Source organism: Macrosteles quadrilineatus, unplaced genomic scaffold, assembly GCF_028750875.1.
Source record: "Macrosteles quadrilineatus isolate MER2022 unplaced genomic scaffold, UCM_ALF_1.0 Scaffold_6__1_contigs__length_79288215, whole genome shotgun sequence".
Classification (NCBI taxonomy): domain Eukaryota; kingdom Metazoa; phylum Arthropoda; class Insecta; order Hemiptera; family Cicadellidae; genus Macrosteles; species Macrosteles quadrilineatus.
In genome coordinates, this window is record NW_026542599.1 from 29,871,046 (window position 1) to 29,996,272 (window position 125,227).

A 125,227-nucleotide genomic window follows, 5' to 3' on the forward strand; every position below is an offset into this window, starting at 1 on the left:
CATATCATAGGCCTAGCCTCCTCTTTTGTTTTATGCGTGGCTGTCTGTAACCTCCTATTCAATCATTGGCTGGAAGAGTGAGGTCAAGGCTCAAAGACCACCAAAGTTAAGTCCTCTTGATCAGCTGACATAGAAGGCGGTGTCGAGGTCCAAAGGCTGCCAAGTGAGTAATCCCTCTTGGACAGCGATCAGCTGATTGTAGCCAACCAGCTGTAAAGTAAGACAAGGCTGTAACCTGTGGGCGGCCATTTCCGGCGATCAGACCGGAAGTAACAAGTGCAGACTTGCGGTGACCCACCCAACATTTAGCATTGTAAAATGTATATTAAATTAACTATGTGACAGTGTAATAAGTTAGCATCAAAGTCTTAAGAATAAGGTTTTACCTGTTTCCTCGATATGTGTGATTGTCGTGATACAAATTCTTGTTGGTTTGGTATAGTCGTACAAATAGATCAAATGTGGTGGAAATAGCAAACTTTAATTAATTAACCAAAATCAGTTTTATGCTTGGTTGTTCCTCCCTTACTAAGTATGCATGATATGTAATACACTAAAAGTGTTAAATGCGAAGTAGACATCCCATCTACATAGACCAGCTGAAGCAATTGTCTAAAATATAGTTGAACGATCAACCCACAGAGGCACAGAGTATGTTATAGCTTAACATTCTATTTCGCCGTTATTTTTTGTAACATTGGTTGATGTCATGGTGGAAGGAAAAACATAGGTGTGCTATTTCCGTCATATGCTGACGTCACCCAAATTGCAAACACCATTTCACCATTTAGAAAAAATATAAAAAACAATAATAACACGTACGATGCTGATCAATAAGTTATTTAAAAAACAATAACAATCAAATCAAAACAAACATATACTTCAATGGCAATATAATCAGATGATTTTTTTTTGCAATCTGGGTGACGTCAGCATATGACGGGAATAGCACACCTATGTTTTTCCTTCCACCATGGGTTGATGCAAGGCCAGACTAGAACAATTTTCTAGTTTTTTTTTTTTAGTGGGGCCTTGGTTGATGTGACATGAAAGATGCGCTATTATACTGTCCTATAAGTTTGATATGGTTAAACAGCCTACATATAACTGTACTACCAAAGACAATAGACTTCTGTGCCACAACACATTTAAACAGAAATCAGTGTAGTTGTAACAGCCGGTAACAGCGTATTCTGTCAGTGGGTTAATTGAATTACGATCATATCTATAAAACTTTACCATAGGAAATGAATGGGAATTGGGAATCTAATTCTATGCACATTCAAAGGTTATAATACAATTCCTTTAATTATAAACACTAAATTATCCTCGTGGTGTATCCTCGTATATACAACAAACTTACAAATCTAACCTACAAATTAGACAGTTTAAACACATTATTTTCCTATTACCTGTTATCAGTAACTCGTATCGCTCACGTGAGAACGCTGCCACTGCCTTGTGTATCACGTCGGTGAAGGTCGTGGAAAATTGCGTTGTTTCCACGTTTCCGGTAACTGGTTACATTACCTTCACATCCGGTGAAACAGTGAAGCCAGAAACATGTAACGTTCTAGTGGTGATTTTGAACCTCATTCTTTATCATTTAATCCGTGTCTTTTACAACCGCTGTAGTATCGTTGTGTGTTATGTAGTAACTGTTGACATGTGCTGACTGTTGATTGCTGAATAGTGTCTGGTGGAAAGTTGGATACGAGTGCGGCTTACCGGCTCTTTTTCATGGAGTGCTGATGAAAAATCTGTAAGTTATTCTTAATTATTAAGCTTGCTATTGCTACTTTGCTAGTTTTAGCGAATTTCCCTATAGGGAAGTAGCTATTACCGTAGGTCTCATGGTAAGACCTAAGCCCGGGACCGATTTACTTTTTCATTTTGATGTCCCCAGAGGCCAAAAACACCATTCGTTCAAATTTTTATATATCTATATGTATATATATATACAGGGTGTCCCGGAACTCTCTACAGTACCAATATTTTAGGACATTGCTCCTGGGTAAGAAACATAACTAAATATCATATTTAAACTGTCCGGAAGTCCTTAGTTACTCACACAGCCGCCATTTTGTTTTTTTCAGTTATTAATTTTTAGCTAAAGAATGGTTAAACATACGAAATGGAAACTTTGCACAAACATTTATGACAACCAGACAAAGCTACCAAAAAATTATCACGATTTTTCAAATTCATAAAACAAAATGGCGACCATTTAAAATGTTTGTAAAATCAATGGTTTTTGAGTTATTTAAGAAAGAAAATTTTAAATGGCCGCCATTTTGTTTTATGAATTTGAAAAATCTTCATAATTTTTTTGCAGCTTTGTCTAGTTGTCATAAATGTTTGTGCAAAGTTTCCATTTCGTATGTTTAACCATTCTTTATAAAAAAATTAATAACTGAAAAAAACAAAATGGCGGCTGTGTGAGTAACTTAGGACTTCCGGACAATTTAAATATGATATTTAAGTACGTTTCTTACCCAGGATCAATGCCCAAAAATATTGGTAGAGAGTTCCGGGACACCCTGTATATGTGTCCATCCGCACGATAGAGTAATTTTTGTCCGATTTTGATAAAATTTGGTTTAAAGGTGTAAGTCGGGATAAACTTGAATGAGTTCGCGAACCAGCATGATCGGTCTATGGGAACGGGGGTTTATGGGGGGTTTTATGGGGTAAAAATAGGTTTTTCCCATTTTTGACCCTAAAAACACAAAATTTCACAATTTATTTTTAAACCATTTTGTAGAGCTTAAAAAAACAAATCATTTAGTATATTGAAGCGTTATTATGCGCCTAATTGTTACGGAGAAAATTCCAAAAAAAATTGTAATTTTAAAATTCCCATGTTATTCTTATGGAGAATAAGTCAACTGTTGTAGTTTGCTTGTTTATGAACATATTTTGATCAAATTTGGAAAATACATTAATTTCTTACTAAACCACAGTACCTTTTAATATTTTACATTAAAAAAAACTTTTTTACCCTCCCTGTTGCAGCAAACCTAAGTACTCATTAAACTTATTCTGTTTAAATAGGGAATAAATGTGATATTTTTAGGGGACATTTTAGTTTAAATCCAATCAGGCAGATGGAAATTCGCTAAGTCTGCAGGTTTGCTGCGACGGGGGTATTTTGCTATGTTTTTACTGGATGAAACTGGTACACTAACAAACGGCAAATACGTATAGGCAAGTTAAGGATGGTCAGGGTCTTACTTCTAAGGAAAGTATTTAAATATAAATAAGATTTAACCGTATGAAAGCATTGTAAAGTTTCGTCTTCAGAAAGTGCAAACGACAGGTCAGAATAATGCACTTAATTAATTCAGGTCCAAACCGGTTTGATTAATTGTAAAAACGTTCAATCGACGTTAAACCATAAGTAGTCTGTTTATGGTTGAAACTTGCCTCCCAGCATAAGTCGTAAGTCGGCGTATATTTATATTTCTCAAGAGATACAAATAGTTTTATATATGTATTTTTTCGCCGAAACATAATAGTATTGGTCATATAGTCAATGATGATAGCTTTGAAAGAGCAATTTTAAAATGTGTATACTAGAATTTATTTATAAAAGATGTTTACGACCTTAGTAAACCTGAAGGTATGGAAATGCCCCGTAATTTTAATCGGAATTAAAAACATAATTAAGGTAGTGTGCTAAAAACGTTTAATTGAGCGTCCGTCCAATTTTTATTTAGGACTAAACAGTTAAATTTAAACCAGCTATATACGTACCAAACGAACCCAAAAGAGCAATTTTTTTGAAGCTGATAGATCAGGTCTAAGGAGCTTAAATTATCTTCGAGAGGTGGTAAGTGGAACGGAAATTTCAACAATGTACGGAAGAGGAACTCGCAACAATACCATCTACATCACTTGAAGAATGGAGAAGAAAAGAACACATGTACAACTGTAATTCACAAATTGTACATCACTTTCAAACCTTCTAAACTGACCCTAGGCCCTGAGAAGAAGATTTATACTCATGGTTTCTAACCTGACATCACAAGTAAGAATGAAGTGGAATGATTATTCTACTGAAGCAAAGGACTATGTTCAATGACTTTTTCAATTTGGGATAGGCAAAAACTATTTAACTGCAGGGCCATAAACTTAATCTAATCTTAATCTAAAATCTCAGTTTTATATAAACTAGTGTACCTGTTGCTCGAATTCGAGCAATTGCTAAGTATCACAGGCGTTATTTTAAAACAAATTACAGTCATAAATTTCTGATGACTTTAAAAGATTCGACTCAAAGATTTTGGAAATACTAAAGATGTAAATAACAGATCGATTTAATCAACATTTCTAGTTAATATCTTATCATTTTTCAAAAGCTGATCATCCTCAACGTACTCATCTATGACACATTTTTCAACCCGACTATCAACAACTTTTATAACAATAAATGAATTTCTGGCGTTCTTTCTTGAATTCAATTATAAATAGTGATTGAAAGTAGGAAAAAAGGCAAGTGCCAACCTTACAATATATTTAAGCTGCTATATTATACTGTATAAGCCCGATAAGGAATAGTTATATGTTCCTTTGAAATTGATATGTCGCACTTATTTCATAATTTTCTAAGAGCAATAATTGTTGAAACTATAAAAACTTGTCATGCAGTGGAGAATCAATTTAAAATCTAAAATAATAATGTAAACATATTTTATTATTGACAGTTTCAGTAGACATTTAAATACAATTTTAATATTAACATTCTGGTTCATTAAAAGTAGTGTAAAATTATCCATATTGTCGTAATGTAAACAAAACTGCTGAGTGAACTTTAAAGGCCTCTGGGGCAGAGCTCCAAAGAAATTTACCTCGTTTCTCTTTTGAGGGCTCACCTACAGACTAACTTTAGAGACCCCTACCAAGTTTCTACGCCCAGCCGTTCTCTGAAATTAGCTGTGACAAAAACCCGTTTCCCCCCCATAAGAATAACATGGGATGGGAATTTAAAGGCCACTGGGGCAGAGCCCCGAGGGAATTTGCCACATTTCTCTTTTGATGGCTCATCTACAGACCAAGACCTTTCTTTAGAGACCCCTACCGAGTTTCTACGCCCAGCCGTTCTCTCAAATTAGCTGTGACAAAGAAAAACCAGTACACGAAAATATTTCAGTAGAAGAAAATGACTGAGGAATGGAGAGACAATGCATCATTTAGTGTTAAGTTAGATTTAAATAGGATTAGATAATTTCTATATTGGCCGCCGAAGTTGTAATAGACCCCTCTCTGAAACAGTTTTTAAGTATGTGTAAAGGATCAGTAGACCCTTTTCTGGCTCCTTAAAACTAAGAGTGTTGTTCGGTTTGCGGTCAAGCTTTAAAATTAAACTTTTTGAAGTAATCTTGCCTACCAGCCATCGGTAGCTAGTAACAAAACCACACAATACACTACTTTCCACAGACTCCTTAATCATACTTTTCAAAATTTTATAAGGAACACTTACGAATAATAACATAATAATTATGATCTTAGTATTGCCAAGCATGTTCCATAATGCTATATTTACTCTGTATTAAGACGTTAGCAACACAAGGCTATAAGCCAGTGGGTCACGGTAGAAGGAGGCAATGTACCTCGACTGTTCAAACATTGGCGACCCCGTACTACACAATATGGAACACCATAACACATACACAGCCCTGTACAGCTACTGGACACAACACACAACACACATGGGGAAGCGTAGATGGGGTGAGTCACTTCCATACTCATATTTGAAACTAATGTATGTCTTTGGGTGTTTGCAAACATGCAGGAAACAGTACTTAAACGATTACATTGACGTTTAAGGGTGAACTTTGGGAGGATTTGATTTCAAAAAATTAGCTTCATCAGGCATAAGGAATGTTGACAATTTGAAATGAATCACTTAACGTTTTTTGTTAAAACAGTGCCACAATCCTCCACATTTATTACACAAAAATAAGTTGAACATGACTGTAGAGTGTTTATGTAGGAATGAACCACTTAATCACGGTTATTTATTTTGATTCTTAGAAAATAAATAATAATTATTTTATTATAATTATTTTAATTATTTTTTAATTCATTATTAATTATTTATAAATAATAATAATTATTTTAAATTTGTGTGCAGACAAAATATAAATATCAATTTGTGTATAAGGGACTCTGTGGTTCAACTTAAATCTTGCATGTTGGAAATGTTGTCGGAAATGTTGTATTTTTATCACACATTTCAAACTCAGAATCAATAAAACTACACTGTTCTAGATAATGAAAAATTGGCATATTATTGATGAGCAACAACAGTTTTAAGCCTCGTCAACTTAATATACTACGTTTAACTCATTTGATAATAGTCGAGTTTGTGTTTACATCACTTTTGAAATGTTAGTTCGTAGACTCTTGTGGGGAAATCGTGTGACTTTTACAAAGCATATAAAGGCTTAAATTTGTCGTTTTAAAATCGATAGAAAAGTATAGGGAAGATGGAAGGCGACCTTGAATTATTAAACTAGTCGAGTCGCAGGGGTGGCTTCTATAAAGGGTTGTGTTGTGGTCGGAGAATGTTGTATGGGGACTGATTGTGAACATCACCTGCGGTAGGATGAGGGTATTTATATGTAAGTATGTAAAAATACTACTAGGCATGAAATTATCTAAATTGGTTTTATCATACATTATAAATGCGCTCCGGTAACGGAATATTTTCGTCCTATTAACATTGACGTATTAGAACTTGGTATTTTAATTAATCAGCCAAGTTCAATCTATTGCCGGCCCTTGGCATGTAACCTAAACAAAAATATGTGTGTTCCTAGAAGCAGCATAGCTCTCAATTGAATGTCGTTTGACACTGGTTGTTTTTTTATCATTTACAATTAAGATGAAGACGCCACCTACAGTATAGGTGAGCATTTTATTCCAAATATGAGTGAAGGATGAGTGTTTAATTCATAACACGTATGTTTTATCTATGGTAGAATGTTGTGAGATAATAATATTATTAACACATATTATGTGTTGCTTTATTGCTGACTAAGATCAGCTGTTTCATCATCAGGATCATTAAATAATCAGGACAAAGCTCAGCTGTGTCCAGTTTCGAACCGTCAAAAAGCTACTGGCTTTTCTCAGGATCGATCCGGGGTGTGTGTGTATGTTATTGTCCTTTTTGTTATTTACCCCAAAATAAATACCATTTAATTAAATTTATAATACAACTGTTTCTTAGTATACTAGTGCTTCTACTTTAACAACTTTACAAATCAACTTTGTGACAGTTTAAGTTTTTATATTTTTGGACCCTTGGCAAAATACCCTAAATTTTATTGATTATATTCTTAAACGACATTGGTTAGAATCTGCAAGAACCCTTACAACAACTGCTGTAACATTTATAACTTATAACCCCACTTGTGCATTCACGGTACTTAGTATCTTAATTTCAAGGGCAGGGGTCACATCCACGCAGAGTAACTGCAGCATATTTTGGCTCCGATGACGTCACTCGCCCACCAACGTCCTTCGGCCAATCTGTTCACTCTCAACCACTTCCTTGTTACAGAAGACCTTTAACTTGTCATCTCCACTTTGGTCTAACTGCTGCTTTAAAACTTGCATGCGACAGACAACAGTTAATCTTGTTGTTACTGAGCTACTTCGCCACTTGTACAGACGCTCACAAGCTATGTAGCATCGCCATAGTGGGTATAAGATGATAGATTGTCATTAAAAGTTGCAGAGCTTAAAATTGTAAATTCTACTAAGTATTCAAAATAGGTATTAGTTGGGCGTTCATTCAATTAAATACACACTAGTTAACTGAGGCTCTTCAAAAAGGAGAGTTGTGGTCCAAACCACTGCTCTGTGCAAACGGCTTCCTTGCTAAAATAAACCTAGGACCTCCCTAAGGTGACACGTGGTCACAATGGCTAATGCAGAACAAAATCTTACAGCAACAAATACAGAACAAATCTTACAGCAAAGGGTTCTCACCTCTCAGAATTCTCTTTTGAATACTACTGCCGAATGCAGGATATATTATTGAAATAGGCTACTAGAAACAGAGACTGCACTATCGGAACCTTCTGAATTGGTACAGTGCCCTTTTTAACCTGCCATGTCATGCTGGAACTCTCTGTCTAAAATGACGCCCAGAGTCTTTGTCACATTGGACAAGTTGCTGACCGTTTACACGATTATATGGCTATTCGATTAGATGGCTATGGCATATTCCGGGACTGTATGGCATTGCGTGGTGCTACATGGATTGCACTGCATTTGTCAACATTCAATTAAAGTCACTGATCCAGACCAACAATAGAAAGCATTCATTGATGCAGCCAACGGCAAAGGCTGCCTCTGGCTTATAGGAGGGCTGCAGTGCTTTACAGTAGGAAAATCATATGTATGTATTGAACAAAAACAGTCCAAGACAGGTTTCTTGAAATATACCACATTCCCTTGTCTATAACCTATATTTATCTGTTCCCACTTTTGTAACCTGTGCTCGTTGGCTTAAGTATGACACAGACGAATTTACAGATATGTCCAAATCCTTAATGCAAGTAAAAGTTTGTGATTGATTGAGTCACAAGCTTGTGAATAGTCTAGCATGACAACAGTACTTACTTCCTCGTATTCAGCTTTTAATAAATCATGACACGTATCAATTAAAGCGGTCAGCCAATCATTTAGTTATCAACAAATTCCACAATCATGCCACAGCTAGTGCGACACTCCTTGCGACACTCCTGTAGAATGGAACGTCACTGTGTCCACAGCACACTTGTACATATTTGATGTACATATTGACGATTCTTTCAAGGTGAGCTAAAAATATTTAAGAGGTGCTGCAAGTTAGTGCATCCATGCAAAATAATCAAGTTACTACATCCATCCAAAACATAAACATAATGTTTATTCGTATCAACAAATCATTCATTTTAATCATCCATGAGTAAGTAAACTCTGACCATAGGAGTTATACTGTAAGACTTGTTATATAAGTTAGTGTAGTGTATTCTCCTATTATTAAATTTGAAGAAATTATAGGGGTTGAACAAAAATATGACTGTGTAATCAGTATTTGAAACTATCTAAATAGAAGCCAGGTATAAACATATCAGCCCTGAGAACATAAACATACGTCGGTAGGTACCTTTAAGAACCAAACAAGCCCATATTTCTAACCGAGGCACCATAATATATTTAATATATAAATTTGTTAATGGATTGTGTACATTTCTGCGTATTCTGGCCACTTTGCTATCCCTAAACCAATCTTGGAATGAATATCAATTAGTTCTCAAATTTACTATTTAAAAAGTCGAAATTTCCATAGTGACAAGGCTAGGGTTTGACCCGGTACCCTAGTATTTTTTAAAATATAAAAGCACTAACATCTTCAAATAACCTAAATCGATAATTACACAAACTAAAAAAATTGCACAGTAATTTATGCTCATCATCTTATCATATGTACATCTATTTTACAAGAGGTTTTGTATTATTTAGAAATTTATATCCTACATCAGTTCAAAGAACTTTACCTGTATTTTATACATCTGTTTGTTGCACTGTAACTTCATTCCTCGTCTAAATTGTAACCACTTGATCGTTAAATATAACCATCCTTATACATCCTACACTCTCGCTGGCTCCCTGCACTGAACAACTCGAACATTCTTGCCAATTGTTCGTGTTTAAATGATTCTGTGTTTTTTTACAATCTCCTCCCCCCATTTTGTCCTCTTGTATCTCGTTGTTCCCGAGGCTTTCGTTGGAAGGCCGAGGCCAAATGTCACAACAGTTACCCATGGAAGCTAGTTGTTTTATTCACTGATATTAATTTACTCATAAAATTTATCGTTTGGTAGAATGCATTGTTGTGTTTACGTTAGTGTAGTTATAGTTTGTGTACATGTATGTAAATGTTTACACTGGATGTGTTGGCAGAAAACAGCTGTTTTTCATTGAATTGACTTCCACAATGTAGAGCAATAAACTGTACGAGGGTGTGTCCCATAGAGCACATAATATGCTATACAACTCTTAATAATTAGATTAGAAGCAGCAAAGCTCTCAATGTTGTTTGACACTGTTTTTTTTATCATTTTCAATTGAGATGAGGACGACACCTATAGGTCAGCTTTTTATCCCAAATATGAGTGAAGGATGAGTGCAGAATTTTGTGAGATAATATTTGTAGCTTTATTACTGACTAAGATCAGCTGTTTCATCATCAGGATCAATAATCAGGAAAAAGCTCATCTGGGTCCAGTTTCGAACCGTCAAAAAGCTACTGGCTTTTCTCAGAATCGATCCGGGGTGTGTGTCTATGTTATGACCTTTTTGTTATTTACCCCAAAATAAAAACCATTTCAATAAATTTATAATATAACTATTTCTTAGTAAACTTAACACAATCCAACTTTGTCACAGTTGAAGCTTTTATATTTTAGGAAATGCGGTGACCCTTGGCAAAATACCCTAAATTTTATTCATTCAATTCTTAGCCGACATCGATTACAATCTGCAAGAACCCTTACTTACACAGTTGCAACATTTTCAACTTAATACCCCACTTGTGCAATGTGCATTCACGGTACTAAGTGTCTTAATTTCAAGGGCAGGGGAGACATCCACGCAGAGTAACTGCAGAAGATTTTGGCTCCGATGACGTCACTCGCCCACCAACGTCCTTCGGCCAATCTGTTCACTCTCAACCACTTCCTTGTTACAGAAGACCTTTAACTTGTCATCTCCACTTTGGTCTAACTGCTGCTTTAAAACTTGCATGCGACAGACAACAGTTAATCTTGTTGTTACTGAGCTACTTCGCCACTTGTACAGACGCTCACAAGCCTTGTAGCATCACCATATTGGTTTTGAATACTGATCTCAAAAGTTGAAGAGGTTAAAATTGTCAATTATACAAATTATTGAAAATATGTATTAGTAGTCCGTTGAATTACTCTGGACAACTGAGGCTCTCCAAAAGGGAGAGTTTGTGGACCAAACCACTGGTCAGCTCTCTGCAAACGGATTCCTTGGTAAAATAAACCTAGGACCTCCCTAAAAGGTGACACGTGGTCACGATGGCTAAGCCAGAACAATAAATCTTACAGCATCAAATAAAGAACAAATCTTACAGCAAAGGGTTCTCACCTCTTAGAATTCTCTTTTGAGTACTATTGCCGAATGCAGGATATAGCAGTATTGAAATACTAGAATACAGAGACTGCACTATCGGAAACTTCTGAATTGGTACAGTCTCCTTGACCCGCCAATGGCATGCTGGATTGTTTGACTGATGTTGAAAGAAGAAGAAGGCTCACTGTCCAGAGCGACGCCCAAAGGCTTAGCTTGTAACTTCGAACAAGTATTTGATCGTCGAACGGTTAATTTCTTATCTTTATTTCTTTTTGCCGGGGCTGTGGCATTGCGTGATGCTAAGTGTAATACACTGCATTTGTCAACATTCAATTAAAATATATTGAACCAGACCAGCAATTGGCCAATAGACTGCATTCATTGATGCAGCCGATGGAAAAAACTGGCTCTGGCTTGTAGAAGAGCTGCAATGATTTACACTAGGAAAAGTTGTATACACACTGAACAAAAGCAGTCCAAGACAGGGCTCTTGAAGTATACCACATTCCATTGTAAACAACCCAGATGTCTGTTTCAACTGTTGTAACCCAAACTCTGTGACCTAAGTATTACTAATGTTTATATAGTCAATGGTATTACATGGCAAATGTCAATGGCAAATTCACTGATTCTCTGCTGATGAATCAATAGTACTGGATTTTTGATAGTAAAAGTTTGTGATTGAGTCAAACGCCTGTTAATAGTCTAACATGACAACAGTACTTATTTCCTCGTATTCAGCTTTTAATAGATCATGACACGTATTAATTAAAGAGGTCAGCTAATCATTTGGTCATTTGAAAATTCCACAATCATGTCACAGCTAGTGCAACACTCCTTGCGACACTCCTGTAGAATGGAACGTCACTGTGTCCACAGCACACTTGTACATATTTGATGTACATATTGACGATTCTTTCAAGGTGAGCTAAAAATATTTAAGAGGTGCTGCAAGTTAGTGCATCCATGCAAAATATAAACATTATGTTTATTCGTATCAACATCCATTCATTTTAATCATCCATGAGTAAGTAAACTCTGATCATAGGAGTTATACTGTAAGACTTGTTATAGTTTAGTGTAATGTATTTTCATATTATTAAAGTTGAAAAAATGATAAGGGTCGAACAAAAATACGACTATGTATGCAGTATTTGAAACTACCTAAATCTAAATAGAAGGCAGGTGTATACATATCAGCCCTGAGAACATAAACACCGGCACTTGTACTTTTCGGTATGTACCTTTAAGGACCAAATAAGCCCATACTTCTAACCGAGTTACCATAATTTATTCAATATACAATTTTTTTATTGATTGTTTACATTACTGCGTATTTTGGCCACTTTACTATCCCTGAACTATTCTTGGAATGGATAATTAATTAGTTCTCAAATTTACTATTTAAAAAGTCGAAATTTCCATAGTGAGAAGGCTAGGAGTTGACCCGGTACTCTAGTATCTTTTAAAATATATGGAAGCACTAACATCTTCATATAACCTAAATCGATAATTACACAAACTAAAAAAATTGCACAGTAATTTATGCACATCATCTTATCATATGTACATCTATTTTACAAGAGGTTTTGTATTATTTAGAAATTTATATCCTACATCAGTTCAAAGAACTTTACCTGTATTTTATACATCTGTTTGTTGCACTGTAACCTCATTCCTCGTCTAAATTATAACCACTTGATCGTTAAATATAGCCATCCTTATACATCCTACCACAGACAATGGAATAAACCAGTTAATGTATTATATTGTCTGTGATCCTACACTCTCGCTGGCTCCCTGCACTTAACAAATCGAGCATTCTTGCCAATTGTTGTGTGTTTAAATTATTCTGTGTTTTTTTGCAATCTCCTCCCCCCATTTTGTCCTCTTGTATCTCGTTGTTCCCGAGGCTTTCGTTGGAAGTCCGAGGCCAAATGCCACAACAGTTACCCATGGAAGCTAGTTGTTTTATTCACTGATATTAATTTACTCATAAAATTTATCGTTTGGTAGAATGCATTGTTGTGTTTACGTTAGTGTAGTTATAGTTTGTGTACATGTATGTAAATGTTTACATTGGATGTGTTGGCAGAAAACAGCTGTTTTTCATTGAATTGACTTCCACAATGTAGAGCAATAAACTGTACGAGGGTATGGCCCATAGAGCACATAATATGATATACAACTCTTAATAATTAGATTAGAAGCAGCAAAGCTCTCAATGTTGTTTGACACTGTTTTTTTTTTATATTATTTTCAATTGAGATGAGGACGACACCTATAGGTGAGCTTTTTATCCCAAATATGAGTTAAGGATGAGTGCAGAATTTTGTGAGATAATATGTCTAGCTTTATTACTGACTAAGATCAGCTGTTTCATCATCAGGATCAATAATCTCATCTGGGTCCAGTTTCGAACCGTCAAAAAGCTACTGGCTTTTCTCAGAATCGATCCGGGGTGTGTGTGTATGTTATGACCTTTTTGTTATTTACCCCAAAATACATACCATTTCAATAAATTTATAATATAACTATTTCTAAGTAAACTCAACACAATCCAACTTTGTCAAAGTTGAAGCTTTTATATTTTAGGAAATGCGGTGACCCTTGGCAAAATACCCTAAATTTTATTCATTCAATTCTTAACCGACATCGATTACAATCTGCAAGAACCCTTACTTACACAGTTGCAACATTTTCAACTTATTACCCCACTTGTGCAATGTGCATTCACGGTACTAGTATCTTAATTTCAAGGGCAGGGGAGACATCCACGCAGAGAAACTGCAGAAGATTTTGGCTCCGATGACGTCACTCGCCCACCAACGTCCTTCGGCCAATCTGTTCACTCTCAACCACTTCCTTGTTACAGAAGACCTTTAACTTGTCATCTCCACTTTGGTCTAACTGCTGCTTTAAAACTTGCATGCGACAGACAACAGTTAATCTTGTTGTTGCTACTTCGCCAGTTGTACAGACGCTCACACGCTATGTAGCATCACCACAGTGGTTTTGAGTACTGATCTCAAAAGTTGAAGAGCTTAAAATTGTCAATTATACAAATTATTCAAAATATGTATTAGTAGTCCATTGAATTACTCTGGACAACTGAGGCTCTCCAAAAAGGAGAGTTTGTGGACCAAACCACTGATCAGCTCTCTGCAAACGGGTTCCTTGGTAAATAAACCTAGGACCTCCCTAAAAGGTGACACGTGATCACGAAGTCTAAGGCAGAACATAATCTTACAGCAACAAATACAGAACAAATCTTACAGCGAAGAATTCTCACCTCTTAGAACTCTCTTTTGAGTACTATTGCCGAATGCAGGATATAGCAGTATTGAAATACTAGAATCAGAGACTGCACTATCGGAACCTTCTGAATTGGTACAGTACCCTTATCCTGCCAATGGCATGCTGGATTGTTTTACTGATGTGGTCAGTGGAAGAAAGCTCACTATCCAGAGCGACGCCCAAAGTAATTTCTTTTGTCTATTATATGGTTTAACACGGTTGATTTCTTATTCCGGGACTGGGGTGTTGTGTGATGCTAAGTGGATTACACCGCATTTGTCAACATTCAATTAAAGTTGTTTGAACCAGACTAGCAATAGACGGAATTCATTGATGCAGCCGATGGCAAAGGCTGCCTCTGGCTTGTAGAAGAGCTGCAATGATTTACACTAGGAAAATGTGTATACATACTGAACAAAAGCAGTCCAAGACAGGGCTCTTGAAGTATACCACATTCCATTGTAAACAACCCAGACGTCTCTGTTCCAACTGCTGTAACCAAATCTCTGTGACCTAAGTATTACTAGTGTTTATATAGTCAATAGTCATGGCAAATTCACTGCTTATCTGCTGAATCCATAGTAGTGGATTTTTGCTAGTAAAAGTTTGTGATTGAGTCAAACGCCTGTTAATAGTCTAACATGACAACAGTACTTACTTCCTCGTATTCAGCTTTGCATAGATCATGACACGTTTTAATTAAAGCAGTCAGCCAATCATTTGGTCATTTGAAAATTCCACAATCATGCCACAGCTAGTGCAACACTCCTGTAGAATGGAACGTCACTGTGTCCACAGCACACTTGTACATATTTGATGTACATATTGACGATTCTTTCAAGGTGAGCTTAAAATATTTAAGAGGTGCTGCAAGTTAGTGCATCCATGCAAAATATAAACATTATGTTTATTCGTATCAACATCCATTCATTTTAATCATCCATGAGTAAGTAAACTCTGACCATAGGAGTTATACTGTAAGACTTGTTATATAAGTTAGTGTAGTGTATTCTCCTATTATTAAATTTGAAGAAATTATAGGGGTTGAACCAAAATATGACTGTGTAATCAGTATTTGAAACTATCTAAATAGAAGCCAGGTATAAACATATCAGCCCTGAGAACATAAACATACGTCGGTATGTACCTTTAAGAACCAAACAAGCCCATATTTCTAACCGAGGCACCATAATATATTTAATATATAAATTTGTTAATGGATTGTGTACATTTTTGCGTATTCTGGCCACTTTGCTATCCCTAAACCAATCTTGGAATGAATATCAATTAGTTCTCAAATTTACTATTTAAAAAGTCGAAATATCCATAGTGACAAGGCTAGGGTTTGACCCGGTACCCTAGTATTTTTTAAAATATAAAAGCACTAACATCTTCAAATAACCTAAATCGATAATTACACAAACTAAAAAATTGCACAGTAATTTATGCACATCATCTTATCATATGTACATCTATTTTACAAGAGGTTTTGTATTATTTAGAAATTTATATCCTAAGTACCAACAGTTCAAAGAACGTACAGCTTCAAATAAATTTACCTACTGTTTTTTATACATGTTTGTTGCACTGTAACTTCATTCCTCGTTCAAAATTGTAACCACTTGAGCGTTAAATATAACCATCCTTATACATCCTACACTCTCGCTGGCTCCTTCCTGCACTCAACAACTCTTAAGAATGTAAACCTTCTTTGCCAATTGTTCGTGTTTAAATGATTCTGTGTTTTTTTGCAATCTCCTCCCCCCATTTCGTCCTCTTGTATCTCGTTGTTGCTTGTTGTTGTTCCTGTTGTTGTTGGTGTTCTTGTTGTTGTATCTTGTTGTTGTAGGCTTTCGTTGGAAGGCCGAGGCCAAATGCCACAACAGTTACCCATGGAAGCTAGTTGTTTTATTCACTGATATTAATTTACTCATAAAATTTATCGTTTGGTAGAATGCATTGTTATGTTTACGTTAGTGTAGTTACAGTTTGTGTACATGTAAGGAAATGTTTACATTGGACGTGTTGGCAGAAACAGCTGTTTTATTGCATTAAGTTCCAGAATGTAGAGCAATAAATTGTTCGAGGGTATGGCTCATAGAGCACATAATATGCTATACAACTCTCGATAATTAGGAGGTTTATAGTCAATGTTTGTACCATTTACAGGATGGTTTATACAAATTCGAAATATTTCAGTATTCGATGAAATTTGTTTCAAATTATAAATAGGTTAGCCTGAGACATAAGTTTGGATATGTTATGTTATGTATATTTGGTTTATATATCCGCCTATTTTTGAAGTATTTTTTTACAAGAAATAAGTTCAAATTCTATGTACTATTCTATTGAGTAGGACCTGGGGATGTTTTCTTGTTACTCCCTCTCCTAAAAGTGCCCTAGAAAAGTTTATCTGGCTCATTAAAATACCTAGGCATATTAAAAAATGGGCACTTACAGTTTTACTACATAGTTCAAACTAAAAATTGTTGATTCAAGATTCACTTAGTATTCAGTGTAAAACACCGCACTAGCGTGAGCAAGCGTGTATCTAGGATAAGGTCAACTTAAGTAGGGCCAGCCCTCACTGTAGACTTTATAGAGCTGTTAAATATAAAGTAGAGATACAAGGTTGTTGAGCAAATTTATGGCGTGGATCAGAAACAGTTCCTCAACAACAGTTTCCTATTTTAATTACATTTGCAAATTCATTACAACCCTTAAGTTAAGTTTTTTAAAAGAGAAATACTGATAAAAGGAATTTTGTCGGGGGATTAAACATTTTTTAAAATTTCAATAGTGTTAGCAATGAATTGTGCACTGTGGAAAGCCTCTGAAACTCACAAAACACATTTATTACTTCTCCTAATCATATTGTACAATTTTCAGCATGTTTTGATCCACTAATCATTGATCCAGTTGACGGCTAAAGGTTTTTTACAGTTATGCCAATGATTGTAAAATAACATTATATCATTACATTACACACAATTGTAATGGTTCTCGTTAAATATATCTCCAGAACACTGAGAAATTCATCCTTCCCTAAAATACCCATTTATTCGTGTAGTTTAGGAAGGTGGATCTATACCCCGAACCACGGTATTGTGACATTATCAAACACCTACTTTATTGGTGACTAGCAGAGGACCCGTCCTTCGTCCGGGGTTGATCGGTTGATGTATGTTTAAATGGTGCTTTTTGCAATCTGACATGAAAAAAAGAGTAAAATAAGATTAAATTCCAATAAATGTACCTATCAAAAACTTTTAACAAATAAAAAAAAACATTTTTAGACAATAAAACAAATATATTACGGTTTGAATTAAATGAAACATGTGATCTTCTATCTAAAAAGCATTGCTCACTAAGCATAGATTATAAAAATATCTCATTATATATTATGTGAACAAACAAAAACATTAACACTCTTACTACAAAACAAACGGAAACATACTTAGCCCTACTATTATAGCTCCTACTATTTATTCATGCACTAAAGGCAAGTGCATATACAACTTAGTTTTTTATTGTTGTTTTTAAATTGAAATATTTGTATATCAGCTTAGAATTAGGAAATTTAACGTCATTCAAACAATGTTTATGTCAAGGGTCGGTTAAGTTAAGAGGAACTTGGTTGGAGATGTACATGTAAATGACCATGGAACGCTCGTAAAAAGTTATTCATTATTAGAATAGAATGTGAAATCTACAGGAAGTGTCAAAAGTTATAATTTAGATAGGTACCGTAGTAGTTACCTCTGGATTAGAAAACATCATAACTAATCTATGGGTAGTAATATGAAATTATGATTTAATAAAAGGTAGCCTATCAGCATTCAGACACATACTTTCTCCCATAAGCTTGTCAACAACCTTTATCATGTGAAAGCGGTGAGAGTAAATATACGGAAATGGGATTTGTACAATTTCGTTCAGAATTTAAAGACTATAACATACAAAATTTTTATCAATCTTTATCACCTGCCCAAATGGAAGGCAGGTGTCAACCCTGAGAACATAAACATACATATGTACTTTCGGTATATGTACCTTTAAGGACCAAATAAGCCCATACTTCTAACCGAGTCACCATAATTTATTCAATATGAAATGTTTTTATTGTATGTTTACATTACTGCGTATTTTGGCCACTATACTATCCCTGAACTATTCTTGGAATGGATAATTAATTAGTTCTCAAATTTACTACAGTATTTAAAAAGTCGAAATTTCCATAGTGACAAGGCCAGGGTTTGAACCGAGTATCATTCACCCTAGTATCACTTAAAATATATGAAAGCACTAACATCTTCAAATAACCTAAATTGATAATTACACAAACTAAAAAATTGCACAGTAATTTATACACATCATCTTATCGTATGTACATCTATTTTACAAGAGGTTTTGTATTATTTAGAAATTTATATCCTAAGTACCAATAGTTTAAAGAACGTACTTTATATAAATTTACCTTCAAATTAATTTAACCATAAATTAAGCTTCAAATAAATAACAGCTTCAAATAAATTTACCTACTGTTTTTTATACATGTTTGTTGCACTGTAACTTCATTCCTCGTTCAAAATTGTAACCACTTGAGCGTTAAATATAACCATCCTTAAACATCCTACACTCTCGCTGGCTCCCTCCTGCACTCAACAACTCTTAATAATGTAAACCTTCTTTGCCAATTGTTCGTGTTTAAATGATTCTGTGTTTTTTTGCAATCTCCTCCCCCCATTTTGTCCTCTTGTATCTCGTTGTTCCCGAGGCTTTCGTTGGAAGGGCAAGTCCAAATATTACAACAGTAACAGTTACAGTTACCCATGTCCTCTTGTATTTCGTTGTTCCCGAGCCTTTCGTTGGAAGGGCAAGTCCAAATTTTACAACAGTAACAGTTACCCATGGTTAGTTGTTTTATTCACTGATATTAATTTACTCATAAAATTTAGCGTTTGGTAGAATGCATTGTTATGTTGACTTTAGTGTAGTTACAGTTTGTGTACATGTAAGGAAATGTTTACATTGGACGTGTTGGCAGAAACAGCTGTTTTATTGCATTAAGTTCCAGAATGTAGAGCAATAAATTGTACGAGGGTATGGCTCATAGAGCACATAATATGCTATACAACTCTCGATAATTAGGAGGTTTATAGTCAATGTTTGTACCATTTACAGGATGGTTTATACAAATTAAAAATAATTCAGTTTACAATGAAATTAGTTTAAAATTATAAATAGGTTAGCCTGAGTCATAAGTTTGGATATGTTATGTTATGTATATTTGGTTTATATATCTGCCTATTTTTGAAGTATTTTTTTACAAGAAATAAGTTCAAATTCTATGTACTATTCTATTGAGTAGGACCTGGGGATGTTTTCTTGTTACTCCCTTGCCTAAAAGTGCCCGAGAAAAGTTTATCTGGCTCATTAAAATACCTAGGTATACTCGAAAATAGGCACTTACAGTTTTACTACATAGTTCAAACTAAAATAATGTTGTTTCAAGATTCACTTGTTATTCAGTGTAAAATGCCGCACTAGCGTGAGCAAGCGTGTATCTAGGATAAGGTCAACTTAAGTAGGGCCAGCCCTCACTGTAGACTTTATAGAGCTGTTAAATATAAAGTAGACATACAAGGTTGTTGGGCAAATTTATGGCGTGGATCAGAAACAGTTCCTCAACAACATTTTCCTATTTTAATTACATTTACAAATTCATTACAACCCTTAAGTTAAGTTTTTTAAAAGAGAAATACTGAAAAAAGGAATTTTGTCGGGGGATTAAACATTTTTCAAATTTCAATAGTGTTAGTGGTGTTAGTAATGAATTGTGCACAGTGAAAAGCCTTTGAAACTCACAAAACACATTTATCACTTCTCCTTATCATATTGTACAATTTTAAGCATGTTTTGATCCACTAATCATTGATCCAGTTGACGGCTAAAGGTTTTTTACAGTTATGCCAATGATTGTAAAATAACATTATATCATTACATCACACACATTAATGGTTCTTGTTAAATATATCTCCAGAACACTGAGAAATTCATCCTTCCCTAAAATACCCATTTATTCGTGTAGTTTAGGAAGGTGGATCTATACCCCGAACCACGGTATTGTGACATTATCAAACACCTACTTTATTGATGATTGACAAGATTTGAGCCCGGGGCCCCAGGACAAAATGCTTATGATTTAAGTCTGAATTATCTGGATAATCGAGATGTTATAATGCTCGCTTTTAAATCTGAAGGTTTCAAGTCCTCGTGTTCTATTCTGGACCTTGCTTTAATTTGTAACCGTGCCATCGAATAATTATGCCACCTAACAAAACCACGTTAGATAGGCAATGAGCCGATCCATCAAAAAACTTAGAAATGACCAATAATGTTACACAAAATAAAATTCGTCCAACTGCGCTCAACCCCTCCAATTTCAACAAACGAAATAAGCCTAGATCTGAAAATAATTATCAAAACACTGTATGATAGTGATATGAGTAGTGACCACAAAACAGAAACGGCATGGATTATAAACATAAGCAAATTATGCCACTGGTCCGAAAGTAAACATGATTTTTATATTTAAATGAAACTGTCAAACCAGCTATCAGAGATATCAGTTTAGGCATTTGGACCAGTGACGTAATTTGTTTGTGTTCTAATATTGGTGTTAGCAGGTGGTACTGGATACTGAAAGGTGTGTTGCAAGTACTGTATCGGTTTTATTAACTTTTCAAGTACAACCTATTTATTGCCTGGTGCATGCATTATACACTTGGCGGTCAAGGTGGCAGTGGAGACATCGATACTACAATTATGTCCAGTCCACCCTCGGACCCTCCACCTACCAACATGCATCTACTGAGGTCAATTTTCAATATATATATATATATAATTTTATGGCCAAAATACACGTAACCCAAAGTTTTTGTTATCGGTTTCAATTAAGTAGGGTTATGGTTAGTGGCTTTCTACTCCATACATTTCACAGTTAATCCACCCCGTAGATTAAGTCGATTATAGGCCTACTCTCAAAACACATGGTGGAAAACGTTTAAGTTTCAATTTAATTAATCAATGATTTAATTTTTTTTTTACTTTGTGGATAATCATATTAAGTGCTAAACATTTGTAATAAGCAACCTAAAAATTATACGTTTATATTTTGTGTTTTTTTAACAAATCTTTGACTTTTGTAAATACAATTTGAATCAATCCAAATTAAAGCAATTTTAATTTTAAACCAGGTCAAAAATTATGTTATAAGATCAAAGTTCATACCGGTTCATTAACAAGAATCACTTAATAACATGTTTTATAGCATTAAGTCAATTAAAGGTTCGAAAAAATCGTTTGGGTAAAAATATCTCATTACAATATAACCACCTAATTAAGCTTTTGTAGTTCCTGAATATACTAGCATAGCATAGTATTTGTTCATACAAAAATAATAAACTACACTAAAGATATGTTTAAGCAGCTCTTAGCAGATAGCTATATCAATTGCGTTCAGTTTAGCATCAGGCAAATTAATTTTAAACTATTTTTTAAAATACAATTTATTATTCAGCATATGATGAATAAATTTCGCAATAAATCCAGTAGTAAAATTTATTAGTGACTTGAAATCTGAACAATGTCAATCTTGAACGTTGGGAGCAAATATCGCAAGTTATTTTAACGTGGCTCTGTAACTGCCATATCACAACTACTATATCAAGTCACAACAATGCGATGCATGATCAGCTGTTTTCAGTTACCATCTGTTAGTGTTAGTGTAGTCGTGTACACCAGCAGGTCGTCTACGTTCCGCGCATTTCTGTAAGTACAGACAAAAATGTTATGATTTAGATTGTGTTTTCTTAGTTTACGACATGCAATAGCGTATGTTAATATTTAGCTGAGGTAAATTTAGTGTTTCCTACTTAGAGGGTTAGTGGAATTCAGAATTTGTAGCCTATTCCAAGAGTAACATTTAGAGACAGGTGGAGAAGATTTCCTCGTCGGTTTCGAACTGTATGAAATTAATAAAACATGTCCTGTTAATTGTGAGGTAAATTGAATTTAAACAATCTGCTATGGTTCGTTTGCCTTTTTAAAATGAAGCTTAGAGTTGTTTGCAGAAAATTATTGGTATGGACAAATTTCCTAGGGGCACTGACCCACAGACCGATTTCCAAAGGGCTCCGTCTAACATCGTTCAAAAGTAATGATTTAATTTAATTTATTTAATGAAACAGCTGTTCAACTGGTGTTTGTTTATTTACTCGAAAAAGATGTTTGTTTATTTGGATTGAGGACATTTTTATGTGCATTATTACATTTAGTAAGAGGGTCATGTTTGGTTAAAGAAAGGTAGAATGGTAGTACAGGTTTTGTAAGGTATTGCTCACAGTTCCCTTTGTAATTTATATATGTAGTAAACTACATGTAAAGAGGCTTGAATAAAATTGAAGATGGTAGGCTAAAACATTTCATCCATGAAGCATCAATACCAATACCAAGTACTATTATGGATGTTATTGCTACAATTAAGGTATGTTGTCACATTCTTTTGGACCTATCGACATCAAAAGTTAGGTTTAGAAAGTAAGTAGGACACTTTTAATTAGTTTATCTTTCCAAATTAAATCATAGAGTTGCTGTATTAGCGAATTTCCCTATAGGGAAGTAGCTATTACCGTAGGTGGCACGGTAAGACCTAGACCCGGGACCGATTTACTTTTTCATTTTGATGTCCCCAGAGGCCAGAAACACCGTTCGTTCAATTTTTTATATATGTATATATAAAATATACTGTATATATATATAGACTTATATATATATATACGTCCGTGAACGCGATAACTTGAGTAATTTTTGTCCGATTTTGATGAAATTTGGTTTAAAGGTGTAAAGCGGGATAAACTTGAATGAGTTCGCGAACCAGCACGATCGGACCATGGGAACAGGGCTTTACGGGGGGTTTTATGGGGTAAAAATTGGTTTTTCTCACTTTTGACCCTCAAAACACAAAATTTCCCGATTTCTCTTAAGACCTTTTTAAAGAGCTTAAAAAAACAAATAATTTAGTATATAAAAGTATTTTTGTTCGATTATTAGTAACGGAGAAAATTAAAAAAATTGTAAATTTAAAATTCCCATGTTATTCTTATGGTGAATATTGTCAAACGTTGTAGTTTGCTTGTTTATGGATATATTTTGATCAAACTTGGCAAATTTATTTATTTTGTACTAAGCTATCAATATTTTACTCAAAAACACACTTTATTAGTTTCCTTGCTCAGCAAACCTAGGTACTCGTTAAACCTAATGTTATTAAAATATATTTAACTGAAAATCAATTCAGACAAATGGAAATTCGCTTAGTCGGCAGGTTTGCTGCGGCGGGGGTATTTTTAAATACACATCAGCACCACTTATATACACTTTAGTGGCTGCCTAGGTCACATTTTCTTTCCATTGCAAAGCACGAGTATAGCAGCTCGTATTACTGTTAATAATTTGCCATCTTAGTAAATACATATAAACAGAGCTTCCATTTATATGTTTCGTATTTTTTTACTTTTGAAGGATTAGACATGGAATTTGAACAACAAAAACAATCAGAAACAAAAACACAGCTAAGATAATTAACACACAAATGCGCAGATTTGTCTATGCGATTTCATTTTTTTATGTTGATGTTTTAACAAAATTGGCAACATTATAAAATTACTAACGATTAATCATATGCTTCTACTTAAAGGGTAAACATTCATTAAAACTCCTTAAAACGATACGTAATAAGTCATCGGCCTCGGTGGTGCAGTGGATAGCGTCGCGGGCTTATAATCAGACTGTTCTGGGTTCGAATCCCGCCGACGGCATTAACTTTTTATCAACAATTTTTTCATATCAGCAAGTTTGGTTGGTTTGGTTAGGTTATGACAGTTTAATTTTATAATTAAAAATTATAAAATTGAATTTTAGGCAATTATAATTTTATTTTATTAACAAAGATATTTTTTAGATTATTAAACCTTTATTCGATTTTTCCATTATCAGCACGTTTGGTTAGTTTGGTTAGGTTATGACAGTTTAATTTAATAATAGAAAATTATAAAATTGTCTGTTTCTTCAGACGCAGCAGTTAGTGACGTCAGCAATTAGTGACGTCAAACGGCACCTGAGAAATCTTCCGTGTGCCCCACCGGATATTTTACGTTATAACAAACTCATACAACTTACATATCAAAGTAAACAATAATTCTTGCGTCTATTTTTAAAGTCTTCCAGTTTATAAAGACAACATTCTAATTATAAGGGGGGACAAGAACAACATAGTCTAAACATTTTTAAATTTAGTTTGCAAATCAACTTTGGTCTCTCTGTAAAGGTCTGTAAAGATATTGAAAAAAGGCTGCTATTATTAATTCAGATTTTCATTTTTTTTTCAATGATTTTTGCTGTTATCTGTTTAATTTCTCTTGTTGATTTATGTTGACAAATTCCGGTGATCAAAAAAATTTCCTTCATAAATATTAGCAGTTGTAAATTGTTTTAGGCGTAGACATAGGTTGACTTGTCACATGCTAAAAAAGGTGACAGTGATTTTTATAGCCATGACTGTTTTTGTGACTGCCAGGCCAAAATCACTAAATAGTTTTACATTATTAGCTGTGCCTAAATGAAATGACCCACGGCGAAAAACCTACGAAAACTAAATTGTATGATTGGTTATCTTTTCTATAGAAAGTGTAAGTTATGTTTGCCAGTTGCTTCTTAACCACCGTTATAAAAATTTCCATTTACCTGAGCTCAAAAGGCTTTACTGTAATATCCAACGTTTTGTCCAAGTTTGACCCTAAAAAGAACAAAAAATAAACATCTCACACTATTCTAAAACCCCCTCGCATTCATATTGTACTCTAAAGACGCATCTATCTATGTGTGTTCATATCGATAAAGATAATGACTTCTATTGTTTCCAATAGTTACAATTACGTCACTAACACATCTAGAACAATTACCCAAGGTCAACCATCTTGAATTACACTCTCTACCCAGCTGACTGTAATGTAGAATCAATAGCTAGTTAAGGCCAAGCTGCAGGTCGTGTAGTGTGTAGACATTGCAACCTCCGCCAGTGACGTCACGTTTACACGGGCGGGAATGAGTCACCCACCGTGTAGGTTGTGAGTGACCGTGGCGAGGAAAACAGTCTCGGAAGACTCCACAGGCACCTTCCAACATGGGCTATGGGGTTTAGTCAGTCCTGGTTGTGACTAACCACTGTTAATCAAATTGATGTAATATTTAAGAATGCTTTATTTCATTACTTTAAGACTAACGCACATTCAGTTGCGTATTGCTAAATATTAAAGGGCGATAAGTGTAAAATTGAGAGAGGTACCATTGAATATATAGCCTAACGCGAGAGTGTTATATATTCAATGGAGGTACCAATGGACCAGATGCTACTTTTGACTGGGCCATTTAGCCCAATAAAAAGTACTCAGAATTACATTTTCTTAGGTTCGAACCAGCGACCTGTTGTTAGGTGAGCGATTTCTCATCATACCCAGCCTTAATACTAAATTACATGATTAGTAAAGTTATTCCTAATTTTAGACAGTAAACTGAATCAGTTTTTGAGAGAAAAAAAACCGTAATTTCGAGTCAAAGGTTTTTTTTTCTGAAATGTTACATAGGTTGTCCTGCGTCTAAGTGACCATTGACTATTGGCACACTATTGACTATTGGCTATTGACTATTGCGTGCATTGACTATTGGATACTGAAGTATACATCCCATCTGGACCAGCTGTCGCTATTTTTTTTTTTTCAAAAAACGAACATAATAGTTGTGCAAGCCAGTCACAGAATGCACTATTGTCCAAATTTATATTTTCTACCCTAAGTCGTTCTATAAGTTTGACTTAGTAAAACGTTCGATCATAATGCAACTTAATTTTACTAGGACAAAATCTAATAACAACGTACTAAAAATGAGTACACAGAGTAATAATAAAATTGTTTATGTTGTACTGTATATTTATATTTCGAAATGTATATAAGGCTATGTTTTCTATTTATTGTATTGTATTTTGTTTCAATATTTTGCATATAAATTCAGTAATACTAAGGCTGCAAGATTATTTCGTACATGACGTTGCTGTGCTCAGGTCTCAGGAATGCGATAAGATGTTGCTTGTACGAATGTTTTGTTGATTAAATATTTCTTTGAGTTTTGAAACTCTGGTTTGAGTCATATTTATGTCTGATAATGTGTGTGTTAGCTATTTCTAGGTATATTTATCAACAGAAAATAGTTGAGTTATGAAATAGTGAATAATAATGCGTTGAGAAACTAGCGCACATAAACATATGCTATACAACATTACTAACGTAGAACTATGTTTTAAACCGGAGCTTTCAGTATGATTTCCTATATGAAGATTTATGAGCGTTTTTGCGAGGGATACTTAAAAGAAAATTTTTAGTTTTAACATTTATTGCGATGTAAAAATGGTTCGTTTCATTCCACAAAAGAAATTGAGAAACTAATGTATCACGCATCAAGTTTTGATTCGAAGACAGTGTCTTAAGTAATGAAACTATTGACACTTTGTGATAACAAAATAATTGTCACAATGTCTTTCAAAATATGCAAGTACCGTAAATTTTCTTTAACATGTTGTAATTGTATTATTCGGATAACTGATATAGTAAATAACACATGTAGACTCTTTGGACGAACCAAAATTAAAGCACGACTAGTAAACTGATAGATACTGTATTTGGCAGAATTTAGTACCGGTAAGCAACTTAAGTATTTTCCTCCCACTGAAAGCGTAGGTAACATAGACTGCTGATTTGTACACAAATTTTGTACTAACCACATTCGTGTGCTTTGTATCTCGATCGAAAGACAAACTTTATTCACGAAAACAAATCCTAATTCGATTGCTTTATTAAATATGCACTGTTCTACAATGTATGCATACGAATTATACTAGCTTCAGGTCTATGCCGCGTAAGAGTCCTTTGCAAAGTCCACACTACATTATTTCCTTCCTATTATCCAAATAGTAATTGATACATGTACATTTTCGGTTGAGTTTGAAAATCGCGAGTTTTAAATTTGTAATTTATTTTGCTCTATTTCTTCTCGCCGGGTAGTTCATGGGAAAGCTGTTGCATTTTGGAGTCGCCACTTGCATTACTATGACGACAGGCGACAGGCCAGGCATTTCCTCAGCACGTAGGAAATTGTCATTGTTGTAACACCCTTATATGGATCTCACTGTTAACGGCCTCGTGTTTTCCAGTGTAAACCATGAGTTTGTTACTTCGTACGTTGTGATTCTATTCTACTTCCACGAATCCATCCCTGTTTTCAATGGCCTCAATTCTTCCCCAGATATAACGCAACCTTCAGTACAAACCCGGCTTTTAATGCAGGAAAGAATGTTGTTGAAATCGAATAAATTTATGATCGAAACAAGATTGTATCTACAACATCGTGTCTCTGTCAATTGCAATATCAACCTATCAGTGGTTACAGTATCACAATCTGTAAAAGAGAAGAGTCGGAATTGGTAAACTATGAGTAGGAATTTAAACATTACACATCATTTTAAAGTTACATTTTATACAAATCCTTTAATTTATTATGTCAAGACTTTCAGAACACCATATTCTAGGTGAAAAGTAACGAAAAATAGAACATTGGGATTACAAAAATTATTTGTTAATGTAGAAGGGTTTCTATTCAAAGCAAATATGTTCATCTTAATCGTTTCAAATACCTTGAATATTTATCGAAATTTCTTCTTCCGAAATATTAGGCCTAATTGTAAAAACTAGTAGGCCTAGTACAGTAGTTTTTAGTTACTGGTTTTTAAGAACACAATAATTTATACCAATATTGTTATTTTATGCTACTATTGCTTCACATCTATGCGGAACGAGGAATGGTCTATGAGAAACATGTTAAAAGCAATTTTCTGATGAAGTATTCTAATAATGCTATTTTCTAACCAGTTTAATGTTAAATGCAGTGTATTTAACAAGAAATTCTTCACTTCAATAAGATTTCGGTGAGAAACTGTGTATTATTTGTAATTAATATTTACTGCTTTTCATGAAAAAAACTATTAAATGTTAGAAATTAAACATTCTAAACATGTTGTAGATCAAAATATACCGATACGTGAAAGGATTAAACAATATAAAAACTGATTACTTTTTTCAAAACATTATAAATTTATAGAAACAAAACGTAGACGCAAAGAGGACTTAAAACAGAAATGTAATTAACGATTACAAAGCCGCACAAGATGGAGTTAACTTGATAAATTAACCAACAGTTTCAGAGAAGACTTGATCTGGGACACTACGGCGAGCTGTCCTCAATAAGGACGAGGTTTTGTCGGTCCTCGATCGCCAAAACGGGCCAACCGGTTTGCAGTTCATGCCAAGACTGCAGAAATGCATTGTGGTTTTGCGGCGTCGTGTGGAGGTTTTTGTTTGTCGCGGAATCTGTCTTGAGGTCTCCCGTTACGGACTTCCGCATGACGTAATATTAGCAGAAAACTGATTCTTCGTTATTCTCAGGCACTTATGATAGTTGAGAAACTCTGAGCTACCAGGGCTTGGACCACAGCATCCCAGAAGTATATGCTCCCAGCGAGCAGGGACTTCCAGAGATGTGGCGCAAGTCGCCACAGTCAACATTGGACGGTTTTGACAATGAATATGGTTTTAATCTAGTGAATATCTTGTTTCTTCTGATCGCTAAGAACGGTGACCCTATTCTTGTGCGTTCTGCACGAAACTCCCTTTTCATGCACTGAGGGGGAAAAGTAGTTCTTTTTAGCCGTTTAGAATCAGTTGGGGTTTGAGGACGCGATATGATGATCTTTTCCACTTGTTACCTTAATCGAATGTGTTAGTAGCTATTGATTGCTTTTACTATGTAATTCACTGTTAAAAACGATAAGCTAAAATGTTTAGAATATAAGCTATAAAAATGAAATATAGGCTATAAGACATCTGCGTTCACTAAAATCATAACAGACTAGTAGCTTTTAGTTGACTGAGCAATATGTTGAATATTCGTGGACGAAACATGATGAATCGATCTTATGAGACTAAGTAGACAATTATCAAGGTAAACCATAGAATTTTCATCGTTTTGAATTATTTAGGACAATAGTGCAATATAGGGAAAGTCTTGTTCATCACACTATGGGCCAAAACTGTCTTCTCATTTCTTTTCCGACTTTAAATTCTCATTGGTCATGACGAACTTAGCTCGTTCACGAGAGTAATATAAGGTGATTAAATAAGGCTACAATATTAGGCCTACAACAAAACTGTATGGCTGTAATTATTGCACAATGCTTTAGAATTACAAGTGTGCGCACCAGAGTTCTCTAATATAAATACAATATCCCCAAGTCAAATATACACAATTTTAATAATTCATATTTTGACAGTGTTGTCATATTGTGTCAGATGGTTAAGAAAACAATATATCAAAGTTAATCTACTAAGTGACATACACTTTACAGGCCATTAAAACATACTATCTTTAAACCCCTGATTACCTAGTATAAATAATGGAAATGTCATGTTCAGGGGCCCATTTCATAATAAACTAAAAGTTACAAGTTACAACTTGAAACTTGAAATTCCATTAGATTTGCATTGGGCGATCAGCTGATTTACTAATAATATTAGTTTGTACTTTATTATGAAATGGGCCCCAGGTCATATGGGAGAAGAAAATTGTTTTAATACTGTATACTATTAGAAACACCAGACATAGAAAGTGGTCTAGGCATCAAGCGTTTAGAAGTCCACAAAATAGAATAGAAACAGGTAAAAAGTATCTTAAAAAATTAAGAAATTTATCTTCAGTATTATAATATCCTAAATGATATTTTTGCTGAGTCATCTGTTAGTTTAGTATGCATGACGTTCGACGTTAGTAAATACATGTATCGGTTCAAATGCTGAATCAGCTTTTCAAAGTAACAAAAGGTTTTTAAAGAATTAGATAACGTTTAGCGTTAAGTAATAAAAACCCACTTAAACAGAATACAATAGCATTTTCCACTTACTTAAATATCTCATTATACTTTCATATTGTCTGAGTCATTGCGCATTATGCCATTCAAAAGCCAAGAAATCATTTTGTTCCACATATAATTTTTAATGGAAAACTCGCTTGATCGTTTAAAAATGAATATCTTTAATTCAAATTAAAAATATACTTAAAGAGTTACCCCATGGAGAAAAGATAGATGTACCAAGAATAGTAACATGTTTTTAATACCATAAAGAGCAATTATTAAACTAAGTTATGTGGTACCAAATTGAAATTGAATTTTCGTATGGGGTTGATAACAGTTAGCAACCTAATTTGTGATCTGGTCCAAATGAAGCTTGTAAAATATAGATTTGCCGAAAATTATTGGTATGAATGAATTTCTTAAGGGCTCTGCCCTACAGGCCGATTTCCAAAAGACTATGCATGACATGCTTTCAAAGTTTAAATTATTTAATTTTTTAATGAAACAGCTGGTCAATGCGATTAACTGCTGTTTGTTTATTTACTCGAAGAATATGTTTCTGATAATTTATTTACATTGAGAAAATATTGTGAGTTATTTAGTAAGAGGGTTATGTTTGGTTAAAGAAAGGTATTACAAGTTTTAGAGTATTGCTCACAGTTTTATTTGTAATTTGTATATTGTAGTAAGCTACATGTAAAGAGGCTTGACTAAAATTGAAGAATTATGGAAAAATGTATCATTCATGAAGCATCAATATCAAGTAATTGAAGTTATTGCTACACTAAGGTATGTAGCCATATTGTTTAGGATCTGTTGACATCAAAAGTAGGGCATTGAAAGTGAGTAGATTTCCACTTTTCAATTAGTTTATCTTTTCAAATTAAATCACAGAGTTGCTGTATTTTTAAAACACACGTCAGAACATCTTATACACTCAGGCTGCCTAGGAAATTTAAACTCCTTATCTAAATATAGCCTTAGATTCAAACTAATATGAGGTTTGAATTTTACTTACAGATGGATTGAATTTTACTACTGAAAAGAATTTTACTTCACTGGGTGGTAAAATTGAGATTATATTCCAAAACGAATAATAGATGTGTAATTATTATACAGCAGATCTAAAGAACAACTTTATTATTTTCCACGTTTTCTTCCCGTTGCGAAGCCAGGGTATAGCAACTTGTTCTAGTACTGTAGTAGTAAAGTTTTTATGAAAAGCAATAGTGTTCCAAGTACTATGACTTTTTCCAACATGGCTTTAAATAGCTAAGACTATGTTTTAGCGCTCTCACCGCTCAAGGAAAGCTTCTAGTGGGCCTTTATACGTATATATACTTATAATGTCACCTCATCGTTATTAATTTAAAGGTCATATTAAATCTAGATTTTTCTTTCAAAAATCAAACATGATAACCTTTTGATTGTCGGATGATCTGTAGTCGTGACACGATTAAATACTGTAACAAATTGGTTAATATCAGCAGTGACGGTACTGTTACTAACTTTCTTCTACGAAGACATGGAACCTTAATTTTGGTGGAAATACTAAGTGGCAATCTAAACTGTATGTAAGTCCACTGAAATTATTACACAAGGCAAAGTTTTCTCTCAGCCTCAAATGAGGAGATCTTATATTCTATAAGGATATTATTAATTTATCATACCTAGATGCTTTTAAAATAAGCGAGTTTTCATAAACTATAAAAAGAGGTAAAAGCGTTTAGAATAGTATTTAGAGTGCTAAGCTTACTCTAGTTTATTCGACTTTATATCCTGTACCTACTCAAAGAGTACGAAAATATAGTATTCTATCAATTGAAACATTAGTGACCAATTGCTTACTTACCGTCACGATATGAATGAAAATTGCAAATATGGCATTTCACTTTAACATTTATGTTTTCCAACTGGTACTTTATTTGGTTATTTCAACAACTTGACAAAAATAATGCACGCTGTTGATACTTAAAGTTCATGGACACTGCGTTATCCCAACAATTTAACATTGAGGCTTTTAATAACCAGTCAAATGACCCATGATCCACGTACGTGATAATGAATCGTCGATACTACCTGGTCGGTAAACTGAGTTTTTAATCACGGCTTATTTGTCCCAAATACTAGTTTGTTTGGGGAGAAGTTTATAGGACTAACAGTTTTCTATATCCATTTAATTTACGATATACTTGCAATGAATCTTGTGTTTTCAGTTGTTAACTCTATTTAGTTTTTAGAATTATAACAAGTAATTCTATGATTGAGAAATATAGGAATCATATTCAAAGTTAATATTAAGTAATTTTGCTAAAATATACGGGCTGTATTCTTTACAATTGTGAAATTTGATATACATTATAATTTTGACAATGATTTCAACAAATTTTTATGTTTGCAAATTCACTGATAATGTACCAATGAGATAACCGAACACAGCAATGTGTACGAGCATATGAAGTGTGCCAAACAATCATTGTACAGTATTAGCTAAATCAAACGTCATCAATACTTGTTTGCGATGATACGAGTGGGTTGTCACTAAGAGTGGGTTTTGTTGCAGTGTGGGTCGGCGGAGAGTGGGAGTGGAGGGGCCTCAACCCAGAACCGGAGGACCCGGCGAGCACGACCACCAGTACGCAGCGAGACGGCGAAGCTATGAGTGCGCCTGAAGACGCGCGGAGTACGACGGCCGAAACGTCGTCGTCAGTGCGAGAGACAAAAGTGTCGAGTGTGAAAAGTGATAAAGTGACTACGACCTCACCCCCTCCATTGGATAAGTCGAAACCCTCTGGTAAGTCAAAGAAGAAGCAGAATAAGGACGTAAAAATTGTAGGAGGTAAAATTATAAAAACTATTGTTGAAGATGATTCGGTAGATATAGTCGAGTTGCCTTCTGACTACCCTTCACCCGATGTGGGTAGTTATGTCACAGAGTATATTGTAGATGATTCGGGGGCTCAGACACCTCAATTGTCCAGGTCTGTTTCTGTGCCTTATGATAGCAAAGGTAATATCGTGATTGGTCCTTCTGTAACGAGTGTTGAAGTTTCAACCTCGAAGATTGATAGTTCTAGGGATGCTTTTGAACAAAATGGCAAAGCTGAGGGGTTTTCTAATACGTATTCTGGGACTGCTCCCCGTGAAGTATCTGATGTGAAACACTATACGTCAAAACATAACCAGCCTTCAGTAGATGTTAAAATGGTTGGAGGGAAAATTGTCAAAACTCCTAAGTACGATGACTCTGCTAGCTTTATTGCAATGGAGAGAGGGCAGGGTGTTATTCAAACAGGGTTTGATCAAAGTGTAGGTGAAGTAACTTCATCTAGCGTTAAACAAAAATCAGAATCTAGAGCTTTCGTGTCAAGTTCATCAACCACAAAAATGTCTTCCATGGATTCCGTAGTTTCTAGCTCTGAGACTTTCCATGATTCGGGTAAACACACAGTAAAAAATGTTTCCCAAAGGAATGTTAGTGAACATCAGCCAATTTCAACCGAATCACTATCCACTAGTCATTTTAAAGATAATATTTCTTCTTCGGTATACAAGACTAATACTTCTGAATCTTACCAAGCCGAAAGCTCATCTCACGAAGTTTCTTCCAGCGAAACATCGAAATCTAAGACGGAAACGGGTGGGTCTGTGTCTGTTATCAAGCAATCAGCTGATAAAAATGCAATAGTTGAAAAATCTCAATCGTCTCAAAGTATATTGTCTCAGACTTCTGCTTCAAAGAAAACATCTGCTATGTCATCAACTGTCGCTCAATCATCAACAAGTGTGTCAAGTGTCAAAACAGGAGGTAAGGTCATCAAAACATCCCAAGTATATGTTATTGATTCCAAGGGTAACAAAAAATTAGTTTCACAAACACAAGATGTCGATGTAGTGCCTTCCAAGGTAGAGACATTCGTTGACGAGTCATCAAATGTGAAATCTGACCAGAAAATATCTGTAGAGGAAAGTGTTTCTTCGTCAGTAATGGCGCGGTCAGATGTTTCAGATAGTCACAAGGAAATTGTTCAATCCTCCCGTATTCAGGATAGGAGTGCAAACAAGGAGCTCCAAAAAATATCCAGTACAAGTAGCATCAAAGAATCACGTGAAGAGGTGGTAAGCAGCAGTTCTTCTTCATCTACTAAACATATTCAAGGGAAAGGTAGTTTAAAAGAAATATCTGGTGTCTCGTACAAGACCATACCAACATCTGATGGACGTGGTCAACAGATAATTGAGGAGACTGTAAAAATTATTGGGGGTAAGGTTGTAAAGAGTGAAAGGGTTGTTGAGAAAATACCACTATCAGCTGTCGTGAAAACATCTGGTGAAAGCTATTATATAAATAAAAAGGGCGAGAAAATCATACTGAACAGAACAGATGATTTGAGAAGGAGTGAGTTGCAAATATCTGATTCTACATTACACAATGTCCCAGCAAGTAATACAAGTTATGAAGAAATGCCAGGTGTTACTTACAAATCTATCCCTAGTGTAGATGGTAAAAAGCAGGAGATCGTTGAAGAATCTGTAAAAATTATTGGAGGAAAAATTATAAGAAGCCACAGGGTAATTGAAAGTGTGCCATCGTCGTCCATAGTTCAGGGTTCCAGCCAATCGTACTATATAAATAAAAAAGGCGATAAGGTTATACTGAGTAGTAAAAGCACAGAGGAACAGACATCAGAGTCAAGGGTGGTAGAAGGAGTGTCACATGTAACGAGCAGTGGGGCTGAGGATAATCTGCCTCAGAAGAAAATTGGCAAATCTAGTCCTGATAATAGTGGTATTACTTACAAGGTCTATTCAACTAATGACGGCCGAACACAACAGATAGTAGAAGAGACTGTGAAGATTATTGGTGGAAAAATTGTAAAGAATACGAAAGTAATCGAAAACGTCCCATTGTCAGCTATTGTTAAAAGCTCTGGTCAAACTTATTACATTAATAAAAAAGGAGATAAGGTGATACTTGATGTTCAAATGACAGAAAAACAAAGCTACGATTCGAAATCGGAGACAGTTAAATCGAAAGAAAAAAATACTGCACCTGACAGTAAAAATGAAGAAAAAACAAAAAAGTCAACAGACTCATCAGGTGTGACGTATTTGACTATGCCTTCTTCTGACGGACGTAGGCAGCAGATAATTGAGGAGAGTGTAAAAATAATTGGTGGAAAGATTGTCAGAAATAAGAGGGTCATAGAGAGCGTACTTTCGTCTGATATCTTTGAGCGATCTGGTGAAACTTATTATATCAATAAAAAAGGAGAAAAAATAATCCTAAACAGTCAAGACATTAATCGAAAATCTGAAACGGTCGAAAGAGTTTCTTCTAATGACGGTGAAAAATCTAGTTCGAAAACTGGAAAAATTACGACTAGTAAGGAAGATTCACCTGGGGTTTCTTATAAAACGATTCCATCATCTGATGGCCGTAATCAGCAAATTGTTGAAGAGACTGTGAAAATTGTTGGAGGAAAGATAGTAAGAAGTACGCGAGTTGTTGAAGATGTGCCTTCTTCAAGTATTATCAAAAGCTCGGGAAGTACCTATTACGTAAATAAAAAAGGAGAAAAGATATTTATAAACAATGTATCTTTTGACGAACATTCTCAAAGTTCCTTCGACACTCAAAACGTGAAGATAATTAATAATAAGGATACTGTGGACGACAGAAATATTATGACGTCATCAGAACACTTTGTAAGGGATAGTATCAATGAGTCAAGTGACATATCTTCTTCCCTTCAAACAAGTTCGACAGCAATGTCTTCACATAAGACCGGAGGAAAAATAATTAAAACTAAGACTGTCATTGTTGATGGAAAACCAGTGACAACTACAAGTGAAGAAGAAATTCCTGGATCATTTTCAGTAACAGAGGGGAATGTGTCAGAGAGTACCCAATCTCAACTGAAGGAAACATTTTCTAGAGATAGAACCGATATCAAGTCAACTACTGAACAGTTTGAAACTTCTAGTATTCAAGGGGCCAACTATAGAACTGAAGAAATAACGAAAATGGTCGGTGGAAAACTTGTTAAAACAACCAGAGTAATATATGACGAACCAGAGAATCTTGAGTTTGGAAAAACTAAAACAAAAGATAAGATACTTACAAGGCAAAACGATAAGTCAGATGAGTTACTTGTGGAATCTAGAAAACCAACAAAACCAGATATCGTCACTTCTGAATCAACTCATACAAGTGAGGTAGTCAAAATGGTTGGAGGAAAATTGGTAAAGACAACTGTTATAGTTGATAATACGAAATCTACAGACTACTCTCAATGTTATAATGTTACATCAGAAAAACAAACTCTCCCAGTGGCTGGTAAACCATCAAAACCTGTTGACAGATTTGATAAAAATATTGAAACCTACCAGCAACCGAAAGAACATTCGAAAGACACGTCTGAAAGAACGAGAGAAGACCCATCAAGAAAACCAGCAGCTGGCTTATATAGCCCACTTGAAGATAGACGAGAAGATGATATATCAAAATTTGTACCTCATGAAAGAGAACCGAAAGAGAGAATGGACCCCTCTGGCAGACCAGCGGCGGGAGCTCCTAGCCAGACCAACAATAAAACAGAAAATAAATCTAAGGATAAATCACCAAAAAGGGTAGATGAAAATGATGATTTATTGTTAAAGCCTTTCAAACCATCTAAAAGTGACGATTTTATTTCGGCTTCGACCCATACAACAGAGATTGTCAAAATGGTTGGCGGAAAACTTGTTAAAACAACAGTTGTTGTTGATGACAGGTATGATGATTACTCTGAGTCCCTAACAAGTATGCGGGGCAAGCCTAATCCAACCACTTACACTCCTAGTCAGCCTAAAGATCAACAAGGAGATTACATAACGACGTTTGAACCTCGAGAATGGGAACCTAAGCCAAGAATAGAGCCGTCTGGAAGGCCAGCAGCAGGAGCACCTAGTCATCCTAGTGATAAACCAGAAGATGGCAGACCTCAATTTGTACCTCACGATAAGGAACCAACACACCGAATTGATCCATCTGGAAGACCAGCAGCAGGAGCATCAAGTCATCCTAGTGATAAACCAGAAGATGGCAGAGCTCAATTTGTACCTCACGATAAGGAACAAACACACAGAATTGATCCATCTGGAAGACCAGCGGCAGGAGCATCCAGTCATCCTATCGAAAAACCAGATGATGGCAGAACTCAATTTGTACCTCACGATAAGGAACCAACACACAGAATTGATCCATCTGGAAGACCAGCGGCAGGAGCATCCAGTCATCCTAGTGATAAACCAGAAGATGGCAGAGCTCCATTTGTGCCACACGATAAGGAGCCTAAACACAGAATTGATCCATCTGGAAGACCAGCGGCAGGAGCATCCAGTCATCCTAGTGATAAACCAGAAGATGGCAGAGCTCAATTTGTACCTCACGATAAGGAACAAACACACAGAATTGATCCATCAGGAAGACCAGCAGCAGGGGCTCCTAGTCAACCAAAGGACAAGCCAGAAGATAAACTGAAGGACAAGTCTCCAACCAAAAGGGTAGACAAACCTGACGATTTATTTTTAGAACCACAAAAAACTTCTCACCATGATCAGTACATTTCTGAATCAACTCATACTACAGAGGTTATAAAAATGATTGCTGGAAAGTTAGTTAAAACAACTGTTGTTGTAGATGATTCAACAACTACTGATTTCTCTGACACTCAAGGAACTAAGACAGTTACAAAACCACTTCCAGTAGCTGGCAAACCATCGAAACCAGTTGATAGATTTGGCAAACCCATTGAAAAGGATATCAAACCGAAAGAACAGACGAAGGATACACATGAAAGAAAAAGAGATGAACCATCTAGAAGACCAGCAGCAGGAGCTCCTAGTCAACCAAAGGATAAACCAGAAGATGGCAGAACTCCATTTGTGCCACACGATAAGGAGCCTAAACACAGAATTGATCCATCTGGAAGACCAGCGGCAGGAGCATCCAGTCATCCTATCGAAAAACCAGATGATGGCAGAACTCAATTTGTACCTCACGATAAGGAACCAACACACAGAATTGATCCATCTGGAAGACCAGCGGCAGGAGCATCCAGTCATCCTAGTGATAAACCAGAAGATGGCAGAGCTCCATTTGTGCCACACGATAAGGAGCCTAAACACAGAATTGATCCATCTGGAAGACCAGCGGCAGGAGCATCCAGTCATCCTAGTGATAAACCAGAAGATGGCAGAGCTCAATTTGTACCTCACGATAAGGAACAAACACACAGAATTGATCCATCAGGAAGACCAGCAGCAGGGGCTCCTAGTCAACCAAAGGACAAGCCAGAAGATAAACTGAAGGACAAGTCTCCAACCAAAAGGGTAGACAAACCTGACGATTTATTTTTAGAACCACAAAAAACTTCTCACCATGATCAGTACATTTCTGAATCAACTCATACTACAGAGGTTATAAAAATGATTGGTGGAAAGTTAGTTAAAACAACTGTTGTAGTAGATGATTCAACAACTACTGACTTCTCTGACACTCAAGGAACTAAGACAGTTACAAAACCACTGCCAGTAGCAGGCAAACCATCGAAGCCAGTTGACAGATTTGGTAAACCCATTGAAAAGGACGTCAAACCGAAAGAACAGACGAAGGATACACATGAAAGAAAAAGAGATGAACCATCTGGAAGACCAGCAGCAGGAGCTCCTAGTCAACCAAAGGATAAATCAGAAGATGACAGAACTCCATTTGTGCCACACGATAAGGAGACTAAACACAGAATTGATCCTTCTGGAAGACCTGCAGCAGGAGCACCTAGCCATCCTACCGAAAAACCAGAAGATGGAAAAACTCCATTTGTACCACACGATAAAGAACCTAAAAATAAAATCGATCCATCAGGAAGACCAGCAGCAGGAGCTCCAAGTCAACCAAAGGATAAACCAGAAGATGGCAGAACTCCATTTGTGCCACACGATAAGGAGCCTAAACATAGAATTGATCCATCTGGAAGACCTGCAGCAGGAGCACCTAGTCAACCAAAGGACAAGCCAGAAGATAAACTGAAGGACAAGTCTCCAACCAAAAGGGTAGACAAACCTGACGATTTATTTTTAGAACCACAAAAAACTTCTCACCATGATCAATACATTTCTGAATCAACTCATACTACAGAGGTTATAAAAATGGTTGGTGGAAAGTTAGTTAAAACAACTGTTGTGGTAGATGATTCAACAAGTACGGACTTCTCTGACACTCACGGAACTAAGACAGTTACAAAACCACTCCCTGTAGCAGGCAAACCATCGAAGCCAGTTGACAGATTTGGCAAACCGATTGAAAAGGACGTCAAACCGAAAGAACAAACGAAGGATACGCATGACAGAAAAAGAGATGAACCATCTGGAAGACCAGCAGCAGGAGCTCCTAGTCAACCAAAGGATAAACCAGAAGATGACAGAACTCCATTTGTGCCACACGATAAGGAGCCTAAACACAGAATTGATCCATCTGGAAGACCTGCAGCAGGAGCACCTAGCCATCCTACCGAAAAACCAGAAGATGGAAAAACTCAATTTGTACCACACGATAAGGAACCCAAAAATAAAATCGATCCATCAGGAAGACCAGCAGCAGGAGCTCCAAGTCAACCAAAGGATAAACCAGAAGATGGCAGAACTCCATTTGTGCCACACGATAAGGAGCCTATACACAGAATTGATCCATCTGGAAGACCTGCAGCAGGAGCACCTAGTCAACCAAAGGATAAGCCAGAAGATAAACTGAAGAACAAGTCTCCAACCAAAAGGGTAGACAAACCTGACGATTTATTTTTAGAACCACAAAAAACTTCTCACCATGATCAATACATTTCTGAATCAACTCATACTACAGAGGTTATAAAAATGATTGGTGGAAAGTTAGTTAAAACAACTGTTGTGGTGGATGATTCAACAAGTACTGACTTCTCTGACACTCAAAGAACTAAGACAGTTACAAAACCACTTCCAGTAGCTGGAAAACCATCGAAACCAGTTGATAGATTTGGCAAACCCATTGAAAAGGATGTCAAACCGAAAGAACAGACGAAGGATACACATGAAAGAAAAAGAGATGAATCATCTGGAAGACCAGCAGCAGGAGCTCCTAGTCAACCAAAGGATAAACCAGAAGATGAAAGAACTTCATTTGTGCCACACGATAAGGAGCCTAAACACAGAATTGATCCATCTGGAAGACCTGCAGCAGGAGCACCTAGCCATCCTACCGAAAAACCAGAAGATGGCAGAACTCCATTTGTGCCACACGATAAGGAGCCTAAACACAGAATTGATCCATCAGGGAGGCCGGCAGCAGGAGCACCTAGCCAACCTAAGGACAAACCAGACGATGGCAAAACTCCGTTTGTACCACATGATAAGGAACCGAGACACAGAATGGATCCATCAGGAAGACCAGCAGCAGGAGCACCTAGCCAACCTAAGGACAAACCAGACGATGGCAAAACTCCGTTTGTGCCACATGACAAAGAACCGAACTATAGAATGGATCCATCAGGAAGGCCAGCAGCAGGAGCACCTAGCCAACCTAAGGACAAACCAGACGATGGCACAACTCGGTTTGTACCACATGACAAAGAACCGAAACATAGAATGGATCCATCAGGAAGGCCAGCAGCAGGAGCACCTAGCCAACCTAAGGACAAACCAGACGATGGCAAAACTCCGTTTGTACCACATGATAAGGAACCGAAACATAGAATGGATCCATCAGGGAGGCCGGCAGCAGGAGCACCTAGCCAACCTAAGGACAAACCAGACGATGGCACAACTCGGTTTGTACCACATGACAAAGAACCGAAACATAGAATGGATCCATCAGGAAGGCCAGCAGCAGGAGCACCTAGCCAACCTAAGGATAAACCAGATGATGGAAAAACTGCATCTATGCCTTATGATAAGAAACCTAAAAAGCCAACTAAACCTGATATCATCTCTGAATCAGCCCACACCACTGAAGTTATAAAAATGATAAACGGTAAAATAGTAAAACAAACAGTTGTTATTGACGAGTCTAATGCAACCGACCTAAGAAAAACACATGTAAGTACTTTTGAGAAGCATATTTCTCCAGCCGCAGGAAAACCTAGCCAGCCCGTAGACAAATTTGGAAGGCCAGTCGACCTTTTTGAAGAACCGAAAAAACCAAGCAAAGAAAAAAGCCCTACTCGCAAAACTAAAACGGAGGACCTAAAACCAACGGAACCAGCTGGAAAACCCTCCAGACCGAAAGACTCTCCAGACTATGACGAACCTGACAGAGTAACAATCGTTGGTGGCAGGATCATAGCTACTTCTAAAACATCCAAGACATCAACATCCGTGCAAGAAGCTGTGTCGTCATCAACAGAGACTGTTGTTAGGAAGGGGGTGAGGAGAATTGTCACAGATAAGGGGGTCGTGGAGGAAGTTCTACCTGAAACCGTCGTGTCTAGAAGAACCAGTGATACCGCCGACGTTCGAAGACAGTCGCATGTCGTTCACGAAAACACCTCCGTAGACTCTACCGTGCTTACGAAGGAAGTGACGGACAGAAGGATCTTGGAGGAGACGAAGAAGCCCCTGGAAGACAAACCAAAGAAGAAGCCGGAGGAGAAGAAGCCTAAGGAGTCGCATCCCCCCAAGGAGCAGTGCATCTGTGAGCTTTGCACTTGTGGGTGAGTCTCTTGATTATTTTATTTTACTTTTAGAATGTTGTTTGTGCCTGCATGTTTCGGTCTTAAGCGGATTCTAAGGATGCTCTCTTTAAATATTTGAATTTGTTACCAATCGTTATAATGTTTAACTCAGTTAAAAGAAACGAAGTAATTAAACAGCATTCTTAATTTCTTTTTATCTGCACATCTGAACTTCCCCGAATTTTAATTTTATTGAACTCTCACGGCCTTACGTTTTAATATGTTCTATGACAGAGTGTCTTAATTTAGTTTGTTCATAACGAGTTTTAAAGTACGAACTTTTACTTGAGAATATGTCTTCATCCATTGATATAGTTAGTACACTAATTTAAGCTTATCTTTAGTTGGTCGATTGCCTAACATCGTCGAACAACTGCCCTCGACCCCAAGTTTATATCTCGTCAATCATCAATTATGTTAACCCGTGACACGATGGAAAAGAACCGTCTTAGGAAACTTATTCCACTAAAGCCTACCGGACTATTTATTTATGTAACATACAGAATTATACAAGAGAAAATCCCTGTCATTGGACAACCCGTATGAGATATGTCTACTTTGTTTATTGAAAATACTAAGTGACATAATCATTATGTTTATTGTTTTTACATTAGCCTATTAAAATACAACACGAATTGATTATAACAGCTTAAATATTGATATTATAAGACATATCGTATGATAAAACGTGGGTTTTAATACAAATCTTTTAATGCAGTAATAGGTTTTACGTACCTTTATCACATAGTCTAAAAGATTTCCCGTAGCTTACAAGTTTGTTTACAGTACAACATTTTCAAAGTTTGCAACTCGTCAAAAATACAATTAAAACAAACACAAGACAAACATAAAACTGTGGTACACATACCAAATACACATAAAAAAGCTAAGATTTTGGATAAATCAATCTTAAATAGTTGTGTATAAGTACTTTTTTACGTTCGTGTTTTGTTTGTTTTAACTCTGCTTTTGAGAAGTTGCAAGCTTTGAAAATGTTGTGTTTGCAACGAAACATGTGAGCTTCTGAGCAATTTTAATAATGGCTGGACAAATTTACGGAGGTATGTAAAACCTATTATTGTCTTAAAAAAATTGTCCAGGGGCCAGAAATATGTTTTTTATAACTATAATTGTTGAATAGTGAAGTCATCCCCACAATTTGCAGTTTCGCCAATAGAACGATGATAATCCAAACAAACCCAACGTACATTCATAACACAACATTTTTTTTTTTATTTAAATTGTATCAAACTTATTTTATATTTTTACTACTTTCTCGTTATTGTACACATTCAAAATTCCGTACACCACTAACTTCGCCTTTACTTAGTTTAAAATAAATCAGTTAACAGTGCATAGAATACGTTATATTATAAATAAGTCTAGCAATTAATCCATACATAATCTTGTACACATCTTGTGTTGTTATTTTAAAAATATGGTTCTCTATTTCATTCATAATTATTAATATCCGACTTCAAATTAGCTTGATACGATGGACTAATGCGTTCGAAAACTTGTTTTAAAAACGATTCCATGACGGTATATTTAATGTTTTTTTTTCTCTCAGATGACATCAACAGGATAGTAAACAACTTGCTGATGTAGCATTGTTCAATGAGTCATCAATCCCTGTATATCGTTGTCAGAATTGCATCATGATGCAGCGGAACAAATCTCATGCACTCAGCGTTTGTATATAAACTTACAAATACCCCCGTCGCAGCAAACCTGACAACTAAGCGAATTTCCATTTGTCTGAATTGATTTTCAATTAAATATATTTAAATAACATTATAGGTCGAGTACCTAGGTTTGCTGCAACAAGGAAACTAATTAAGTGTGTTTTTTTAGTAAAATATTAATAGCTTAGTACAAAATAAATAAGTTTGCCAAGTTTGATAAAAATATATCCATAAACAACCAAACTACAACATTTTACAATATTCTCCAATCTCCATAAGAATAACATGGGAATTTTAAATTTACAATTTTTTAAAGTTTCTCCGTTACCAATAACCGTACAAAATACTTTTATATACTAAATTATTTGTTTTTTTAAGCTCTTTAAAAAGGCATAAAGAGAAATTGGGAAACTTTGGGTTTTGAGGGTCAAAAGTGAGAAAAACCAATTTTTACCCCATAAAACCCCCCGTAAAGCCCGGTTCCCATGGTCCGATCATGCTGGTTCGCAAACTCATTCAAGTTTATCCCGCTTTACACCTTTAAACTAAATTTCATCAAAATCGGACAAAAATTACTCAAGTTATCGCGTTCACGGACACACATATATATACAGGGTGACACAAAGGAGCCGGACGTTTTTTAAATAAGTAGTACACAGTAGTTAAAAGGAATAAACTGGATTTAATACTGTACATAGTGAGGTAAACATTTGCCATTTGTTATAAAACCGTCATTATTTGAAAATGACGTCATGCAAATGGCGGCCATGTACTTATCTACAAATGTTCATTCTGGTCTGAAAATCATCTGAAACTCGGGTGAGGAGGTTCAATGCCATTGATATCTTCTATGATTGCAAACTTCAAATCCCCTAGAGTGGTTTGTGAGCATGAACAGGCTCCTTAAGAAACCCCCAAAGGATATAATCACTAGTGGACAAGCCAGGTGATCTTGGCGGCCACGGCATGTCACCAAAGCGAGAAATCACCTTAGGAAACATTCATTCAATACTGCTCTCTTTCTGGCGATGTTTTCGGGTGTTCTCGAAGTTCTGACAAGGCCTGGTGGTTTCTTTCTTGTTATATTCCCAGTTGTTCGGAACCCTGAAACCCATCTTAATAGCGTATTTCAACTTCCATGGCGTTCAATATTAAAATGTCGACTAAATTCCCGCTGGATTTGACGACGGATTCACCATTTCGGACCAAAGTATCGTATGCGAAAACGCGATGGTCTAGGGTCCACTGAGCCACTTCAACAAAAATGGCAAGCCTCACTGAAGGTAATGACATAACTTCAATCTTCCTACCACGTGCAACAACAATGGAACAGCTGTTTAAAAAACGTCCGGTTCCTTTGTGTCACCCTGTATATATAAATCTATACATATACATATATAAAAATTTGAACGAATGGTGTTTTTGCCTCTGGGGACATCAAAATGAAAAAGTAAATCGCTCCCGGGCTTAGGTCTTACCATGCCACAGTCGTATACACTTGGACTTGGACCTATAGGGAAATTCGCTAAAATACAACTGATCAATCATACTAATATGTTCACATCTTTATCCATCTAGATACACAGTTAAATGATATATATTGCACTTTAAACACAACAAATATATATTTCCCAAATTTCTGTATGTAAACTAAAAGACAAAACAATATTTTATGTTTTTTAAGATTTTTGAAGTGCGTACACTTGGGGATAATTTCTTTTGCTTTGTAGGCCAAACTCATGAGTGTTTTATAGCAGGCCAAAAGAAACAAAAACAAATTATTGGTTATGTACACGTTATTTTTTTAGCTAACAGAATTTTTAAATTTTGTAACAGGGATGATTATTGGTAGTGGGGGATTCTTGTGAAAATGTTAACAAAGGCTTTTTCAAGTGCCTCTTCCTTAGTAACGAGCACCACGTCAGCTACACGATTAAGATCTTTTGGTTGAAGTTGGACCCTTTCTCTATTTATTTATTTACTTTAAACATTAATTTATTAATTTGTAAGCGATATTATATCTACGTTGTGTTTTGTGCAATTAATGTGAGTTCAGTTCATTCTAGGAAAAGTGGGGAAGTATGTTCGACATAACTTTAAAAAGTCCGTTTATATTAAAACAGGGATTGATAAAAAGTCTGAGAAATAGTTATCGCTGCAACATGAAAGTACTGAATCTTGTTTCTAAACTATTCCGTTTATAACCTTTGACATAACAATAAGACTCCACATATGTTATATTTTGCAAACAAGGTTTTAGAACCCTTGGAGTGGCTTCGGTTGATGATTATGGGGAATAGTCAATGACTAAATTATGTGTCTACAAATGTGAAGTACTAAAGGTTAAACATGTTTCAGTAAACAAGTTATTGATTTTCATAATAATTTATGTGCTCGGCAAAGACAATCTTGAAGTGTAGACATTTACTTAAACATTTTTTCGTTTTATTTTCTAACTCTAGACATTATTGACACAAGCATGAAAATGATAGCCACTCAAACTAATTTTATACAACTTGTAAACAATTAAACTCGGAAATATTTTAAAACTATTGTAAATCTTGACGTGGCAAACGAGGCAAAAACAAGATAGGTCATGTAGGATTTTATATAGTACAACAGTTGTTCTATTCTGACTCTGCAGCTTTCACTAACAGCACAATCAGCTGATTGAAGAGCTGATTAATTGGGCGCGAATAACAGACAAGTCTGACCAATTTGGCGCGAAGGGTCACTCTCTCCATACTGACACCACTTCACAGTTATACCATGTGTCCATGTGCTACGTTGTTACGTCGTGTTGTCCTGTCCATATTGCAATAATGGTAAAATATTTTAATAAAATAAATTTGTAACACATAAATTCTTATGTATATGAAACAATATACAACGATTTTACTATATTCACTCACAGAAGAATATGGTAAATGCAAATACGATGAAACTATGATCGATTTTGATTTTGTACTCTAATCATTACCCGTATATTGGACGTTATTTAAACTGGACGTGTTATTAGACGTTTCAAAATTGTAATCCGTGAAAATATATAAAAATACCGGTACTATGTTTTAATTTTCACGAAATTTGGCTGCTAATATGTTTTAGGGTGCAAAGTTGTTTTTTTATTTACTACCTTAAGATTACTATGATACTGGTAATTATTGAAAATATTGTCCTAAATTATTGTTAGTTTGAACATCAGAATTGACAAAAATTTCTTTTCTCTTTAAATATAGAGATTATTTCCCATGCCTAAATATTTACTCAAATTTAATTTTATTTACATCTTAATAGTTTTACAGTCATATATTGTTTCATAGCCTAAACTACAAAATAATTAAGTAGCATGGTCCTGAACGTTTTAAGGTTTCTTTTTCGAATTTAAGAAACAAACCAACATCCAAATAATGTGGCTACAATCCTTAGTGGAAAACTGTATATTTTTTCAAAGGCCTTTGTTAAGGATTTAAAAACCGATCTGTGTCAATTTGTTGAAAAGGGTTGCTGAAAATAGTGTATAAAATTTAAAAAAGCAACCATAAACCACCCAAAGCTTGAAAATTGTTTTCTTGTGCTCTTTAGATTGGGGGATCGAGGAGATTAATTGATTAAACAAAAAAAATCTTAGTTATCTTCTTAGATGCATCTCTGTATTGTGCCCAGTTGAGAATGTGGTCCAGCCCACGGGTTTATGATGTTCTTGTGCGGTCCACGGTGCTGGAGGCAATTTCTTCTCATCACATCTAATCATTGACAACAATAGTACAATGCGATGTTTTGCGCCGCCTGTCGAAGTCTTGGTTTTGTTATATCACATTCCTTTTTGCATTGTTGCGTATATTTATCTGGCGTTTTTTGCCAATGTTAAGAAAGTGTGGGATGTGGGAGGGTAAAATTACCGTATTGATTTGACTTGTATATTTTTGTTTCAATTTTACGCGGTTTTCATATGTGCCCTCTTCCTAATATAACCGATTTTGTGATACTGTACCACTGTGCTGTAGTTACTTTTTTTTATTAAAGCTAAAACTTGTTCTAATAATAATGAAGGATTTATGGTTGCAACTTTTAGTGGAGCCTATATCCAGCACACAAATTTGTATTTTCATGAGTTAATTGAGTAGGCTATGGTATTTTCATAGATAATCTTTTTTATTTACAGTAACAATATTTCAATGTTCACACTATTTTCTTCTGCGATTGTCAATACTTCTTCAATATTTTTCGCTAGTTTCCTATCCAAAGTAATTAAGTATTTAGCAATCTATCAAAAATATTAAAATAATTTCTCTTATTTTCCTGTAAACTCCTTTATTTGTATTACTTTTTCTACAGTTACCTAACAATGTACATGTTCTCTCACTGATTTGAGAAAGCAAAGTGGCCAATTCGGTCATCAGTGAGACAATGTTAACATTGTCCCACTCTAATTACTTTGTCTCACTCCAGATTTGCAACGTGAAGGCACGTTTCTTTAACAATTTATTTGTTTTATGGTAACTGTAGGAAAAATATAATGTGCAACTCGAGTGCAAAGTGCAATCGCCTCACTCGAGAAACCATTCCTCACTCGGCTACGGCTCGTGATTAAGGATTTGCACTAGTTGCACAAATAACTATTCTTTATCAAATAATCCTACAGTGGGTACCCACGATAGATATTGTTTGGGGCGTCCTACAGAAGGCTTTAGAACGCGTTGTAGACGATCGGAAAGTCGGTGGTTCGTAGTCGAATAGTTTTGTTTTAAATGATGAAAAATATATACAACCTATTATGGTCAAAAGTAAAAAAAGAATTCAATTACACTTGCATAAATTATTGAAATTTTCTCAGGGGGCGCTAAATCTTTTAAGAACACAACATATCCTAACTATCAACATGTAAACACACTTGTACTACTTTTAAAATCATACTGTTACAAATTCGAAGGGCCTGACCTACAATTCTGCCTGAGTCATGGGTTTCTTGTGCATCTGTTTTATTACTTGACTAGCAGAGTACCCGTCCTTCGTACGGGGTTGGCATAGAAGTATAAAATGCTTATACATATGGTTTGACAGCTCCATTTAAGTGATGTTAAATAATGTTTACATTTAGGCTAGTGACATCATTATTTTAATTTATAATCCTTACCCTCTCTGTTCTTATATTCGTGCAGTATTTAATATGTTTGAACCAGCTGTGTGGAATTGTAAAATCAAAATTCATTTGACAGTTAGTTCTGCTTGTTTACATTTTTAAACTTTGTAGGTTTGTTCTTTGTTACCATGGATACCATCAATCAATATTTACTTTTAAATCTCTCACCTCAAATTTTTGAATGCCCACGGGGCAGAGCCGTAGGACAATATCGAAGCGGGAATAGTTCTATATGTATCCTCGGAACTGTAGCTTCATTTGTGTGCAATTTGAGCCCAGTAGGTTCAGTAGTTTTTGAGATTAGCTCATACAAACACACACACACACAGACACCACCTCTTCTTTATAATAGTATATAATATAATATAATATAATATAATATAATATATATATAGAAGATAGATTACATTTGCAGCTAACTTTCTTCTAATGCGTTAACAGTTTTATTGCGCTTTCTACCATGATTCATAAACACTGTAGTTTTCACGGCTATCTGGTCCGCCAACAGACAGACCTCGACTCCACCAATGGCGAGCGTCATGTCCTTATACGGCGTCCCGACTGTCGACCTACTCTCTCTACATACTCCTCTCTCTCTCTCTCTCTCACTCTCTCTCTCTCTCTCTCTCTCTCACTCGTGCAACATGTATACTTGTATGTGTCTATACACCACAATAGTATGTTTTATACAAGTGTATAACTGCTCTCCAACACAGATAACAATCATAGGGTAGTATGGTTAAAACGATTGGACCAACGAGTACTAAGGCTTGATACTACGAGGAAATCGATTAGCTGTTGTTTTGGATGGATTTAGTTAGCTTACAGTACAAATGTTATGTACGGAGATTTACATTTGTTAACTCAAATCCATAGAAATAACATGGAAGACAGCGTCAGTCGTGGTGTCTTTAGCACTTATATCGATAACAGGTGGCGTTTAAAGTAAACGGACGATGTGGTTCAAATACCATGACGTCATGCTTTAGCGTCTACTCTAAGGAAATTCGCTAATGAACACAGACTAGGGGCACCCTTGCAATCTCACATAAAAATTCAATCGCACGTTAAACACCTGATTTCCGTGTATTATTGAGTAACCACATATTTAATAGTATCTTTTTTATCAAACCAAAGAAATGGATTTGTGGAATAAGCAAATTACACATCTGGGTTTTCTGAGTATAAAATTAGAAATGTAAACAAACTAATTTGAAAAAAATCTAAAGCCATATGCAAATTTGGGCACCTAGACTCTGGTTTTAATGTGCAATGTATGTGGGATGTATCTTAAAATAACTTACAGTTTACAATTTGCGTTCATTCTATTAATATATAGATTGCTGATTTCGAGTTATTTTGAAAGTCTAGGGCCATAACTGTTTACCCCTCATCGGCTTCATCCACATGACATCACTTCGGTCGTCAGTTTTTAGCCGTGCACGTGCCTTAATGTTTTCGTGTCGTGTTCGTGTTTTGTGTTGTATGTACTATTTATTAAACTTTGACGCCACGTAAAAAATGTAAATATGTAAATAGCTCAGATTAGTGTATAATGACTACGCACCCGACGATGGAGTTATCTCCGAAACGGCCGTAGTGCTCAATTAACAGGATTGCGAAGACTGTAAGTAACCTTTATATTTTGAACGTTGTACTTCCTCCAAGTGAAATTATCCAATTAAATTAATTGTTGGATAAGACATTTGTAACTTACGACGCCATTTTGACCCACCCGAATCGTGATAAGTGAAAGTGATGTAAGTTGTATTAATATCAGAGAACCCGCACACTGACCTTTGCCATTAAAGTGTTTATTACAACAACTCTATTTAAAATTTATCTTTCATTGATATAGTACAATGTTAAAACAGTACTGCCGAGTTCTTTAAATTGTAACCTTATTTTAACTAAGTATAATTTGTATATTTTTGTATGGTGTCTTCCATTTGTTTGTAAATTGGCAATGATCATAGAACTTTAAATCCTTTGAGAGAAAAATCTCCAAAAACCACTTCGCAGTCGGATATTGAGTCATCGCTAAAACAATAATTATTGTCCAATTGTTGGTCGCCGTTGCTTCATCTTGACCGTTCTCTCGTTTATTCGACTGTCTGCTGTGACGTAACTAAACTTTCACTTATTCGTCTCCGCCTTGCCTGCTGGTAGCCGTGTGGTACATGAGGCATATGAAGAGAACGAGACACATCAGCTGAAGAATCGTGTACTTGGTCCGTTGCTCGAAATCGAATGAAATCTCTTTCTTAGGTAACTACGTCAGTATTCTCCATCTCAAACTGTGGATAAATACCAATTACATTGCCTCGACATTATGAATGTTCAGCATTTAAACCGCATTTACTTAGATATTTTTTGCAACTAACCAAATCAACGATTCCTTTTCCAACGCTATCTTAACGAGATATGAAACAATTGAAATGATTTAAATTTATAAAAATCGGCAATCAATAAACTCTAAACTTATAATGAGTATTGTATGGATCCCAGATTATGCCATTAATAACATTTACTGAACTTGTAATTATAAATATAATGTTAATTATAGCTGAGTATAGTTATCTGTTTATGTGTAAAAGGGTACAAAACCCCTTCTGATATTCCTCCTTACTGGGCTGCAGGGAATCACAATTTGCAGCATTTTTCCCGCTGCATTGGACGAACGCAAACTATTGGAAATTCCGTAAACATCACTCCATGTAAAATAACTAAAACAAATGTCAACGCAAACATAAATTATGCTTAATCCACTGTAATCACAAATGTTTATTTCTGGTCTGAAAATACAATTGAACCCCCATTTTCTTATAATCGTAATTTTTATCTTCTAGCTACCAGACGCAATTCATTTTACACCCACTTATAAGCATGGATGCTAATTTCTACCCAACACAACTATACACCCACTTGCAACCACATAGAAAGGATCCCCTTATCTTCAATTAAATGGGAGGAAAAAATCATCGACAGGTACAAACCCAGTAATTAAACCAATACCATTAGCATAAGGTGTTTCTTGCATTTCCGCCGAGACAGAGAAGGTCCTGAAAGGTCCTTGGACAAGTTCCAACTCGGACAAGGATCGATCCTTACTGATCCTGAAGCCGTCACACGTCCTGAGATTACCAGGAGTGAGATTAATTGTTGACAATTTGCCAGGAAAATTCGTCGATAAAAGGATTACTTACTTTCGAGGTTACGCAAACACTACCAACGCAAAATAAAAGTCCTGCGAGTAATGAAGGAAACCCGCATGATGGAAAAATATACCTTTAAACATCTATGAGAGAAGTAAACAAAAGGGAGTACAAGAGGTAGTCCTGTAATAAGCAAAGTTAGTAGGGATATTTATGTTCAAAATCAAATGTATTTATTACAGTACAGTATGTTTGTACTTGCATTACTAAACAAATCATCTGGTTGCCGAAAATCGTAAAAAATATATTTTATGGCTGGAAATGAATCCCGTCTTATTTCTGGTCAAAAAATGTTTCTTGATGTTTTTCGCGAAAAAAAAAACAATCCTCACAACAATTTACCGATAGAGTACGAGCTCTGAAAATATACCTTATATTACAAGAATCTTATCAATCTAGTCAATTTACAAAACACAACAAATATTAGTGAAGTACATTTTTGTAGAGTGATGACTAGTCAATGTTAACGCTCTCACTCAACCGTTTACCTGCACGAATACATAGAGCCGCGCCACGCAAGCCTTGACATCTCTTAAAACTTTCAAAATTGACGTTCCTTATTTCTTTTTATTATATGCAGTGTTAATTTAACAAGAAAATGAACTTGGTACGGTAATGAACACAGCATTTTCACACCAGAAGAACTCATAATTATAAGATTTTTTTTAAATTTACACACCTATAATTATTGTTGACTCAAAAATGCGTGTGGTTTTTTAAAAATGTATGCTCCGAGTATAAATCACCTATGGGGCATTAATTGGTTTGTTAACCCTCCCATCACTTGGTCCGACGACGTAGAACTTTACAAACGATATTTTTTATAAATTCTTTATCAGCATCGTAAGTGTCCTAAACTACATAAATAAAAATACGTCTAATGTAATTAACTACAAGAATTATTAGACGTATTTTTTTTTGTTTCTAGGTAATGAAACACTGAAAACCTACCTAGACTCCATTGTATTTTCTATGAGTAGTTTTTATCTATTGTACCAGGACCGCTCACGGAGTATGCAATGATGTAATCGTTTGTCAAACCATTTCTGTGACGTATGTCTGTCGCGTGTCGCGAACCACGCGTTTGGTTTACTTCAGCTGCGTGCACCTTTTATAGCTTGATTGTTAAAGTTTACTATCTGTGTTCTTTATAATTACTGCGTTGTCTTCGCTGCATGTTTCAAATGGTTCCACGTTGGGAATATTTTTCAGTTTTGTTTCGGTGAATTTTACACATTTGTCAGGTATTTGTAAAATAGCAAAAGGTATTTTAACCCCACCGAGCTAACATAAATCGTCTTTATACTCCCAGCTCCTTTCAAACCTGACCTACAGAGCTATTAAATGCTAATTTTCGCGAAAGAACTTGCAATCACATATCAAGTTTCTCTGGCGCAAACTCGTTTTAAAATTTAAATAATTGAGTTTGCCCCTCACGAATATCAGCACACACATGCTCATGAAAAATTTCAGATGTTTTAAAAATGCTATATTTCGAAAGGTTCCATATAGAGACAAACTTATAATAGTTCGTTGTATCGTCGCTTTACCATTATAAATTTCACATAGTAGAATTTTGAACGGACAACAGTTTTAGGTAATTGCATTACCCAGCTGTTTCGTGTTCTTGTGTTCTAAGCTGTGCAATATTACAAAAGACGTAGCTAGTTAATAAATGCAGTGAAATTGAAATCCCAATTATGTACCGGTACCCTAACAAGAAAAAACCATGGATATCCAAAAAAGATTCTCCCTTGAGAAAATTGTAATATTGGTTGATTTTGACTTTTTGCAACACAAAACTTGGGCGATAGATGTGTTTATTTGGTGTAGAGTAAACCTAATGCGAGATATGTATAGTTTCACTTCAGTGGTTTAATTTCATCGCTAAATTTCAACTCAAAGCGTATTTTAGTATGCGTAAGGTGGTTAGATTGAACAATTAATGTGACATTGACATAACATAGGGCTGCACAAACCTAGATCGTTCTGTGGCCAGACTCAGACAGTAAGTAAACACAATTCAACTATAGTCAGCCCACTCGCTGCAGTCAGAGGTCAAACGCTGGTCAGGGCCGCGCCGCTCAAAGTTGTGGTTTTTTGCTCATAAAGTCCATTGCCAGTTCAGCAATCTCTGAGGCACTAAACAACAGTTTTTGCAGATTCGTTGACAAATTCTTAAGTATTAACAATAAGTCACTAACAACTCCTCTGATTCACCATTCTTATATTTCACAATTTAATCTAGGATACCAAGAACTTTGTAGTAGTGTAAACCTACCCAGGTGTTAAACGAGATATTTTTAAGAAGAGGACCGCCACTAAATTTGCCCTATACATATGTTGGTCATTTAAACTTAAACCTAAGATGACCTAACTTACATAGGGCGAGTTTTAAATATGGCCGCCCTTTTCTCAAAAATATAATGATAAATCTAATCTAAAATACCATGTAAAAATATAAAGCCGTTAGGTTATTTTAAGCTGTATTTTGATCATAATAGTAATAGAATTTTGCTAACAAGACTGGTGATTAATCTATATTATTGATTGTTTGTTAAAATTACATACTGCACCAAAATATATTGCATTTTGGAGAAAAATATATTGTTCTTGTTATCAAGATTTGAACGTTAAACATTTCCATGATCTCGCATAAGTCAATATTCATTACTCATCGCACCAGCTGTGAGTTTGTTGACATTGCCGGCACGTCAGCTGATTGGGCGCGTTTTTGGCGCCGACAACACCTGTTAACAGTGCTGCCAACCAAACATAACCTCAATACAGTACATTCCCACCACGGTGCAGACGGTTCGTTACGTCATCGGCATACCGCAGCCTTCCGTTCCACCTTCAGTGGCTGGAACGGATTATAGGTTTTAAACCACTTCTGGTTCTGTTGATGAAACAAAATTTACAATTAATTGCTGAAAATTGTTAGCGGAAAAAGCTAAAGAGTCATCCTTACAACTATGCACTACCTAACTGTATACTGAATGATATCCAAAAAGTCATTCAACCAGTTGTCGGACTTTTTCAAAATAATACATGAATCTATAAGGCCAAATCACTTTGTAGGCCTTGGTCTGGGTTCGAATCCTACAATGATTTGAGTGGTAATGTCGTCACACAAATATGTAAACACAATTTAAACTCATCCATGTAGCTGAAGGTGGAAAAGAGCACTAAATAAACTAAATACATCATACAAACTAAATCAAACCAACATTCAAACGATCTAAAAATTTTAAATTGAATTCACATTTAACAGTTACAAATTGTTGACGAATGAGTTAATTCCGCAGCCAGCAGCCCTATAATGATCAGCTGGTCTGTGTTATTTGAAAGGTTGTTGGTCGGGCTCGGTCGGTGTTTATTATAGCCCTCGTAATCACATGCAAAATGTTCGCCTCAAGACATTCGTGTGGCGGACATTGCCTCTGGAGAAATCTTGTTGAGCGAATAGAAACAGGCGATGGTGGCCTAGCAGGGCATGCCTCAGCACTAGCAATGCTACTTTTACATTTTTATGTACTGTAGTGTCATGATGAAACTTGTACGATTGCAATTTTATGTGTTATGTCCATGTATAAGCAAATTAAAAATACTTACGAAATATTTGTAATTAGTATTCACTGTGTTTAATTAGGCTATGTGATTTACCTACACTTCACAAGGGTGCCTACCTTTTATTTGACCGACAAGGTGATCGTCTGTAGTTGACTGGGTTTCAGAAGAGGGCCGCCACAGTTTAGGTTGGGTTAGGTTAGTTTAGTTTATAGCTTTACTCACACGTTTTTTTATTTGCTAAACAGAAATAATCACAAGAACTCAAAAATCACCTAACCCAAACTGTGGGGTTTTCCACCGTTTAAATAGTGGTGGCCCTCTTCTGAAAAAGACACGTTGACTGTCGATTTCAAAAATGAAAATATATTTAAAACGTACTTTGTCGACGCTTCGCAACGGGGTGAGGGCGCAAAACGCGGTTCTTGGCAATCTGCTGTAAACAGAATTAAGTTACAAGCCCACCATTGACTACATACTGAAAAATTGTTCTATACTACTTTCTCCTTGTACAAATTCTGTTTGGTTGAATTCATTCAATCATTCACGTGATAGAGCTTGTATTTGATGACTGTGACGAGATGAAACAAATCGTTTGACACAAACATACACGACTGATTAATTTAATTTACTTTCAACAGGCTCATTTTCCCCGTTGTGTAAACACCGCATTTGTTAACTTCTGCAATAAACAGTTTTGACATGTTCTAATTGGTCGTGTGATGATAACGTTCACGCAATGCTGATAACGTGCAAACTTAATGTCAACACCGGTGCCATGTAAACATTGGAGTAGTTACATAGTTAAGAAGCTACTGCATTACTATACAGGGACAAATATTTCATTTTTGTGCTACTACACTCTCTACAAGCTCTTTTATCGCAGTGTTCGGTGAACTCTGCGTCTGTGTGCACAACTTGGCAACGCCGCAGCTATGTTCTCTGTAGTCGAGGTTGCAACGATGTTCGTATGCGTTCAAACCACGTTACAATTTGTATTGCTTCATTTCCAGTGTTACCAGTTTTGATACCAGGTTCTACTGAACATCAAATGGAGATTGAGCTTAGCACTGAGTTACGCACTAAATTTTCATAAGGATTAATAAAATCGTTCTGTTCTAAGCAAGTATTTATATGGATTATTTTATACAATTTGCATGTAAAGAGAAAAATCATCTGAACAAAATAACTCTTATTACTGTTCAATTGTGATTTTAGTGGTGTTCGGTAATGGGCAAACGTAACACAGCCATTGATGGACTGTTTTGTTAGTGGTCTCTAACTTTCAGCATTTTGCAAAATTTAGTTTCTTTTCTAGATAAGCATGTACCTATAATATTCTTTTTATGTCCGATTATATTCCAATAAGTGCTCTAAAAGTCAGGCTATTTCAAGGTCCTCCTACACCTACAACGACCCATAAGTAATATTAACTCGTGTGTATTCTTCACGTGTAACGTGATATGTATGCGTGTGTTCGTCAAAACACAATCTAATCATCGTTATCTTCGTTTTAGTCCGATTGTCCATTATTGGCCATCGATAGGTTTTAATGAAACATGCAAACGTCGTGATTTTATTCCACCTGTCGTATCGTTTATTCATGACTTTGGTCTGTACTAAAACATGATGTTAACATTATGTCATTACAATTTTTTAAATTCCTGTAATTATATCACGGTTATGATGTATCGGGGTTCTCTATAGTTTTATTTCGATTGTTAACTGTGTGCTAGGTATATTGGTTTTTAGTTCACTATGAAAATGTTAACACAAATACATCACTTACAAAAAAAAGTAATGAACGCGTGCATTGTCTTAGCCTTGCCATATTCAGCATGAAACATCAACGCAATTCACGGCAAAACTTATTCTAAAAACTCATTTTATGGAACAATTCACCTCATACAGTGGGTGTCGGGGTTTTGTATTAGGAATCTGGCCGGTCGCACCTCTTCAGCATCAAGAAGGCTTAGCTCCAAAATACATTTTTTAAACATTGCCTTTGGGAGTTCTGTCTTTTAGGGAAGTGCCTTTCAGAGCAGTACTTTTCAGAACAATGTTTTCAGAACAGTGCTTTTCAGAACAGTGTTTCCAAGAGCAGAGCTTTTCAAAAAATGTAATTTGGAGTACCGATAATCCCATTCGGATTTAAACTAAATTCGGAGTACTGCCTTTCGGAGCAAAGCCCGTTGTCACTACAGCGACTAGTGGACGTGAGCTCATTGATATGCACCACCATATCCTCGTCATCACGTAGGCTATAGTCAGTTGTCCATTTGACATTACATGCTATTGTGATGCCTCCACTGTCTTCAGTTCCGTTTGGAATTTATCAAAGACTATAGCCTGGAATTTCGTCAAAGTATGAAGTACAGAGCTTTTTCATATAGACTAATTTTACCGCAGGTTCGTTTTAAATCGCACTTTCCATCTTTTGTTAATTTTAGTCAGTTTCTTGCACTGAAATCCCAACTAATATGAATATTTTTTAGCTGTAAATAATTATTTATTAAACTATTTTAGTCAGAAAATTGTTTATGTACAAATTGCTTCCTTGTATGGAAGTTGGCATTGGCAGGCAGTGAGATTGAAGAAGACCAGTACAGGATTTGGTATTTACATAAAGAATTTAACCCATAGATTACTCCGTTCAAACAGCCGTGGCACCTGGACCTGACGGATTAGGAGACCCCTTGGAGTCTCCTAATCCCTCAGGTGCCACGGCTGTTTGAACGGAGTCTTCAAATATGTACTGCAACCACAAACAATTAACTCATCCCTTGAGAATACTACAATTGACAATTAATATTCAATGCTACTACTTAATTAAAGAACGATGACACCAAGTCAAGATACTTGGCCAGCTTCTTCTTTTCCTCGAGGCCAGAGTCACTTTTAAAAGCATTTACCTAAGAAGAGCTGAGCCAAACTTTGAACATGTATAGCCAGTGGTTCAACTGGTCAAACATCTCGCGCGATCTCTAACGACTTCTCTAACCCCTCGCCAACCTCGTGTAGTTAGCTACTCACCGATGGATAATCCAGCGCACAAATTAATTATTCCGTGTAACGAAGTGATTGGAGAGTCGACGCCTCGCCGGAAGTGACGTGAAAGACCGGATATGGGAAGGCGAACAGCAAGTGAACAGTCAACCATTCACACCCACCTGGGGCGTCCACAGATGTTCAGTAGGTCAATGTCACATGTTAATGTATGTGACACCTCTGACTCAACTCAGAGGATTGTCCTCGTCAATGACTGCTGTGTCACAGAGCATATTGGTTGTTGAAGCCGCAAGCAAATATGAGGCAAAGGTGACAAGAAGTCTGGACCTTCTTGGCTGACCGAGTCGAAAAGACCTTTTTGGTCCGTGTGACGAACCAAAACTTTTCGTCTACTGTAGACCTTAGACCTACCGTTCCTAAAGCTTCAGAGTTCAGTTATTCACAAAAAATAACTGTTGTATACTTTCCCCTTTATAAGTTAGCTTCCAAAATGGGTTTTATCTTATTTTCCTTATACTCGAATAGCTATTGGGTATGTTTGCAGTAGACTGTCCATAATCTTGCCATATGCAATAAGATCAAACTCAAATCCAGCCATAAATGCGACAATGAACAACAATTTGTTGCAAAACAAAACGAATTCAATATTATTCCATTATTTACACCTAAAATGTAACAGTTAGAACAGTAAACAGTTGATCTTCTAGAAACCAGCGACTCCAGCTGGATTGTACCCAAGAGATTTTATTGGCGGGTTTTCATAACTTCAGAATTTGGCGGGGGCTGAATCCTGAAAACTGCTGGCACGCATTCGGAAGCTAGGAAAACCCTTTTTTTTATTGACATACTCGAAGTGGCGTTTTTTTCATCCCTGTACAGTGCACAGTGTATATCTCTTTCTGAGACGCAACAATAGTTGAGGTCAGCATCGCCCAAGTCCTGTTCTCGGTTACGTCATGTTGTGCTCACGATTTGAAACAATTGATTCATTTCTTTAATCGAACTATTCAAAGAGGGTAATGGTTGGCAAGTAAATTACCTACGCATCTTACCTTTTGTGTCAATTCGCAATATAGTGGGGACATATCATTATATCAATTATTTAAGATGGGGACGCCACATAACGTCATCATGATGTTTTGCAGATTATAATTTTTATTGGTTATGTAATATGTGTTATCTCACGTTTTGCAACCTTTGATTACCTTGACTGGAGCATCCAATGAAATAAATAGATGCCAGGCACTAAGTTATATAAACTAAACAAAACTAAACTAACGCAAACTAAACACAACGCAACTAAAGCTTAGGCGTATTGTAAATCGAATATGAATAATAGATGAGTGCGTAGGAAGGTTGAGATGGCTTGTGTACTTTGTAGCTTTGCATCTCAGCTGTCAGTTTGGATAGGATAATTTTGATCTATAGTACTAGTACATGATGTATATCTGTCTATGAGTATTATTTTGTACTCTATGAAAGGCAATGCTCTATGTGCTTTATGCGCCAAGCCTCTTGACACAGTAGTTTCTAGTTTCACTCCGAAGAGATCGTCATAGAACCTTTAGTCAAGACTCAAGACCGCGCTTCGTTGTAATGAGGTTGTATTGGGTTTTTACATAAGATATTTAGATTAGGTACCTCGATCGTGGTTGTAACCACGTAAAACAGGATGATACATTAGGAGAAGTCTGCTTGCAGTAGTATTTGAGTTTGAATAGTCAAAGTGAATTTGAATACAATCTAGCTGTGAATGACGGTTTGTAATGGTAGGCCCACAACCCGTTCAACACAATCAAATCAGAGATAAAACATATTAAGGGAGTATATTTTATCTACGATTCAATTAACTAGTTCGTTATAAAATCGGCATTTTCTGTTTTAAATTCAGTCAACCTAGGCTTCTCGTTGTAGTCGTGTTCACCAGCAGAACTTTTAGCCATGTACTTCTGTATGGTTATTGTATAATGATTTTACCAATGAAATCGGGATATTTACTGGATGTACTTTGTATTGATAAGTTCCCTCAAACACGAACATTGGTCTAACCTCAGAAATTATCTAAACATCTATAATGTTTTATTAATCGATATCGCCAGTTACTACTACTGTAAGATTACTATTTTGAGATGCTCTTTAACTTAAAAATAAAATATGCGTGATTATTAAATTCCATGTCAGAAATAATGTTTTGAACCGTTTACGTTGACTTAGTACCTTTTTACAACTCGAATATTTTACTTTGAAGGATACTTTTTTTTATCCAAAAATGATCAGCGATGAGTGGATCTATAGATGCGGCCTCGCGATGGCACGCTCAGCAGACCGCGAACGCGCGATTTAAAACCGGTTTCTGATGTGAGCCAAGTATATTACACTTCATAAGGTAGGAACCAGGCAACCCACCTTTTGCCTCTGTCTGTAGACTCGAGACAGATCAACCATGAAAACCACAACCACAATGTGCGCTACTAGGAAACCACAATACAATAATGGGTAACACACCAACACATTAGGTGTTGTCCAAGTCCAAGTGTATATGATTTTGGCGACTAGCGCCACGTCTGGGGGAAGTGCCTGCTCGCTGGGAGCATATACTTCCGGTCTGCTGTGGGTCCAAGCCCTGGTAGCTCAGCTACCTGTAGACGTCAACGTCGTTCCTGGGGGTTACTCGTTGATCTGGGGGCGGAGCTGCGGAACATCCTCAGCGACCAGGTCCCTGATGTGTTCCCACGGAGAAACATCCGCCGTCTCTTCAAGTCTCGCTCGAAGGCCGTCGACGAAGTCTCGGAGAGTTGTCACTGCTGTGGAGTCCCTGATGACGGAGTTCCTCACGTACCAGGGTGAATCTGTCGCCTGCCGAAGAGCCTTGCTCTGGACGACGAGCAGCCTCCGTCTAGCGGTTCTGCAGGTGAGGTGGTACCATGCAGGGGCTGCGTACGTGAGGACAGGCCGAAGCAGGGCCGTGTAGAGTCGGACTCTTGCAGCCGTCGACAACTTCCGTGACCTGAGCAGCGGGCGGATGGCGCCAAGACCTTTCCTGGCGAGGTCGCAGACCCTCTCGACGTGGGGAGTCAGGGTGAGTCGCTGATCCAGCAGGACGCCGAGGTACTTCACCCGGCGCTTCCATGGGATGTCGGCCCCGTCTAGGTGGAGGTGTTGACCATCGTCCTGCCTCCTCGACCTCGTGAAGGAGATGGCCTCACTCTTGTCAGCGTTGACTTTGACTCGCCACTTCGTCAGCCACGGCAGCAACAGGTCCAGCTGTCGCTGGACATACACCCTGGACATCCTCAGGTTGGCGGAGTTGGCGGTGAAGAGCGCGTCATCTGCATAAAGTGAGAGCTGCACTCTCGGCGCCAGGGGTATGTCATTGGTGTACCACAGGTAGAGTATCGGCCCGAGAACCGACCCCTGTGGCACTCCCGAAGAGACTGGCCGTGGTGTGGAGGTCGCCCGTCCAACGGAGACCCTGAAGCGGCGAGCGGTCAGGTAGCTCTTGACGAGCCTGTAGATCGAGCCGGGTAGAGGGGAGGACGCCAGCTTGTAGAGAAGCCCCTCGTGCCAGACCCGGTCGAAGGCTTTGCTCACGTCGATCAGGACTGAGGTCGAGTGGTGCTTCCGTTCCATCGCTCCAGCGATGGTGTTGAGGACCCGCCGCAGCTGGAGGGTGGTGGAGTGGCCCCGCCTGAAGCCGTACTGCTCAGTCCTGATCGAAGAGAAGAACTCCTCGGGGAATCTCGCCAGGATGATCCGCTCCAGCATCTTGGAGAGCACAGGCAGGAGGGAGATCGGCCTGTGGTTCTCGGGGAAGATGTGGTCCTTGCCGGGCTTGGGGATGAGTATGACATTTGCCAGCTTCCAGGTGTCGGGGAAGTGGGCCAGCCTCACGCAGGAGTTGAAGAGGCAGGTGATGACAACCATCACCCAAGCCGGCAGGTTCTTCAGTGCTGGAGTCCCGAGGGAGTCCGGTCCAGGGGCCTTCTTCGGACGGAGTCGAGCGATGTGGCCCTTCACCTCGCTGACGGTCACGTGGGGGATGTCCTCGTCGTCGGAGTCCGGCTCGTAGGTCTCTACGAAGTCGTCAACAACCTCGCAGAAGTCCTCGTCGTAGACGTCCGGGTGTGGGGAAAACTGGTCTTCCAGCGAGTCTGCGAAGGTCTCTGCACGGTCTTCGGGCGAGTAGACGAGCCCGCGTCCCCCATGCAGCGGCCTGTTGTGGGGTGGTGTCCTTGGTACGAAATAGGTTTAATTGGGTGTTTTTTGCACAGTGGTTAGCGTCTCAGACTTTGTGAAGACAGTTTCGATTCCCGGTATTTCCACAAGTTATTTAGAAGTTTGGACCGCTTGCCCAAAATTGGTTTATAACTTCATTCTAAAATGTTACTTGCAATATACTAAAGAAAAACAAAAACAGCTGAATGTGTAGACAAACATACAAACTTGTATGTGTAATTCCCTCAGTAACATATACAATCTTTTAAGTCAATCTGTTTCTTGAGTTTTGTCTTAAAGTAATGGGACTCCTTTGACTGATTACCATTTCCATTCGTAATCATTCACAAGTGTTTAAGCAATATAATTGTTACTATACAGTTTACTGTTCAGTTGTTTCTCATTGGCTTACAATTACTGCATCATGGTCCTGTCTCAATAATTAGCTGGTACTTTATCTTGTTTGTCTTAACTGTAGTAACAAATATGAAAAATAAATCATGCTACATTTTCGGTTAAAATACGCCTGATTCATAACTAGTTCAATTATCTTGACAAAAAGCTTCTATGCGAAACTAATATACAAGTTTACAGGAATTCAAATATTTAATAACGTTGTATAACATTGTATAAAAAAAAAAATCATCTCTTGTATAATATTAAACACTCAAAATTATAACTCACAGAGACAGTAAGTTGTGTTATCTCGTGATTCATCATTATTCCACCTGTGAATTAATCCCAGAATTTAAACAACATTTGATTTCAAATTACATTTTATTCCCCCCACTACCAGTTCTCCATAGCCGTGACGTCAGTTCGAGGCCGACTCTTGGTCGTATTTGGACTTGTTCCGATGGAGAGTTGTTCTTTAAAGGAAGTCAAAAAGCGACGCTCGACAAAACGAACTGGTTCTCTAACTTGGAAGTGGTCGTTGAATGCTAAAAACGAGTGGCTGTCACTAGAAAGTGGACATAAAGTTTCTTTACAGCATTACCTAACTATTTCGTCAAGATTTTCTTTTGACTACGTATTTTTTTAAAGTCCAAAACAATATGGTGAATTTATCAACAGCAATTTCGTAAAAAGTAGTATTCACGAAATAAAACATGTGGTGGTATTTTAAGAAATTTGTCTTTTTGCTTAGGCTGTTTATGTTGTTGTTGACACTTTACGGATTATTAATTCTTTTAGGCTAAGGATGAGAAAGTTCTCTTTGAAACCCCCTTGCATCTGGGCCACAAATCATCTTTTACGTTCTTCCAATACTTTATTTCAAGTTAGGATTCACAAATAAACTATTTCCCTTCACTAACTTTACTAGGTCTACAAGTAAAATGCTACAGTATATACTTTCAGTAAAAATATCTCTTATTAGATTACATACCAGTTGAAATTAATAATCGATTCAGAAAGTTGTGTTTGTCGTGTTTATTGCTAGGACTATAATGAGTGAATGAATCAATCAGAATACTTTATTCTTGAACATAGTACTATTCTGTACTATTCTTGGAAATTAAAATTTGAAAAATATATATTTATGTAAAAGAAGGAGAAGGGGTTTAAAAACACAGACACGACTCTCAACAATACCCCAGTCAGCTGTTTGGAGGTTAAACTAGTGACGTCATTGTTTAAGGCACTCCCCTCCCCTCACGACTTGCACATTGCACGTTACCGCTAATCACTGCAATATTTTCTGAACACCGAGTCACTGCTATTTCTAGACATCGCTTCAGAAACCGGTTCAGCCCACTGACTAGAGTGTTTGTTTTCTCTGCCAACACAAAACACAATGGTCGGTTTTGTATAGATTTCTAAAATTTAAAGGCTTTATTTTATTTTGTACAGTGTTTATCTACATTCTACACTATAAGATTTTTTTCATTTTTTGGTTGGACGATTTAAATTCTGCTCTTTTTAACTAACTAACAGTAGTACGAGATCAGATAGATGCCATATTGTTACCAAACCATTTTATCATTTGGTACCGTCCCAAAACCATTTTAATTCAACTATGTTTTTATCGACTCTTTGAACACCTATGTAATCAGAGATATGTCATTTCACTTGTTTACACTATGAAAAAGAACATTTTTATAACATGAATTTCTAATATTTTGTGGAAAAAAGAAATTGTATATACCAGTTTTTTTTCTTGCTGATGAAGCTGTCTGAAATATATAAATTATTTAATGTTATTCAGTAACATAGGGACTGCTTGTACATTTTAGGTAAAACTTCTCTAGCATAATAATTATTATTTTTAGTAGAAAGTTAACTTTAAGAAAGCGTCATAGTTACGTATACGCCTTGTGAAACCTCTTTTTACCCTTATAGTTGTTTGTGATCCGCAATAATAATTTTATTAATAAATAAGTTAATGTAAAGTTCCAGATAGTTTTTGCAATGAGGCAAGTCAACTTTAAATCACAACTGTCTAGATGACGTCACTTCAAGATTGCATTAGAGAGAGAGAAGGGATAAATTTGCGGTTGGGGTTGGGAGGGGGTAGTTTAGCCAGCAAGTTGCATGTGTTGCGAGCATCTAAATCAGCGTATTCGCAATTTGTGACTATTTTTATACCTGGCTTGATCGTATCATTTTCTGTGTTTAACTTCGATTTCGTCTGTTTCCAGAATTCGCGTATGTGATTTCTTGGTAAGAATTTAGGGGGTGGATTATGAACCATGTTGTACTAAAGATAAAATATTAATGTTGTTACATTTTTAAAAAAATGAGTTTTTGCTGGTTCGATTCCAAACGGAGCCGTTTTTTGACACATGTGCTTTTTTCCAGTTATCTATCATTTTATTATGCTGTATAACAAAAGTTAGACGTTAGCAACAAGACAGAGGTTTGGACCGTTCCATTGGAAAACACTGAATACTGAAAAACTGCTACTCGTAATGAAAATACACACACTAAACCTGCATTTTAAAACGATAATTACACATATTATGCTCGTTGCACATAACCTGCAAGTAAATAAAACAATTGACAATTAATTGACTGATTGTGATAAAAAACTATGCAGTATGTAAGAATGTCATCTTGATATGACAGTAAAAGATTTGCCCTTGAATCACCATTGCGAGGGTCAGTGCTGAGTTAACTTCAAGATTGAAGCTTCCTGCAATTAATTCACTCACACTCACGCATACACACACACGCACACCAACACACCCGGGCTTTTTCGCAATTTCCCGCCTAATGTCATCCGCGAGGTAATTTAAATCTCATCCTACTCGAATCAGCAGCGACCCCTCGAGTAATTTCAGTTGTAATTATGTGCTCTGAGCACACTTTTGTTTTGGATTTAAGTGTTTACAAAGTCGTAAATTTACTATTATATTAAATGCTCACTTGGATGGCCACATTGATTAAACTTGTTAAACATTACAAATGCTCACATCTACTAACAGTCCAGTACACGTATGCATTTTTTAATGAAGTAAGGTGGTATGAATGTGCTATATTTAATAGATATTGCAAAAAAGACAAACCGTTTATTTTTATTTGCCATTATATAATAAGAAATTAACATACCCATACGAAATAACAAATACATTGGCATTGGCAGTAAAGGCAATGCATAATCTTGAAAACAACACTAAACACTGTGTAATTCATGAACAGATTCTGTGAAATAAAAAGAGCGTTTGACAATGTTGATATTTGTCAATAAACGAGCGAAATTTCAAGACCAAGTCGTACCAGTTACTGAGCAACATTATTTATAGATTAATGACGTCGATGAGGGAAACGAAACAACCATGAACATGAGAGCAGATGGTATTATAGATGTGTAGGCCGGGTACAAGATTCTCGTCGGGGTTTTAATTTAGGCCACAGATTATAGGTACAGTAATATACATCTATGAAACCCAGATTTAATTTGTCATTGTGCTATGAATTAATGAAGCTATCTAACAAAAAGGTCGACGTTAGATAGTAACAACACCAGGGTGTGGACCGTTCCCCCACAAAAAAGCGTGAAGAATTCAACTGGTGTATACACATTAAAAAATAATAAAATAACAAAATGCTATCTGATTAACAAATAATAGCTGTCTAGTTTGCAAACAGTTTACTTATTTAACTAACCGATATCTACACAATTAACAAATAAGACGTACCGTAACTTTAACAACATAATATGATAATATAATAAATACAGGGTGTCCCGGAACTCTCTACCAATATTTTAGGGCATTGTTCCTGGGTAAGAAACATATCTAAATATCATATTTAAATTGTCCGGAAGTCCTTATTTACTCAGATAGCCGCCATTTTGTTTATTTCACTTATTAATTTTTTTCTGAAGATTGGTTAAACATACGAAGTTGAAACTTTGCACAAACATTTATGACAACTAGACAAAGCTACAAAAAAATTATGACGATTTTTCAAATTCATAAAACAAAATGGCGGCTGTTTAAAATTTTGTTTCTTAAATTACTCGAAAACCGTTGATGTTACAAACATTTTACAAGAATAACTTTTTTAAGGCAATTTTATTACAAATCGATCGACACCTTAATCTTTAAGATCGGACGAGTATTAACTGAGATATGGCAGTTTTAGTGATACGTGACCGCCGGATATTAGTTGCAGCGCATGCTGAAAGCGGTCACGTATCACAGTTGTCATATCTCAGTTCATACTCGTCCGATCTTAATGATTAAGGTGTCGATCGATTTGTAATAAAATTGCCTTAAAAAAGTTATTCTTGTAAAATTTTTGTAACATCAACGGTTTTCGAGTAATTTAAGAAACAACATTTTAAACAGCCGCCATTTTGTTTTATGAATTTGAAAAATCGTCATAATTTTTTTGTAGCTTTGTCTAGTTGTCATAAATGTTTGTGCAAAGTTTCAACTTCGTATGTTTAACCAATTTTCAGAAAAAAAAAATAATAAGTGAAAAAACAAAATGGCGGCTATCTGAGTAACTAAGGACTTCCGGACAATTTAAATATGATATTTAGATATGTTTCTTACCCAGGAACAATGCCCTAAAATATTGGTAGAGAGTTCCGGGACATCCTGTATATTAATGAATAGTATAGTATACACATCTAGGCCTACTATGCTAATAATTTATCTCAAATTAGTAGTCTTAATACTCGTAATATCAGTTTCCATAAATACCGTGCAATTGTCACATGAGGACAAACATTTAAGATTTATTTAATTATAATTTAATAAATCCCCAATCATGTAAACACTGTGTCATAGCTACTCCTATATTTCCTGTATCCTAGAAATCTTGTAGCACCGGTAACTGGTAAAATATCAATTAAACGTATATTCTGTTTAAGCTATACCTATTATCACAATTTTCCCGGTATCTCTAGATACGAATTCATATGTCCTGTATATCAATGAAATCGTACAGAAATACTACGTAAATATTGTAAAATAGTTGTATACGTGTAGCTTCAAACATACGGGGTTTTCCGAAACTACAGTATCTCCTGAAACTCCGCGGTCATGTTCCTTAGGTAAAAAAATATCTTATAAACATATGCCTTATCTCACATCGTTTTCCGTCTGTCGGTGTGTATGTACTTTTACATAACTTCCCATAACTTTTGAACCACTGACGGTACTAACTTCATACTTGGTACGTGTATGATGACTTATAGGAACTATTCTTTTGCAAAGCAACAAGTTTCTACTTTGTATAATTTCAAAATGGAAGCAATTTTAATTTTTCAATGCTTACTAACTCAAAAACCATAGGATAAAAGAAATACAAGCTACAAAAAGGATGGAAATTTAATTCACTTTACAGAAATGTACTATTTGTATAGGGTAAAAACACAAACAACGAAAACAAAATAAAATTTTCCGAAGTTAGTTAAAACTAAAGGTTTGGGCAAGTTCAATAAAGTAGGAGGTGTTACCTGTATAAAAATTAAATTTTCTCTGTTACGTTATTTATACGTATATTTATGACGTTATTTATTATTGTGCCATTCAATTTCAATTCCCTATCATCCGGGTAAAATTGTACAACAGAAATATCCATAACAACTGTAACAGAGAAGTTTTTATTTCTCTACTTCATCTAGTCGATATCTAGTAGCGCCTGCGGTGAACGATGCAGCACTAGCGCCGTCGCGTCAGACATATAGCGTACTGTGAATTACAGGCGTTAGTGAATGAAAGGAAGGTGCGCGTATGGTTGAGGTTATCTCACAAGGGAGGTTTATGGTAAACGTGACAGTGGAAATTATTTATAATTTTGAAAGAGAAATAGTTAGTGTCCTAGTTCAATTTTTGTGTGGATTTTTTTACAAAAGTGCAATGGGTGTAGAGTTTTTATGTGATGAATGTTTTCGTATACTTAATATTGAATGTATAAAAATTTAGTGAGTATAATCTGAAATAATACATTTTAAAGAATTCCTTGTATAGCAAGAAAACGTTGCAAAATAGTTTCGTAAGTAAGTTTCTTTTATTTAATTTGATTTGTTTTACAATCACAAAATTTGTAGGTTATATAATTTAAATTAGGAAACTCTACCCTACATATTGCAGTTAGTACTATGTTTGAAAGAAATTATGATTTATAATTTTATCAAATGGTTAGGATTGTAGTACTGTACTATTAAAAAATTGCTCTTACATAAACCTTTCTTAGATAGTGGATGGCATATTTCATATTGTAATTTATTTTGGATTTAGGAGGAATGGAACAGTAAAGAAGTCTTTTTTAACGAATGTATTGAGAAATTTAACCACCTTGGTAATGATTAGTTCTGGATTAACATAGTATCACTAACGCAATAAACTTTTAAAATATATAAATATCAAATTAAAAAGCATTAATTAATTTAGAAAATGCCATAGCAAGGCTTAATTAAATAATCAAAAATTGATTCAAGATATAAAGGCATTATCAAATATTTTTTTAAATACAGTATTCAGTGGGTTTAAACTATTTTAAAGTGTAATTCAAATAACTTTCATAACATAATGAAACCCCTAATTTCATAAGAAATAAATTCATACGTTTTAGCACTGCTCTGTATAAAAAAAATCTGTAGTATGCAATTGTGTTTCTTTGGGAAAACTTGACCTATATCTTTGCTAACTTGTCGTGTGCAATACATTTTTATATTAGCTGTCACAAAGCTTCAGAGAAATCCCTATACTTACTTAACGGTTAAATTTTTGACAAAAATGCTGTAAAAAGACTATTTTTATCATTGTGGCTTTTCATAAAAAGATTAACTTTCAACAATTTAAATATAACATTCTCCAATGTAATATTTTTAGCACAATCATTAGTTAAAGGCAAAAGTGAGAATTCCGTGTCAGGGGGTATGTAAATGACCTAATCAGCTGTTACCGTCTGCTGAATTACCTTGCCGATAGCATGGTGATACAGTAGGTTCTAGTAGGTTGTTATAGGAAGGCCAGGCAATAAGGAATGAGAATTCAGATTGCCGAATTGGTCGTTTCTTTGTGTTTAGAGTCTGTTATTTCTAGGGGTTACAAAGCCAAATATTGTGTCAACATTATACACTACACTCTTGCGTGAAATTCAAGAAAAATTAATATACAAGTATTACAGTGATGAAACAATGTAAGTTTCTTCAAACAAAATCATCTTGACAAGCTCAACAATGATTTTATTGTTTTAGGAGTTTGTTAATAAATTGTAAAAAAAACTGTGAAAAGATGGATAACAATCTGAAGTAAAAATTTGGATTAAAAATATGTATCTTACCATATTAAATAAATAAGAATATAGTTTTGTTTGAGATTATTACCAAACAATTTGTTCGTAATGTTTTAATTTGTTGTATACTGTACCATAAAAATGTTAGCTCTTCTATGAAAAATTCTTACTTCAGCGAAAAATCTCTCACAAAGCTATAGGAATTTGTTTAAAATTCTCTCTAGCACTCACTCATGCAACAAAAATCAATATGACAATTTTTTTTTAATATCTTACAATCTTAAGATAAAACTATGGGTCGTGCAATTCAATGATTTAATTAATCGATTATGTCACAATGGTATGTTGTGATTGCTTTTCTTAACTCACCAATTAATTACCTTCGCTAAGTTTAGTTTGTGATTTGTGATTTAGTGAGTGGTAGATAATGGAAGAGAGAGAGAGTAAAGTGTAACTTATGTTGACTCTATCTCAGAGACACCCCCTTACTGCACCAACCCTACATCTTGTCTACAGAGCAAAAGCAAGAGCAAGGTAACGGAAGTTAGTTGCGTAAAAAATAGTAAACTTTTTTCATTCCATCCCCAGGCTGTGATTTATGGCTGGTAGAATAGATGTCTACAAATAATAAAAATTCTTAAAAGGTTTAATAAAATAAAAATTAACACCACTCATAGATTCTTCGCGGTTTAGAAAATATGAGTGTTTTCAAAACAACTACTACCTGGAAAGAAAATTTAAACGCAATGTATGTATATCAAAAGTACTCATCATTTTCTAAGACTAAGTACAATAATTTTAAGTATACAGTAATTCCTCCTCTACTTCTTTAAACCATTATTCATATCCACATTCTTGATTTTTTTCTTTGCTAACAAAAGTAATAATTCTTTTTCAGAATTAAATAGGGGCTATGTAAATTTATTCAACTTCAACATCGACCAATTAAGATCAATCAATCAACATTTAATTAATAAAAGTTTTGTCAAAGATGTGCTAAACTGCTCATTTCATTTAACAAATTTAATTGAAGATTATTTAGATTTTCTATAAATAATGGGAATTCTGAAAATTTGACTTATAAATGCTATAGTAAAATAATTATACAGGTTGTCTGCATGCAGTTGCGCTAGGTTATGGCTTAGTTCAAATCCCTAACCTTGCCTAAAGACTTTGATAGAATGCTGCATTTCCCCCCAAATTTTTTAGCTCTACAATAATTTGATCTTGATATTTCAGTCATTTGTATTTACTTTCAATGAAATGAGTTGACATGCTACTGTACTTTGTTCATGTTCAGTTTTAATCCCCCTTTATAAAGTGTTTTTGTACTTTTGCTCTTATTTATTTACAACTCAAGGTTCTAAATTTACAGATTTTTGTAAATTGATTTAGTTAAGCTATCTTACCTCTTACTATAGCCATGTCTATGCTATAGCTACCTACAGTAGTTTAGTCCAGGTCTAACAGATACAAAATAAAAAGGTCACATAAAAAGGCATATTATTATATTTTGAATTATGATTATATTATTTTGCTGTTGTTCCCCAAGTTCTCGAGTAAGAATGTATTTTTTCATAATACATAGGATGACACACTAACATTTTACTCAAGAACACAGGCAACAGTAACAAAAAATGTTAGCTAATATCTTACTAATATTATAAATGTGAAAGTTTGTGTGTTTGTTTGTTTGTTTGTTTGTTTGTTTGAAGTTCGATCACGCTTAAACCACTAGACGGATTGGGCTGAAATTTGGCATGATGATAGCTTACATTCCCGATTAACATATAGGCATATTCTTATCTCAAAATTCTTTCGGGCTACGCCCCAGTGGCTCTGTGATTCGCCATGTTTACCTTATGAGTATTCATATTTAAAGGGAATTAAAGAATTTAGTCAGCTGTTTCAATTAAAAAAGTTGGTTCTATGATACGGAAAAGCATTAAAAAGTTATAAGATTTACCAACAGGGTGCAGCACTATATTTTTCTTTGCATTTATGAAAACAGCTAATTTTAACTAAGCAGCAAAAAACTGTGATTCGCAATGATAACTGTCAAAGTAGGATCGTTTACAGTTATGTTTATGTTTTTCATTTCATGAATAATTTGTGATATTTTGCGAATTGTTGATAATTTATTTTTCTCTATTGTTTAGGTGAAGTGGTAGAACATTATGGCTATGGTAGATGTGTAATACTATAGAATACTGTAAATTTAAAAAAGCAAATTTTATCAAACTGTGTCCTCCCTTATTGCAAACGCAAAGCTTGAGTATAACTGCAATAAGCATTTTATACTTATATTTCAACCCCGTACGAAGGACGGGTACTCTGCTAGTTAATTCATGTTCTTGAACCTAACAGAAAATGTATAATAATATTTTGTCCTATAGGACTTCTTCAGAAAATTTAACGATTTAAGATTTAACGAATGATATTTTAAATAAAAAAATACCGTGTTATGTTACCAGACCTGTTATTATTTATCCATCTATATATATAATCAAGGACAGAATGAAGAGTAACCAATAAGACTAGTGCGCCTGTTGCTTGAAATTGAGCAATTGTCAAGTACCAGTATTATACAGAAGTTATTAAAAAAATAACAGAAATTTTCTATGAGTGCTCAACATTGAGCAATTGTCAAGTACCTTTATTATACAGGCGTTAACTACAGTAATAACAGTCATAATTTTCGATTTCAATAAGCTTCAAAGACTCAAAGCTTTTGTAACTAATTGAAATACTCACTCTATTAATAATGGGTTAAAATAATAAACACTTACAGTATTGTAAAATATTTTATAATTTTTTAGAATATATTTTTTTATTTTTTAGTGTTTTATACAAATGATTCCCAACTTAAAGCTGTTACCAGTAAACATTTCTTGCATGTATTCATTTGATCTGACAGGTATGTTTTCTACCACTGTGACAACATGATTTGTATATTCTTCATGATTTTTTTTACTTTCAAAGTAAGTTGCATAGCAGAGCTCTTATTTTTTTAAATAAATTAAGTTAATTATAAACTCACTTTGTTTTTTCTGAACGTTGAAGACAATATTATTAACCAGACTAAACAGCAGTTTTAATTAACAAACTAAACACTTTTCAAAACAAAACTGTAAGATAAAATGGATTGGCTATGTCACTCACATAATTACTTTTAAAGTGTATTAAATTAGCAAGTCTAGCAGTGGCAGGCAGTCTATTAAAAAAAAATCTTACATGGTTAATTTTGAAGGAGTTTCCAATTTCTGCCAATCAGTGCTGCAGAAGGTCAATTCAGTTTTTCCATAGACTAACCAAAACAAGTAGACTTCTCATACCATTGTAAATTTTGAAGCACGTTTTTCAAGTCTCTAAAATGTAGTCTCTAGTTCATGTACGGTGACACTGGGCGCCAGTGTCGACAAAATTTTGTTTTATTATTTAGGGTTAATTTCTTGTTTGTGCTTTACTTTTTGGTTATATAACTAGGGTAAAAATTATTGTTTATGATTAGATTGTATTATTTGGTTAAACAAGGTTTTAAATGACTAATAACGGGAAACAAATTATAAACAAAACACGACCTCTACATAAACCGTACAGAACTAACAATAAAATTGTCTTCAGCTGTTCCATATAAGGATGAGAAATCTACTAAAGGAGTGTTTTATCTATGGTTTTTTTCTCTCAAGTTAGCCATGAAAAGTTTATCTATCGTTAAAATTTGTAATATGTTATTTGGTGTAAGTTAGTATATGATAAAAGTATGGATTAATAAATAGCATGACTTTTGAGTTAAACAAAAAGTGGTTTTCAATGTTTGGTGCCACTTCTAGAACCAGACATGCCTATCATAGCTCTATCGTCCATGTCGTAATGTAGTAATGTTTGTCTAACGTCATCTGTCTGTTGTTTTAGGAGACACAGATGTCCTCATGGTCCGTACAGCGAAGGCCCTCCATTGGACTGGCAACCAGAACCTCTGCCCGACCACTCGCTGCTGCACGAGGAGTTCCGTCCCTTCAAACCCTCCGAGGTGACCCTAAATCCTACCCAAATTTGACTTTTGTATACTGAAGTAGACATCCCATAGATATGGGCCGGTTGTAGCAATTTAGTATTCAAAATACAGTAACATGTTTTATATATTTTCCCAGTGGCAAGAGCTTGATATTTTTGAGGTAACTTTTTTGTAGTAGCCTTTGTCCTTGCAAAAGTTCTTATACATATATTTTATGCTACAGTCTAAAATCTAATTTTCTCCCTCGTAGCTTTTGTTGCTGTGATAGTTGATGTGACAAAATGTGTTCTAGCTTACAATAAGTTGTCCTTTCAGTATTGCTTGGTTGAAGAGTTGGTGAATTCAATAGAAAGTCATTTACATCACACTCTGCCATTGGCTCAATTTGACTATTTTAGTTTTCATTCTAAAACTGGTTATGTAACTTAGGTATGGAAAAAGAATTTTTGATTATATTGCCCTATATTTCCTACTATTTACATTTTCAAATACTTTTGTTTGCATTAGGTGGAACGGCCCAAGTTGAAGAGATTGCAGACAGAACTTGAATTACCCAAGGAGCCCCTGGACACAAGAACTGCGTACGAGCTGGACTACCCTGAGAAACATGCAGAAAGACCTCGCAGGTACTAAACATGCTATGTATTTAAAAGGTCTCTTTATTGTTTGTACAACCTCCTTTTCAATACCAGAGAATATGTATCGGTTTGATTATACATTTTTTTCATATTCTGCTTCTTATGTTCACAAAAATCCACTTTACTCCTTATGCATGGGGTACCCTCAGGGTGAGGATACCAGTGCCAACAGGCTTGGGTGAAGCTGGTGGCGTTGGCAAAATGTCCATGGCAACGTTAACAGTTTTGTTGAAATTTTTTTTCTGGGCTGAAAAAACATGGTCGTCTTTTTTGAAATATAAAAGTAATGGGGATAATTTTGATTTCTCTTAGTGACAGTAAACGAGTAAACCTATAGGTACCTCTAGCTATAGAATGCCATACCTTCAAAGTCGGTGGACATTATTTTAAGTGAGAATTCCGTCCCCTAAAACGCGACTGCTCTTTCGGGGTATAAAAATCAACGCAATATCTCTTTTTGTAGCTACTTTTTTAAATTTTTTTTTATACAACCCACACCACCATCCGTCTAAATTTGCTGGCCTGAAACATCTGCATTGTGTGGTTTTGTAGCCATCACTCATGACTCCAAAGAGCCATATCTTAATTAGTGATGATCTGCTAAATAATCACATAAATAGGTTGGATGCAGATTATTTGTTGCTACTAAATGGCAGTGTTTCACTGCCTAAGTTAAACAGAAAAGCAGAAAATTTCTCTTGTACGGTATAGCACCCAAAAATTCCGTGTTAGATCATCCTCTATAATCACAGACTTCACGATTACAGCGGAATCATATACGTGTTCTCATTCAAACATGGATTGGTCAAAGTTATCCCTCACAATCACAACAACGTCGACATAATTTCTCAAGATCATGGAAATATCGTAGTTTTATGCCACGAATGTAAATTATATGAGGCAACTACGTAAATAGAGGGCAAATGGCAACTTTTGCAGATTTTATTGTCATTATTCAACATATAAAATTTCCCAGTTACAAAATGTATGCACCCAATTCATATATTTTGGCCGTTCAAGTACAATTAATTGTTGGCTCTTCCATGTATGTTTGATCTAAAGTTGCTGGAATTTTGGCCTTAAAATTTCTTCATCCCGCCTTCCATCCAATACGAATAGTGTTTTTTATGTAGGCTCTCTCATCCCCCACAGGCAAGTGAACTTCATACTAGCTGCAAACAGATCTGGAAATTTTAGGGACTTTAATAATTTGTTACTTTGCAGGTTTAAAGTGGAAGACCATCTGCATCCCGAAGGAGAGTTCGAACGGCCTAAGCCTGAGAAGTATGGACCTGGAGAACGAGCGCCAATTGTCAGACATCCTGATAACCTTAAACCAGAAGGTGATTTTGAAGTTCCTCAACGAGAACCGTTTAGGCCTGCTGATAGACAAAAGCCCTTTAAACCTTCAGACAATCTTCATCCTGAAGGTGACTTTGAAAAGCCAGAAAAAGAGCCTTACAGGCCTGGTGAAAGGCCCAAGCAAGTTAGACCATCTGACAATTTGAGACCTGAGGGAGATTTTGAGAAACCAGAAAAAGAACCATTCAGACCTGCAGAAAGGCCCAAGCAAATCAGACCATCTGATAACTTGAGACCTGAAGGAGACTTTGAAACTCCTGAAAAGCAACCATTTAGACCCGCTGAAAGGCCCAAGCAAATCAGACCTTCTGATAACTTAAGACCTGAAGGTGACTTTGAAAAGCCAGAAAAAGAGCCTTACAGGCCTGGTGAAAGGCCCAAGCAAGTTAGACCATCTGACAATTTGAGACCTGAGGGAGATTTTGAGAAACCAGAAAAAGAACCATTCAGACCTGCAGAAAGGCCCAAGCAAATCAGACCTTCTGATAACTTAAGACCTGAAGGTGACTTTGAAAAGCCAGAAAAAGAGCCTTACAGGCCTGGTGAAAGGCCCAAGCAAGTTAGACCATCTGACAATTTGAGACCTGAGGGAGATTTTGAGAAACCAGAAAAAGAACCATTCAGACCTGCAGAAAGGCCCAAGCAAATCAGACCTTCTGATAACTTAAGACCTGAAGGTGACTTTGAAAAGCCAGAAAAAGAGCCTTACAGGCCTGGTGAAAGGCCCAAGCAAGTTAGACCATCTGACAATTTGAGACCTGAGGGAGATTTTGAGAAACCAGAAAAAGAACCATTCAGACCTGCAGAAAGGCCCAAGCAAATCAGACCTTCTGATAACTTAAGACCTGAAGGTGACTTTGAAAAGCCAGAAAAAGAGCCTTACAGGCCTGGTGAAAGGCCCAAGCAAGTTAGACCATCTGACAATTTGAGACCTGAGGGAGATTTTGAGAAACCAGAAAAAGAACCATTCAGACCTGCAGAAAGGCCCAAGCAAATCAGACCATCTGATAATTTGAGACCTGAAGGAGACTTTGAAACTCCTGAAAAGCAACCATTTAGACCCGCTGAAAGGCCCAAGCAAATCAGACCATCTGATAACTTAAGACCTGAAGGAGACTTTGAAACGCCTGAAAAGCAACCATTCAGACCTGCTGAAAGGCCCAAGCAAATCAGACCTTCTGACAATTTGAGACCTGAAGGAGATTTTGAGAAACCAGAAAAAGAACCATTCAGACCTGCAGAAAGGCCCAAGCAAATCAGACCTTCTGATAATTTAAGACCTGAAGGGGAGTTTGAGAGACCGGAACAGCCTAAAGCTCCCACCAGAGGGGAGCGAGCGCCTGTCACAAAACCTGAGGACAATCTGAAACCTCTAGGAGAATTCACTGGTGAGTTTAGTTCATTGTTTTTTCCATCTCCTACCTAATGTTGTAGTAGCTTTCTGAAATGAATTATTGTTAAAAGTCTTTATGATATTTTCATCTGATTCAGTACACATGGCAACACTTACCAATTATTTGGTGAACTTTTATGATGGCTTTATATAGTCAACATACAAGTAACTAAAACTTTTATTTCTAAAGTACTGTGTTTTTTTTTAAAGATGTATAAACAAGATACGTTGGCTGGATGAATTTATCAAATACAACCGCTTTTTTACACTTGCCAATATAATTTTTAGAATTGAAAAGGTTTACTTTACCACATTGGTTACTAACTTTACAGCACTAGTGTGGTAAAGTAATGGACCAATGGGGTTCAAGGATTGAAAAAAGTTATTAAAAATTGTAATAAGTTGGACATCAACTTATATGGTAACAACATATTCAATTGCTGATCTGCCAACATCCACTTGAGTTGAGAAGAGTTAAAATGAGATACTTTATTTTGTGTGTTTTGATGTTGTAAATTAACTGTTTTAATATATTCAGTATTGCTAAAAAAATGTAGTATTTTTCTACATGTACTGTACCTGAAACAGTACTTTATGGTAAGGCTGATGAGTACATATTCCCTAAAAAACAGAAAGAGTATAGGTATTAATGAAGTATTACAAACGTAATTAAAAAACAGTCGTAGGTAAAGCTATGTAAGACTTGCCAAAGCTCGTGCGTTAAATCATATCTACTTGTGTCGGAAAGATATCTTTACGCAATTGTTGCGCAAACTACTATTTTTATAAAATAATTATACCTTAAGAGCTATGGTTTAATTACCTTGAATGATGTATGCTATATGGTAAAAAATGATTAATAAATCAAATTACAATAACACTTTTTATTACTATCCAAACAACTATTCAAACTACTCGGTCTTCACAAAAGATTAGAACAATTTTATACATTAGCCATGCTATTAATTTTCAGCTTAGAGTGTTTATCTTTTGTTTGTTGTATCAGACTCACTCTAAAGGTTAGTTTCACTCATACAATTGTTGCCGAGCTTGCTGATATGGTAACCTGAAATTAAAATTGTTGAATAGCAGATACAAAGAACAAGGGTTTGCCCAAATACCTTTTCCTCGTTTTCCCAACATCACCACCATGTAATTTAGGCCTACTCTTAAAGAGCAAATAAAGAAAAAAAAAACAAATCTTATTTCTCAATTGATGTTGATGAACTAAGAGGGAAAATTATGGGCATATCTTTCAGAATACCAACTAAACTCAACTACCATTTAATTCATGTATGAAATTCAGTTTTACACATTTTGGTGGAATCCTTGAAAAAGGATTTTCAAATCGTCTCTAAGAACATCAACTGAGGTGTTTTTGTCTGGTAGAGGCTGTCTTTCATTTGCCTCATTAGACGGGAATCATGAGGGGTGATGTGAAAAAAACAGGAAGCTATATAGTATGTTGGCCAACACCTTGTCTATTGTATCTGCTAGTCAAATATTTTAATTTTAGGTTGAAATGTTAAGGTATCAGGTGAACAAGCTCGGTAATAATTATGAAAACTAAATTTAAGAATGTTGCTAATACAGCCAACACAGATAGAATATCGTAAGTTCAAAAACAACAGTATGACTTAACCCTTCCCGGACGGGCAAAATCGTGACATAGAACAAGAAAAAATTATAGGAAAAAATAAAAATTAATGTCTTTATTTGTGTTTTGTTCTGCAAGTATACATAAAATAAACACAATGGAACACTTCATACTGTCAAAATAATTTTATACTCTTTTTTAAGTATGCGGATATATCCGCTACCCGTCCGCATATGAGTAGAAAAGCAGCGGACATATCCGCCACCCCTCTTTAAAGATATGACCATGACAACGGTAGGCAATAAATAAAGAACAATATTTAAACAATAAATAAAGACAATGTAGTGTTGAACGTGAAACGTCGAGAGGGGAGCGTAGGAGAGGTTGGGGCTGCGCGGGAGAGGGGGAGGCATGGGAGAGGGGGAGCCATGGTTGGCGCTGGAGAGAGGGAGGAGTGCGGGAGTGAGCGCAGCCATGGAGAGAGCAGGAAAGTGGCGCCTTGGTACCGCGAAACATCCGGTTACTGCTCAAGCACCTGCCAGTTTGTCTAAAGAGAAGGCTGATATATCCGCTTCCCATCCGGAACATCAAAAACCATAAGCGGATATATCCGTTACCTGTCCTTTATCGTCAAAGACTTAGGCGGATATATCCGTCACCCGTCCGGGAAGGGTTAAGTATGAAGTTGTACCAATCTTGTGGACACCCTGTATTTTACGAAGCAGAGGAAAAACAAATAAACATGATGAAAAAACAGGAAGTTGCACAAATATTTTTACAAAAAGGATCCACATAAGTAGTTAAAAGTAACCTAAATAAAACAATACTGAGGTACAGAAATGATAAATAAACCTCAATGTTTAAGAACAAAACTTTCTTACTCGTATTTCACTATCAAACCTTATTTTCAACATTTCAATCCATACTATGCAAGTTATTAGTGTGATTCCAAAGGACTTGAAGTTAATTTTTTTTTGTGTGCAGGTGTAACAACTAAGCAACTAGACTTCACAGGCCAACCGACCGAAAGGCCTCAACTGGTGAGGCGTAACACCTTCACTAAATTGGAAGGCGACATCGAAACTGAGACTACGACACGCAGCGAGTTCCGACAGTTCGATCACACGAGCCGCACAGAGATTGTACGCCAAAGGGAAGACAACCTTACAGTGGGCGAGGGGAAATTCACGGTAACATTAGTTATTATATTTTATTAGTTGTTTGTTTGTTGTCTATGATTTTAACAAGGTATTTTTTTATTTATAGCCGCTATGAACAATACAATCTAAAAAATCCTTTCCGGCTCCTCCTCAGTGGCTCTGGAATTTCCCTTGATAACCTTATGAGTATTCATATTTAAAATTAATTAAAGAATTTATAGTCAGATGTTTTAACGAAGTTGGTTTCTATGATATTTAAAAGCTCTATTAATATTTTGCATTATTTTATGATAACAGCTAATTTGAACTAAGCAGCAAGAAAAAACTGTCATACACAATGAGAACTGTCGAAGTAGGATTGTTTACAGTTATGTTTATGTTTATATGTTTTTAATTTAATAATTGGCGACAAGTATTCAACAGAAATACTTGGTGTGTGTTTGAAAATTATGCAAAGCATTAGAATAGAAAGATGAGCATGCTGGAATGAGCTTTTCTGGTGGAAAAGTTTCTTTGCCAGTATTAGAATAACCGATATGAAAGAACTATACCTTGGAGAAGCTGAAGAGTCACAGCATTTTCAGTTTCAAGACATTATTTTGTGAGAATTTTTAATTGGAGATTATAAACATATTGTTTTGTGTTAGATGGTTTTCATTTAGTTTTTAATTGTAATTTAATTGCTGTAGAATTTTTAATCGTAACATGATTTGTTTTAATATGTGCAATAAATCATGATAATAACTTATTTTTGTGATCATTTGCAAAGCCACTACAGATATAATTTTTTGCAAAACCATAACAGAACTAAAGACATAGACCTCAATAAAAAGATTAAGTAAACAAAAATTAGAAAATTTTCAAGTATCCAGTTGTTTTACCAGTTTCGATTTAGATTGTGTTACTCTATTTATTTCTCATGCTGTATAATGGTTATACCATCGCAGGCGAATCCGGGGGTACAAGCTAGTCTGAAATATTTCTAAGCATGTGTGATTTTTTTTAGGTCAAAAACATTTGTTTAAGCCAGCTAATGTTGAAAGTAACACACAACTGCTAACAAAATAGAAAATAGAAAAAAATATTCCATTTTCTGCCAGTACTGATCTCGATACTACTCGATGTACTTTGATCTCGATGAATCAATTCTTGTCATGATTAATCTTTGACTTACAAACTACTATACTGATAGTTTTATGAAGTAAGATACTGAAACTGAAGCTACAACCTCCTAGGAGATATTGAGAATCCCTCCTGAATATTTAAAATCCTTAACATCATCCTTCTAATTACCTCCCCTCCTCCAGATAAGTTTCCTATACTAAATTAAAGCTATGATTGACATTTTTCAGGTAACCACGCGAGCACAAGAAGACTATCCTGAGCGCCAACTTGTGAAACCAGAGAAACCCAAAAAGCTGAAGGACAACAAGTTTGTGGAAAACAATGAGTTTTACTTTGAAACAAGCAACCAAGAAGCATTTACAGACCATAAATATATAAATCGTGTTGAGGTGACTAAACGCACAGACAACCTTACAACTGAGGGTACAATGGTATTTGAAACTTCTTCAAAAACAGACTTCACTGAGAAGACGCCAGATCGGCAAAAACCCACTCGTCGAGGGACATGGACTAAACAAGATGGAGAGAGATATTTTGAAACCACAAACCTTGAGGAGTTCAAAGAGCATCCTATCACACGAGTCACTCAATACACTCTACGTGACAATCTTACCACAGAGGAGGGAATATTTGAAAGCAATACAACCACTAAGGATGTTTACAAAACCTACAAAACAGACCGTCCTAAACCAACAAAACCGATAGATAATTTAAAACCTGAGGGAGAATTTGAGAAGCCTGAAAAAGAACCATTTAGACCTGCTGAAAGACCCAAGCAAATCAGACCTTCTGATAATTTGAAGCCTGAAGGAGAATTTGAAACACCTGAGAAGCAGCCTTACAGACCTGCAGAAAGACCCAAGCAAATTAGACCTTCTGACAATTTGAGGCCTGAAGGTGAATTTGAAACCCCTGAGAAGCAGCCTTTCAGACCAGCAGAAAGACCAAAACAAATCAGACCATCTGACAATTTAAGGCCAGAAGGAGAATTTGAAACACCTGAGAAGAAGCCTTTCAGACCCGCAGAAAGACCCAAGCAAATAAGACCTTCTGATAATTTGAGACCTGAAGGAGAATTTGAAAAGCCAGAAAAAGAACCGTTTAGACCAGCAGAAAGGCCCAAGCAAATCAGACCTTCTGACAATTTGAGACCAGAAGGAGAATTTGAAAAGCCAGAAAAAGAACCGTTTAGACCAGCAGAAAGGCCCAAGCAAATCAGACCTTCTGACAATTTGAGACCAGAAGGAGAATTTGAAACACCTGAGAAGCAACCTTTCAGACCTGCAGAAAGACCAAAGCAGATCAGACCTTCTGACAATTTGAGACCTGAAGGTGAATTTGAGAAGCCAGAAAAAGAACCGTTTAGACCAACAGAAAGGCCCAAGCAAATCAGACCTTCTGACAATTTGAGACCAGAAGGAGAATTTGAAACACCTGAGAAGCAACCTTTCAGACCTGCAGAAAGACCAAAGCAGATCAGACCTTCTGACAATTTGAGACCTGAAGGTGAATTTGAGAAGCCAGAAAAAGAACCGTTTAGACCAGCAGAAAGGCCCAAGCAAATCAGACCTTCTGACAATTTGAGACCTGAAGGAGAATTTGAAACACCTGAGAAGCAACCATTCAGACCTGCAGAAAGACCAAAGCAGATCAGACCTTCTGACAATTTGAGACCTGAAGGAGAATTCGAAACACCTGAGAAGCAACCTTTCAGACCTGCAGAAAGACCAAAGCAGATCAGACCTTCTGACAATTTGAGACCTGAAGGAGAATTTGAAAAGCCAGAAAAAGAACCGTTTAGACCAGCAGAAAGGCCCAAGCAAATCAGACCTTCTGACAATTTGAGACCAGAAGGAGAATTTGAAACACCTGAGAAGCAACCTTTCAGACCTGCAGAAAGACCAAAGCAGATCAGACCTTCTGACAATTTGAGACCTGAAGGAGAATTTGAAAAGCCAGAAAAAGAACCGTTTAGACCAGCAGAAAGGCCCAAGCAAATCAGACCTTCTGACAATTTGAGACCAGAAGGAGAATTTGAAACACCTGAGAAGCAACCTTTCAGACCTGCAGAAAGACCAAAGCAGATCAGACCTTCTGACAATTTGAGACCTGAAGGTGAATTTGAGAAGCCAGAAAAAGAACCGTTTAGACCAGCAGAAAGACCAAAGCAAATAAGACCTTCTGATAATCTGAGACCTGAAGGAGATTTTGAGAAACAAGAAAAAGAACCATTCAGACCAGCAGAAAGACCCCAACAATTCAGACCCTCTGATAATCTGAGGCCTGAAGGAGAATTTGAAAAACCCCAGAAAGAACCATTCAGACCAGCAGAAAGACCCAAGCAAATAAGACCTTCTGACAATTTGAAGCCTGAAGGTGAATTTGAAACACCTGAGAAGCAGCCTTTCAGACCAGCAGAAAGACCAAAGCAAATCAGACCTTCTGACAATTTGAGACCTGAAGGAGAATTTGAAAAGCCAGAAAAAGAACCGTTTAGACCAGCAGAAAGGCCCAAGCAAATCAGACCATCTGACAATTTGAGGCCTGAAGGAGAATTTGAAACCCCTGAGAAGCAGCCTTTCAGACCTGCAGAAAGACCCAAGCAAATCAGACCTTCTGACAATTTGAGGCCTGAAGGTGATTTTGAAACACCTGAGAAACAACCTTTCAGACCTGCAGAAAGACCTAAGCAGATCAGACCTTCTGACAACCTAAAACCTGAAGGTGAATTTGAGCGTAGGCCAAAAGAAACAGTTCCCCTTATGGGGGAGAGAGCACCAGTTGTCAAACCAAAAGACAACTTATTTCCAGAAGGAGAATTTACTAAGCCAGAGCTAGAGGAGTATAGACCCTCTGAGCGCCCTAAGCCTGTCAGGCCTCATGACAACTTGAAACCTGAGGGAGAGTTTGAAAGGCACTATCCTGAATCTTTCAAACCGGCAGAGCGACCCGAGATCATCAGACACCCAGATAACTTAAAACCTGAAGGAGAAGTGGATTATAAGCCGAAGGAAAAAGCACCAACAAAAGGAGATAGAGCACCAATGGTTAAGCCCAAGGATAACTTGAGACCAGAGGGTGAGTTTGAAAAACGTCGTCCTGAACCAGTACCACATGGTGAACGAGCTCCGGTTGTAAAGCCTAAGGATAATTTGTATCCTGAAGGTGAGTTTGCCAAGCCAGAGCTAGATGAATACAGACCAGCTGAAAGACCTAAACCTGTCAAACCCCTTGACAACTTGAAACCAGAAGGAGAGTTCGAAAAGCGTTATCCGGAAGCATACAGGCCAGCTGAACGTCCAGAGATAATCAGACATCCTGATAACCTTAAACCAGAGGGTGAAGTAGACTATAAACCGAGAGAGAAGGCTCCAACAAAAGGAGATAGAGCTCCTGTCATTAGACCTAAAGATAATCTTCACCCAGAAGGTGAGTTTGAAAAGCGTCAACCTGAGCCTATACCCCAAGGTGAACGTGCTCCTGTGGTAAAGCCAAAAGACAACCTATTTCCAGAAGGAGACTTTGAAAAACGAAAACCGGATGAATATACACCTTCCAAGAGACCTGAGGCCGTTAAACCCATTGATAACCTTAAGCCTGAGGGTGAGTTTGAAAGACCTACTCCTGAAAAAGTACGGCCTGGAGAACGTGCTGAGATTGTACGACATCCTGACAATTTAAAACCTGAGGGAGAATTTGTTGGAAGACCAAAAGAAAAGGTACCTTCTTATGGGGAGCGAGCTCCAGTGGTTAAGCCAAAAGATAATTTGTATCCAGAAGGAGAATTCCAAAAACCAGAACACGAAGAATATCGTCCAGCTGAAAGACCTAAGCCTATCAGACCTCATGACAATCTTAAGCCTGAAGGTGAATTTGAAAAGAGATATCCAGAAGCATATAAACCTGCTGAACGGCCAGAAATCATCAGGCACCCTGATAACCTAAGACCTGAAGGTGAAATTGATTACAAGCCAAGAGAGAAGGCACCGACCAAAGGAGATAGAGCACCTGTTAAAAAGCCAAAAGACAACCTATATCCCGAAGGAGAATTTGAAAAGCGCCAACCAGAAGTCATACCATATGGTGAAAGAGCACCAGTCGTAAAACCAAAAGACAACTTGTGGCCTGAAGGGGACTTTGAAAAACGTACTCCAGAGGCTTATACTCCAACAAAAAGGCCACAAGCTGTGAGACCTGTTGACAACTTAAAACCAGAAGGAGAGTTTGATAGACCCACTGCAGAAAAAGTGAAACCAGGTGAAAGAGCTGAGATAGTAAAACATCCTGATAATCTTAAGCCCGAGGGAGAATTTATTAGACGGCCAAAAGAGAAAGCACCACAATATGGTGAAAGAGCCCCAGTGGTTAAGCCAAAAGATAACCTTTATCCCGAGGGCGAGTTTGCCAAATCAGAACCTGACGAGTATCGACCAGGTGAAAGACCTAAGCCCATTAAGCCTCATGACAACCTTAAACCAGAAGGAGATTTTGAAAAGCGATACCCTGAGGCTTACAAGCCTGCTAAACGACCTGAACTCATCAAACATCCTGACAACCTGAAACCCGAAGGAGAATTTGAAGGCAGACCAAAAGAAAAGGCACCTTTAAGAGGAGAAAGAGCTCCTGTTGTTAAGCCTAAAGACAATTTATACCCTGAAGGTGATTTTGAAAGACCTGAAATTATATCATATGGACCTGGAGAGCGTCAAAAGCCTATAAAACCAAATGATAATCTAAAGCCTGAAGGAGAATTTGAAAGGCCATATCAAGAAAGATTCATTCCAGGAGAAAGACCTAAAGCTGTTAGACCAGAAGATAATCTCAAACCTGAAGGAGAGTTCGAAAAACGTACACCACAGAAGGTAGGTCCTGGTGAAAGAGCAGAAATTGTAAAACATCCAGATAATTTACGACCTGAGGGTGATTTTGTTAGGCCCAAAAAATCTGTGACTCCATTAAAAGGTGACCGAGCTCCAATTGTAAAACCTAAAGATAATTTACGACCTGAAGGCGAATTTGAAAAACGTCCCCAGGAGGAAACACCAACAAAGGGTGAGAGAGCCTCAGTCGTGAAACCAAAAGACAATCTTCGGCCTGAAGGTGAATTTGAAAGGAGACCACAAGAAAAAGCCCCAGTGCGTGGAGAAAGGGCTCCAATAGTTAAGCCTCAGGACAATTTGAAGCCTGAGGGAGAATTTGAAAAGCGTCCTCTAGAAGAATCACCGAGAAGAGGAGAACGAGCACCCATTGTTAAGCCTCAAGACAATTTGAAACCTGAAGGTGAATTTGAAAAACGTCTAAGAGAAGAAACTCCTCTTAAAGGTGAAAGAGCTCCAGTCATAAAACATAGGGACAATTTGAAGCCTGAAGGTGATATTGAAACATACAGAACCAGAGACGATTTTGTCATTGTAAGAGGGGAGAGGGCTGAAATAACTAAGCATGAGGACAATCTCCAAGTTACTGGCGAATTTACCGGAATTCGCCGAGATGACTATAGTGTATTTAGAGGAGAGAGAGCTGAAATGCATAAACATACCGATAATTTGAAAATGGAAGGAGAGTTTATAGATGTGACAAGAAGGGATGACTACAGAGTGGTTAGAGGAGAAAGAGCAGAAATTCACAAACACACAGACAACTTAAAAATGGAAGGGGAGTTTACTGATATGAGGAGCAGAGATGATTACAGAGTAGTACGAGGTGAACGAAGTGAAGTTAAAAAGCATGTTGACAACCTGTATATTGAGGGCGAGTTCATAGATGTACGAAGCCGAGATGATTACAGATATTTTAAGGGCGAAAGGGTGGATATTGTGAAACATCCAGATAATCTGAAACCTGAGGGGGAATTTGAGAAGCGTCCAAAAGAAGGCACTCCACTGAGAGGTGAAAGGGCTCCAATTGTAAAACCGCAAGACAATCTTAAACCTGAAGGCGAGTTTGAGAAACGTCCCAAAGAACAAACACCAGTAAGAGGAGAAAGAGCACCAGTTGTAAAACCTAAGGATAATCTTTATCCAGAAGGTGAATTTGAAAGACGTCCAAAAGATGACACTCCTAAAAGGGGTGAGAGAGCTCAAGTTGTTAAGCCAAAAGACAACTTAAAACCAGAGGGAGAGTTTGAGAAGAGGTCACCTGAAAAAGTCAAACCGGGCGAAAGAGCAGAAATAGTAAAACATCCAGACAATTTGAGACCAGAGGGTGAATTCATTGATCATCGCTCCAGAAATGATTATAAGACTGTCAGAGGTGAACGAGTTGAAATAGTTCACCACGAAGACAATTTAAAAATGGAAGGTGAGTTAGAAATTCATCGGTCTCGAGATGACTATAATGCAACCCGAGGGGAACGAGCTCAGGTCACTATTAGGGGTGATAATCTTAGAATGGAAGGTGAAATTGAAGAATATAGATCTAGAGATGACTATAAAAACGTAAGAGCTGAAAAGTCTAAAGTTGTCAAACATGAGGATAACCTCAGAATGGAGGGTGAATGGGAAATATCAAGAAGAGATGACTATTCAGCTGTAAGATCTGAACGTGTGGAAGTAGTTAAACATGAAGATAATCTCAGAGTCGAAGGTGAATTTATTGATCATCGATCAAGAGATGACTATAAAATTGTCCACGCAGAGAGGCCAAAAATAACAAAACATCCTGATAATCTTAGACCTGAAGGTGAGTTTGAGAAACGGCCAAAGGATGATAAACCTCTCAAGGGTGAAAGAGCTCCTGTCGTTAAACCTCAAGATAACCTTCGTCCAGAGGGTGAGTTTGAAAAGAGAACACCACAAAAAGTTGGGCCTGGTGAACGAGCTGAAATAGTTCGACACCCTGATAATCTATGGCCAGAGGGAGATTTTGAAAGACCAAACAAAGAAAAAGTAGGTCCTGGTGAGCGTAGAACCCCTATAAGACATCCAGATAATTTAAAACCTGAGGGAGATTTTGATCGTAAATCTCCCTCCCCATATCAGCCAGGGGAACGAGCACCAGTGGTTAAACATCCAGACAATTTACACCTTGAAGGTAATTTTGAAACTCCTAACAAACCACCCATTGGCCCAGGTGAACGAAGGACACCAATAAGACATCCAGACAATTTGAGGCCAGAAGGGGACTTTGAAAGGCCATCAGCTAGTCCAGTTGGGCCTGGAGAGCGTCAAAAACCAATAAAACATCCTGATAACCTTAGGCCAGAAGGTGAATTTGTAAAGAGGACTCCAACTAGTATTGGTAAAGGAGAGAGAGCAGAAATAGTGAGATATCAAGATAATTTGAAGGTTGAAGGTGAATTCCACGGAACTCCACATTTGAGAGAGGACTTCAAACCAGGAAAAGGAGAGAGAGCAGTAGTCCAAAAGCCGAGAGATAATCTACAAGTTGGAGAAGGTGAGTTTGAGCGAACAACCTTGAAAAAGACTGAGTTCAAAGTAGTCAGAGGTGAACGTGCAACGACAAAAAGGTATGAAGATTCTCTCAAAATTGGAGATGGCAAAATGGACTCCACAACAACATCAAGAGAGACATTTTCAGTTCAACAAAAAGACAGCACACCATCAGGAATCAATAGAAGAAGGCACATTGAATCACAAATTACTCTCGGTGATGACAGATCTACAATGGCATCTTACAATCGCAAATCTTACAGCACTGACAAAGATTTAACAAGTCGTCACCAAGATGTTCAGAAATCAACCGAAACTAAAACTCTAGCCGATGGGAGTGTTGTAACCGTCACTAAACATGTTACTAAAGAAACCTCAGGAGTTGAAAAGAGGGTCCAGCAGAAAGAAGAAACACAACAACATATATCTAAATCCGAGCAATATATAAACGAAGAAAAAAGGATATCTAATGAAAACATTAGAAGACAATCACATGTTACAGATTCAAGAGATACGGTTCAAAACGGGTACACAAAACATGCCACTAATGTTTCTCAATCTAGTCAGGCAATGATTGATGAGGCTAGACACTCTCAGTCGCGGCAACACCAAGAATCCCGTACATCTCAACAATCTCACCACACCAGTCACCAGTCCGAACAGCACTTGTCGAAATCCTCTTCAACCCAAAGCATGAAACAAATCATTGACCAGGAAGCTAGAGTTTATCAGCAGAACCAAGCAAGATCTGGATCTTCTAGCAACATACATCATCATATGACATCTCACATCCAAGAATCAAACCTTAAGGAAAGACATTCACAGAGTGCTCAATCCTCGGTGTCGAGGCATTCTACCAGCCACACGTCCAGCCAGCAAAGGTTGGAGAACAGTAAGCGGCACTCCAAGAGTAGAACTAGTATGGAGTTCCTACATGCTCTGGAGGGAACAGGACCATCTGTTCAGCCAGTGAGGCAGTCAGACGGCTACCACCGCAAGAGTGTCATCACTTCATCCGCTAAAGATGCAAACAACACAATACTTCATCGCAAAGGTGTGCAATCTTCTACAGAAGCACTTCACACAATATCCTCCACCGCTTCTCAGCAAAAGAAGAGCATCCAGCATATCGACTTATCTCAAACATCTCACCAAGAAGGAAGGAAGAGCTTGAGCTCAATGTACAGGCAAGGAGCGATGTACGAAGCTCATCCTGCCACTATGATAAGGAGACAAGACAATCTCAGCGTCGGGGGAGGCCATTTCTATGGTCAGAGCGAAGCGAAGGCTTACGGAAACTTTGCAACTACAGAACGTGTGACGAGAGTCAGAGCGTCTAACGCATCTCACTTCAGCCTCGGAAGTGAATCTCAGCAGTCCATCAGCACTTTGTACCGCAAGGAGTTTACACCTCGAGTCACGGGACCTTGCCCAGCAGCTCTCATAGAGACCAAGAAAGAGCAAGCACCATTCAAACACACCAGAGACACTCCCAAACACAAGTTCTACCTGCCTAAAGTTTCTAACTAAAAATAAGAAGGAAAATTTCATAAAATATGCATTGTCTACTATTTCTATAAAAACACAAGCAATATAAATTAACAATTGTAAGATACATTTTGTAACAAGGACTGCCTTTGAATTAGACTGTGATATAGAAAACCGTCCTTTCAAATCTTCCATATGATTTTTTGTTTTCAATTTTAAAATTCACAACTTTTTATTATTTATTTTTAGAGTGTGTATTGACATTTTATATTCCTAATGACCAAACTAAGGTCCTTATAACAGTTTTTGTTTTCATGAATTTAAAATGAATTGTTAAGAATTTATGTTTGTCTTGCAATATATTAATTTGTTTAGTCGGTTGAATTTGTTGTTCCTGAAGCAATCCGCCCTTATGGGCATTGTTAAGTGTTTTAGATTGTTGAATTTTATATTTTTATATTGTTCCCTATAGTTAATAAGCTTGTTAGTATTTTATAACACAATATGAGCTTGTATAATAAATAGTTACAGGGGTTTTAATACTTTTTGCTTGTATAGATTTAACACTGTTTGTAAATAAACTGTATATCTTAAGAGGTATAAGTAATGTTAACAATTTATAATTTTAAAGTGCAATTAACTAATTGGAGAGCCTATAGAATGTTCAGTTTAACTCGATTAATGGTATTATGCAATATACAATGTTTTGTTACACTGTTTATTTTTGTTACTTTAATGTCACATTAACTTTAATTTCAATTATTTATGGACCATTAATTTAATTATTACATTAAATTAATAAATGTTACTTTCTTCATTTCTGTCTTATTTTTCCTAATTTCTTTTCAGTTTGTTTTTTATTTTAATTATTTAATGTTGTTTTTAAATAATTTGTTTAACTATTTGGTTTTACATTTTTATCTTGATGAGTTTTTTTTGTGTTAGATGGAAAACCAAGTTGTCTGAGTTTCTTCGATTTGAAATAAAAAAAACCATAAGTATTACTGTAATCAGAAAAGTAATACAAAATAGTATTGTCGAAATATTTAAAATTAAAACTTAAATTTTAATATGAAAGGATTGATTGGCAATTAATGATGTATTTAAGTTACTTGGGTTTAAGCTTATGTTTTACTTTCTAACATATTAAAACAAGTATCTTATATTTTTACACACTGGGACAGTTCACAAACGTTGAACTTTGTCTTTAGGTAATTGAACTTTTTGTCTAAGAGCCAATGATACAAATTTTAGACAAAAACTGCACACCTCTACAAGGGCGATTTACTATATATTACTACAACTTACTAAGCCCTTAACCAGAAAAACCAAAGTATCTTTATGTGTTGAAAACTGTCTAAGAGGTCATTACTGTGTTACCATTGCAAAAAACGAGGGGATGCAAAATTTAACCTAAATATAAGGATCGGTGTAGTAGAATGAAGTGATTTGTATAGCTTTTGTTACTGACTGATACTAGACTTCCCATCCAATGTATAAATTTGAAGCCAAGAAAATAGATGAAGTTCAGGACCATCCCACCAGAAGGTAATGTATTGGGTTTAATATTAATTAAAACCCATGCCAACAGCTATTGATTTATCACTTGACAATGAATATTGTCATTAGTTGGTAGACCATCTAAACAGATTGACCACGTTTTTCGGCTTCAAATGTTTACATTGGGTGGGAAGTCTAAATTTTCTTTAGCCAGGACCATTTATTTTTAGCCCAATGGCAGAGGGGTCCTGATCAAAAAGTCACACTTGAAATTCTATTAGACTTTCAATTAGTTGGTTTTCAGGATCGCTAACAGGGCCACTTTAATAAATCGGTGGGTCCAGGATCAGGGGGCGCAAGAGGTCTTAGCTATGATCCCTAGTGATGCAAGGAAGGACTGGCGAGGGGGCAAATACCTCTCGGGCCCAAGCCACAGACCTGCTATTGAGTTCACATTATATTTTAAGTGAATGTCACAGTTACAGTAGGCCTAATAACTTTTCCCAATCCTCCCTTAAATCTATCAGGTTAGAATCAAAATAAAAACTCCAACACCTAATAATCAGATGGGAATGTTATTAAAACAACAAAAACTATAGTTTGACCGCTTAGAAAACGACCTGCGCGCTAATGCTAAACCAATGCTAGAGGAGGTCGTTTTCTAAGCAGCCGAACTATAGAATGATGAAGTTTTGAATTGTAAAATTAAGAGGATAGCGCAGCAGCTTACCTTAGTAGAAAAACACACCATAGACCACTCAGAAGACACATAAAACATAGGCCTACTGCTTTGTCCCCAGAGGAGAGTGTAGAGAAAGAGAGTTCACAAATACGTCCCCATTGGATTTCTACTAAGCTTCTCTAAGCTAGCTGCTATCGGCCATTCTACAATTCAAAATCCCGCCCTGGAGATTTTCCTAGAACAAAACTAATGTCAATGGTGCAATTGTTTAATTTTTTATGCAAAAGGTATCTTTTGTTTTATTATTGGCTCTTAGCAACACGTGCCATCCTCTGTAAGTCAATCTTACATCAGGTTTGGGCAGGGTTTAATTTTAGAAATATAATTTTATACATCCCAATAGTTTTAAGTAATAAATAATTTTTATGACAGTTTTCTTTCTTAACCTAACGATGCCTCAGTTACTAGTTAGTCTATATCAAGGGCATTTGCATTCTCCGTAACAAATTTCTCCAAATGGGGATTTAGCAATGGGGGGCCCTCCCAAAGTTTGTTAGACATTTACAATTTTAAAAAAAATCACCTAAATAGCTGCTTAAACTTCATACTGTATTTTGAAATGGCAGCCTTAAAAATGTAGGTATTTTAAGCCAAGAATAAACCGAATTAGACCAATCCTACTACAAAAATGTTCGGACTAGAGGTACTAAAGCTGTAATAACAAATGTAACAAGGGTAATAACTGACAATCTTAAACCATGTTTCCATAAAATATAATTTTACTACAATATTCTTTAGGCAATTCTTTAGGATACCAGGCTTACGAAACAAAAAACCTTAGACCCCAGTACAAAAGAAAGTACAAAAAGTTGTCTATGTACCTACGTACAGATGCAAGGTGCATCATTGGCTGAAATGTGTTTGGTCAGGATTTTGTTTTGGCAAGATTGTCAGTAAGCACTTTTATTACAAACCTCAGACTTGTAATAAAAGGTGGTGGGTGAACAGAGATATTTTTTTAAGCACATACTTTTCTGACAACTGAGAAAAGTACTCTTCTGATAGTCAGTCCCAGTAAGTTAATATGTGAAAAACACTGGAATGGAAAAGGAAGAGTTGAAGTACAAGAGAGACCTGAAGGACTGTGTAGAGAAAGAGTGAAGGAAAGGCCCGGAGAGAGATTATGGATATTGAGAAGAACATGTGTGTAACGTCCGGCCCGAGTGGTGTAAAGGAAAAATTAATAACTGCTGGTTGGGAGCTTGACTTAATTTATTTTTATATTAGATCACACACGACAGAAACATCAATTTAATAAATATTTGACAATTGGGGTTCACAACATATCACAAGGGTTACAATTTAGTTACAATTACTAATTTAGATTTACGATCTGGTTATGTTAATACAAAATTTACATTATTTAAAAATGGGCGAGCGGACGGACGAGCTACTGCGTAATTAACACTTCTACATCTCACGCGCAACTACTCAAAAACCGACGCAATGCTGAAGGCCTGAGGTGTCTCAGCCAATCAGAGCGTCGGATTTGGTCGAGGCTAGTGCCGTTGACCGTGCTGATGTCGGCAAGACGTACATTGTCCGAGGCTAGATCGCACTATTCCAGCTTCATAACTTTGCTCACAATTATAATAGAATAATTTGATTTCGGTCTTTGGCGCTCGGAAGAAATCTACGAAGGGCTGGCGATGCTTCCTGATGTTATGGAGTATTGTTTGGCTTATTTTTAATTAGTCACAGCCGCCAAAAAAAGCTTGTGATTATTGGTTGTCAATAATCTTATAATAAATACATATTCCAAACTATCCCTCAAATTTGCTGATGGAATATTAATATAATGCAAGGAGGGGCGGGTGTGACATGTGATAAGGTCAAATGTTGCATCTTGAGTCTTTGGGATTTTTGATTGAATGAAATTTCTTGGTTTTTTCCGGTTTAACACTAAAAATACAAAATGTTTCAAACAAGTTTTTGATACACAATTTTTTTGTCCCATCTTCGCATTCTAGGACGCTCTAGGTTCTAGCCAGGAACTGTTTTACCATAGCCTCCTCTAACAAAAGGCTGCGGCATCTTGGTGTGTGGCAATGTCACAACTTCATGACTATTGCCATAGTAACAGAAATAACAAAAGTGTAAACATAGACATTTCCTTTACTTAAATGTCCATTAAAAATAAGTGCAACAGCTGCAACAGATGGGACAGTGGTGTTGCCACGGCCTTGTATTACAGGAGGCTATATGGTTGTACACATTACTTCAAGCTAGTCCTAGAGGGTCACCGCATTATCACATTGATAAAACCCATTGGTGATTGGCAGGATTTGAACACAAGATCTCGGGCTCCAAAGTCCAGTGCAGAGTGCTCTATTAAAATTCATTGTAATAGCCCCGGAACTGAAATAATGACTGACTAGTGTACATGTTGCTCGAATTCGAGCAATTGCAAAGTATTACAGGTGTTATTTCAAAACTAATAACAGTCATATTTACAATGAGTTTAAAGGAGTCAACTCAAAGAGTACCGGTGTGTAACTCAGACAATGTTTATCTTTGTTTATGTTTGTTTACAGGTCATTGATAGAGGGCCAATTGAGAACAAAAAGTCGTTAAGGGATAGTGTTGTAGGTTTAGGCATTTGTAACCTAATAGTTGAGATTGTCCAGGGTCAGGTGCTGACTGTGATGAGTTAAGCCTATTACGCGCCACTGTTCTGTAGCTGCGGTCGTTATCATGATTACACCTCCTGTCTATGTTTCGTTGTCGTCGCGTCGGAGGCATTAAAAAAAAACAACAAATAAACAAATTATAGTTACACAAAACAACGATAAATACACAAATTTAAGATACAATCATGCTATCACGATCCGTCTTATGTTTACACAAACTCAAATAGTAAATAAATGTACTCAATTGAATTGAAAAATTGAATTGAATTGAAATAACAGCAATTAAATTATACAGCTGATCAAAATGTAAACAATTATGTTCTTCATAAGGATGACGTGGGAACTTTCAAAGCCACTGGGGCAGAGCCCGAGGGACTTTTTCAAAAATGTAAGACCAGTTTGCAAATCTACGCGTCACGCTCTTTCCAGTGAGACGTCAATGGATAAAATGGCGGAGGAGTTCAACCGACAAAGTTTCATGTAGCGTATTAATTATATAGATATTGATTTTTTATTATGGACTGTATGGACCCAGCTGTCCTGAGGTCCTGATCATTGGGCTTTTAGCAAATTTCCCATAGGGAATAAGCTATTACGGCAGGTGTCATGGTAAGACCTAGACACAGGACCGATTTTATTTTTTGTTTTAAGGTCCCCAGAGGCAAAAAACACCATCCCTTCAAATTTATATACAGGGTGTTTTTTTAAAAACTTGCATCTTTATTTATGTAAAAACCGCAATAGATAGAAATATGCAGTTTGCGGGAATCATCTATTGACGTAGGGGGACCAATTGTTTTGAATTCAACGTTACATTCACATTCCCCCCCTTTCCCCCCCTGCCCCCAACTTAATTTTTTTAAATAGCAAGGTACCCCTTGTGACATATCAAATAAAAGAGCATGAAAAAAGAAAATTTTGGATGAAAAGAAATTGAAAATCGGTTCATAAATTTGTGAGATATTTCCCCCCTCACCCCCCCCGGAACTTAATTTTTTTTTAATAGCAAAGTACCCCTTGTGACATATCAAATGAAAGAGCATGAAAAAAGAAAAATTTTGGCGAAATTTATTTTTCATTTGATATGTCACAAGGGCGGGTACCTTGCTATTAAAAAACAAGTTATGGGTAGGGGAAAAGGGGGGTGATTATCTCACAAATTCATGAGCCGATTTAAAAATTTTTGTCACCAAAAATTTTCTTTTTTCATGCTCTTTCATTTGATATGTCACAAGGGGTACTTTGCTATTAAAAAAAAATTAAGTTCCGGGGGGTGAGGGGGGGAATATCTCACAAATTTATGAACCGATTTTCAATTTTTTTTCATCAAACATTTTCTTTTTTTATGCTCTTTTATTTGATATGTCACAAGGGGTACCTTGCTATTTAAAAAAAATAAGTTGGTGGCAGGGGGGGAAGGGGGGGAATGTGAATGTAACGTTGAATTCAAAACAATTGGTCCCCCTACGTCAATAGATGATTCCCTTAAACTGCATATTTCTATCTATTGCGGTTTTTACATAAATAAAGATGCAAGTTTTAAAAAAAACACCCTGTATATATATATGTGTGTGTGTGTGTGTGTGTCCATTAGCACGATAACTCAGGCAAAAATGATCCGATTTTGATGAAATTTTATACAAATGTGTAAACCTACATTTATTCGAACTAGTTCGCAAACCAGTATAATTGGACTATGGGAATGGCGGTTTATGGGGTAAAAATTGATTTTTCCCATTTTTTACCCTGAAAACACAAAATTTCATAATTTCTCTCCAAACCATAGGCAGTAACAAAGTTACACAAGGCATCTCACATCATTCTACTTTGTGTTGAAATATACACTACCTATACCACCGGTGGGGCACACGGGAGGGACTAAGGCTAACATATCTTGTAGTGTCAGCGTTCGCCGCTAGAACTGCTAAGTTGAAATAATTTAAATTATTTTTTTTTTAATTTTTAGTTATAAAATTAACTTTTTAATTATAATATTGTTTTAAAATTATAAAATAAATTTTTAATTTTTAAAATTAAACTGTCATAACATAACCTAACCAACCAGACTTGCTGATAATATAAAAACTATATAAGATAAAAATCTAATTAATAATTACTTATAATTTGTAATTAATTATAAAATTAATTTTAAAATTAAGTATTATAAAATTAAACTGTCATAACCTAACCTAACCAACCAAACTTGCTGATATGAAAAATTTGTTGACAAAAAGTTAGTGCTGCCAGCGGGATTCGAACCCGGGACTTCCTGAACACCAATTCGAAACGCTACCAACTATGCCACGAACGCCGCTGAAAACACATCGTTTCGTTACGGTAATCATGTCGCCTCAAGAGAAGACATTAGCCACTAGAGATATGACGTCACTACACCTAGCCTTAGTCCCTTCCGTGTGCCCATTCCCCTATACCACCCCCAGCTCAACTGATAGTTGAAAATATGGACCAGCTGGCGCCAATATTTTAATTAAAAATTATGTAGTCGAATAAGCCACTCGCAGTGTCCTACCACCTGAAATTCTTTTTTCCAACATACTGCAACACCAAATTATTATAGGCAGGCAGGTATATATACTCTCCATGTAGGAATTTTGTGGTCAAACTTAGTTGAATCAGCTTCTTCAATTCACTGCTAACTATCAGCTTGGTGTGACGTTTGCTCATTACAATAAAAGCTCCATACTTGATCCTGCGATAACTAATGGCGTGGATTAAAATTACTGTATGTATATATACATGTATATTTATATGTATTTATAGAGTATTGCTCAATAGAGCCATGTAAAGTAAAAGCTAGAATGGTAGCTTACTTACATATGATATCATAGTAAGCACTCATAGCGGGATATGAACACAGGACCTTGGGCTCTGAAGCCACAAGCTCTACAATTAGACCAGCTTGCTCAACTTGGTTATAATAGATGGTGAACAAATTTATAAAGACAAACTATTATCTGGTCATAATAATCTGACCCAAACCAACCATAAAAAAGTCAGATAAGAAAGATTATATATAAAAAAAAAACATGAAATGAATAAAGGTTGGTGAATCTAAATAACATTAAGTTTGTCTTTCCTTGAAATCACAAATCTTCTGTTTTGAAGTCGTCTTCATATAAGATATCGTTTTAAAATATAAGATTAATAAATTGAGGACCACGGCACAGCTGTGCTACCAGTAGATCACCAAGAATCAAGTAGTATGTTAGTAAGATCAAAGATAAAGAAAACTCATTTACTCAACTATAGGTCTCCGTTCGCAACGTGACTTAGATGTGAGGGGTAGCAGATAAATGTGCAGCTATGCAGAGCTCACAAATAAGTTTTTGAGGGAAATATGAGACAGTTGGATGATAGCACAACATTGTGCTTCAACCTCGTAAACAAATGAAAACGCACCGTAAAATCTTTTTAAAAGGAGTAAACTTTATGTAAATTAATCATTTATATTTCATACACTATCTCATTAGCAATTTAAAAAAGTAAAAAGGTGCGAAAATAGAACACTTTAGGACATATAAGTATTTATTAATTGAGATTTTGTAATTATTTACAACATTTCAAATCCATAACCTGTAAAAAAGAATCAACCTTTCAGACATTCCCAAATAATGTTTAAATTATAAAATACAAGCAAATTGACACATAATTAAGTGGTATGTTACAAGAATCCACTTGTAAAAACAAACATAATACTAAGTAATCAAATAGCTGTACTATGGGTGCGTTCACAAAGAAAGCTGGTTACAAGCGCTTGTTGGCAAGTTCCAACCTGCGTGAGAAAAGTCTACATTGTATCAAGCGTGTGGGTTCACAAGCTTGCCCCGGCTAGCAAGCACTTGCTACAAGTTCTGACAAGCGCGCAGGAACATTTTGTACTTGTTTTCCAGCTCTTGTTGACTGTACCAGTCAATGACAAACAACTGTGCTGTATGGATGTCGATGAACTGATATCTCAAGTCTTTAGAAGAGGGGCTATTTGGGACAAACACCTCAAACTACATGCTAATAGACTTTCTTGAGGATGTAACTAAACGTGGTTAACTCCATTCTCATATTAGAGGAAAACCTCACTTTGTCCAATGTCAATTTAGGAAATAGATGGTGGTGTTATGCAAACCTACCTCTTCCGGGGTTAATTGCATGAACACCAACTTTCCTTATTCTACGAATTTTTAATTCGACATTTTCAAGCAAAAATAACCTTTCATCACTTGATGAAGACAATTGTCTTAAAAGAAAACTAGCTTGAAATGCAAGCTTTAGTTGTGTACACACAAGATTCTCAAGCGCTGAAAATAAGTTAGTTGTAACCAGCTTTCTTTGTGAACGCACCCAATGTTCGAACAATTGTTGCAAAGATTCTTTTATGTGAGATAAATAATCCTGTAACAAGAAGGTGGGAAAAAAATATGTATTCAGTTTCCAAAGTAACTTGAAACACATTTGCCAACATTTGAGTCATTGCACGGACGTCAAACAAATTTGTTTATGATTTAAAAGGTAAATCCTTATTTTAAATGCATAAGTAGGTGGGCATTTCAGCGTAGTTCGTATGCTAAAAAATTAAATAAAAATTGCATTGTTTTAAACCCCCATGAACGATGACAGATTTTTGTACAAAAATTTACTCATTCAACCAAAACAAACTCTTAAAAAAAAAATTTAAATAAAATCTTCAAAATTAACAAATTGGACATCCCACTAAATATTACACGAGTAAATTTACACTTTACAATATAGTTTCAGTTTTTGCAAGAGAAAGTTGGAAAGAAACAACTCTTGTTTGCAGTTTATTACAAAATTGTATTTAGAGACATTGACACTGACAAATAAAATCATTTTGCACAATGATTCCATTTGCAAAATGATCAAACACACAAAAAACAGTTGGAGCATTAAAATAATCGAAACTACAACAAAAGTGCAAAGCTTTTTTTACAGCTCTTTATTTTCAAGTTAGTGTTTTTAAAATCAAAATGGCACTATCTAGCATTGTAGAAAAGTTAGCTCTAAATGTTCTGTGTGAATGAGTCTTGTGACGTTGGCATCGTGCGGTGTTTTAGCTGACTGTCCCTTCTTTCTGCACTGCTTTTTCTTGCTTCATCCTCATCATTTGTGCATCCCTAAAAAACAATGAAATATGTATAAAAATATGTATACATAATAAAGTCAATAGATACAATGTAATTTGGATAACTCTAACATCAAGGACAGTAAGAATTTGTGGACGAGTTGCAGCAATCCACCTTTAAGCCAAGCTGCACTTTAACTCTCAGTTGAATTGTAGTTTGCCCCGAAAATGGATTGCAGGAATGCATCCGAAACATCAGCCACTATATTTATCAGTTTAAAGATGCAGTCATTTCCCGAAGACCAAGATCTTACAGTCTTAACCATTTTGGTCAAGAGGAAGTCGTCCGTCTGAAGAGAAGCTACAAGGAATCATGTACATAATGGATTTTAACCTCTGGGGTCATCAACTAATTGGGTTGATCGATAATCCAAACCTACAAAATACTTTATAAATTTAAGATAAGTTCCAACTGCCTCCCAACCTAGTGCAACATTTAACCTTGCCATAGCAGCCGAAAATTATGTTTAGGAAAAGTGTTCTGTGATGGGATTTCCATAGTCTAAAGGTGTAAACAGTTTTTTTCCAGCAATTTATTGGCAGTACTTTTTGCTCGCCAATAACATGTTGCCATATCCTGTTATTTCAGCAACGTTGCTGAAAGTTAGTTAAGCCGAATATCCGTTATCGAGAGTCCGTTGTCAACAGCCGTTGTGTCCTAGTAATGGTTTTTAAATGTGTTGGACGTTATTAAACATTTACTCATTATTTTACGTTGCTGAGATGGCGTAGAAGAATAGAACCGATTGGATGTATTTTTTTAAAGTAGTTAAAACATTTGACAAAATATCTGTAGGTGTTTCTCAAAATTATTTCAAAAGATATTTTAGTTCATTAACAAGTTGATATTTTTGCCCTAACGTTATATTAATTTATTCAAAAAGCATCAGTCTTACTAAAATTATATACCGTACCAAGTGAGATTTTCAGAAAAAACAAAATAAAGAAGATAATAATAAAAAGAATTCTGTTAGCCTACTGTCATTTTCCAATCATTTTTGAAATATTCAAAATCAAAATGATTATTTGAAGTTTTTACTATCATGGAGTATGGTAGCCTTAAACACACTGAGCAGCACGCAGTTTCCTCAATTTAATAAATGTCGCGATGGAAACAGAAGACCCGCTGATGGACTGTTGTGCTGTTGTACAAATGAGTACCCTCTTCTGCCTGAGCGACATTTACACTTTTTATATTTCCAAATTTTATTCTAAACACACATCTGTCAACATGGACTGGATCAATACGGGTTGACCCTCTCCAACAGAAACCTTATCATACATCGTTGTTCATACTTGGCGTTAGTGTCGGTTGTCCCTCGCAAGGTTTTTGGCTTCTATGATAAGACTGTGGATCGCTTAGAGATGGGCAACAGCTAGAATAATAGTGGAAGAAGTAAAGATGACAGCCTTGGTCTCAGATTTGAACTAGCTGACCATGATGGGAAGTTGATGGAGTTCTTAATTTATGAACCGCACTTTTTTTTGTATAAGTTATACAATTGTCTATTGGATACTGAAGTAGACATCCCATCTATATGAACCAGCCAATTTGATAGTAAAAAAGAATGTAGTTTTGTGATCCAGTGTCTAAAACTCAATTTGTTGCCTTATTTTTTGTTGCCAACCTAGTTGATGTGTCATAGCTCATAATAGTTGCTATAGCTCACAAAAAGTCGTTCCATAAGGCTAGGCGCACACGAGCGATTATTTTGGGGCGACTATTTCATCGGCCGATCTGTGCATCATGTATTTGAATGGAAGCACGCACACAGGCGATCGAGAATTGCGCCGATTTTAAAATCTGGGTTTTGCCACAGAGGCGATTGTCGCCCGAAAATCTGTAACGTACAGATTGTTATCAGTCCGCGCACACGGTCGACTAAAAAATCGGCCAATCGCTTGTAGTTCTCCACAGGAGTCAGTGAACATCTGTGTGAGTTGTGTTGTTTTCTTTGCTAAAAAAGGCCACAGCAGTTATAATAAAAACTGAAACTTTCAACAGACATTCTATAGTAATTAAAGAACTTTTTACTGTCATCACGTAAAGTGTATAGTTTATAAATGTCTCTGACTTACTATCGGATGAACCAAATATTTAAGTTGTCTTCTTTTTTCTTTGATCTAATTAGAAGAGCACAAACACAGGTTAATTCAACAAAGTCCATTTTAGGATAGCTTAAACGCACTCAAAAACATCCATTTCTCGACTAAAAAATCGCCACGTGTGCGCCTAGACATAAATCAAGGGCGATTTATTTTTGGCCGATTTTTTAATCGCCCGATCGAAAAATCGAACATGTGCGCCAGGCCTAAGTTTGATTAAAAAGGATGTGTATTTGACAGAAATTAGTAATTTACATAAGCACAATCTGTTGGAGGCTTACATCAACTCCGATTATTTTGATTTAATAACCGGTGACAACCTTAACATGGGGATGGAATATCTAGGGGTATCAATAGTCAAAGGTTATATACTACATACCTTTCTTTCCTCGCCAGCAGCGTCATTCCTTTGTTAGTACCCTTGTCGTTTGCTGCTTTTTTCTTTGCCAACTCTTGCTGTTTCTTCTGGTTCTTCTCCCGGGCAAGTTCTCTCTGGTTTCCACCTACAACAGGAACACAATTCTCCATTAATAAATATTCTGATAGATTTTTCACATGAGATACACGTCTAATCACAGTAAAAAATATTTTTAACAGTAATATGACATATCACAATATAATTCACTGATTGAAATATACAACGGAGATAAGAACATCTGCAAAAACAAACGCTTCTATTTCAAAAAAGGGCAATTCAAAAACAAGAATTGGTTTTAGGTTGATTATTAGGCCTATTTGTTTCTTTAATTGTGTTACAGAAAAACCTAAGTATTTCGCTTTTACAGTACATGTTTACTATTAAAATAAAGCTAAATATAAGTGTGTCAGGCTTTAAGAGAATGTATAAAATAATTTAAATAAGTGTTGAATTAAATAAACAGATAGCAGAAAGAATGTTTGGACTCGGCAAATGAAAAAAAATAAGATTAAAAGAATAAAAATGCCTGTCATGTAGGCATAATTAACAATACCCTCGCCGCAGCAAACCTGCAGACTAAGCGAATTTCCATATGTCTGATTGGATTTACACTAAAATGTCTACTTAAAAATTTAACATTTATTTCCTATTTAAATAAAATTAGTTTAACAGGTACTTAGGTTTGCTGCATCAGGGAGGGTAAAACTGCTTTTTTTGTAAAATGTTAATAGTTAGTAAGAAATAAAAACATTTTCCAAATTTGATCTAAGTATGTTCATAAACAAGCAAACTCCATCAGTTTACTTATTCTCCATAAGAATAACATGGGAATTTAAAATTTAAATTTTTTTGGAATTTTCTCCGTAACCATTAGGCGCATAGTAACACTTCAATATACTAAATTATTTGTTTTTTTAAGCACTACAAAATGGTTTGAAAAGATTTTGCAAAATTTTATGTTTTTTGGGTCAAAAATGGGAAAAACCTATTTTTACCCCATAAAACCCCCCGTAAACCCCCGTTTCCATAGTCCGATCACGCTGGTTCGCGAACTCGTTCAAGTTTATCCCGCCTTACACCTTCAAACCAAATTTTATCAAAATCGGACAAAAATTACTCAAGTTATCGTGCGGATGGACACACATATATATATATATATATATATATATATATATATATATATATATATATATATACTAGCGGTTGTACCCGTGCTTTGCAACGGGAAGAGGACACCAAATAGAAACATTTTAATCTTTACATCTGTTGCATAATAATAGTTACACATCTGTCAACGCTTTTAGAAACAAAATTCAACTTTTAAAGCCATAATAGAAACGTCTGGTATGTAGTGGATACCACCATTTTGGTTTTGATTAATTTTAAATCTTGTGTTGGCTGATATGAGAAAAACTGTCAAATCTTTGAATAAAACTTTGACATACATGATTTACCTTCATGTCCCTTAGTTACATATCTTTTAATTTATTATTGACATTTTAAATTTCAATTTTGAAGTTGCAAAAGTACTAATTATTAAATTTAAATGCAATTTTTTTAATTTCACTCTTCTTTATATTAAATCACAAATCCTTCCATCTTCAGTTTCTTCACTCACAATAAATCATTAGCAAATCTAAGTCAGCTGTTATAAACTTTAGAAATATTGCTGTGCCTTATTAATACAGTATTTTGAAATATTAAAGAAACTATATCTATACGTACTATAAAAAATTTTAAACAAATAATTTTGCATTAAAGACAGCAGACAACACTAATATGATTATCAAAGCATCAAGGACTAAAAAATGTAATAGCAAATACAGTATATGTTTCATTGCATATCTGATTCTACTCTACAAAAATATCAACAAACAACTTAATATACAAACCAGTTCTTTTAATCAGTTCCATCGTCCTTTGCCTTTACATTTTCACACTTACCATTAAGTAAACATAGTAACAGATATTTCATTGATTTTAGAAACAAAAGAACACTGTGTACTGCTTATTTCCTTCTTTTAAAATTAATCAGTGGTGTGGCAAAATACAAATAATAAATGTATCAAATAAAGTAAATGTGAACTGAAAGCTATGTTAAGATAAAATAAGAGTACAATTTAGTTATTGATGATATTCTTTAGTTTGATTAAAGCATAGGTTTAGCAAAACACAAAAACTTAATTTACCTAAATATACTTATAAAAACAATGTGATGTGCAAGTTATGTTTTAAGTTAATACAACACATGTTAAGCAGTTACAATTTATTTAAAGTAGCCTCCAAATTCATACAAAACAACTATACATTGTAATTTTCATACCGTTTCCATGAAAACATATCAAAAACATTATTTTCATAACTTAGAAGCTTTAAAAAATCCAAAGCAGAGCCGGAGTTGATTCATCAAAGGTTATAAAATCTTTTTTTTCTATAATCATTGACATAGTTTTTGAATAAATAATCCATGATAAAAGGTTAGATTAAAATAAACCTACCTCATAGTTATGGAAAATATTATATTTAATTTCTTTGTATCAGCTGTCTGAAATTGTGATGCAGTTTAGCAGTTCTTCTTGTTTACATTTAAATGTCAAAGCAAATGTAAACAAACATTTTTAGTGTTCTAATCGCAGCCATGGAGACCAATCAATATTTACTTTTAAAATGTTCACCTCAGTACTTTTTAAGCCAAAGGGGCAAAGCCTACGGTCAGGTATCGAAATGTGAATAATCCTATAAGGGTCCTTGGTATGGTAGCTATGTTTTTGTAAAATTTAAGCCCAGTTGGTTCAGTAGTTTTTGTACCTATTAGTAACACACATACAGACACCATTAGATTTTTATATAATAGTATAGATATATATATATATCTCTATATATAGATATATAAAAATTTGAACGAATGGTGTTTTTGGCCTCTGGGGACATCAAAATGAAAAAGTAAATCGGTCCCGGGCCTAGGTCTTACCATGAGACCTACGGTAATAGCTACTTCCCTATAGGGAAATTCGCTAAAATCATTAAGGTATGATAATAATGATGTTACAGTATTGATATATGTCCCAAAAATAGAAGAGTAGGCCTAATTGGATGTTTTAAAAGATTGGACAAAATTTTGTTAGGCCTTAATTACAACAAAAATGTTGACTATGGTTTATAGATATAAAAAATAACAGATCTGAATCAATTTCTTCAAAAAGTAATCTTAAAACCAGTGCAATAGAAGATTTTAATTATTTAATACATCAAAGTATATAAGACCCAAAACTTAAACAATATACTGCCTTCATCAATAAAAGAAATGTCATAGCATTTGAAAAAAAAAAACTAAAGATAGCCTATATAAGCACATTGAAGAAGGGGTTTTATTCAGTACAGGTATTATAAACTTGGAAATAGAATACAGTACCACATTAATAATAAAATGTAACTAAGTTTCAGTTTGGAATTTATTTATTGTTAAAAAGATTTTTTTTTTATTAGAAAATAACATGGAAAATGCCCTTACTACAAGTTATCTTAAAGAGTAGCTCAAGAATGAGCTTGGAAAGAAATTTGGCGCTGTGCCGTTCAGTAGTTAGGATAATACGGTTAAAGATAATTATCTTACCTTTAAATTAATGTATCACACAACCCATGTTTACATTTGAAAATTTCTCAAAAACACCCCTACCCCCCAAATTGGGCCCTTTTGGGTCATTTTTCAAAATTGAAAATAATTTAATTGGATTTGGCATGTCCAAATTAGGGAGAAATGAGAACAAACAAGTGTTAAAAGCCTTACCTTTGCACACAACAGATATGGAACGTTTTCAAATGAACACCCTGTATAACTATACAAGACATATCTATTCCCCATTTAAATAGGATTAGATTTAACACGTTCTTAGGTTTGCTGCTACGGGGAAGATAGCGTTTTTTTTATCAAATATTAATGACCTGTATTGTGGATACAATAAATTTGCCAAATTTGACCAACATTCATGAACAAGAAAACTAGAATAGTTTTACTTTAGCTTGAATTTCTTCTGTAACCCTTAATTGTACAGTACAACGATTCAATAAAAAAATTATTTTTTAAGCTTTACACAATGATTGTAATGCAAATCAAGCATATTTCCATGTTTTAAGGGTAACATAAAAAAAAACAATTTTTAAAAATTTCAAAACCCTTATTACAATGTTCTCATAACCTGATCTTACTGATTCAGGAACTAATTCAAGTGCATCATGCCATACACCTTCAAGCAAAATTTCATCAAAACCGGACCAAAATTACTCGAGCTATCACGTTCACGGACAAATATACAAAAATTTGAAGGAATGGCGTTTATGGCCTCTGCGGACATAAAAATGAAGAATTAAATTGGTCGTGGGTCTAGGTCTTACACTGTCATCTACAGCTATTTCTCTATAGGGAAATTTGCTGATAAAAATATGAAATAGGAATAGGTGCACATAATCTTCGACATGTTTGAATTACTTTAGCCATAAATTAATGCCAACAGCCAAATCACTGGACTACTAAGTGCGGGCCAGGTCAAACGAGATGCAATAACCAAACCGGTTGTTACCGGATGGACAGGACAATGTAGGTGTGCCAGGACAACATGAAGGATGTTGGTCATGTCACTAATTGGTCAATCTAGCAGCGACGGTCCAACACACACACAGACCATCAAAACAATCCTTTCACTGATAAAATCGCCGTGAAAACTTTTGGAAAATACCTGCAATAATCTGATAAAAATACTTTCATGTTATTTAAAAAATTATTTGCAGAGGTTTAGTAAAAATAACGGTTAGTAAAAACAAAGTTTGTACAATGTTTGTGGCCGAAAATTTACTTTAAATGAAGAATCCTTCCACATAGGAATCATTGACATTCTGACTGCTGATACAGTAGTTTTAAATTATATATACAGCACAACATATAACAAACAAATCTGGCGTATGATAAACAGAGATGTTTTATGAATTACTAGTGTCCCTGTTGCTCGAATTCGAGCAGTTGCTAAGTATTACAGGCGTTATTTTAAAACGAATAACAGTCATAATTTCTGATTACTTTAAAACATTTGACTCAAAGATTATGGAAATACTCAAGATGTATATAACAGATCAATATAGTCAACATTTGTTGTAAATATCTTATCATTTTTCAAAAGCTGATCTTGTTTTTTTAACGTTTTCTAAAAAAAGCCTTACTCATAGCCGCATTAGGTTGGCCATAATAAAGATTATAAATTAAAAAAAACATAATTTCTATTTCTTCTCCTTGGTGGTGTTCTATGACTTTTAATGTTTCAAACAACTTTCATAGTTTGCAAATCGGCTCTTTCAATGATTACTAAGAAATGCAGCACAGTGTTAAGAATTAGTGAAAATTAGTAAATTAGTAGTTAGTAGTGAATTAGTGTGTGAATTAGTGTTAGAATTAGTGTTAGAATTTAGTATACCAAATTATCCAGGCTCTCTCGCTTTTCTAACATTGTAATATTTACGCCAACCCAAATTCAAATAGTAAATAATTTATTTCCACCAAGTCAGTAAATGTTTGTAGCAAACTGTTAAATTATCAAACTTATTGACTGTTTACAATTAACATATGTTCTTCTTCTAACTTTTAATTTCTGACAACAGCTGTGGAGTTGCATAACAATGTTTGTTTTCCATGTTTATCTTATGGAGAAATACAAAACTTTAAAGGGCCCGAGGGCCTAACTCTCTAATTATTTTCATAAAAAAGAAAGTTTCCTGCACAACTTCACGTTACGCTCTTTCCAATAACACCTAAAACATTTCAATCAGTTCAGTAGTTTTAAAGGAGTAATTGTCACAAAAAACCTGCTTGCGTATTAAATAAGTATAGATTTTAGGTGTTAAAAGAACTGCATTAAAAAAGAAACCTTGAAAATAACAAGTAACTTTAAAGCTTAAATTGCTTGTAAAATGGTTTACGACAAATTACTTGTCTGTGAATTGTGCAAGAAGTTTTTTATTTTACTTCATACGCTGAACTTAAAGCGAATATATTTCCAAATAAATGGTTGGATAAAAAAGTAAGTTATCTACTTGGGAATTACAGGACCCAAAACTTATTACTTTATATGAGGTCCCAACTGGTTTGCTATGTGTAGTAAAAACATGATTTTTATAGATCTTGCAAATATTAATATATTTCTAAAAAAATGTAAGCATACCGGTATATTTTTAAGTGATATGATTCAACTGATATTTCCTTATTGTTGCTTGTTTGTTCAGTACTTTTTAGAATTTAATCACAAGCCTTTGTCTATCACCATTAGCATGATAAAATTATGCCATTTTTTGCAACTGGAATTTTTATAGAAAATGTTTGAATAAGAAATAATATAAACACAACATACAGGGACCAAAACAAGCAAGTTAAGTAAATATCAATGTTCTGTGAAATCTAGTGAAAGTTAAGATTGCCAGGATTAGAAGACAAGCCACAACAATAATGTAAACCTCAAGGCCGTCAAAACAAGACTTTCACTTAAGTGGCATCATCGTCGAGGAGGATGATTAGGCCTACACTATAAAAGCTCATGTTGACAAATATGTATAATCAATTTATTTATTGCACCTAAAATTGACTACACCTCTATTTCTTCTCCACCATCTCAATTGATTCCTTATAAGAAAAATGTTCGTTTGATTATCAATCATGAACCATTGAGATGGGTAAGCCACCTAGGTATTCTAACCCAAATATGAGTGAAGGATGAGTGTAGAATGGCGTGAGATGATCTGTGTAGCTTTGACTTAGATCAGCCGATTCATTAGCTAGGATAATTTTTTAGCCTAATGATTAGGAACAGCTGGGTTCAGTTTCGAACCACCAAAAATGTACTGACTTTTCTCAGGATCGAACCGGCAACCTTTTGATTGTTAGGCGAGCACTATATAACCACTCGGCTACCCAGCCAGATGTCTTATTAGGCCTATTTGAATTGAGCACATTATAAATTATGTAAGAAATAGACCTAGCCTGGATGAACAAATTTCTAAGTTACAGAGAGACTGAAAGGTCTTGAATATTATTCCACTGCCTTCCCCTTAATCAATCCTACGTGATACAATACGTAAAATATGGTAAGTATGTAATGTTTATTGCACAAGCATAAGTTAGTTTGGCTTGTATCTGATCTCAAAATAAGGGCTCAAAATAAGTACAGTGAACCAAATTTAATCTAAGAACATCAACAACTAAGATATCATGGGAATACAGTAGAACCTCTTTAATCCAAAATAATTGGGACCGGGGGTAGTTCGGATTATTGAATAGTTCGGATTACAGAACATATTGTTGTTTTTACATAACAATTGCTAGGGAAAAGTGAAAAATGCTTTATTAAGTAAAACACAGTGTTTATTAATTACAGTAGTAAACTTAGGGAATAAACTGTACGGTACATTACAATAGAAACAATTACGGTGCCTATACCAATAAATAAAGTGTACAATGAAGAACTACTGTTCTGTCTATAGAGTACAGCAATGAGGGGTTCGGATTAGTGGACGTTCGGATTACGGGGGTTCGGATTGAAGAGGTTCTACTGTACAAATTTCAAAAACCAATATCTTTCTAAAAAAAATAGACATAGGCCTACGGTCATTAATCAGCGGAGCTCATTGAGATCAGCACTATGCAAATTTTATAGCCTCATTGCCACTCAGCATATTATGTACTACAGGAGAAAATGTGACAAAAATCCTACAAAACTGGGTTTTTGAACCTTTGTTATTTTATTTCCTAAGTAAATTAGGCCATGTTTTTTCCAATGAAAATTAAAACAAATAAATTTGAAGGGAAGGTTTTTTTGGCCTCTGGGGACATCATTGGGAAAAAGTAAATCAGTCCAGGGTTCAGGTCTGACCATGAGACTTACGGTAATAACTTATTTTTTAGAACTCTTAAGTTAGCTTATTAAGGGAAATTCGCTAAAAAGGTTCAATCACAAACCTATTTCCTTTTATCTAAAAGTAAGGAGGTGTTTGATTAATTCAATAAACAATGAACTGATAACAGATGCAGTATTTGATTGTATCTAATGGTTGTTACTCAGTCACAATCACAACTGTTGTAAAGCAAAATAGTCTACAAATGTTTACCTGTAATTATTAGAGAAAAGATTACCATTAGGCCTACTATTTAAATATCTTTTTAACTTATATCTTTACCAAATTACACAGCTTAGGCTAAACATTTTAATTTTTATCTATATATAAGAATTTGTTGGATTTTCGAACGCAGCAAATCGACCACTAAACATTTATTTTCAGGCATACAGTAGACTCCCTCTTACCCGGACTCCTCGGGACTGAGGCAAGTCCGGATAATGGGTTTTCCGGTTAAACCGACGTCCCCAAAAGCTCATATAAATGGACCGTTTAAATACGTGATCACTGGTCTCATATCTATTCCACGAGAACAGTCGTTTCAGTATCGCCCACTTCCTGCCAATCTAGTCCGGTTAAACCGATGTGCTGATAGCTAAACCGATGTCCGGTTAAAAGGTATCCGGATAAGAGGTGTATCGGGTATCAATTTAAAACTCTTGTCCTAACTGGACTAGATCGGCATGAAGTAGGCGGTGCTGAAACTACTGTTCTTGTGGGAAAGATTTGAGACCAGTGATCACGTGTCTAAATGCAATGCTCTCCAAAATTTAAGTCAAATATTTGGGTTACAATTAACAAGTTTTTGGGGACGTCGGTTTAACCGGAAACCCCGTTATCCGGACTGGCCTCGGACCCGAGGAGTCCGGATAAGAGGGAGTCTACTGTAGGCCTATAGGTTTGGAATTAGGTTAACACTTGAAAATGTCAATTAAGGAAAAAACATGTTGAAATTTTACTACCGGTAGGCCTACACAAAAAGAAGAGAAAAAGTTTAACTTATGAGTTATCCTATTTTATACAGGGTGAGTTTTAAATGAGTTACCCCCCCTACTTTTTTCTACATTTCTTAAGATATGAACTCCGGACCACATCAGATCATTGTAGAGTAGTAAGTACTTCATTTTGACTGGGTATAAATTTTTGGCCGCCATCTTGGATCTGCCATATTGGATACAATGTTTTTTTTTCAAATGCAAAGGTAGGGTTGTGACCCATCGTTTCAAACTAGATTTTTACGCTGAATACGATGCTGCAATCCATTTTTAAAAATCTTGATCCGTTCTAAAGTTATGAGTACTGTTTAAAACTTTATTTTTAGCCAATTTTAACATTGTGCAGTTACAAACTAAGTCCATAATCGTATCCAAGTGATCATAACCAAGTGAAAATAGGTTGACAATGACTGGTGGTGTATACTTATCTTTATCTAGCTCTATTGTACGATTATAGTCTGAGTTTGTAACTGCACAATGTTAAAATGGGCTAAAAATAAGTTATAAAATGTTTTCATAACTTTAGAATGGCAAGATTTTAAAAAACGGATTGCAGCATCATATTCAGCGTAAAAATCTAGTTTGAAACGATGGGTCACAATCCTACCTTTGCATTTGAAAAAAAACTTTGTATCCAATATGGCAGATCCAAGATGGCGGCCAAAATTTTATACCCAGTCAAAATGAAGTAGGCCTACTTACTACTTTACAATGATCTGACGTGGTCCGGAGTTGATATCTTAAGAAATGTAGAAGAAAGTAGGGGGGGGAACTCATTTATAAAACTCACCCTGTATATAGGGTTATTTATTAACCTAAACTTTACCTTCATAATAATCTAACCTAATTTCAAAACACTTGATTGTGGGATTGTGCAAGACACTTGATTGTGCAAGCATTTTTGAAATAGTAATTTGAAGTGTTTTTCTCAGGATTTTAATTTTACAAAAACAGTCTGCAGGCGACATAAGGGTCATTGTCACATAAAAAGATAATTTAAGTCCGAAGGTAAAAAATACATTGTATAAATAATATTGTGGAAATAAAATGTTTACCCAAAATATGTGTTTGTTTATTTATTCAACCCATATAATTCTTTGTTTATGAATATCAAATTGTTGCCGAAAAAATGCCGTCAATAATCCAATTCGTCAATTCGGTCGCCGTCCTAACCTATACCAATCAAACTTCCATGCCTGTAAAAACGAGTAAAATAGCAATATATTTTTTTAATTCCAAGTCAATATGTCTGATTTGAATATAAATTTGATAAATTATAACAGTTTTAAAAGAAAAAGTTTCATTTAAATATCATTAATTTGACGGAATCGGCTGTCCTAAATATACACGGCGTCCGAACGCGAGTTTTTAAAACTCCCGCCCAAAGACCAGCTCCCATGATTCCATGATCCCAGACGACTGAGCAAGTGTTGGAAGTGTTAAAACGTGAGTTTATAACAGTTTTGTGAAGAGAAATTGTGTTTTTAAATAGATATATCGCTAAAACAAGGTAAGAAACATGCAGTACCTTAATTGTAGATCAATTCGGTCACCAGTATTACTTATATTATAACCAAAGAAACAGTTACATTTTCAATATTAATCAAAAGCTATAGCCCCGTTCACACGGGGCGAGTTTACAAGCTACACGCCGGCTTTTTTACACGCACCTAGTAAAATAGCTCAGTGTGAACGACGTACTCGCTCAAAAGCTGCTTGTAAAAAAGCTCTGGAAAAAGTTGACGCTGCCGCTACTTTACACGCCAACTCGCCAGCTTTTGAGCGAGTAGGCGTGTAAAGTAGCCCAGTGTGAACACAGTTGCTTGTGCTTGTGCGCTTGTTACTCAAAGATGTTGGAGGATTTGGTTCAAGCCAGCTACTGAGCGAGTGGAAAAAGCGTCGTGTGAACGACTACAAGCGCACTCGCCGACTCGCCGGCGTCTTTCTCCACGTCGGCGAGTTGGCGAGTGGACAAGCTCCGTGTGAACGAATACAAGCAAACTCGCCAAATCGCCGGCTTCTTACACGCTGGCGTGTAGCTTGTAAACTCGCCCCGTGTGAACGAGGCTTAAGAAATGGCGTGACATAACCTATAAATGCAAACAGTCCATGTAGCTTGTGTTAAACTCTTGTCCTAACTGGACTAGATCGGCATGAAGTAGGCGGTGCTGAAACTACTGTTCTTGTGGGAAAGATTTGAGACCAGTGATCACGTGTCTAAATGCAATGCTCTCCAAAATTTAAGTCAAATATTTGGGTTACAATTAACAAGTTTTTGGGGACGTCGGTTTAACCGGAAACCCCGTTATCCGGACTGGCCTCGGACCCGAGGAGTCCGGATAAGAGGGAGTCTACTGTAGGCCTATAGGTTTGGAATTAGGTTAACACTTGAAAATGTCAATTAAGGAAAAAACATGTTGAAATTTTACTACCGTTAGGCCTACATAAAAAGAAGAGAAAAAGTTTAACTTATGAGTTATCCTATTTTATACAGGGTGAGTTTTAAATGAGTTCCCCCCCCTACTTTTTTCTACATTTCTTAAGATATGAACTCCGGACCACATCAGATCATTGTAGAGTAGTAAGTACTTCATTTTGACTGGGTATAAATTTTTGGCCGCCATCTTGGATCCGCCATATTGGATACAATGTTTTTTTTTCAAATGCAAAGGTAGGGTTGTGACCCATCGTTTCAAACTAGATTTTTACGCTGAATACGATGCTGCAATCCATTTTTAAAAATCTTGATCCGTTCTAAAGTTATGAGTACTGTTTAAAACTTTATTTTTAGCCAATTTTAACATTGTGCAGTTACAAACTAAGTCCATAATCGTATCCAAGTGATCATAACCAAGTGAAAATAGGTTGACAATGACTGGTGGTGTATACTTATCTTTATCTAGCTCTATTGTACGATTATAGTCTGAGTTTGTAACTGCACAATGTTAAAATGGGCTAAAAATAAGTTATAAAATGTTTTCATAACTTTAGAATGGCAAGATTTTAAAAAACGGATTGCAGCATCATATTCAGCGTAAAAATCTAGTTTGAAACGATGGGTCACAATCCTACCTTTGCATTTGAAAAAAAACTTTGTAGGTATCCAATATGGCAGATCCAAGATGGCGGCCAAAATTTTATACCCAGTCAAAATGAAGTAGGCCTACTTACTACTTTACAATGATCTGACGTGGTCCGGAGTTGATATCTTAAGAGATGTAGAAGAAAGTAGGGGGGGGAACTCATTTATAAAACTCACCCTGTATATAGGGTTATTTATTAACCTAAACTTTACCTTCATAATAATCTAACCTAATTTCAAAACACTTGATTGTGGGATTGTGCAAGACACTTGATTGTGCAAGCATTTTTGAAATAGTAATTTGAAGTGTTTTTCTCAGGATTTTAATTTTACAAAAACAGTCTGCAGGCGACATAAGGGTCATTGTCACATAAAAAGATAATTTAAGTCCGAAGGTAAAAAATACATTGTATAAATAATATTGTGGAAATAAAATGTTTACCCAAAATATGTGTTTGTTTATTTATTCAACCCATATAATTCTTTGTTTATGAATATCAAATTGTTGCCGAAAAAATGCCGTCAATAATCCAATTCGTCAATTCGGTCGCCGTCCTAACCTATACCAATCAAACTTCCATGCCTGTAAAAACGAGTAAAATAGCAATATATTTTTTTAATTCCAAGTCAATATGTCTGATTTGAATATAAATTTGATAAATTATAACAGTTTTAAAAGAAAAAGTTTCATTTAAATATCATTAATTTGACGGAATCGGCTGTCCTAAATATACACGGCGTCCGAACGCGAGTTTTTAAAACTCCCGCCCAAAGACCAGCTCCCATGATTCCATGATCCCAGACGACTGAGCAAGTGTTGGAAGTGTTAAAACGTGAGTTTATAACAGTTTTGTGAAGAGAAATTGTGTTTTTAAATAGATATATCGCTAAAACAAGGTAAGAAACATGCAGTACCTTAATTGTAGATCAATTCGGTCACCAGTATTACTTATATTATAACCAAAGAAACAGTTACATTTTCAATATTAATCAAAAGCTATGAAATGGCGTGACATAACCTATAAATGCAAACAGTCCATGTAGCTTGTGTTAAAAACGACCGAGCAGTGAAAGTGAAATCGTCAATTCGGAAGCCGTCAATTCGGTCGCCCTACCGAATATGATTTTGCCGACCGAATTGACGATTTTACATTCAAAAACTGTCATAAAGTTGCTTACTACATTTACCTTAATAACTCTTCAAGGATATTGTTATTAATTGATAAAACTGTAATAAAACTAATGCAGATGTTTTTTTTTTTTTTTGTAAAACACACTTTTTATTAAAACTGGTAAATTTGATTGGGTATTTCATTGGTAACATGATCCAAGCACTACGCAAAATATTTTGTTTATAAGATTATTTTATTAGTAGAATATGGCCTAGAAAATGTGCAATTATTGTTGTAAAAGCATACAATTTAATTATATAGTTTATCTCATTATTAAGTGACACTTGTTTTGATTCGTACAGTACAAGGAAAGTGAACGAGAATTAAAATACTATGATTGTTGGCCCTACTGACGATACCTTATGTTGTGATACAATACATATTGAGAAGGCAACAAATATAGTTAACGTTTTAATTTAAAAGTAATGAAATGATGTTTAGAAACACAGTAATCATGATTTATATTGCTTTTAAGAAGCTGCTGTTTCACAGTGGGGCAAATACTTGAGAACCCCGTTTTTTTATTGGAACCTGCCATTGCTCGCACAACAATAGGTGTTTAGACAAAGCTATTTAGGCTGCCCGGCCACGTATTTACAACCCCCCTACGGATTCAGTTTATTCCGCCGAATTCCTAGGGACTATCCCCCGTTCGCGGGGGTAATACCCGCGTGGGGTGAAGTTGTCTTAATTTTTAAACAATTTAAACAATTCTTTTTTTAAATTTATACCTAACCTAGAGGTGGTGCTGAACACGCTGATTCCGTCTAGAGGGTTATATACGCACCCCGGCCTACCTGAACCTTTTCTCTTTTAGTCGTGCGTCTACTGTTTTTTATTAGCCGCCAAAACGTTACATTAATTTTATCAAATATTAATACCACTTTCCAGTTTTCTTGCATATTTCTATTTATTTCAGATCTCCAAAAGTTTTACTTGACTTCATTTTTAAGAAGCCATGGGACGTAAGGCGAACAACTCTGCCAAGACAACCCTTGAACAACAGAGGGCAAGGAAGAGGGAACAGCAGAGAAAACGACGAAGTCAGTTTACAGAAGAACAACGAGAACACAAAAGAAAAAAAGACATGGAAAGATATTACAGGCTCAAAGAAGCCAAGCAAATCCAAGGAATTAACGACAAGACACCAAGAGAACAGAGGAAACTGCGTAAATATTGGAGGAAGAGCTCAAAGAAATACCGAGAAAAAAAGAAGGCTACAGAGCATGCTACAAGTAACACGCCCCCCTGCAAGTGATATGGAAGATGAACCAAACGATGAGCCAAATGAACAAATTTCGACGCAAAAAAAAAGAGGAAGAAAGCAAGTTAGAAGGGACAGAGCGAAGGCCTATAGGAAAATAAAAAAACAAGACGACGAAATAAAAAAATTAAAAGCAAAAGTGGAAAAGTATAGAAAGCGCTACGAGAGGGAAAAGAAAAAACTAAAAGCAAATGTTTCACCATCCCCAAGAAAGAAGGTCCAGGAACTGTTAGGAAAAGAAAAGGTCTCGCCAAATGTTAAGAAACAACTATTTTTAGGTTATGCCTTTCAAAAACAAGTTGAGAGCCAGATCAAAGAATCAAAAGGTGAAACGAAAAAAAAACAAGTGGCCCGCAAAGTACTTGGAAACTTGGTATTAAAAAAATACAGAGTCCAAAAGTATTTCAAGCACTTGGTGCCCTACAGGGTCAACGTAAAACTTAAAGAACCAAATTTTGAATATACTAGAAAAACAAGACAATGCGTTCAACAAAAAGAAAAAAGAAAGTTAATTGACTTTTTTGAAGATGACACGACAAGTAGAATGTGCCCAGGGAAAAAAGATTTTGTGGTAAGAGCCAAGGTAAAAAAACAACGCAGAATCTTGTTGGACTCTATGACAAACTTGTACAAACGTTTTGTAAATAAAACTAACACAAAAATATCTTTTGCGACGTTTTGCAGATCACGTCCATTCTGGGTTACTTTTCCTAAGAGGTCAGACAGAGACACCTGTGCGTGTATCAAACACTGCAACATGGGGCTCATGCTAGAAGCATTAAAGAAAAATAATGTAATTCAAGAACGCAATATCACAGAGATGATACAAAAAGTTGTTTGTTCGACTAAATCTGAACAATGCATGAAGGGAAAATGCGCTCTTTGTAAATATAAGAAAATCAAATTCACCTATGAAGAAGATTTTAGAATTAAGTACTTTGCATGGAAGACAATCAAAGAAGAGAGGACCATACGGGGGAAGAAGAAAGTTATAACGAAAACGGTAAAATCGAAAGAAATCGTCGCAGCCTCTAAAATAGAAGAGGTTTTCAATGCCAAACTGACTGACTTCAAGGAACACGTTTTTCATGTCTACCACCAAGCAAAACAGCTGAAAGACAAGATTGAAAATTTGGGTCATGAAGAACTTTTATTCCGAATTGATTTTTCGGAGAATTATGTTGCTAAACATAATAAGGAAGTTCAATCCGCCCACTTTGGGGCATCAAAAAAACAGATTTGCCTAAATACTGGAGTCATGTATTTCCGTGGGGAGAGAGCTGTTGAAGCAAAATCATTTGCTACAGCGTCAGACCACTTGGACCACCAGTCACACGCTGTGTGGGCTCATATGAAGCCAATTCTGATGCAATCAGCTATTGAACATCCAAGAACTGAAGCTGTAAACTTCTTCAGCGATTCACCTAGTAGCCAATATAGGAACAAGAATAACATGTTCCTGATGAAGACTTTGGTTCCAGACATTTTCCCAAACGTCAAGCTCATGTCCTGGAATTATACTGAGGCAGGACATGGGAAAGGACCGATGGATGGGGTGGGAGGGTGTTTGAAGAGAGAGGCCGACCAGCGGATAGCATATGGCGAAGATATAGAAGATGCAGCAAGTTTCGTGGAAACGTTAAAAAACAGTAAAGTCCAACTGCTCGAAATAAGTAAGGAAGAAGTAGAAGAAATGAAACTCAAACTTAGCAAAGAAAAAGTGGAACCAATAAAAGGGATTATGAAAGTAAGGCAGGTCGTATTCTGTAACGATGAAGTGTCTTACAAAACCATTTCTTGCCTAAAGTGCCCGATGATTTTAAAGTGCTGTGACCATTACTTAATGACAAACAAAATCACCCACCCTAAAAAGAAGACTAACCTGAAACGTCCTCTAGTGAAGCTAGCTGAAGAATTTTTAAGTGACTCAGACGAAGAATTCTTTCCTATAAAACCCAAAATAGATCGTAGGCCGTATTGGAAGTCCATATATCCTTCTGACTCTGATGACGACGCAGACGACCCTGACTTCGTGGAAGGATGTAACAGCCCGATTGGAGGAAAAAATTCAACTGACGACCCAGACTTTGTGGAAGGAAGTAACAACCCGTTTCCAGGAACAAGTGCAACTAACGACCATGACTTCGCGGAAGGAAGCAACAACCCGTTTCCAGGAACAAGTTCAACATCAGGTTCTACCGATTCTACCAAATTGTTGCAACCGACAAGTCATATCAAAATAAATACCTTTGTCTTAGTTGAGTTGGGTACTGAAAGCAGAAAAGCAAAAAAGAAACAGAAGGTTGAACGACATCTTGCTGTAGCTCAAAGCAACGTAATCAATGACGAAGTTGAAGTTATGTTTCTGAAAAGTGTAGAATGTGACAACAGTTTGTTTTATGCCAACGATAAAGACATTTCCATGATTTACATCAGTCAAATTGTCGCCGTTTTACCATCTCCGAACATAATCATGAAGGGAGATAGAATTTACTACAAATTTAAATGCAAGTTCAATGTTTAAAAGCGTTTCAAATGATTTCAAATTTAACATGATTTCAAAGTCCTCATGTCATATATTCATGGTATTGTTTGTTAAATAAATGTCCTATCAAATCACAGATTGTTTATTTTACTATAGACCATATTTATTTCTTACGATAAACCCCTAAAAAGTTTATTTTGATCGCGGTTGCGTCATTTTTGTCGCTACCACGTCATTTCGATCGCCGCCACGTCATTTCGGTCGCCGCCGCGTCATTTCGGTCGGCGATAATTTAGTGGAAATATACCCCTTAATATTAAAATTAAAAAAATATTAAAATATCCAGTTTAACAATTGCAGAAGTCTTTTAATATTTGGTGTAAAACGTTCTCTCTAAGTTCTTTTTTTTACAGACTTATTGAGTTTTTGGTTGTTGTAAGACTTAAATTTTTAATGTTTGGCGCAAATTTATGAAATTAAAGTCATTTAACTATTTTAATTCAAATATCCATTATATTAGTTAAGAACCTCATTACATTCCAAATACGTTTATATGGTTGATTGAGTTATTTATTTTAATTTTTTACATTTTTTTTACCATTGATCATCGGCGACCAAAATGACGTTTTTTTTGTTATGATACATAAAAAAAATAGAGAATAAATAGAAAATTATAAAATTCAGCTCTGCTGCTTTAAATATAGTTTCTTAAAGGTATTGGTAAACAAACTCCAGCCAGTATTTTTATATATTTTTTATTTTATTATTTTTTTTCTCTTATTTTGAAATGTCTTTTTATGTGAGAATGACCCTTAAACTAACAACTCGATACATTATAACCTAAACTTTACCTTCCTAATCTAACCTAACTTCAAAACACTTAATGCAGTCACCAATTCACATATAGCACGACCTACCACCCTGACATGCCTAAATAAGAACTACGAGTAATTAACTTAGTCCATTATTCCATCTATATCTCCATAATGTGACGAAATTCCTATTGTAGAAAACATTTAAGTTATTGACTATAGAATCACTTGATATGTTTCTACAAAGCTAAAGCACGGCCGCCTGCGGCCGTGGTTAAAGGCGGCCGTGTCTACAACGATGTTATTCTTCTCATCAACCATGTTACTCTCTTCACTTAACTTAATCTGAACAATCAGCTGTAGGCCTAAGTAGGCTTAAGGCTTAGTTAACCTACAGTTCATTCCACTTGTAAATGTCATCCATCCTATCTTGTTTATTGTAATGTTAGGTATGTTTTTACGGCGATATCTTGAGAAATATTCATCAGCGGTGAAAATTAATGGTATATTTGGATTCAGGAGGTAAAAAACTATAAAGTAAGATATCAAAATTAAAAATTCGTTTGGAGGCACCTGTACGGAATAAATACCTCCATATTACCTAATAATGCCAACACATGGAGGACACTTTAACAGACACGACAGTATCAACATTATGTACCTGTGGAGTAGGTTAAGGGGGGTAAAATCAGCAATAAGTTGTGCGCGCGCCCGCTAAAATCTATTGCCGGCCGTTTTGCGGCAAAATACGTCCGCGATCCATATTACCAATAATGTCCACAGATAGAGGACACTTTAACGGACACGACAGTATCAAAATTATGTACCTGGGGAGTAGGTTAAGGGAGGTAAAATCAGCAATAAGTTGTGCGCACGCCCGCTAAAATCTATTGCCGGCCGTTTTGCGGCAAAATAAGTCCGCGATCCATATTACCAATAATGTCAACAGATAGAGGACACTTTAAAGCGGAAACACACGGCCGTGTAGGTCATTCATTACAGAGCGTCACCTGATAGTTGACACATTAACCGTGTACCTTGCCGCAAAACGGCCAGCAATAGATTTTTGGTGGCCGTGCACTAGTTATTGCCAGGTTCAAACCAATCTTGCAAACGCTCTTCAATCCAATGGTATAGGGACATCGGCGTTGGGCAACTTCATATTGAGAAATCCGAGCTGAGGTAGAGCGCACCCTTAACTAGGCCTAGGTGGACTTGACAAAACAAGGCCATACACTAAAAGCAAATAAGTTAGTGAATTTTAGTCAAACTAGGCCTAATCCTAGTGTAATAGGAGGGTCAAATATTGTAAAGAGGAAGTGTTTGGCAATGTTGTGTGAGTAGGCTGGTAGTGTTGTTAAACAATAACTTGTTGTGCTGACCTACTGAAAGCTGTTGCTTTAAGTAGGCCAGTGCACTTGATCAAGGGGTCAGTTTTGGTGTGTAGTGTTTGTGTGGTGCACCTGAGGACGGGGTCCTGCTGGGGGAGCTGGAGCCCAAGGCCCTTGGCCTTGGGTCCAGGTAAGAAAATGTTAAGGGTTTTCAAAATTGGGGTTTAGAGTCTTTTTCCAAATTGGGGTTTAAGTTCCTAACTTATTTATACAGTTCCAGTCTACTCTACCTTTTTGATTGACCTTTTTGAGGATATGTGTTCGTGTTGGGTTACACGAGTGTTCTATGCGTCATGTGCGGGTTGCACGTGAGTTCGATATGTGTTCGTGTTGGGTTACACGAGTGTTCTATGCGTCATGTGCGGGTTGCACGTGAGTTCGATATGTGTTCGTGTTTGGTTACACGAGTGTTCTATGCGTCATGTGCGGGTTGCACGTGAGTTCGATATGTGTTCGTGTTGGGTTACACAAGTGTTCTATGCGTCATGTGCGGGTTGCACGTGAGTTCGATATGTGTTCGTGTTTGGTTACACGAGTGTTCTATGCGTCATGTGCGGGTTGCACGTGAGTTCGATATGTGTTCGTGTTTGGTTACACGAGTGTTCTATGCGTCATGTGCGGGTTGCACGTGAGTTCGATATGTGTTCGTGTTGGGTTACACAAGTGTTCTATGCGTCATGTGCGGGTTGCACGTGAGTTCGATATGTGTTCGTGTTGGGTTACACGAGTGTTCTATGCGTCATGTGCGGGTTGCACGTGAGTTCGATATGTGTTCGTGTTGGGTTACACGAGTGTTCTAAGCGTCATGTGTGGGTTGCACGTGAGTTCGATGTGTGTTCGTTGAGTTTATTGTGTATCGTGTTTGGAAGCACGAGAGTTTTTGCGTTATGTGCTAAGTGCACATGGTTGTTAAGCATTGCGTGCTGGATGCACGAGGTATGTGTTGTGCTGAATGCACAGGGTTTTCATTTGTTATGTGCTGGGAGCACAAGGTGAATTTGTGTTACGTGCTGAGTGCACGAGGTACGTTTTTACTTTATGCTAAGTGCTAGCTGCACAAGGTATTTATTGGTCCTGTGCTGGGTGCACATGTGTAATGTGTGTTTCAGATGTTGTTGCTGTGCACAAGTGTGTGTATTTGCCTGGTTAAATTTGTGTTGAATCTGGGATCTTGTAGTTCCCAGGTTTCTCGAAGATGTGATTCTGTGGTTGCAGACCTGCTATTTCTACTCTAGAGTGTATATTGTGCGAATAATGTGGCGGACACATGTTGTCAAACTATTCTGTTTCAGCTCTTTATGCGCAGTAGATGCAGTGAATGGTGGATCAATATATTATATTTTATAGAAGTAGTATGAGGGATAGTTAATTATTCATAGTGTATTATGGTGTATTGTTTTAGAAATATATTTGAGTTTAAACTTTAATTTGATAGTAATATATTTTTTTTCAGATGGGGATTTTTACAAATGGTTAATACTGTTAATGATTAGAGTAGGTGTTCATGTTGATATTTCAGGGTATTGCACAGGCTTAGTTGCAGTGGCAGAAGTCAGCTCAGCATGTTTGTAGGCTGAGGAATGCTGAGCGTGGTGTAAATGGCCTCTCTGTGACCTGACCTTGCTGACTGCTGACCGTGTTTTGTGACAATGTTTACCTATTAATACAGATGCTAGAGTTTGCTTTGGGAAATCAGTAATGCATGAATGTTTTATTTTGGGAACAGATTTTTGTTTTTACAGGTGATAGATTGTTGGAGATATTTTAAAGGGAAATTGGTTTTGCTTACGGGTTAGATTGTAACGATTTGGGCCCAAATCATTTTTTTTTCCAGCAATCTTGTTTTCGATTTGTTTTGAGAGGATAAACATGAAATTGTTTAAGTACATTTTTTTTAATGATTTTTTTTAGTTGTTGAAGTATGTGATTTAAAAATGTAGCCTACTGAAGTAAAATGTTTCACTTGTTTTAACACCGAAGCAAAGTAGGGAGTGATATGAAATGTTTGTTTAACTATTTTTGTTAATAGTAATCAATTTTGGTTGTGTTTTTAAAGATACTATGGGAAATCAAATTTGATTCGGGAGATAATTTTGTATTGTTAGTTAATAGATAAATCGCATGACTCCCCGAAAATAACTGTATTGGGAAATAATAGTGTCCTTTAGTGAATTTAATAGTCTCACAAAATTTTGAAGACAAGACGGATTATGTATTACAAAAATATTTTATTGAGATATATTTTGGTTTTTAGATTTTTAAGTATCAGGGACTTCAGTGGGAGACATATTGTTGTATTTTATTTTTGATTCAGACTTAAATTGCAAAGTACCAGATATGAGAGACAACTGTTAAACTATTCCTTGTTTCGAATGCTTTAAAAAGGTCATACTTGAAGAGTTAAAAGTAAACCAATCAGAAATTATATATAATGTTTTGTTATTTAATCGTATAGGCCTATGATTTGTTAAGGTAACACATTCCAAACACTTCTCTTAGTTTCAATAATTTTTGTTTTAATGTTGGTTGTTTTGTTCTTAATGTGAGTTTAAGAATTTCTTTAAAA

General features: G+C 36.0%; 1 protein-coding gene across 5 annotated transcripts; it reads left to right on the forward strand.

Moving 5' to 3' along the window:
• Positions 1-22,251: 22,251 nt before the first annotated feature.
• LOC128996402 (uncharacterized) lies at positions 22,252-91,797 on the forward strand. Of its 5 annotated transcripts, none has more exons than XM_054421716.1 (8): positions 22,252-22,290; positions 33,096-42,255; positions 74,724-74,841; positions 75,334-75,452; positions 76,689-78,214; positions 80,801-81,006; positions 82,329-84,453; positions 84,541-91,797. In XM_054421716.1, exons 2-8 carry the CDS (start codon positions 33,191-33,193, stop codon positions 91,020-91,022), a joined length of 19,641 nt encoding a protein of 6,546 aa, XP_054277691.1. In that variant the 5' UTR covers positions 22,252-22,290; positions 33,096-33,190; the 3' UTR covers positions 91,023-91,797. The 5 variants fall into 5 exon arrangements, with proteins under 5 accessions (XP_054277691.1, XP_054277692.1, XP_054277689.1 ...); XM_054421717.1 differs by having other exon boundaries at positions 82,329-84,210; positions 84,298-91,797; XM_054421714.1 differs by having other exon boundaries at positions 82,329-83,583; positions 83,671-91,797.
• Positions 91,798-125,227: the final 33,430 nt, after the last annotated feature.

Excerpts from the sequence above, each read along its gene's own strand:
- LOC128996402 (XM_054421713.1), top strand. The coding sequence starts at position 33,191 with ATGAGTGCGCCTGAAGACGCGCGGAGTACGACGGCCGAAACGTCGTCG. Across the intron at positions 75,453-76,688 it reads CATGCAGAAAGACCTCGCAG|GTTTAAAGTGGAAGACCATC; the intron begins GTACTAAACATG and ends GTTACTTTGCAG. Across the intron at positions 81,007-82,328 it reads TGGGCGAGGGGAAATTCACG|GTAACCACGCGAGCACAAGA; the intron begins GTAACATTAGTT and ends GACATTTTTCAG.